A 118,870-nucleotide genomic window follows, 5' to 3' on the forward strand; every position below is an offset into this window, starting at 1 on the left:
ATGGCCAATTCTACAATATTTTATTCCGTTTCTATTATGTACACAAGCTAACAACCGCACTATGTTTTATAAGCTACCGAATTACTTCAGAAGTAACAGTCAGATAAAATTAAGGCTGATGTTCAAGGACACTCTCTGACTACTGTATTTAGATACAGGGACCCGTGGTCTTCGGTGCATCACTACGGAGTAATAATGTAATTATGAATTATGCTGTTAAAGCAATTATCTCTGTTTCAGTGAAGTACCTTCACCGGTAAGCCTGTAATAAGCTATCATCAAAACAACGTAAAACTTATTATTCTGCAAATACATTCATAATGTGAGGTGTATGGCACACGGCGCTTCCCACTGAACTTCTGCCCACCACACGTGTAATGTAACAATCATAAGCAAATGTACGAGTGCTGTGATGTGGTTGCCGTTGTTGAGGGAACAGCTCTACAACGCTTAGTCGTGCTGATCTACTACATTCAAAGCAGAGAGGAAGGAAGAAAGACTGGGTTTAACATCCCGTCGACATCGAGGTCATTAGCGAAGAAGCACAAGCTCGGATTGAGTCAAGGATGGGGAAGGAAATCGGCCGTACCCTTACAAAGGAACCATCCCGGCATTTGCCTTGAGTGATTTAAGGGATCACGGAAAACCTAAAATGGATGGCCGGACGCGGGTTTAAACCGTGTCGAGTGTGCTGATCACTGCGCCTCCTAGCTCGGTCCCGCTGCATGCAGTGAACCAATACGCGAGGTGGGTATCTGCCGCATCATCAGCAAACCTTGTCGTACTGATGTGTATCACTGCTAACGCACAACCAACACTGTCGAGACAAAAAAATACCACCCAAAATAAAACAATACTGTATGTAAGCTTGTGGGCGAAGATCAGTGTTGGCGTTACTGTCATCAGCATCAAATACAGTGAGTGACAAGTTCGTTTCCAAACAGGGAATGCGGAGCATACCGTCGACATTTGCGGTGTTTTACTGATATTTTCAGTGCAGCACAGGTACTACGACAAAAACTATTACTCTAACGATGCAAAGGAGACCACGCGTCCTTTACACCGAAATACCCCCAAAATGTCCCTGAGAAATCTCCGAAAACTTGTCGGTTCAATTCGGGTTCACTCTATATTAAATGATATACTTTGCTCTTGGTAATGGCCGTTCATTGCAAGACTGAGTGTTAGCATTCGGTATCTCACACTAATGTGTAGGTAAGATCGACAGCAATAGGTCATATGGAAAAGTAACTGCATTCTGGAACGTAATAGATTCGACTCTGTTGTTAGTATTCATTGTTTACCCGTTAACACCATATTAATTCAGAACTAAATAGATCTGTTCCAAACTGGGAACTATGCTCTTAAGACGTATCTTGACTAATAAAAATGGCATTAATCCGTAAAGAGTTTTGTTCAAGAAGGGCGTTATGTTATCAAGCTCTTGCTTAATCTGCTCCTACGCTGACATTCAACTACATCTGTCCGACAATCCTCTTATTACTTGACTAACGAAACCGTGCATCTAATGTTCGCTACGGTTCTTATTTAATCACAGAAAATACGACACACTTGCTATTTTTTATTGCTACACGAGCCGATTAATACAGAGCCCGTGAAAGGCCTTCTTATACTATTTATCAAAAGCGCGTTTGATTCGCAAAATACATTTGCTCCAGAACGCTATCGTTGTTTTCTTGTATTTTATATCTGAAAATGTTTCTCACACAAACGACTTAATTGACGTATTGCGGTACTATAAAAAAGTTACAAAATCTTTACACTTCGTCTTTCAGTTTTGGAATAGCACATCTGCCTACCTAAATTGTATCACATTCCTGTCACTTACATAAATTTCAGATAGGGAGTAGTATTTGGGATAACTTAGCAGTACTTGAGAACTCATTTTTTTAAAATTACAAGTTCACCAGTCTTCGGATGTAGAAGCTTCTTCTTTTAAATTAAGAATATATTGCGCTTAGTTGGTTGCTTTTGGAAAGAACGATAGAAAAATAGATTAAGAGCGGGGGGGGGGGGGGGGGAGGGAGGGGACACGTATCACTCCGCAAATTATGGCTTATTTATAATGCTATATTTCACTCGTTAATTCCACGAGACATTCTTTTCTTCGCTACTCTTTGTAATGAACGGTTTGCTGTTGCACTAAGTGATTTAACATTGCTTCAGCTCGGGCATTTGAAGTAAAGCCGTCGAAATTATAGTAGTTGTAACCTAATCAAACTCCCTTCTCCAGACAGTAAAATATTTTCTCTTTATGATATCTAATTTCCATTAAGCTTCAGATAATACTTGAAACTACAAGTTTCATTTGAAGCATGCAACTGAACACAGAATTATACACGAAATACAATATCGGGAATATTTTCATTTTGGGGCAACTGACCCAACTTTTAACTTCTTTAAATTTATTATAGGGTGGAATGCTTATTTTTCCTTTCTTTTTGATGCCTATCAAACGCTCAATAACAACGCACACATAAAGAATCTAGTGAAAAGGGCACGATAATTAGAAAGCAACTAAATGAAATTTGAGCTCCCTGAATTTGAATACACACAATTATTTGGTGTCCCCGACGGAATGGCCAGCATTCAGGGACTCGATAGGAAATATCATCTAAAGCAAAAAGATCTAGGAACACGAGCTCTAAAATGCATACCTTCAGAACTATGAGCGCTACTGTTTTATTCTTAGATACTCTCCAATCTCTTCTGCTGCATGCTCTTTTACTTTCCATATTTTGGAAGATGGTAGTATGGACAAAACATGAAAGTTTTCTACTAAACATAGGATCTAAAAGGCACATCATAAGGGTGCTCAGTAGCTCTTAAGGTACGTACTTTAGTGCCCATATTTACTCGACTACTTTGCTTCCAACTGTCGCTTCTGTCATATCCCTGAATACTGTACACTTCTCCTCGGCGCCCTGTATAATGTATGATAATGTAACGAAAAAAAAATTTTACGAGGGTTTCGGGAGTAAAGGAAGTAAGCTGTTTATAACGTATAAGGTTCAAAGGTGTGTCAATTTATGTAACCGAAGTAATATTTTATTTAACTGCTTCGTACGACTTAATTTAGATTCTATTTTGTGTTCTTAAAATAAACTGAAAATATCTGATACTAAGGTAGATCATTTCTCGGCATGTTTCCTCTGCTGAAAGCAACTAAAACACTTCTGGAGCTCAGAAATGTCATCCATAGATAGGGAAAAACAATCTTGGTTGTTGTGTTATCCTGCCCTTACCCCGACTAGCAGTTCTACTGACACTAGCTTCTGATTATTTCCGAACAATAACGCATTCGCAATCCATTAGCTATAAAAATGTAGGAATCAAACTTCATTTTACAGTTATTGACTGTTAGCAAAATATTTAAACGATTAGATGTACACGCACCTGAAAAAAACAGGAATGTATTACTTCATCACAACCATTAACCTAAGTCGCACGTATCCGTTCAGTTGCTTTAAAACAGTAGGACATAGAGGCACAAACAGAGTAACCTGCACCAAAACTTGAAAGTTGCGAATGTTTGTGCCGAGTAAACAATTCATCAATTCCACAGACGTTTGAACCACGAGTGTCGCTACATGATATGGGAAGACTTCATGTATCTGGCATTTGATATATTTTTAACACCATATCGCCATCCTTGCATAATGTAAGAAACTGCAACTTATGTCCGTATTTTCGAGCCTTTGCCACCTGTTCTACAAACAGTATTTTCGATTTCATGAACACAAGTTCGCCAGTTATATACTACAGTTTTTAAGTATCAAAAATTAAAATTACTTAAGGCTCTAAGCACCATATTTCACATATAACCGCTACAAAGTCTTGTTTCAATTTTACTAGGAGAGTAATGCAAGTAAATGACAGTACTCGGCCACCTGATAATCACATGGTCCGCTTCCGGTGCGGCACGCACAGTAAACACCTGTGTTTTCAAATATAAAAGTAGCACAAATGTGCTGCACCGTCAATAAAATTATTACGTGCACTGCTCCTACACGCATTAAACTGAGCCATAGGGGTCATAAAAGTCTGTAGTATTTATATTTCTAAGGTATGACAAAACGAACAACACACAGACTAGGTATTATCTTCTCTACGACAGCCACAGTTGTTTACTTACGTCTTCTGCGCTGGTGTATCCAAGCAGGATCGCGGCGAATAACAAAAAATATATCCTTAGATGCATAACCACACGACTGAAAGTCGAATCGCTTCGACTTTACGATGTTCCGATACACAAATTTACCAATTTTTACCACACCGACCCCACTCACACCACACTATACTGATCAATGAATTCACTGTGGATCTACTTCCAAAGTGTATTCATGCGCCAAACGTGCCGCCGACAAAACAATACGAAAAGATGTTCACTTGTTATTCGTATCGTCAAACTGAACGATTCACGATGTTTTATACACTGCTTACACAAAGGTCTGTGAACCTACTTGGGGGTTTGTGTGATACAGACAATTTGTTTCAAGTATTGCAGTCTCCAACACCGGCGTCACTAGCGCGATCTGGTGGCAGACACTTCAACTTACGGACGCTCGCGCAAGAGGAGGGAATTTTAAACCCACTCCAGGCTGCGTATTAGTAAGGCGTAGCTGAAAACATAATTTGCCGTTCCACTGAAGCTTAAAACTGAAAGTGTACTTGTAAGTAGCGTGTATTTTAGCTAATTTCCTGCAACATTGAATTTTCCAAATCTTTTCTTGCTACAAACGTATTTTAAAGTATGTGCAACATTACTCGTCAGCTTCTAAATTCTTCTCGAGTTCTTCAAGTTCACGTTTTGCGTCAGCTATAGCCTTCTCATGCTGTTTAATTTCATCCTTACGTTCCTGAATTTCTTTGAGCCTCCTCTCTTTCAATTTGTTGATAAGTTCGTTATCCTGCAACATAGCAAAATAAAACATAAAGCGTGCATACAGAATTTAATACCAAGGCATACTGTTAGGCCAGACCATGACATTTCGCACGACAAAAGGATCCAATTTATGGCACTGGAATGATAGATAAAGAATAATATTTTCAAATCGTTTCACAGAAAGAACAAACTCTTAGGAATAAAAATTTAAACAATATAAAACTAAAAAGCAGTGAGCTATGTTGCTAAGGTATTCGAAACACAGTTAACCAACGGACCAAACAGTACACATTCCAATTCGAGCCAAAAGTGTATGAAACTATAATGGCACCGTGTGACTATTACGAAGGTATTTATTAGTGAAGTATTCACTATATGCAATATTAATTTTCACGGTATTTGGCTACTAATCAGCTCTGAAATAAATTGAAGATATTCTTCGTTTCATGGATAACGGTTCCATATCGACTCATCTTGGCTCCGATACGTACTGTTTTAGGCAGTTTTATACACCGTTCGGCGTTTACACTACCGTTTGTGGCACGTACAGTACCTTTGCTCTCTGACTACACAATTGTCTGCTGTATACAGGAAAATATAACTAAATAACTACAGTGAACTAAACAGCTTACAATCGCTTGCGAAAAGCGCCACTGTTGTTTAATAAAAATATCAACAATATACACTTAATATGACTTTTTTCCCAGTAGCATCAATCTTAGTACTGAGTGCCACTACCAGTATAGCATCGAAACACGTGTTTGTAGCATCTGAGGTCATCAAAAGGTACACTAGAGACTTACAAAGTTATTTTCAGATGCAAAACTATTTTCAGACAACTAAACGACGCGTCATAAGAAAACTTTAAACAGAGAGAATGGGAACCTAGTCAGTGTCCTTGTATATCGATGTGCGAAGAACGTCGCTCCCGTACGAAGCGATCAGCTGTTAAAAATAATATGTGTGTTCCGTGACAAATAACGAGAAGAAAATTGACCTCAAAATACAGCTAAATTTCGTAACGAGATGTGAATAAGTACAGCAGACGGACTTCCCAGAACATTTCCATTAGTTGCTCCTCATCTGACGGGCCCACATCATTTCCTATCCGCTTGGATACCACCTATAGCAGACGAAGTTACGTTAAGAATTACTTATACAAGTAACCATGTCTGTAATACAGGGAAACACAGTAACAATTGTAACAGCTGAAAATGCAAGACAGTGGTAATTAGATGCAAATCTTGCCAACATCGTTCTGCGCATTATAGTTGCCCAGTGCCTAATACCTTGCTGTGAGAAACACTCAGATCAGGAGTAGGTAATTTCAGAACAAGAAGCAAGCGGGAAAACCAAGCTATGGAGGCACAAGGTCCAGTTGAACGCCATGCCCAATTTCCTGTATAGTAGATAAATTTTCAAGCAAAGCCTACCACCACGGATGTATTGTCATTGTTGTCTGAATCTATATAATTTTAATGAGCATAGCTTCAAGTTGGTATTAGAGAGGCTTGTGGCCCATAATAATAATAATAATAATAATAATAAAAACAGCTGGACCCAAGTAGAAAAAAACTGGCGGTGGAGGGCTCTTGCAAGTTAGGCAGACAACGGAACAAGAGTTACATGCATTGGTCGACTATGTGAAAAATAGCCAAGAATCGTCTATTACTGAAGTCAACAATAGAACGCTTCTCAAAGTGCAGTAAACCAAGAAACAACACCGAAAAGGTGCGCTCCAGTACTGGACTGACAGCTTCGGTAATACAGCAATACATGGGCAGGTTTTGGAGAACATGTGAAACAAAATAGACGAGGAAAGAAAATCTGACCAGTGGAAGTCTAAAGGTGGAAACTGAAGCATTCACTTTTGCTGCAGAGGGACAAAACCCTCAGAACTAACGTCATCAAGGCTAGCATCTAGAGATCAGCAGAACACCCGAAGTTCACACTCTGCAAAGAATCTGAGGAAACAATCGTGCACATCTTGAGCTGTTACAAGAGATCGCCGTAACTAGTTACGTGCAGAGCCGAAATACTGTGGCAGAGATGATCCGCTAGAATTAATGCCAAAATTATCATCTGCAGCTGGCAAAGAATTGGTGGGACCAAAAGCTACAAAAATGGTCGAAAACAAAGGTGCCAAATTTCTGCGGGACTTCGACGTCAGACAGATCGAATGCTGCAACACAATGTACTAGACAACACAATTGTGGAGAAAGAGACAAGGTGGATCACTGACATTGGTATCTCAGGTGATAGCACAATCGACGACAAAGAACTGGGAAAAGTTACCAGACACGAGGACCTGAAAATCGAACTACAAAAAGCCACTTTACTGCGGTCTGCACGAACTGTTAACCGATGTATCTACACCTCCATGATTGCTCCGCAGTTCAAAAGTGCAAGCTCTGATTTGTTTTATTTTGTTATAATTATCTTTTCTCTCTCTGTAGATGGGCACCAACAAAATATGTTCGCAATCTGAAGAGAAAGCTGATAATTGAAATTTCATGAGTAGATCCTGTCGCATTGAGAAACGTCTTGTTTTAATGATTGCCACCCCAATTCGCATGTCGTATTCGTGGCACTCTCTTCCCTATTTCGCGATGATACAAAACGAACTGCCCTTCTTTCGTTCTTTGGACTTTCTCGGCGTCCTCCGTCAATCCTAATTGATGCGGATCCCGCGCCGCAGAGCAACACTTCAAAAGAGAGCGGACAAGCATAGTGTAAGCAGTCTCTTTAGTAAACGTGTTGCATTTTCTAAAATGTTCTTCCAGTAAATCGCAGAACCTGTTCGCCCTGCACAATCAAACATATGGTTTACCTTGAGACTGTAGCGCCACTGCAGATTTCTCCGTTTGGCATAGGCGAACGCTACTTACGTGCTGTGAGCAGTGCTGCGATATGCATCGCTGCATCTGGCCGCTGTACTGTCTGCCACACTCGCAACTGATGCTGTTGACTCCACGTGTCTTATTCCTAGTTCATCCTTCGCTGAGTCAAGCATATTCTTGATTATGGTCCTTGAGTGAAAGATTGTTTCAATGTTGCTCCTTTTTAATATTATGCAATCCTTGCCTTAGGCGGCCCGGCATACGGAGGATGTTGTCATCAGGAGAAACAAAACTGGCGTTCTACGGGATGGAGCGTAGAATGTTAGATCCCTTAATCAGGCAGGTGAGTTAGAGAATTTGAAAAGGAAAATGGCTAGAAATCAGTGAAATTATGTGGGAGGAGGAACAGGACTTTTGGTCAGGAGAATACAGAGCTGTAAACATAAAATCAGACAGGCGTAATGTAGGAGTGCGTTTAATAATGAACAATAGAATAGGAATCCGGGTTAGCTACTGTGAACAGCATAGTGAACGCATTATTGTAGCCAAGACACACGAAGCCCACATCCACCACAGAAGTAGAAAGCTACACGCCAACTAATTCAGCAGGTGATGTAGAGATTGAAGAAAAGTATGATGAGATAAAAGAAATTATTCAGTTAATGGAGACGAAAAGTTAATTGGGATGGTGGACTGTAATTCGACACTAGGAGAAGAAAGAAAAGGAAAAATAGTAGGTGAATATGAATTGTAGGAAACAAGTGAAAGAGGAAGCCGCCTGGTAGAATCTCGCACAGAGCATAATTTAATCATCACTAACATATGAAAGAAGATTGTGTAGGTGGAAGAGACCTGGAGACACCCAAAGTTTTCAGTTTGGTTATACAATGATAAGACAGAGATTTTGGAACGAGATTTATATTGTAAGACGTTTCCAGAGACAGATGTGGACTCTGACCACAACTTATTGTTTATGAACTGTAGATTAAAACTGAAGAAATTGCAGAAAGGTACGAAATTAAGGAAGTGGCATCTGGATAAGTTGAAAGAACCAGAGGTTGCTGAGAGTTTCTGTGGGAGCATTAGTCAACTACTGACAAGAACAGGGGAAAGCAAGAAGACGAATGAGTAGCTTTCAGGGATGAAATAGCTAAAGAAGTAAATAAGTAAAAATATAAGGCCTAGCAGAAATCCTTAATAAAACGGAAGATGTTGAATTTAGTTCATTGAAAGAGAAAATATAACAATGCAGTAAATGAACCAGGTGAAAGGGAATACAAACGTCTAAAAATGAGAATGACAGAAAGTGCAAAATGACTAAGCAGGAATGACTAGAAGACAGAAAAATTAAAGAGGTTTTTCGAAAAAAGAGAAGCAGCTGCATGAATATCAAGAGCTCAGATGAAAACCAGTTCTAAACAAAGAAGGGAAAGCCGAAAAGTGGAAAGACAACGCAGAAGGTCTATACAAGGGAGATGTACTTAAGGGCAATTTTATAGTAATGGCAGAGGAAGTAGATGAGAGATATGATACTGCGAGAAGGATCTGACAGAGAACTCAAAGATCTAAGTCGAAACAAGACCCCGGAGGTAGACGACACTCCGTCAGGACTAGTGACAGCTTTGTGAGAGCCAGACACGACAACACTATTCCATCTCGTGTGCAAGATGTATGGGACAGGCGAAATACTCTCAGACTTCTAGAAGAATGTAATTATTCCAATTCCAAAGAAACCAAGTGCTGACAGATGTGAATCCTGTAAACTACCAGTCTAAAAAGTCATGGTAGAAAAATACTAACAGGAATTCTTTACGGAAAAACTGGTAGAAGCCGACCTCGAGGACGCTCAGTTTGGATCCTAGAGAAAAGTAGGAACGAACGAGGCAATACTGACCCTACGGATTATCTCAGAAGGTACGTTAAGGAAAGGGAAAACCTACGTTTATAGCATTTGTAGATTTAGAGAAAGCTTTTGCCAATGTTGATTGGAATACCCTCTTCGAAATTGTGAAGGTAGCAAGGATAACATACAAGGAGAGAAAGGCTATTTACAACTTGTACAGAATACAGACTGCAGTTATAAAAGTCGAAGGGCATAGACGGGAAGCAGGTGTTGAGAAGTCAGTGAGACAGAGCTACAGCATATGGTTCAAATGGCTCTGAGCACTATGGGACTTAACATCTATGGTCATCAGTCCCCTAGAACTTAGAACTACTTAAACCTAACTAACCTAAGGACATCACACAACAGCTACAGCATATCTCCGATGTTATTCAGTCTGTGAATTGAGCAAGCAATAAAGCAAATAAAAAATTGGAGTGGGAATTGAAGCCCAGGAAAAGAAGTAAAAATCTTCAGATTTGCCGACGACATTGTAATACTGTCGGAGACAGAAAAGGACTTGGAAGAGCAATTAAATGGAATGGACAGTGGCTTGAAACGAGAATAGAAGATGAACATTAACAAAAGAAAAGAAGGATAATGGAATGTAGTCGAATTAAATCGGGTAATGCTGAGGTTATTAGATTAGGAGACGAGACACTTAAAGTAGTGGATGAGTTTTGCTATTTGGGCAGCAAAACAAGAGATGTAGGGAGACTATAACATTTAGACTGACTATGGCAAGAAATGCATTTTTGAAGAAGAGAAATTTGTTAACATCGAATATAGATCTAACTACCAGGGAGTAGTTTCTGGAAGTATGGTATGGAGTGTAGCCATGTACGGCAGTGAGGCAAAGACGATAAACAGTTAAGACATGAAGAGAATAGAAGCTTTTGAAATGTGGTGCTACAGAAGAATTCTGAGGATTAGATGGGTAGGCCACGTAACTAATGAGGAAGTACTAAATAGAATTTGGGAGAAAAGAAATTTGCGCCACAACCTGACTAAAGGAAGGGATCACTTGAGAGAACACATTCTGAGACATCAAGGGATGTCGAATTTAGTACTGGAGGAAAGTGTGTGTGTGTGGGGGGGGGGGGGGGGGAGGGGGGGGGGTAAAAATCGTAGATGGAGACAGAGAAATGAATACAGTACGCAAATTCGGAAGTATGTAGGTTACAAATGTTATTTGGAAATTAAGAGGTTTGCACAGGATAGAGTATCATAGAGTCTTTGGAGTGAAGACCACAACAAGAAGACGTAGGTCGTGTATACCAATAAAAACAAACAGATATTTATCTCAGAGCACTAGTAATTTATTTCACAGGTACTCAATTTCGGATCCTCTATCATCTTCATATCTTGGACACAAAATTATTTTATGTCATTGAGCGAAATGGCACAGTGTTTAAGACAATGGAATTGTACTGGGGAGAAACTTCATAGCTTTCTGCGTCGTCATACTTAACTTTACGGTAGCTGTTACAAATCGTATATGGCAATCCCACGACTGTTCTGCAGAATTCTTGAGCGTATTCTGAGTTCGAATACAACTTCCTCTCGTTCTCTCCGTCCCCTCTATCTTTCCTCCTCCTCTAGATTAGTCTATTTTCATTATTATAATACGTTTATTTGTGTGATTATCTTCCGCAGCAGCTATTAACATCTGATATTATAGGTTAGCTGTCTTGAGCTGACTGCAATGTAATTAAAAAGAATTACAACTGACGCGTTTCGCTTTTATTTACAAGGCATCTCATGTGGTGTTCTGTAAATTTGATACACACGTTTGTACATTTATTTTTTATTTTTTGATTCTTTTAGGTTAAAAACAGCGTTTTTTTTTTATAAAGTTGGTGTGCAAGCTACTTACGGTGTTTCTTCACATAATCTGCTCCTTCCCCTCTCGCTAGCAGTGGCTGGTGTCGACGGGCTTTATCTGAAGCTTTTGTCATTTTGCGTTATTTCCTGCGCTGCACTATTTACAATTGGCTTTCTTAACTGTTTTTCATTCATCACTGCCACAGTTTTTCGCCTTCGGTCGCGCGGAGTGCGATCCTTTTTTGTCTTTGAGGCAAAACAGAAGAAAAGACGATTGCAATCTGCACGATCAAAACAAAGCACTCGAGGTCAACGTGCATTTACAAAATGTGAAACTGGAAGTATATTCTGTGTTAGTGAAGTGCCGTTCAAGTAAGAGCCAAAAACCGTGAGGAATAATAGTAATTTAAACTTGAGAACACTTTACAATCTTGACAAACAGATTTGTAACGAAAACGACATTGTTACAGTGACCACGCAGATGCGAGGTAAAGCGAAATGCGTCTGGTCTAAATAAGACTTTTAACTACATCCACAAATGCAGAATATATCTTGGGTGTCCGGACATTTGCCACGCCGGACATTTGCCACGATTTTACCTGCTCCTAAGGGTTGGGTCCCTTGTTTCCCCCTCCTCCTCGAAGGGTATAGACGGGAAGCTTTGCTTTCGAAGTTCTTAACGTGACCATCAGTATGGAAGTTATTACAATGAACAAGGGCAGGCCTTCTGCTCATTACAAAGTTTACGTGTATCTTAAACAGAGGGAATCCAAAGAAGGTGTTGTTACATGGATGTGCTTACGCCGAAAAGCGGATCATTGCAAGGGAAAGCTGCTTTCGAGGAACGGAGAAGTGTTGAACGTATTGGAACATCTCTGTGGACCACCTGACGATGCGGCTCTGAAAGTGAGAAAGCAAGTGGAAAGGGCGAAGAGAAGGTCTCGAGAAGAAACTATACAGTTATCGGAGATATACGCGAATGAAATGGGAAATCTACATAATAAAATTTATGACTTTGTTACAGTGATGCCTAATTCAGAATCTATGAAGAGAACCGTGCGTCGTCGATGAAGTCGAGATCGGGGGAAACAACAAGAGCCTACGAACTCTTATGAAATTGGTCTTCATGAAGATCTATTAAAAATGGGAGATTGCAGTAGTTTTCTTCTGGAAGACGATAGATTAGAGGTGAGAATAATGATTTTTAGTGGAAGCAAAGTAAAAGAAAGTTTACAAACATGTTCCTATTTTTTTATGGATGGAACATTTAAGAGATGCAGCAAGCACTTTGCAAAGATCTACACCATACACGTAGATTTAGGAGGCCACATTAAAGAAACAAACATTCTTCCTACTGTATTTGCACTGCTCCCTAATAAGAAGAAAGACACATATGTTCGCCCGTTTCGTCTGATAAAACAGGCAGTCTCTGAGTGATGTCCTAAACAAATGGATTCTATTTCCATATGAAGAAGAGTTTATGGGGAAGAATTCGAGTTCTCGGTCTAACTGAGGAGTACCTCTAGAACGAGGATTTAAGACTTCACGTCAGCATGTGTGCGGCGTTGGCAGTTGTAAAACCGGAGGACGTAAGCAATGAATGAATTGAGATTCATGCAGAAGCTCCTGATAACGGAAGGTTCTCTCAATTTTTTGACTACTTTGTGGATAACTGGCTAGAGAATGAGGATATCGCAATAGAAATGTGGGACTGTTACGGAAAAAGGCACCGAACGACGAATGCTGTTGAAGGGTGGCACAACAAAATAAATAGTATTATTGAAACCTCTCACCCTATAATCAACTATTTGGTGGAGTGCTTGAAAAAGGAAGCAGAGCTCACAAACTGCATGTACATGAAATTGGAAATGAATCTTGAAGGTAAGAAGAGGAAGAAGAAGTACTTGAAGCTGGACGACAGGATAGAGAGAATCGTAAAGAATTATGAAGAGACAGGCAACATTAGGCCTAAAACTATGAAGACCACTGAGTCCTCGCAGATTACTGAGATAAAATTATTAAAACATTGAAGCAGCATTATAGGAGCTAATATTAAGTTGTAATTGTAAATAGAGTGTACATTAGTTCAGCGTGTTTAGGCTGATTATACACCCGCCAGAATGGTAGACGGCCATTTATCATTTTCAAGGTCCAAAGCCTGTGCAAAGTGTGATGCGAATCACCCTTAAATGTAAAAATTAAAAAGTGTTTCAAGCCTCACAAAAGTATCCCTATTGTTGTCACGTTAAGATAACTTTTTTCTACCTTCCAATATTATGGCCATACTATTAAATAATTGTGAGTTCTAAAATAATTTTCTGAAGCTTCAGAATCGCAACTATCATCTAAAATATCATGGTTTGTTACACTGATAGGCCGGCCTGAGTGGCCGTGCGGTTCTAGGCGCTACAGTCTGGAGCTGAGCGACCGCTCCGGTCGCAGGTTCGAATCCTGCCTCGGGCATGGATGTGTGTGATGTCCTTAGGTTAGTTAGGTTTAATTAGTTCTAAGTTCTAGGCGACTGATGACCTCAGAAGTTAAGTCGCATAGTGCTCAGAGCCATTTGAACCATTTTTTAAACTTATAGAATACGCTGTTGTAAAAGAAAATGGGAACTGAACCTTTGAATTGCACCTAAAATTGACATCCCAAAACTGATCTGATCCTAAGGTTGACAATTTTGGCACCTAAAGTATTTTTTATTTAAGTTTAGCTGCAAACATTTATAGTAGATGTAAATCTACTTAAGTACATTTAGATATAGTCCTTTAAAAATTAAAATTTCTTACTAAATTGTTGATTATCTTTAAACAGGTCATTAAAAGCAAGGAGCTTACTACCGAAAATTAATTGTTACTAAAAAAACATCAGAAACAGATGTATTAGACCTACTTTTCTTATACATTAGAGACATTTTGAAAAGATATTTGATCATTTCCTCTGTCACTGACAGTGTAATTTCAGTTGCTTTCCAACACCGGGGACATCTACTTCTAAATTATGTTTGCAGCTGTTCTCATTTCGAATTAAGGAATATTTACTTCGTCTTCTTTGGTGAAGGAATTTCGGAAAACGCATTTACTAACTCCACTTCAGTGGCACTGTCATCAGTAACATTACCGTCGCTGTCGCGTAGTAAAGGTACTTACTGAGCCTTTCCGCTGGTTTACTTAACATGGGGCCAGTATCTCTTTGGATTTTCCGTCACATTTCTAGAGCGAGTTTCGTTGTGGAAACTATTAAATGCATCTCGCATTGAAATCCGCACCAAATTTCGAGCCTCAGTGAAACTTCACCAATCTTGGAGATTTTGCGTTCGTCTAAATTATACGTGCCTTTTGCGGTGCTCCTGCAACAGCTTTCTGTCGTGTTTTGTGTACCATGGGGGATCAGTTCCGTCTCTTATTAATTTATTTGGTATGAATAGCTCGAGTGCTGTTGATACTATTTCTTTGAACTTAAGCCACATATGGTCTTCATTACGCGAAGCGAAATGTAGTGTGAGGAGGGCTATGCGAGAGGCGTTCAATGAATTCGAAAGTAAAGTTCTATGTACCGACTTGGCAGAAAATCCTAAGAAATTTTGGTCTTATGTCAAAGCGGTAGGTGGAGCAAAACAAAATGTCCAGACACTCTGTGACCAAAATGGTACTGAAACAGAGGATGACAGACTAAAGGCCGAAATACTAAATGTCTTTTTCCAAAGTTGTTTCACAGAGGAAGATTGCACTGTAGTTCCTTCTCTAGATTGTCGCACAGATGACAAAATGGTAGATATCGAAATAGACGACAGAGGGATAGAGAAACAATTAAAATCGCTCAAAAGAGGAAAGGCCTCTGGACCTGATGGGATACCAGTTCAATTTTACACAGAGTACGCGAAGGAACTTGCCCCCCTTCTTGCAGCGGTGTACCGTAGGTCTCTAGAAGAGCGTAGCGTTCCAAAGGATTGGAAAAGGGCACAGGTCATCCCCGTTTTCAAGAAGGGACGTCGAACAGATGTGCAGAACTATAGACCTATATCTCTAACGTCGATCAGTTGCAGAATTTTGGAACACGTATTGTGTTCGAGTATAATGACTTTTCTGGAGACTAGAAATCTACTCTGTAGGAATCAGCATGGGTTTCGAAAAAGACGGTCATGTGAAACCCAGCTCGCGCTATTCGTCCACGAGACTCAGAGGGCCATAGACACGGGTTCACAGGTAGATGCCGTGTTTCTTGACTTCCGCAAGGCGTTCGATACAGTTCCCCACAGTCGTTTAATGAACAAAGTAAGAGCATATGGACTATCAGACCAATTGTGTGATTGGATTGAGGAGTTCCTAGATAACAGGACGCAGCATGTTATTCTCAATGGAGAGAAGTCTTCCGAAGTAAGAGTGATTTCAGGTGTGCCGCAGGAGAGTGTCATATGACCGTTGCTATTCACAATATACATAAATGACCTGGTGGATGACATCGGAAGTTCACTGAGGCTTTTTGCAGATGATGCTGTGGTGTACCGAGAGGTTGTAACAATGGAAAATTGTACTGAAATGCAGGAGGATCTGCAGCGAATTGACGCATGGTGCAGGGAATGGCAATTGAATCTCAATGTAGACAAGTGTAATGTGCTGCGAATATACAGAAAGATAGATCCTTTATCATTTAGCTACAAAATAGCAGGTCAGCAACTGGAAGCAGTTAATACCATAAATTATCTGGGAGTACGCATTAGGAGTGATTTAAAATGGAATGATCATATAATGTTGATCGTCGGTAAAGCAGATGCCAGACTGAGATTCATTGGAAGAATCCTAAGGAAATGCAATCCGAAAACAAAGGAAGTAGGTTACAGTACGCTTGTTCGCCCACTGCTTGAATACTGCTCAGCAGTGTGGGATCCGTACCAGATAGGGTTGATAGAAGAGATAGAGAAGATCCAACGGAGAGCAGCGCGCTTCGTTACAGGATCATTTAGTAATCGCGAAAGCGTTACGGAGATGATAGATAAACTCCAGTGGAAGACTCTGCAGGAGAGACGCTCAGTAGCTCGGTACGGGCTTTTATTGAAGTTTCGAGAACATACCTTCACCGAAGAGTCAAGCAGTATATTGCTCCCTCCTACGTATATCTCGCGAAGAGACCATGAGGATAAAATCAGAGAGATTAGAGCCCACACAGAGGCATACCGACAATCCTTCTTTCCACGAACAATACGAGACTGGAATAGAAGGGAGAACCGATAGAGGTACTGAAGGTACCCTCCGCCACACACCGTCAGGTGGCTTGCGGAGTATGGATGTAGATGTAGATGTAGATTTTTACATGGTTTGGAAGGATTGGAGACTATCTCTTAGAAAGACGTCACCCGAATTTTTAGCTGCTTATATAAATATATATCGCGTTTAGTTTTGGTGAATCTCTTTGTTACGGAAGTGAGCCTCGCTACGAACGCGTGTTCACTAATCCCTGTATCCGTCGCGATGCTCAGGATTATTTGTGCTAAGAGGTCAAGAGTGCTTTCGCAACCATTTACAATTTGAATGGTCTCGTCAACTAATTGTTAAAAATAATTTAAAAAAAGCATTTAGAACAATTACGGAAGTTGTTTTCTATTTACAATAGGGTATGAAAATGTATTTTTGTCAACATGCTGAAGGTAGATTGAAGTAACTGCCAACTATAATTGTGTGAGTAGGGTGATGAGACTCAAGTTTTCTTTGAACTGTTCAGCAACTGTTTCATCTGAGACAGGGGGTCGGTAAAAGAGGCCAGTTATTAATTTATTCCGGTTGTCGAATATAACCTCTGCCCATACTATGTCACAGGAACTATTTGCTTCAAAGTCGATTGTGAGCTTACATTATTTTTCCTTAAGTTGTCCTTGTTTCTGTTGTAGTTGAGATAATTACAATTACGGCTTTTCCCTCCAAAACCTAAGATTCTCTGTGACCCTGTAAATACCAGAGCTAAACAATGTAGAACAACAACGTACGTTACAAACGTAGCATTCTGTATTACTTCATTTCCTTATTTCTAACATTTTTAAATTGTAAGTCGACTTCAGATGACATGTCAATCATAGATGTTCTTATCTCTATTTAGTGAACGTGTTTTCAGTTATGTTTTGAACATTGTCCCGCTACACTTTATTAATTAATGATTTTAGAGAGTAAATTAATATGGAGTATGTCGTTCTTCTTTTCAAACATTCACAAACCCATTTATTATTTCCCTATTGTCTTTTGGTTATGCAGTTGTAGTAATTAAGGTAGGCACAAATGTAGTGACCAAAAAGAAATGATTAGCGTACATTCACATTCTCGCTTCATCGTTCCTTTCTTGTTGCTCCCATGCCGATGGACTGTTTCTATCGCAATCAGTAAGCGTGAAAGGAAGCTACCGTACAGAGAGAGGAATCTATATTTATACTTGGCAGAACTAATTACATACTGACATAATCGTCGGTATTGCTTTCGTTTCCCAAAAGTTATAAATATTTCGATTTCGGAAAAGAAGCTCTGTATTTGGCCAAGATGTCGAAAAAGAAGGTCCCTTACGTACTGGTTGTATCGAGTAAGATGTGGAGACGGCGGACAGAGTTAGTGCGGGGAAGGGCGTCCCTTACCTGAGGGATCGCTACCTGGCGAAAGAGCAAGTGTGGCAAATGTCCGGCGTGGCAAATGTCCGGTGTGCCAAATGTCCGGCATTCTATATCTTGTCTGACTTGCAAAAAGAGGATAATTTGATGGACAACGTGAACACTGAGTCAAGTTCGCGCATCGTTTATAAGGCTGGCAGAAACTTATGGAGAAGCGTTGCACTGGCATTTGGGCGTCAGTATGGGAATGCTTTGATGGATCAGGCGATCAAGGAAGACGGCTGCATTAAATTCATGAATCACTTCTACAGCGCAGCCCATGTTAGCACAAACTCTAAACGATTTGCCTGCCTACATAATTCGAGCCAAGAGACTGTGTTACTTTTCCAACATGAAAGCAGCCGCTTCAAATGTTCAATTGTGTGTGAATTCCTAAGGGACCAGGCTGCTGAGGTCATCGGTCCCTAGACTTACACACTACTTAGACTAACTTAAACTAACTTACGCTAAGCACACACACACACACACACACACACACACACACACACACACACACACACACACACACTCACTCACTCACACACTCATGCCCTAGGGAGTTCTCGAAGCTCCGGCAGGAGGCGCCGCGCAATCCATGACGTGGCGCCTCTAACCGAGTGGCCACCCCGCGCGGCCTGCCGCTTCAAGTACTGGGCTTATTGGGTGCTGATTTTAACTCCATGTGGAAGATTTTGTCAATGGTTATTTATAATAAGACGGAATGTTCGAACGATTTAGAGTTCACGATAAGACGTGTGCATGTTTGCATTTCCTCGAATGGAAATCATTTCCAAAATTTGCTGTAAACTGAACAACATTAACCTACAGCGACATACGAATTTATGTTTCTTACTGTATGGTCCAACCAAGTCTCAAGGTGAAACTACGGACACAAGCCGATATGAACTCTCTTGCTTCGTCTTCTGTCAAGGACTATTTCTTGAATTATGTATGAGGGGCACTCGTAAACTTTTGATTACCATCGCGAATAAACAGAGCTAAGTAATTAAGTATTCGTTTGTTTGCAAATACATGTCTACAAGTTCTGCTAAACAATGAAACCACCACGACACAGTACAGCAGCACACTGCTGAATGAGCCACAATAAAATTTTGCAGCCCGTTGATAAAATGGAGTATGGTGTGGTAATTAGTTTTCAGTAGCAATGAAAATGTTGCAGCCGTGCTGGGCCAATCCAGGTGACTTCTTTAGGTGCTAAGAAACAAGAAATTAACTATATAACTTTATATTTTCGATTTACTACTTAAAGTTTCATGACTACCCATCGTACTTATTTATACAGAGATTGGATGGTTCAAATGGCTCTGAGCACTATGGGAGTTAACATCTGAGGTCATCAGTCCCCTAGAAGTTAGAACTACTTAAACCTAACTAACCTAAGGACATCACACACATCCATTCCCGAGGCAGGATTCGAAACTGCGACCGTAGCGGTCGCGCGATTCCAGACTGAGCGCCTAGAACCGCTGGCCACCTCGGCCGGCACAGAGATTGGACAAAATATAAACACTCACCTCACAAAATGTGAGGTTCAGTCCTCCTTGGCATCAACGTTTTCTCTGCCTCGTGATGACTGGGTGTTGTGTGATGTCCTTAGGTTAATTAGGTTTAAGTAGTTCTAAGTTCTAGGGGACTGATGACCATAGATGTTAAGTCCCATAGTGCTAAGAGCCATTTGAACCATTTGGCATCAACGCACATAAATACTGAATGGTAATCAGTGGAACGGAGTTATACCATCTCTTGCAAAGAAAAGGATTTCCATTCGTTAAGACGTGCAAAACATCTTAAAAGAGTTGTTGATTTTTTTTTCAGTAATTTCTAATTACGTTTCCTGACACAAATATGATGTGATGCTTAAGTTCACTACAGTTTACAGTTTGGAGAAGAAAACCGGTACCGAACACTTCCATGGATGCTCTCCATACATAAATACACTCCTGGAAATGGAAAAAAGAACACATTGACACCGGTGTGTCAGAGCCACCATACTTGCTCCGGACACTGCGAGAGGGCTGTACAAGCAATGATCACACGCACGGCACAGCGGACACACCAGGAACCGCGGTGTTGGCCGTCGAATGGTGCTAGCTGCGCAGCATTTGTGCACCGCCGCCGTCAGTGTCAGCCAGTTTGCCGTGGCATACGGAGCTCCATCGCAGTCTTTAACACTGGTAGCATGCCGCGACAGCGTGGACGTGAACCGTATGTGCAGTTGACGGACTTTGAGCGAGGGCGTATAGTGGGCATGCGGGAGGCCGGGTGGACGTACCGCCGAATTGCTCAACACGTGGGGCGTGAGGTCTCCACAGTACATCGATGTTGTCGCCAGTGGTCGGCGGAAGGTGCACGTGCCCGTCGACCTGGGACTGGACCGCAGCGACGCACGGATGCACGCCAAGACCGTAGGATCCTACGCAGTGCCGTAGGGGACCGCACCGCCACTTCCCAGCAAATTAGGGACACTGTTGCTCCTGGGGTATCGGCGAGGACCATTCGCAACCGTCTCCATGAAGCTGGGCTACGGTCCCGCACACCGTTAGGCCGTCTTCCGCTCACGCCCCAACATCGTGCAGCCCGCCTCCAGTGGTGTCGCGACAGGCGTGAATGGAGGGACGAATGGAGACGTGTCGTCTTCAGCGATGAGAGTCGCTTCTGCCTTGGTGCCAGTGATGGTCGTATGCGTGTTTGGCGCCGTGCAGGTGAGCGCCACAATCAGGACTGCATACGACCGAGGCACACAGGGCCAACACCCGGCATCTTGGTGTCTTGGTGTGGGGAGCGATCTCCTACACTGGCCGTACACCACTGGTGATCGTCGAGGGGACACTGAATAGTGCACGGTACATCCAAACCGTCATCGAACCCATCGTTCTACCATTCCTAGACCGGCAAGGGAACTTGCTGTTCCAAAAGGACAATGCACGTCCGCATGTATCCCGTGCCACCCAACGTGCTCTAGAAGGTGTAAGTCAACTACCCTGGCCAGCAAGATCTCCGGATCTGTCCCCCATTGAGCATGTTTGGGACTGGATGAAGCGTCGTCTCACGCGGTCTGCACGTCCAGCACGAACGCTGGTCCAACTGAGGCGCCAGGTGGAAATGGCATGGCAAGCCGTTCCACAGGACTACATCCAGCATCTCTACGATCGTCTCCATGGGAGAATAGCAGCCTGCATTGCTGCGAAAGGTGGATATACACTGTACTAGTGCCGACATTGTGCATGCTCTGTTGCCTGTGTCTATATGCCTGTGGTTCTGTCAGTGTGATCATGTGATGTATCTGACCCCAGGAATGTGTCAATAAAGTTTCCCCTTCCTGGGACAATGAATTCACGGTGTTCTTATTTCAATTTCCAGGAGTGTACGTAATTTAGTAGAGAACCGTGCAAAAGTAGATTCATCGGACCGCTTCCATATGTCAAAGATAGTCCTTGAACAAATGAGACCTCTTCCTTCACCCGGTTTACAAAAGGTTTTGCGAAAGTAGCTGTTCAATTTATGAGGACGTGCTGATAATCAATGCCTCCGAATTTTTTATATGAAAACTCTGAAAGATTTTTAAATAAAACAATTGTTTTTAACGTTCTGCATCTTTGTTCTTCATGTCTACATATGTATTTCTCAACATATTCACCGTGGCGACGAACATATTTCTCTCAGCGCGAGACCAGTTTGGAGATACTGTCATTGAAGAATGTTTGACTTTGTTGAGGGAGCCACAACCTCACTAATAGTTGCACCGCTTCATTACCATCAAAATGAGGTCGTTGTAGATGTTCTTTAAGTGTTGGCAACAGATGAAAATTAGATGGGGCCAAGTCGGGACTGTATGGAGGATGATAGGTGACAGTGAAACTAAGGGGTCGGGTTGTTGCAGATGTCGCGGCGCTCGTATGTGGTCTGCCATTGTCATGCCGAAGGAGAGAGCGCACCATCTGTGGACGAACTCTTCGAATTCGAAACACGATTACAACACACTATTCATTACGCGCCGACATAGTTACGCTACTACCGCCATGTCACACGCTACAATTCTAGCGGTACAGGGTTGCAAATATGCAAACATGAAAAATAAGATGTAGAATGTTGATAAGATCTGTTTCATTTAAAAAGCTTTAAGACTTTTCGCATAAAAAATTCGGAGGCATTACTTTTCACCACGCCCTCGTATATTTAAATGCAGCATGAAAGATTAAGGAAAGGCAAACCTACATTTCTAGCATTTGTAGACTTAGAGAAAGCTTTTGACAATGTTGACTGGAATATTCTCTTTCAAATTCTGAAGGTGGCAGGGGTACAATACAGGGAGCGAAAGGCTATTTACAATTTGTAAAGAAAGCAGATGGCAGTTATAAGAGTCAAGGGACATGAAAGGGAAGCAGTGGTTGGGAAGGGAGTGAGACAGGGTTGTAGCCTCTCCCCGATGCTATTCAACTTGTATATTGAGCAAGTAGTAAAGGAAACAAAAGAAAAGTTCGGAGTAGGTATTAAAATCCATGGAGAAGAAATAAAAACTTTGAGGTTCACCGGTGACATTGTAATTCTGTCAGAGACAGCAAAGGACTTGGAAGAGCAGTTGAACAGAATGGACAGTGTCTTGAAAGGAGGATATAAGATGAACATCAACAAAAGCAAAACGAGGATAATGGAATGTATTCGAATTAAGACGGGTGATGCTGAGGGAATTAGATTAGGAAATGAGACAATTAAGTAGTAAAGGAGTTTTGCTATTTGGGGAGCAAAATAACTGATGATGGTCGAAGTAGAGAGGATATAAAATGTAGACTGGCAATGGAAAGGAAAGCGTTTCTGAAGAAGAGAAATTTGTTAGCATCGAATATTGATTTACGTGTCAGGAAGTCGTTTCTGAAAGTATTTGTATGGAGCGTAGCCATGTATGGAAGTGAAACATGGACGATAAATAGTTTAGACATGAAGAGAATAGAAGGTTTCGAAATATGGTGCTACAGAAGAATGCTGAAGATTAGATGGGTAGATCACATAACTAATGAGGGAGTATTGAATAGAATTGGGGAGAAGAGGAGTTTATGGCACAACTTGACAAGAATAAGGGATCGGTTGGTAACACATGTTCTGAGGCATCAAGGGATCACCAATTTAGTACTGGAGGGCAGCGTGGAGGGTAAAAATCGTAGAGGGAGACCAAGAGATGAATACACTAAGCAGATTCAGAAGGATGTAGGCTGCAGTAGGTACTGGGAGATGAAGAAGCTTGCACAGGATAGAGTAGCATGGAGAGCTGCATCAAACCAGTCTCGGGACTGAAGACCACAACATCAACAACATGCAATACGAGCAGGACGTACCAGGAATGTATCACAGGGGAATCCGATTTGTTAAAGAGGACATTAAAAAGGCTCACGTTTTTCATTCTATCCCGAAACCACATTTATTTATTACTTTTATGTACATAATTTGCTTTTGGAAAACCTTCATAAAAATAGTATTTGCTCTATAAACATAAGCACGGAAAACTTTACTTAAAAAAGTATATCATATAAGAAGAAATATCCAACTGCGCAATTAAAAATTTCTTTCGTAACATAAAGAACAAACGCCTTCAGTCACAGCCGTGATTTTATTTCAATGCACGATTCGTTTCTTGTCCTGGGGACTCATTTTCAGGCGGTTTAACTGCCTGCTTCAGTTTTTTTCTCCGATTTAGGTTAACTCTAGTCCTAGTAAGATTACAATAGTACATTACAAAATGACACTTTGTGAATATAATTTTACAAAACTAAGGCAAATGGAAAGATAACCTATTGTTTCTAGTAGTGGATACATGGTTTTGAAGGACATTGTGTGTAACCATGTTTATGTGCATAATACACTTACGTACAATGTGTGTATATGCCACATAAACATATTTACTCATATTGTAGTTTGAAACCATGTATCCACTACCAGAAACATTAAGGTGTTTTTCGATTTGTTTCAGTTTTGTAGCCGCGCGGGATTAGCCGAGCGGTCTTAGGCGCTGCAGTCATGGACTGTGCGGCTGGTCCCGGCGGAGGTTCGAGTCCTCCCTCGGACATGGGTGTGTGTGTTTGTCCTTAGAATAATTTAGGTTAGGTAGTGTGTAAGCTTAGGAACTGATGACCTTAGCAGTTAAGTCTCATAAGATTTCACACACATCTGAACATCAGTTTTGTAAACTAATATTCGCAATGTGCCATTTTCTAATATACCATTGTAATCGTATCAGGATCAGTATTAACCTATGTCTGAAAAAGACAACTGATGCAGTCTGTTAAACGACCTAAAGATAGGTCCCCAGGGCTCGAAATGTATTGTGACTCAAGGTGGTTCTTTCTTACTTTACGAAAGTAATACAGTCATGGAAAAAACACTGACAACTATGGATAAAATTAAGTAAAACATTTATTTGGCAATATGGTAACTCCACTCTATAGTCAAACGAATAGAAATTCGAATGTAATGTACTGCCTCTTTGCTACAAAACATTGCTCAGTCTTATAATATAAGGTTCAGTATCACATAGCAGAAGAATGTTAATGTGGGTGGAATAACGGATGAAGTTAAATGGATTCATATCTTTTTTAGGAATAGCTATCTTTCTCCTTCAGTTTTGTATTTAAATTTACGAATTATCTGGAACCAAGTCAGAATTTCTTTAGCACATCAAAGCATTCCTAGTCCTCGATTCAGTCTCAAATTTTATTAAAGTATCTTTCACTTCATTAAAATTCTTCAATTTCCTTAAGTGATTAGAACCTTTTTTGAGATTATTATTTCAACAGTCAACTTGAAACTATAACAACCAAATTTAGTTATAAAACAAAACGGAATACACAGGTACCATGAACTACAGTTTTAGGATCTTAACATATGCACGCATCAAGTTCAACTCGCTAATGCATGCGGCCTCGTGAATGAGTCTGTATTCATCCACGTTAATCTAGATTGATGCTAATAAACTTCTTTACGATGAACAACATACCTTGTCGCTCATATAACGTTTATTTACAAATACGTTAGAGGTGTGACGGTTGGGCTCACTTTTCCAAGGATATTACGAATAAGACATTTCACCATGGAGGTAAAAAGAAAAGGGAGTTGGCACTATAAAATTACGCCGTACGTTGTTTTGAAACCAGAATGGACGTGGCTTGCTGCCATCTTAAATAGCCCAAAACATTTGCAAACTACTTCATTATTTCTGTTCTGTGCACGAACTGATGTTTTAAATAATAAAAATTACAGTGCTTACATGTATGACATAGAGTAAGTAAGGCACTTTCGAACGTTTTTCTGTTCTTGAATGCGTATTTATTGTAGTAATGTAAGGCAATTGGCCTCGTAAATGTAACTTGTTTTTGTTGGTATATTTCAAATAACCAAGGAGAGAAGGATGTGATGTGAAAAGGATGCTTTGGTAATACATTTTAATCCATTTTTAATATGTTTTTATCGATAGTAAGTAAGCTGTAACTCCGAAACCAATGCCTGTTTGCTTGCTGGTACTGCTTCTTGTTCGTCACATTTTCAGCTTTCAACTCCTATGCACAACATGTTTAATATTCACGTTTGCAAAAAAACTTACCTACGTGTTCTTTGGTAGCCCATAAACGTGTGCAGCGAGGAAGGAAAGCAAGGCATGCGGATCGTATCTCGTGTATGTCAACTAAGTGAATAATCACTGAAATGTCAAAGAAACAGAACTGCGTAGAGGCATACTTCCATGCGGAACAGAGTCCTTGTTTTATTAGATTGTCCGTGCATTAGTCTCACTGCAGTTTACACATCTTCTCACTTTGCAGTTTTACATATGATGCGTCATTCAATGTGTGGCCAATTTTCACCGTAAAAAACTATACATTTTCTTAGACATCTTACAGCATTGTAGAATGCTATAAATGTGGTTAAGGCAAAGGTTTCAAACGCTTAAGCTCCCGTAAAATGGATACTTTGCTTTAACATGTATGTAAGTAATTTTTTAATAACGATAGCCTAACCTATACAAGATATAGGCCTTTCCAGAAAAAGCCTATTTGCTTCTTTTCCCGGAATATTTTCCGCCATTGACTCTTAGTTTTTCGGGAATAACAATATATAGCACAACTGGAATGTACGTCTGCCTTCATCAGACATTAATTTTGAATTTCATTTTGATGTTTTTCAAGTATGTAGGCCTATACCGTGATTTGTGATATACAAATAGTCAGTTAGTTATTTAGTTAGTTTGTTTCATGCTCCATGTCTCATTTGCACGACAGACCGTAACTATGTGGAACGAGTCGTTATATATCGACACCATGTTTTTCTAAAGATGCCTCCATGCTGATCATTTATTAGTTTTTTAATATAAGACAGACACATGTCAGTCAGTAATTCCTACCCATCACCATTTACACATTACAATAATAGATAATCTTCTGCGGAATAGGAGGAATTGTCAAAGAGAGACGTTTTCAGTTTAGATTCAAGTTTTACTTTGCTTTCTATCGAGGATTCTGTATCAATGGGTAATGATCAAAACATTTGGTTGCAGCATTGTGAACCCTGTTTGTGCCACAGACAACCTTAATGTAGCGTAATGAATGTCATTTTTTTTCTTCTGGTACTGTAATTATGTACATGATTGTTCCTAATGAAATGCAGTTTATTTAAAACAAACTTCACGAGGGAATAACTACACTATGAAACGGATAGATTGCCACTCACCCGCAGAACAGCAAACACCACGATGAAAAGAGTGTTCACGTAAGTTTTTTTTCTTCTGGTACTGTAATTATGTACATGATTGTTCCTAATGAAATGCAGTTTATTTAAAACAAACTTCACGAGGGAATAACTGCACTATGAAACGGATAGATTGCCACTCACCCGCAGAACAGCAAACACCACGATGAAAAGAGTGTTCACGTAAGCCAAAGCCTTCTTCAGAAAGGAAGCAAAGCACACGTACACATTCATAAAATTACGCACACTAAACACACACACATACACATGACCACTGTCTCCTGATGTTGTAGTCAGAATCTTTTTTACGGGGGGAGGAAATGTGAACAATGATGATTATCTGCGGGAGGAATTTAGGGCATGAGACGCTGCCCCAACAATCAGCGCATAAAGTAGCCGTGTGTTGTGCGGGGACGAGACCGTTGATACAGCGTGGCTCGGATGTCGAAGTGTTTGCGATTTGAAAGGCAATGAGAAACGCAGGGAAGAAGAGAACGAATATAAAGGCAAGCTAAAGTCAAATGACAAAAATAAAACGTCTACAATAAAAAAGTGAACAGAGCACTCACAATCCATCTATACGAAAGAAAACACTGCCGTTTAAACGAATGAATCTCATTCCTTTGAACTTTAGATTACGATCGGATCGATTAGCACACCAGAAAACAACGCAAGCTGGAATTCTTGACGAAACGACTACTTTCCACAAAATCAAAGCACCCTACACGGTCCAAACGGGGCACGGGTGCGTCAGGGTGACGTCACGAAGAAATGTCATTGCGGCGAACTTAATCCTTTGGGCTTCTTAACATGGCGAACGTCGGCTTCAAGTTTATGATGTAATGACATCTCCATTCTTTTTTTATATCTATGCATTTCACAACAGAACATATTCTTGTAGTAAAACTTGAAAGCAAGATATATCGCCGTTCCAGAAGTGAGCCATCTGTATGCAAAGATATGTTGTACCAAATGACTATCGCTTGCCGCCTTCCAATGTAAATATGGCCATGAATCTCCGAAGAGATGTTCGGCTCGTCTTCGATGCAACACTCTTAATTTAAGCAGAGAGGCTGCATCTTTAAGGCAACTGGGATCTATCAGGAAAGAAAGCAATTCGGAAGGGATTAGCTGTGACATATAGTAAGGGACCAACCCCGGCATCTGACTAAACTGAAAATAGGAAACCACGGAAAACCATATCCACAGTTGCCGGCGGATGGATTCGAACGACATCGCCTCCCAAACCCAGAGATTGATAGCTCAGCACCTCAAGCCGCACGGCTACCCCGTTCGGTGGAGAATGTGAAAAACAGGCATGTTGTTCACTGTTTTCGAATAAAACAAAATGCATCACAACAAAAGATGGAACTCTGATATTGCACGTTTTTCCTTTGATTGTGCATTTTTCGTCACTTGATAGTGAATTAATGCACGCGTTTTAAGATTTAATTGTCCAGGGAATTTGTGGGTTTAGTTATTATAGTATGACAATAGCGTAAATAGTTTTTGGACGAAAGGGTGGGAGGGGAGTTGTAGGACGCATTCGGCTCGGAAGAATTCAAGTAGCCTGTTGAAGAACTGTTTTAGAAACGGGCGAACTAAAAAATGTGCTCTCATCACATACTCCTGCTCTCCATAATTACTCCCCATCATTGCGTATGGGAACCGGTTTTCATAAATGAGAAAAAACCGGATGACCAGATTTGGGCTAATAATGATAGAATTTTAGCAAATTTGTTAAAGAAATGCAACCAGCACCGTTTGGGCGATATTTTTGATGATCTGCGCGATTCGTGGACTTCATAGTCAAATCCACGCGTATTTTTATCCACTCATTTTACTTTAATGTTATTTGCAATGATGTTTACCCTTCGCTGCCATGTGAAATATTTGAACCCCTAAGTTTTACCAGTCTCCAAATAACGACTACAATGCTAACGTTGAACTGCTAAAGATGGGTACGTATGGTATTTTAGCAGTGTGTACATACAGAGTTTTCGGAAATTCCCGTTACCAACTTCATGGACTTGTAGGGGGGAGTGAGTACATAATATCTGAGAGAAGGTCATGCCTGGGAACGTAGTTTTCCGTTCTTCGACTGTTTCAGTTCAAATGTTTAACTCATACACTTCTGCTTGAGTAAATGAATTAGGTGTGACGCAGTACAATTATTAGGTAGCAGTTCGGGAGGAAACATAACGAAACATCCATTTATCACTTCAGCACATTGCGTTTCTATTAACAGCTTAGTATTACTTGTTTACGTTAGTCCAGAACAAAAAAGAATCCATCAAACTGTACGTACAGAACAGTACTGGCGCACAACAGCGGCTCGATGTGGCAACCACCAACGTTGTTACACACATTGTAGCTACGAAGCGTGGCTTGTTCTGGTAAATCCCACCTGGTGTCTTCAATTTATAGTGTAGCAGACGCGGACGCGTTTCACATCTGAAATGAAACCGTCGTAGAACGGACTTGGTTTCCTATTCAACAATTATTTATTCAATCTTCTCTACAAGTCCTAGAGCCGGCCGAGGTGGCCGAGCGGTTCTAGGCGCTACAATCTGGAACCGCGCGACCGCTACGGTCGCAGGTTCGAATCCTGCCTCGGGCATGGATGTGTGTGATGTCCTTAGGTTAGCTAGGCCAGCCGGAGTGGCCGTGCGGTTCTAGGCGCTACAGTCTGGAACCGAGCGACCGCTCCGGTCGCAGGTTCGAATCCTGCCTCCGGCCTGGCTGTGTGTGATGTCCTTAGGTTAGTTAGGTTTAATTAGTTCTGAGGTCTAGGCGACTGATGACCTCAAAAGTTAAGTCCCATAGTGCTCAGAGACATCTGAACCAAGTCCTAGAAGTTTCTAACGGGATTTTCGGTACGCCTTTTATTTTTAACTTTCGTAACGATAGTGGACGAATCAAAATCAGTTTTCTTCTTTCTTGTTACAAACTTACCCGTTATTAGAAACTGTGAGAACAAGACTCCGCACAAAAATGATAAACTGCAACACTGACATCACACTAAACTGCAAGTGAGAACCGAACCGTTTAACAAAACAAAAGCTTAACTTAAGTAAGGGCAACAACGTAAAATAGTTGGTCTTGACTAAAGCAGGGATAGGCGAAAGCCGATAGTGCTATCGACATATCAATAGTTTAAAACTATCGATAGTTACGTTGCCTATCGATAGTGCGTATCCCTTTTTCATCGTAGGATTGAAAATCAGAATATAAGGCGTGAACAAGAAGTTTCCGTTCTATGGACGTACAGTCCGGAATCGGTATGCCACTTATGTATAATCGCCGTGGGCATTGAGGCAATCATTGTACCGACGCACCAGGCTGGAGATACACATTTGGTAAAATACCGTGTCCTGCTACGTGAAGAAGTCTACGACTGCCTGCAGGAAATCCTCGTCCGACAGGAATCATCGACCCTTCAAGGCTTTTTTAAGGGACCGAAGGTGTGATAATCGCATGGGGAGAGATGAGGACTTACGGACGGGTGCTCAAGTATCCCCCACTTGAGTTCGCTTAACTTTTCTGTTATATTTGTAATACGGAAACTTGCGTTGTTACGAAGCAGTAGCACCCCTTATCGCACTATTCTACAACGGTGTTTTTTGACAGACATGCTGCCCTATACATATTTTTCATTCTCCGATGGTTGTCTACCGGTCTCTGTTCTTCAACAGCCAAGAAAAGAGCAACAGTTCGCTGGTCCTGGTTAGGCGCATTTGGCAGTAACGTCGCTATAGTTCACGTTCCCGCATATACCGCACGCACGTTGAAACGTCCCCTTTGAACAATTTTACAAGACTGTGCTTAACCTGGCACACAATAATTTTTTTAGCGCAACGCAATCTGACTTTCAATAACCCCTACAAAACAATGGCCCTGACTAACTTTAACCTATACCTTTTACAAATCACTTACCTCACAAAAATCTTCGCTGCTCGAACTACTGCAATACAGCGAGTGCCACTACTGCCAGCTAAATAAAAGATTCAAACTACTGAAGGTACTAACTACTGATAGGGATAGTTAGCAAATGAAAGATATTAATAGAGAACAAACAATGTATTTACCTTAATATTCATAATTGACATTCAGTCTTACAGATTATCAAAACTCCGCCATCTCTCTCCCCACGTCCACCACTGCTGGCGGCTCACCTCCAACTGTGCAACGCTACGCGCTGTTCCCCGCTGCCTAACACTACAATGGCAGACAACAATGCAAACTAGCCACAGACTGCACACAGCACAGCCAGTGAGTGACCTTCATACAGAGCGCTACGTAACGTTGCCAATAAGAAAACATAAACAGCAAGCTTACATAAAGAAAACATAAACAGCCCACTTACATAAAGAAAACATAAACAGCCTACTTACATAGCCACCATGCTCCCCACAAAAAATTTTACAAATATTTTTGGCCAGTGGCCAATAATGATTTGATAAAATTTTTCATAATTACACTAACAAAGATATCCAATGCACACACTTATTGATACAATATTGGTCAAAAGCTAAAATTTTCTCACAGTCCATAAAGACAGTCCTGATCATTCATCACAATAGTAATTACAGTTTTTTTTCAGATTGTCTCATTAGTAAATAAATTGCACACAGAAGTAGTGGATTTCCATGCAGTCTTGAAGAAGTAGTGTTGTCCTTCCAACGGAAAGACAGTGCTGACTCTTGACATGCTGACAGGTAATGGGCCACAACAGAGCAAACCCACAGCAGAGTCATTCGAAGTTCTGACGAATATTGGTAGGTAGGTCATCACAGAGCAGACCCTCTGCAGTCCTGGTAGAGAGTATTGGTGGGCCACCAGAGGTGCAGACCCACTGCAGTCCATGCAGAAATAATGGTATTGGTGAGTCAGCAAAGGTGTAGACCCACTGTAGTCCTTGTAGAGACGGCCAGCAGCCATCTGTTGCCACTGTGCAGGCGCACAATCACCCTTGAAGAGTCTTGCGGATAATAGAGCAAGTCCATAACCACCACTTGTGCACTCACAAAATTTTTGGAATTGTCCTTAGGACCAGAAATGCTGTTATCCAGTCCCTTGCTGAATTATTAACACACGTGCAAACACTAACAGTCCCTACTTCTCACATATTGTCCATATACTATTACCAACAGAAAAGTGTGCAGTGAAATGAATGCTTACAAGTTAATAACATGATAAACTGGTGTCAATTACAATTATATAACATAAGAATACAATTACAAAGATACAAAATACTTCATTAAAAACATAACAATACAGATAATATTTGTAGTAATAGGGGCTTTACAAAAGAATAGAAATAAACATATACATCAGTGTTACAGGAATTATGACATGAGTACAAAAATAAAAGATCAGAATCACTTTTGAAACATCAACTTTACACATGAGCATTAAAACAAAACAGAATAAATAATGTCTAAGCATATTTACACGGTAAATAACATATTATTAGAAAAAGTCTACAACATAGCTCTCATCAGCTAAACACATAAAGACAGGAAAAACACAAATACACAAGGGCACACAAACATATAGCGGAATAACACAAAAGGAAAGGACAGGGTTTGTTTTCAGTGTAACATTTGGTACTGCAGTCCACCCCAAAACTTCATTCCCTATATCTTTCCTCGTATTTCATCCTTTGTTTCCACCAAAAAATTCTATCTAAGCATGCTTTCTGTATTTATATGTTCACACATTGCTTACCTCATCATTTATTTCCGAGAAAATCCTACCTATACCTCGTTCCTGTATTCTATTCATATTTCTTTCAAAATAATTATTTCTGATTGTACAATACTCATTGGGGCCCAAATCTTTCTTCGCAATGCATTCTTTACCTATTCTCCATAGTCAGTTTCTTATATAGTCTACCCCCTCTTATGCTAACTTAAATCTACTGAGCTCAGATACATATTCCAAGGGACGAGGCAATGCAGCATCACAACAAATCAACACAAACAGAAATGACAAAAAATGCAAATTGGCAAAGCTAGCAGCATAAATTAGCAAAGCAAGTGCAATATTACAACTAATATAAGGCAATGTGCAGCAGATAATAAAAATAAATCATTAGTAAAACTAGCTTAACAGAGTAATACAAAGTGAAATTTAGTAGCACTATACCTGGCAAACAGCAGCAACTTATACCTAAACATGACATAGCTCAAGCAGAAAAAATATTACAGTAAAAACAACAATGCAGACAAGGGAAAAGCATATTCACATCTTAATGTCTATGTAATTAAAGTGGTGCACCACAACAACTTATTGTAAAAAGAAATATTACCACGTACTTGAAAAGAAAATTATGTGTTACTGTTACTAGTTCCTTCTTATCGTTCTTTCCTTTCCAAGTGCTCCTTTTTTAAAGAATGTGGATCATAAAATAATTATTTAATAGATCTGTTGACAGAAAGTGTTCACATTAGCAAATGCATTTCATTTTATAAAACTAATGCTGCAACACAGCTGGAAACCAGATATTAAATGAAAGAAGCAACTATGAAAAGCAAAGCATAAAAATATCATTCAATAGTCATGTGGCATTTCGTAAGTCAGTAGCACTCAACTCTCGGAGAAAGACACTTGTCATAATCAGGTGTGCAGATGTACGAATATTTCCCATCAACTCATAAGCATTTCAATAATTAGCACAAAAGGCGAGTAATCATATGTTTTTAAGGAACGAGGGTGTCGCATTAGCGATGAAAGGCACACCCTAATGGTTTGTTCTCCAGGTGTTTGACACAGCTGTGTGCCCACAACGCATTACAAAAATCATATGTTTTCAAGTAACGAGCGTGTCGCATTAGCGATGAAAGGCACACCCTAATGGCTTGTTCTCCAGGTGTCTGACACACCTGGATGCCCACGACGCATTATGTGCAGGTGGTCACTTAACTTTCTTACGGAAATATTTACGACAGCAGTTTCCGCTACAGTGACAGTCTCATATAAAAATTTCACAGGTCGAGAATTTACGTTGCAAATGTGTAGAAACAAAATCCTATGAATATAACATTGTCCAAAAAAAATTTTCGCCGGCATTGTGATACATTCACGCATTTACACGCACATTTCATAACTCTTAAAGTACGATTCTCGGTTTCCAACATCCATTTTCACAAGTCAAGAGTCCTTAACTTCTTTCATTATTCATATACATATAAACACGTAATCACATTCCTCAGATATGGTAGCATCATCTTATTGACATAAACATACCTCAACAGCATAATACACATCGTCGTCGTAAAAATAACATCATAACACCTCAGTCAAATCTCAAAATCGTCGTAGCTTTCTGCAATAATTTCAAAACCTAACAAAATTCTCTGCTCATGTCAAAAGTGTCATCTGCCTCCAACGTACTTTAAAATCATACTCCCTTACCAAATACATCATTCAAAGTTCTCATAGTATCACAGTGGTTTCAAAAAAATTATGAACAGTTCACAAAGTGCAGACAAAGTACAATTTCTTAAGTGTGAAGTAATCCAACTCTGTAATTGCGTAAACATGTGTCACTGACGTAGTAAAAAGATGTTTGTTTCTCTGTTAAATGGTCAGATAGCTGTGTAATTTATGTGTTAGAGAAATATGGTACCGATGTGTTAAATTGTATAAGCAAATACCATATTAGCTAGGGCTTGCCAAACACATGGTACACAAAGTAGGCATGTACCCCCCTGAGGTTTATTGTAATTGTATCCTCAGGTATTACAGCTTACAGCAATGAAATGAAATGTATCACGAAAAACTTTCTTTGTAATTCAAAACTCTTTAAAAATAAATGTTTTAAGTACAAAATTAATCACTCAAATACGTGTCCAGTAGCGCTAAATGTGCGTCTTGCTCTAAGATAATCTCTGGGAAGTGTCGTAGTTATTGTCCTCCGAAAGCTAAGTTCTGCAGAAGTCAATGTACTTACCTCATGATACACAAAAGTGAAATGCTTTGCGTATAGATATCATACTTATTACGCTTATTGCCGTGATGAAGAAAGTACTGTGCTGTAACGTATTGTTGTGCTACAGAAAAGGCTGTCTCCTTGTAGCAATAGCACAAAAGTTACTACTAAAACATGTTTTACTTTACAGAAGAATTCAGAAAAACTGTGCAGATATCAAACAGATACACCGCAAAAGCAACATTGTAAATTGTCACTCATTAGTAACGTCGTGATATAATCGTGTAGCTGTCACACAAACCAACCACTGTGTCATCTGGCATTTCACAGAAAGCACCTCAAATCCAGAATCCACTCGTAAGCAAACCAAAATGTTGCATGAAAATTTCATTAGCAGTGCTGGTATATGTTCTAAGTATGTAAGCATTATAGTCGTTACATAATCGTGCAACTAACAAGCAAGAATGCACACACACAATAACACTGTGTCTCCTGTTCACAATAACAATGCATTCGTAATTTCTGTTTAAATAAGTTCTCTAGGTTCTTGACTGGATATTTAACTTCAAACATTGTTGCATGTTAACAGGTTCTCAGTGTGACAAATTGTACAAGTAGCGTGAAGTGAAAATTGCAAAGACTAAGTTAAAAAGCAGGTTATCTGTCAATAAATGGTTTTACATGAGAAATGTGGTGTAAACCTTTACTCTTCCTAGTACGCAGAGTTTCAACTTCAACGCAATTATCATGTGGTATACGTCGGATTCTGTAAGGTCCATTGTAAACTAGAAAGAATTTGTGACTCAAGTGTTTCTTCTTATGTGACAATGAATGAGCTTTAATGAGAACTTTCTGACCAATATATAATTTCTTTGCATTTGCTTTACCGTGTAGTTTTCTCCTTTTCTCTGCTGCAGATTTTATATTTTTAAGAGCCAAATCAATTATGTCTTTGTGTCGCAGTTTACGTGTATTCGGGAAAGGTACAAGCTCTCTGATTCTGTTCGGAGGTTCTACATTCTTCAGTACAAGAGTAGGTGGTAAAGCAGTGGAATCATGAGGCATTTCATTCAGCACATTTTGAAATAAGTGTAAATATTTGTCCCAATGCTGATGCTTTCTGTGACAATAAAGTCTGCAAAGCTTATTGATTTCTTTCATAATCCGTTCAGACGGGTTACAATGTGGTGAATACAATGAAATAAAAACAGGTTTGATTTTATGATTCCGAAGCATGCGTGACCAAACAGCAGATCTGAATTGCGGTCCGTTATCTGAAATGACTTTACTAACGTGTCCAACTTCACGTAAGAAATTTTTAACAAAGGCGTTGGATACAGACCGTCCAGTGGCTTTACGTAACGGAGTGAAAGAAACAAATTTTGAAGTAAGTTCAACAGCGACTAGAACGTATGCAAATCCATTAGATGTTCTGACAAGCGGTCCCAAGAGATCAACAGCAGCAAATTCTTTTAATTTAGAAGGAATGATAGGAAACAGCGGAGCACGATGTGAGATAGTAGACGGTTTCGCCTTTTGACAAAGTTTACAAATAGACAAGACTCTTCGAATTCGCTTTTCCATATTGTTAAAATAACAAGTCGTTCGAAGAATATGAAAACATTTTCGTGGGCCAAAATGTGCATAGCTGAAATGAATGTACCAAATGAGCTTATTAACAAAATCGTCTGGAATGCAAAGTACCCATAGCTTGTCATCAACAGTGCAGCGTTTGAAGAGTATGTTGTTTCTAACCAGGTAATAATGCCGAATCTGAGTGTGTGTCTTTTCATGCCATTTACCTTTGATGTCTTTCCAAATCGGATCTTTATCTTGTTCATGAGCAATGTCCTTTAAAGATGTGGTGATGAAGTTTTCAAAGGCGACTTTCTGAATGTAAAGAATACTGAAATTTTTCTCGAGGTTGCCTTCTGTGTTACTTTTCTCAAGCCCAGCCGGTGCGCGTGACAGTGCGTCCGCAACAATGTTCTCCTTGCCGGGAATGTAGACTATTGTGAAGCGGAATTCTTGAAGAAACAATGCCCAACGTTTTAACCTATCATGATTTAATTTTGAAGACATAAGAAATTGTAATGCACGGTGATCACTGTATACTTTTACGTGCTTACCAGAAAGAAAGAAACGGAATTTGTTAAATGCCCAAACGATAGCTAAAGCTTCTAATTCAGTAACAGAATAATTTTTTTCAGATTTTGTTAGCACTCGGCTAGCAAAAGCAATGGTTTTCTGAACAGTAGTGTCATTTTCTATGGCTTCTTGAAATAAGTGGGCACCAAGACCGACTTTAGAAGAATCCGTACTAAGGCAGAAATCTTGTGACAGATCTGGATGAGCTAGTATTGGCGCGTGAAGTAACGCTTCTTTCAAAGAATTGAATTCCAACTGTGCTTGTTCGTCCCAGTTCCAAATAGTATTTTTTCCAGTGAGAGAACAAAGTTTTGGTGTAACAAGAATTTGCATATTCAGAAAACGACGGTAAAAATTTACGAGACCTAGAAAACTGCGGACTTGTTTCTTTGTGGAGGGAACTGGAATGGCTCTGATTGCTTCTAACTTTTCAGGATCCGGCTGAATGCCTTCAGAAGAAATAATATGTCCCAAAAACTTCACCTTTGTCCTACCGAATTCAGACTTTTCCAAGTTAACTGTAATTCCAGATTCTGCAAAAATACGTAACAAACTGTTGAGGATGCGGTTATGTTGTTCCCATGAGGCTTCTGCTATTAGAATATCGTCCACATATAAGGTGATGTGACGTTTTAAGAACTCAGGTAATATGGAATTTAACCCGCGAATGAATGCTGCTGAAGAAATGTTCAAACCAAAAGGAAGTTTCCGAAACTGATAACAAACGCCGAAACAAAGGAAAGCTGTGTATTTTCTACATTCTGGATGTAGTTCGATCTGATAAAAGCTGGATCTGAGATCAATGGAAGACAACACTTTTACACCATTAAAATTTTGAAGAAGTTCTTCCATCGTCTGCGGCCTGTCTGTTTCAGGAATAATGATAGTATTGATTTGTCTCGAATCTAAGACAAGTCTGATCGATCCATTTTTCTTCTCAACAACATGTAACGGATTGTTGTATGAGCTTACTGCAGGCACAATAATGCCCTCGTCAAGCATAGATTGTATTTCTGTTCTAACACGGTCCCTGTAATGCGCCGGAATTACGTATGGTCTAACACAAAATTTAGTATGCTCACGAACACGAAATTGGTATTGAAACCCCTTGATTGTTCCTGTTTTGTGAGTAAAAACTGTGGAATGTGCTTGTAAAATCTCAAAAAGATCCTGCCTATCAGTGTCATTACAATTCTCAATTGTCTGAATTTTATTCTGAATTAACTCATTAATTTCAAATATGCCGTCAATATCATCCCTTTCAGTACTTGCAGAGTGATTGTTGGTGTCTAGTTCCGTAGAAAATTCCGAACTGTTGTCTAACAGAACGTAAAGCCGATTAATTTCCTCATCATGGTTTGAGAGCCAGTCTTCAAATTTCAAAGCTATTGACTTACCTTCTTTCTCTAAACTTATTTCAGCATCGTGAAAGCTTAAGATTGCTTTGTATTCATTCAAAAAGTCTACTCCCAGTATAATTTCCGTCGACAATAATGGAACAATAAGGAAGTTCATAGAGAAGCTGTGGCTTTGACAAAAGAATTCTAAATTGGTTTGTTGGCGTACATCTACACTTTTTCCAAAGATTGCACCTTGTAATTTAATCTTACGTAACGGAAGTGTGGGGCAATCGTTCGCTTTGTTGCATTTGCTAAAAGCTGTTTCGCTAATTACTGAAATGGGACTGCCAGAGTCAAGTACTGCCGTAAATTTTACGTCATTTACAGTAATGTGAATCACAGGATATGCAATGTTGTTATGTTTTACGTCGTGTTCCTGGAGTAAGATGTCCCTAATGTCTTCCATTTTTACGTAATTACTAGCTACGGCAGCTGCGTCGTCAGTTTCATAAGTACGTCTTGTGGCTGCCAGTGGTGTGAGTCATCGCCTATTGTCTCTTTGTTGGCGCGCGTCGTTATTGGGATTTGGAGACCTAACTTCTACAAATTCATCGTGACGAGAGTGCTCTGCTCTATTTAAATCTCGCCAGTTCTGATGCAATTCAGGTCTGTCGTTACGATCATATCGTCTGTCGTCATGTCGGTAGGTTCGATAGTTTCTTTCTTGTCTGTCACGTGGTGGAGAATTTCTGCCTGAGTCGTAACTGCGTGCTGGACCGTTGCGTCTAAAGTTATTCTGTCTCCCTTGATAATAGTTATTTTGGTTCCCATATTGTCTGTTTCTCTGATTGTCTCTGTGATAGTCATTACTGCGGAGAGGTGATCTTTCCCTGTAATTATTACTACTCTGCCAACGGTTGTCATACGGGTGGTGTCTGTTTTGGTCACGATTTGCGTTGTAAGAATAGACTTGTCGTGTCCAGTTATTATTTCTGTCGTCACGGAATTGTGACGGATGTGACCTGTAGTGATTGATTTCCTGTTTTCGCATCCCGCGACTGTCTGTGTCAATTTCCAGTTCTTGTAACAGTCCCTGAAAAGCTTCAATGTCGTCTTTGCAACGTCCTGCTAAAATAATATGTCGTAAATGTTCAGGCAGTTTGATTAAACAAATGCGGATGAGTTCTGAGGGGCTGTATGGGTTTGACAGGTACTGATTCTTGTGCAACATGTCTTCAAAATATTTCACAAGACTGGAAAATTCAGATTGTTCGAAATGTTTCATCATTATGATGTTATGTTTTACACGGTCTTGTGTAGCTTGAGACCAATATGCTGAGAGGAAGGCATGATAAAAATCTCCTTCACTGTGACAATCGTGAATGACCGATCGCATTCTTACAGCTGGTTCATTCTCCAAATAGCCACACATAAATTCTAATCTGTGTTCTAATGACCAGTTGGGAGGAAAACAATGAGAGAATTGATGGAGCCACGCTTGTGGATGAATGTCGTTGCCAGAATTCTTAAATGTTTTGAATTTACGTGTAGTAATGAACAGCTTATAGTCAAAATCATCATGTCGGCGAGTCACATATCGGTCATTGTTACGTCGTGTCGGCGGTTCCATCTCAAAATTCGGTGCACCTTGCCAATTTCTTTCATAATTACCGAAATGCTCTGTGTTATTATATTGTGGCTTTTCCGTATTTCTATGTCCCTCTTCCAGTATTGGGGCGCGAGTGTCCTCTGAAATACGTAATTCTTGTATCACCTGCGTCAACTGATCTTGTACTTCCCGGATTTCTCTTTTATACTGTGTATTAATTTGATTTTGATTTTGTTTGAATTTTCTTATTTGTTCATAGTCTTCTGTGTCAGTGAAGGCTATGGGTCTTGTGTCATTCAGATCATCATCTACCTTTGTAGATAAGTTAGTGACCTGATCCGAAAGTTCAGCTACTTTCTCCGATAGTGAACACATTTCCTCAGTGTGTTTTTCTGAACCAAGTTTCAGAGTGTCCATTTGTGTTGAAATCGAATCTACTGTGTTCTTTAAGTTTTCCTGAGTTTTTGCCAGTTGCGTAACCGAATCGGTAGATGCAACTGAGTCAATTTTAGCCCACAAGGTCTCATGATTTTCATGAACAATGGTTTGCAGTTCTTTTATGGCTGCTTCGTGATTCTGTAATACATTCTCATGACGCAAAAAAATAGGTTGGAAATGCTCACAAATTTGTGTTTTTACGTCATTACAGACTTTCTGACATTTCGATTCTATTTTATGTAACTCAGTAGTTAAATCTTCACGTGTTTGTTCAAGCATATGTTCCACTGAGTCTAACTTTTGAAGCTTTTGTTCCATTGTGTCTAACTTTTGAAGATTCTGTCCCATTTGTTTCTGATTTTGTTCAAGCGTTGTGTCTAACTTTTGTAGCCTTTGTCCCATTTGTTGCATTAACTGTAATAACAATGCACTGGTGTCTGAAACATGTTCCTCAGTGCTTTTCGGCAGTGAATTTGCACCGGCAACATTCACATTTTGACAAGCGGAAAATGTGTCCTGACTCATTTGAGAAAACGGTGAGGACGCAAAACCTGAATCTACAGTATTTGCAAAATTGTGTCCTATCATTTCGGATTCCTGAGGCGAGCTGTTGCCGACCGATCGATCGACAATGCTTCCCTGTTCACTACCTGTTTCACTGCCTACGCCATTGTCTGACGCCCGCTCCATTTCCCTATGCACAGTTACCAAATTACTACTTTGAATATTAGTTAATTCACTACCCAGTGGTGCTGATAAGCTACGCTCGTCGTCACTATTATTTCTCAATTTAGTTTGGAGCCTAGTGTTACGTTTTTCACACGCCATTATTGTCACAATATTTCACACGACAACACAGAAAAGCACAACTTGAATAGCAAAAACAAGGGAACACATTAACATAGCACTGAAAATAATATCTAGTTAATTGCAGCAGCGAAATACTTGGCGCAAAGCTACATGCATGCCACAACTGTTTTACTGTACAACAATGAAAGACTGCAACTACAAAGGAGATTCTCTCTACAATTACGCGCTAGCAATAAACAAAAGCTACACTAAATACACAAACTACAAGAAAAAATCAGAAGATTCCAGTGAGGTATCCTAGGCTAAGGGTCGACATATGAAACGTCCCCTTTGAACAATTTTACAAGACTGTGCTTAACCTGGCACACAATAATTTTTTTAGCGCAACGCAATCTGACTTTCAATAACCCCTACAAAACAATGGCCCTGACTAACTTTAACCTATACCTTTTACAAATCACTTACCTCACAAAAATCTTCGCTGCTCGAACTACTGCAATACAGCGAGTGCCACTACTGCCAGCTAAATAAAAGATTCAAACTACTGAAGGTACTAACTACTGATAGGGATAGTTAGCAAATGAAAGATATTAATAGAGAACAAACAATGTATTTACCTTAATATTCATAATTGACATTCAGTCTTACAGATTATCAAAACTCCGCCATCTCTCTCCCCACGTCCACCACTGCTGGCGGCTCACCTCCAACTGTGCAACGCTACGCGCTGTTCCCCGCTGCCTAACACTACAATGGCAGACAACAATGCAAACTAGCCACAGACTGCACACAGCACAGCCAGTGAGTGACCTTCATACAGAGCGCTACGTAACGTTGCCAATAAGAAAACATAAACAGCAAGCTTACATAAAGAAAACATAAACAGCCCACTTACATAAAGAAAACATAAACAGCCTACTTACAACGTCGGCATGACACGAATACCAGACTAATCCCTTGCCTACATGTCGGTGCTTATACCACCGCATCGGAGTCGCGTTACTTTGCATATACGGTGCAGCAACGCCCTAACAGGGTAACTTCCTGATCGCCCCATGTATCTTTCAGTTTCGTTACACGACGACTGGGTCCCTGGGTCCTGTGTAATTTCATTTAAGTGATAGGGAGAGTCCGGATCCCTTGGACCCCCTCCCCCGCCCCCCTTCGGCCACGTCCTTGAATGTGAACCACGATCACAAATGTTCATCACATATTTTGAATGTCAGTTTGGTTCTACTCATTACATTCTATTACAACAGCTTTAATTTAATTTCATATTCCTTGCTACAAATAAGTAGCGAGTATAAAGATAACCGTCTCTGTAAATTCACGAAACCTGTTATTTCCGTGTTAAAATTTATACCGTGGCAGCTGATCCGTACGAGTTGTGCATGCTCGTGAGTTGTCAGTACTTGAAGACAAACAATGAAACATCCCCCGTTCTCACGTCCTCTAACCCCGCGGTGGCCGCGTTATTCCTCTGCCACGGGGTCAGCGGCCAACCTTAACTAACCTCACGGCCGAATTCACCAACGTCAATTAAAATTAAACACCTCTTAAAATGTTACCGTCTCTGCAAGTATCCAGCTCTTGGTTGCTAAATGCATGTTGTTGTCGTTGTGGTCTTCAGTCCTGAGACTGGTTTGATGCAGCTCTCCATGCTACTCTATCCCGTGCAAGCTTCTTCATCTCCCAGTACCAACTGCAACCTACATCCTTCTGAATCTGCTTAGTGTATTCATCTCTTGGTCTCCCCTACGATTTTTACCCTCCACACTGCCCTCCAATACTAAATTGGTGATCCCTTGATGCCTCAGAACATGACCTACCAACCGATCCCTTCTTCTGGTCAAGTTGTGCCGCAAACTTCTCTTCTCCCCAATCCTATTCAATACCTCCTCATTAGTTATGTGATCTACCAATCTAATCTTCAGTATTCTTCTGTAGCACCACATTTCTCTTCCTGTCCGAACTATTTATCATCCATGTTTCACTTCCATACAAGGCCACACTCCATACAAACACTTTCAGAAACGACTTCCTGACACTTAAATCTATACTCGATGTTAACAAATTTCTCTTCTTCAGAAACGCTTTCCTTTCCATTGCCAGTCTACATTTTATATCATCTCTACTTCGACCATCATCAGTTATTTTGCTCCCCAAATAGCAAAACTCCTTTACTACTTTAAGTGTCTCATTTCCTAATCTAATTCCCTCAGCATCACCCGACTTAATTCGAATACATTCCATTATCGTTTTGCTTTTGTTGATGTTCATCTTATATCCTCCTTTCAAGACGCTATCCATTCCATTCAACTGCTCTCCTAAGTCCTTTGCTGTCTCTGACAGAATTACAATGTGATCGGCGAACCTCAAAGTTTTTATTTCCTCTCCATGGATTTTAATACCTACTCCGAATTTTTCTTTTGTTTCCTTTACTGCTTGCTCAATACACAGATTGAATAACATCGGGGAGAGGCTACAACCCTGTCTTACTCCCTTCCCAACAACTGCTTCCCTTTCATGTCCCTCGACTCTTATAACTGCCATCTGGTTTCTGTACAAATTATAAATAGCCTTTCGCTCCCTGTATTTTACCCCTGCCACCTTTAGAGTTTGAAAGAGAGTATTCCAGTCAACATTGTCAAAAGCTTTCTCTAAGTCTACAAATGCTAGAAACATAGGTTTGCCTTTCCTTAATCTTTCTTCTAAGATTAGTCGTAAGGTCAGTATTGCCTCACGTGTTCCAGTATTTCTACGGAATCCAAACTGATCTTCCCCGAGGTCGGCTTCTACTAGTTTTTCCATTCGTCTGTAAAGAATTCGTGTTAGTATTTTGCAGCTGTGACTTATTAAACTGATTGTTCGGTAATTTTCACATCTGTCAACACCTGCTTTCTTTGGGATTGGAATTATTATATTCTTCTTGAAGTCTGAGGGTATTTCGCCTGTTTCATACATCTTGCTCACCAGATGGTAGAGTTTTGTCAGGACTAGCTCTCCCAAGGCCGTCGGTAGTTCCAATGGAATGTTGTCTACTCCGGGGGCCTTGTTTCGACTCAGGTCTTTCAGTGCTCTGTCAAATTCTTCACGCAGTATCATATCTCCCATTTCATCTTCATCTACATCCACTTCCATTTCCATAATATTGTCCTCAAGTACATCGCTTTTGTATAGACCTTCTATATACTCTTTCCATCTTTCTGCTTTCCCTTCTTTGCTCAGAACTGGGTTTCCATCTGAGCTCTTGATATTCATGCAAGTGGTTCTCTTTTCTCCGAAGGTCTCTTTAATTTTCCTGTAGGCAGTATCTATCTTACCCCTAGTGAGATAAACCTCTACATCCTTACATTTGTCCTCTAGCCATCCCTGCTTAGCCATTTTGCTCTTCCTGTCGATCTCATTTTTGAGACGTTTGTATTCCTTTTTGCCTGCTTCATTTACTGCATTTTTATATTTTCTCCTTTCATCAACTAAATTCAATATTTCTTCTGTTACCCAAGGATTTCTTCTAGCCCTCGTCTTTTTACCTACTTGATCGTCTGCTGCCTTCACTACTTCATCCCTCAAAGCTACCCATTCTTCTTCTACTGTATTTCTTTCCCCCATTCCTGTCAATTGTTACCTTATGCACTCCCTGAAACTCTGTACAACCTCTGGTTCTTTCAGTTTATCCAGGTCCCATCTCCTTAAATTCCCACCTTTTTGCAGTTTCTTCAGTTTTAATCTACAGGTCATAACCAATAGATTGTGGTCAGAGTCCACATCTGCCCCTGGAAATGTCTTACAATTTAAAACCTGGTTCCTAAATCTCTGTCTTACAATTATATAATCTATGTGATACCTTTTAGTATCTCCAGGGTTCTTCCATGTATACAACCTTCTTTCATAATTCTTAAACCAAGTATTAGCTATGATTAAGTTGTGCTCTGTGCAAAATTCTACCAGGCAGCTTCCTCCTTCATTTCTTAGCCCCAATCCATATTCACCTACTACGTTTCCTTCTCTCCCTTTTCCTACTACCGAATTCCAGTCACCCATGACTATTAAATTTTCGTCACCCTTCACTATCTGAATAATTTCTTTTATTTCATCATACATTTCTTCAATTTCTTCGTCATCTGCAGAGCTAGTTGGCATATAAACTTGTACTACTGTAGTAGGTGTGGGCTTCGTATCTATCTTGGCCACAATAATGCGTTCACTATGCTGTTTATAGTAGCTTACCCGCATTCCTATTTTCCTATTCATTATTAAAGCTACTCCTGCATTACCCCTATTTGACTTTGTGTTTATAAGTCTTGTTCCTCCTGCCACCGAACTTCACTAATTCCCACTATATCTAACTTTAACCTATCCATTTCCCTTTTTAAATTTTCAAACCTACCTGCCCGATTAAGTGATCTGACATTTCACGCTCCGATCCGCAGAACGCCAGTTTTCTTTCTCCTGATAACGACATCCTCTTGAGTAGTCCCCGCCCGGAGATCCGAATGGGGGACTATTTTATCTCCGGAATATTTTACGCAAGAGGACGCCATCATCATTTAATCATACAGTAAAGCTGCATGCCCTCGGGAAAAATTACGGCCGTAGTTTCCCCTTGCTTTCAGCCGTTCGCAGTACCAGCACAGCAAGGCCGTTTTGGTTATTGTTATAATGCCAGATCAGTCAATCATCCAGACTGTTGCCCTTGCAACTACTGAAAAGACTGCTGCCCCTCTTCAGGAACCACACGTTTGTCTGGCCTCTCAACAGATACCCCTCCGTTGTGGTTGCACCTACGGTACAGCTATCTGTATCGCCGAGGCACACAAGCTTCCCCACCAACGGAAAGGTCCATGGTTCATGGGGGGAGGGCTAAATGCATATTACTATAAAATATGCTGAGAACCGCAGGCCGCATGAATACTTGATTGGTGCTGCATGCGGACTGCAGTATGACGACCCTGTGCTAAAGTATATGAACAGTTAAGAATGAAAAAAGCCACCGAACTGAAAAGTGTCTAATGGAATGTCACGTGGAAGAAAGCAAAGGGACCGGCCGTTGTGGCCGAGAGGTTCTAGGCGCTTCAGCCCGGAACCGCGCGACCGTTACGGTCGCAGGTTCGAATCCTGCCTCGGGCATGGATGTGTGTGATGTCCTTAGGTTAGTTAGGTTTAAGTAGTTCTAAGTCTATGGGACTCATGACCTCAGATTTTAAGTCCCACAGTGCTTAGAGTAATTTGAACCTATCTTAAATTCAGTAAATACTAAACAAACTTTAACAATGAAAGAAATAAATCAATTAACCTTCGAATCAGTTTAACAAACTGCCCAGTATGAACACTATGGGAGGACCCTAATGGGAGGAAGACTGTGTAGAAGTAAAAGCGCCAGTATGTCATCTGCACAACTCGCTGATGCAAGATTAACGAAAATAAATTCCAGTTGGAGTTAAGTCACCAGCTTAGACTGCACATTCAAACATGTGATAAGCGAATACTGAGATTATGGATAGCGTTACCGTGTATTTCGAAAACTCGCCTGCGCTCCAAGCCAGCAGAGTGCAGCCACATATGGCCAGCAGCTTCCGTCTCTCTTGGTCAGCGTCCGCGCCACTCGATCCTCCGTTCCCGACTAAGCCCCTTCCACCTGCTGAGGACCCAAACTCTCACGAAATCGTAGGTGAAGGGGCTGAAGGTATATGTGACGGCCGAGAAATGCCACAATGTTTTCAAGAAATCGGGTAAAAGGCTGCTCGTTTGGCGTACACCACAATTTCGTTTACGAAGTTAGTATCAGACTTAAATTGTGTTATTTCCGGTTGACCGGTCTCTTCGTGCCCTACGCTAGGCAAACCGAGGCAGTCTCAGTGTCTGAATCACGATTTTGGAGCAAACCAGAGGCGCCGCCGTATGTTCTACTGGCACCAGGTCGCCGATCCTCAAGATTCCAGCCACAGAGCAGCCTAATTATCGTACTCGCTTATCTCCAGGGGGGTTCAGCCTTGCACTAATTTGCAAGTTGTGTTTAAGTGGAATGATAATGAGTTTAGGCTCGAAACCAGTCATCAAATAATAAACAAAATTAAAATTGCTACTCGAACGGTTTTCTGCAGTTTATTGCATAATTTGGTAAACCATGCAGATGGTGACGTCAGGCCTTCCAGAATCCTGGAAATTAGTGGATAGTAATAACTGGTTCGTCATATTTCCATGCTAAGACACATTCCAATGTTTGTCAACTCTTTTAAGAAACGATAAGGTAGACTGACGTGGTGTCTTAACCTGCATCTTCCTGAGTATTTACGTAAATAGTGTTGGGTTATGTGGCTGCGCATACACTCCAGGTAATCAGGCCTGATAAGTGGCTATAAATTTATGTTCTACAAGTCTATAGTTTTAATTGTTTAAGCTGGAAATACATTAAATGAGTTACCAAGCAGTGACGCTGACAGTTCTGCTGTACACTGTCTCTGGGTTGGATGACTGTCTGTTCATTGTAAGCAAACTAGTAGGGGGTAGAATTCCTCTTTAGCCTTTGGCAAGAATATGAAAAAATTTAAGTGACTGTAAATATGAGAATGCAAAGAATAACTATGTATTTCTAGAGGGTCTGGCTGTTTTGCTGCCAGATATATGCAGCATAACGCAGGTAATGTGTGTCGAGCAGGCTTAGACTATTACATAGTAAAGTTTTCGTATAATTGTAGTCCCGAGAGCATTCTGCAGTTTTGTCTACTGGGGTGCAATGCTAGCTTAGATGTTGTTGATCATATCATTTCTGGTGCTGGTTCCTAAAATTCCGATACATAAGTCTTACATTTTTTTTGTTGGTAGTGCACATGTTGTGGAAGACCGTACTTTTAATGAATTATTCGGTAATTGGGGGGGGGGGGGGCACAATACCATACCTCGATACTCTACTATGTGATGTATGTCTAACTTGGAAACCGATTATATAAACTATGATACTGGTAGTCGTATCATGGACTAGCTCTTGGTGTAATACCGTGTCGTTCTGCTGGGCGACTATTTGTCGTAAGCAAATCAGTACGGTAAGCATACACCGTGAAACTACTTGCGTGCGAGAAATTACCCACACCCAGAAAACTAATTGTGAGCTGTTCACGTCTTTAAGGTCTAAGCTATACATTTTAATATGCACAAATCGGTAACTCGATTTTTAAGGCCCCAGACCATCTGAATATGAAAGGAAGCTGACTAACAGAAACAATTTTTCAATTAACACATTCGTTTATTCAATAAACATATTCATAACAAACAGATTATGAAATATTGTGAAATGGCTTAAAACTCTACCACATGTACATTCTAATAAGTGGATTTCTATCGGTTCCGAAGTTACTTGACTGAACGATAAGGGTAAGCTCTCGTAATGGACGTTTCTATCTGAACATGTATTTCAAAGTTCCTTCATCCCAAACGAAAACAGTGACTGTAAACCTACTGGTTAATCAAGAAACTCGAACACCCAGTACTGTAAGGGTGGATCTGAGACAAGCGATTGTACAGAAGTCTGTAAGTTCGGACCAAGAGATGCCCTATCATACTGATGCTGCTACTTATGCTCACCATTATTAATCACCGACGACCATGGTTAATCCAACTGCTGTACGTATGACTCTGCCGTAGAGCAGCAGAGGGCGCGTTGCTGCTGCCGCAACTCAAAAAAATGTTCAAATATGTGTGAAATCTTATGGGACTTAACTGCTAAGGTCATCAGTCCCTAAGCTTAGACACTACTTAACCTAAATTATCCTAAGGACGAACACACACACCCACGCCCCGGGGAGGACTCGAACCTCCGCCGGGACCAGCCGCACAGTCCATGACTGCAGCGCCTGAGACCAGTCAGCTAATCCCGCGCGGCTGTCGCAACTCCGGATCATCTCCCAAGACGCGCATTGATCTCCATCTCCAATGTACACAGCTAATATGTACAAGATGTGCACAGCTCCATGTCTTTTCCAGTCTGTTCTCCTGTGCATGTAATCACTTACTCCACTAATTTTCATTAATTCCATGCCCTGCTATCACTTCCCATCAACGCTGCGTGCCCACCAATAGCGAGAAATGTATACATTACGCCCCAATAGCATCGATCCTTCCAGCACACAAAATCCCCCCCAAGGCAATGCGTCATGGTACATTGCAAATAACACAACAAAACGCCTTCTCACTTCTAAAAAACGGCCTCCACAGCTCCATCTCCATGGTGTCACTGACTGATTTACCAACACAATTCCACCACTGGGCGTGGTCTAGGTTGTAAATAAATAATAGCCAGAAAACTACTGGCTCGTTTCTGGTGTCTTGACTTCGCTGCAGACAGACGAGGCTCCTCATTCCCCTGATGGCAAAGGATCGGCTTTTTCGAAGCAGTTTCTGTGCAACGTGTCTCAAACCCAAGAGGCTGTGATTTTCCTCACACACAAAAATCATGCAGAAACGAGTCATCCCAGCACCATGTTAAATGAATGGAAATGAATACAGAAAGATTACAACATGTCCTGTCATTAGTCATTCAATACACTTTAAACAAATACATTGTTCATGGCATCTGCACCATTATCTCCCGTTAATTACCCAATCAACCTCGAACTGAATGGAAAAGGAATGCCAAATTGCTTGCCACATTTCATAACATCCTCCTGTCTATGAAAATTTTGTACAGTAAGTGACCCTCTTAAGTTATGCTGAGGGGTAGCAATAATAAAAATGTTGCAATCCACTTACTATCTGAAACTGGATAAATGCTCAAATGACAAGCCTTATTATTGACCATCAATATTGTCACTAGACTAACATTCGGGAGGACGACGGTTCAAACCCGCGTCTGGCCATCCTGATTTAGGTTTTCCGTGATTTCCCTAAATCGCTTCGGGTAAATGCCTGGACGGTTCCTTTGAAAGGGCACGGCCGACTTCCTTCCCTAATGGTCTCTTCCACCAAACCAACTAACCATCAATATTGTGCCAAACACACACACACACACACACACACACACACACACACACACACACACAATTTCAAACACCCCCAAGGAACCAACCTAAGCTTACTTTATTACAGGACTCGATGCTGAATACAGATTCTTAGAAACTATGGACTATACAATGGCAAATGAAGACTAGAATACCAGCTGAACAATATAAAGAACAAACTTTCCTCTCAGGTGAGGGTCAATATTATGTTATACACTTTGAATCTTTTATGGTGCCTGATTTTTAGTATGGCTGCTTGGCCACTCATCTTATTACACGCTGAATATAACTCACGCTATACCTAACAGTGTTTATAATATTTAAGAGTAGTTTCAGACTATCAAGCAGAACACGAGAATACTGATTATGTGTTATAAATATCATCACTGTAAGATGTGATCGACACAATGGAAAACTGATTCTTCATAAAGCCATGCTTTCAGATCACTTAAGCAACTAACTGAATGTTGAGTGAAATGCAGAATCTAAGATGATCAAGTGTTCGTACGTACTAAATTATTGCATCCGTGGAAACATGGTGTGAGTTTTAGATAAGTGTGGCAATGACAGACACAGAAATAAACATTCTGTGTGATTGCTAATTCTTAATCATAAAATGCACTGACAATATGTGCTAGATCAAATAACATAACATAACAAAAATGTGTGATAATAAATACTCAACAAGAAACTGACATCAATATAAAGGTTTACATGAAATGAACCTCATCTTTGAGTTTTACTCTCGTCTGGAACGTCACACGGGCACTGGGATTCACTTCTGTCGCATCAGTGTAGTGGAGGTTCACTGAGGCACAATGAACAGATGGCTGGCACACAGATTAGTTTGATGCAGCTATCTCGTCGTCACTCATAGCATGCGTGTCGCATCTGCCAGATGTAATCAATGCAGTGGACAGCAGGTGGACCTCCTCTTTGTCTTCTTTGGAACAGTCTATAGTGGGGGTGACAGTCAAGCTGGCTGCGACAATATCTCTCTCAGTGGCTAGCATTCACCCGCTGTGACAGTGCCCCTGGCACTCGGTGCTCCCGTTATGTCTGGCTGGCAGTACACACAGGTTGCTCTTGTGACACTACTCCTCGTATTTGTGTGGTTCTGCGCTGTACTTAAAGACCAGACTCAGTACACGACTTTCTACAATCTAAAATACATACTCTCATAAATATGGAGTGACACTAATAGTACACAAAAATATAATGACTATAAATGTCAAGTGTCCTCAAGTGTGAATGAAAATGCAAACAAATCTGATGACATTTAATTATGGCTGGTGTACTATACAGTTTAATCATTGTTTTATATATTTACTCTAATTTATTGTGACTGGCTAGTTATAGCAGATGACCTATGTCTTTCGTCTTATGATGCTATCATGAGAGAAGAATGGGTTAACAGCCCAAGTATTGAATGTGTTAGTATGTTACCATTTCCATCATGTCATAACTGAAGTATAATATGATGAGTTAATTTGCATGCATAGTAAACCTAGTTAACTATAAAACATCATGATTAATAAACTACCAGCCGGCCGATGTGGCCGAGCAGTTCTAGGCGCTTCAGTCCGGAACCGCGCTGCTGCTACAGTCGCAGATTCGAATCCTGCCTCGGGCATGGATGTGTGTGATGTACTTAGGTTAGTTAGGTTTAAGTAGTTCTAAGTCTAGGGGACTGATGACCTCAGATGTTAAGTCTCATAGTGCTTAGAGCCATTTGAACCATTTTGAGTAAATTACCAATATTCTGGATATAGATTGTGGTCCCTACTGTCGGATGACACCACCCTAACATATTTCGTTTTTGATTACCTTCCATTCCAACCATCTGTTTCGTTGTCTTTATTATCTGCTCTGTACTCCTCAGGACAAAATCTCACAACACTAACTAGATCCTACAGCAATTATTTATATATCTAATTTTTATCTCTCAATAAATTACTGTGTGCAACGCCGAGCTGAGATTCTCATGGTGTTATTTTCAGTTTCACATTAATTACACACCTACGTAGGTTTGATATCCCTTACAATTCCTTCATTGTTATAATACCTTCAGCGATCTCAGTACCTTCGACCTTCCCTTATTCATCGTGTTTTATCTCTCCTGCACACACAAACAAAAAGCATTTAGTAACCATTATATCCCGTATCTCATTACATACTGTTATTGGAGACTGGATTGTTGAAGACTGGTGAGCATCTCAGAATTCTGCAGCAAAACTCTTTATTCAAAAAAATGTTCAAATGTGTGTGTGAAATCTTATGGGACTTAACTGATAAGGTCATCAGTCCCTAAGCTTACACACTACTTAACCTAAATTATCCTAAGGACAAACACACACACCCATGCCCGAGGGAGGACTCGAACCTCCGCCGGAATGAGCCGCACAGTCCATGACTGCAGCGCCTGAGACCGCTCGGCTAATCCCGCGCGGCAACTCTTATTCCCACAGTCATCACTCGCCCATATCATCCTTCACACAACAATCAGTCTTGTTGCAGCCAAACACGTAACACTCATGCTGCTATAAAAAAAACAAAAAGTGTTTACAAAGAACACATAACTCTTATGGACGTTCTCTGACGTCAAACGACAACAAATTCATAGAACTCAACACATTCGCATCCACTCGCATCACTAGCGAAGACATCAATACACTTAAAATCATCGTCTATAACGCTGGTCGGCGCCGACAAAATAAAAGAGCGCATAACCCCAAACAATCAACTGATGACTAGACAGCTATAACAACTAAGAAATACGAAACGGCGATTGACGACCAGTACCGATGTCTCATTCCTCGCAACAGCCATCCGACATGAGGAAAACACTTGATATGTAACGTATCTCTTCCAGCTACAGACCCCTCCTCTGTAAAACATATACCGTCTGTCCGCATGAACTCAGTGAATTGACTGTGCACCTCACCACTTACAAATTTCTTTCGAATAGACCATATCACAATCTTTTTTAAGTACTAGCACATCGGGGTACGATAAAGATTTATATCAGTTCTCTCTCTTTCTCGTTGAATGATGTTCTTCTGTACATGCTCCTGTCATGTTTGTACAACATGCATTGACTTTGTTATCTGTACGGCCATACACAGTATGACAGTAATCCTTTTCTGGCATCTTTCCTTGCCTTTCCTGTCTTGCTGATTCTTGTATTTTTATCATTTTCGTCTGTCTGTGAAAGGCTTTATGTGGCAGATGTAGTGCACACCAACCGACTGCTTTGACTTTGTGATTTCTAACTTGTACATGTTGTGCATGTGCAATACGTCTAATCCCTAGTGGGCTTTTGTATAAAAGAAAAACTTCTGACACAATCGCTTCTGTTTGTTTCGCAGTCGAAATGATCTGACAAGGACCTTCTGTTCCACCTAAGGTTCGAAATCGGGTGGTATGCTGTGACGTTAGAACTCTGCATCCTGTGTCTCCATAGGATGTCTGTGTATCATTCTGATTTAAACTGTGCTCCATTTTATGAGATAATTCTATCAACTCGTTCTACTTGTACTAAAAAGTTCTTGCAGAGTGCATTCGATACAGCAAGTAAGTAACTCTATGTAATGGAGTGAGAGTCACAAATTTGGACGTGAGCTCCACGACAACTAATATGCACCAAAAGCCATGCTGTATTGCGGACAGTGATCCCATTAAGTCTGCTTCTGCTAAGTATCGCAGTTTATTGGGCACAGTTAGATAGCGCAGTCTCTGCTTCGTCTGAGTACTTGGTTTCGCCTTTTGGCATGCCTTGCAAACGGAAAGGAATTTATTGATCCTCTGCTCCATGTTACTGAAATTGCATAAGGTTTTCCATTTCTGAAAACATTTCTTCATCCGAAAATGCTCGTAGCAGAGGTAGATATACAATATCACTTTGTTTATTGGTTCTTCCGGAATGCAAAGGGCCCACAGTGAGCCAAGAACACCCTAAGGTGGAATAGGTCCCCCTTTCCAACGAAATAAAATAGTTTGATTATGACTTCTCCTTTAGCCATTTAAGTGCTGGACCCTTGTCATGTTCTTTATTATCTCCTTTAATGACATGATAATGTAATTCTCGAAGGCCACATTTCTCAGATTAACTGAAGTGATTGCCTTCAAATTGAAGACAATGAGCTGAAGACATTGAATATCCTTGGCTATCTGTTTCTTCAGACCCACCGGCGAACGAGACAGTGCACTGGCTATTATGTTTGTTTTGCCAGGCACGTAAGTGGTTGTGAAGTCGAATTCTTGCGGATAAAGAACCCACGATATCAGTCTATTGTGGGTTAACTTGGTTGTCAGCAGACACGCTAGCGCTGGGTGATTGCCATACACTCTCGTTTTGTGTCTGAAGAGGAAGTCGCACAACTTCTTAAAACCCCAAACAATAACTAAAGCCTCGAGCTCAGTCACTCAATAAATTATTATGCGTTTTGAAAGCACATGACTAGCAGATGCTATTGTCTTCTTCATGGTCTCTCCATCTTCCTCAGCTCCTGGAATATCATGACTCCAATCCCTGTCTTCGAGCGGTCAGTCGTCATGCAGAAATCAGCAGATAATTTGGGCAGTGTGAGTACCAGTGAATTTTACAATGCCTGAAATTCGCTCTCTGCATTTGCAACCCACACACACTGTGTCTTCTACCACGTTAACCCACAGAACCTTGGAGTTGCTAGCGTCTCCATTCCGACAAATTAAAAAAAAAATTATGACCTTGAGATATCTTCTTGAATTCTTTCCGGTGTAAGGCGTCGGAAACTATACGATAGCTCTACCTTTTCCGGGTTCGGTGTTACTCCTTCCGCTGACACAATATGTCATAAAAACACTGCCTCTGTGTGCTAAACGGGATTTCTCTAAACAGACGGTTACTCAGCGGTTCCTTAGAAAAGTGAACGACACCTTTAGGGCTCTGTTGTGATCACTCTTTGGCATTCAAAAAGTCGTCAATAAAAACATGTAATGTCTTGCTTCACTGGTTCGTCAAGAAATTCGTTTAGCCTGCGAATAACTCGAGCCTAAGATATATTTAGACCGAAACGTAGTCGTTAAAACTGATAGCATAAACCGAAAGCTATAAACACAGCGTATCAGCAGTAAGAAGGGTGCAGTGCTATCTGGCAAAAACTTAATCTCACATGATCTATGAGAAGGCTTTCACCCTGTGAAATCTTTTAGTTCTTCTAATTTCACTTGTCTATCTGTCTCCCACGTGATGATAGTACCAATCTGCCTTGAATTTAATAGACCCTCCCTCTTTTCAGCGACTCGCAGAGGGCTGTTATAAATTGATACTGAATGTTCGATGACACCATCTTGCAACATTTGTTCTATTTCTTGGCTCAATTTCGTTCTGTATGCGGGTGGGAATGCGTAGGGAGGTACAAATAACTTGTTGCGGTCCTTCACGCCGAAAGTGTACTGAAAACTGTTGATTGTCCCAGTCTTTGGTAGAAATACCTCTTGATTATCGGCTAGTATTTCCTTCAACTCTTCTCAACCTTCTCTGCTGATGTCCGTAAACTATTCTAGCCATTCGTTGATAGTGTAATCAGTTTCCCTTTTTATCGATTCTTCTTCGTATACTGAATCCTCTTCATCTTAGCCTTCCCAGTCTGCATTCCTTCTTTTCCAGTCTCCTCTGTTCATACACAGTTTCAAACAGCTCGCCAGTATGTGTACGCGAATGGCTTGTACCTCAAAACGAAGCTTACCATTATTTCTTTTTTGCCAAATGACTTCGGCGCACCCCAAGTCTAATAGTGTATTGTAGTCACTGAGGAAGTCCAAACTGATGATTAAATACATTTTCAGTTTAGGGAACAGAAGAAATTTCCTAAAAGTGTGTGCCCTAGGCACACTATTTCGGGTCTCGCCTGCCTTTATACTTCTACACATATCAAAAAAAGTTTTGCACCACCTCTGTTCCGAGAGCTCCAGAAACTGTACAGAAATTGGAATAGAGATCAACATAAACATCATTTCCGCCCTTTTTATTGCTCATGAAAACCACGCATTGCATGTTGTGCCACCATACAGCGAAACCTTCAGAGGTGGTGGTCCGGACGGCTGTACACACCGGTACCTCTAATACCGAGTAGCACATCCTCTTGCATTGATGCATGCCTGTATTCGTCGTGGCATACTATCCACAAGTTCATCGAGGCACGTTGGTCCAGATTATCCCATTCCTCAACGGCGATTTTCAATCTATCCCAGGCAACTTTATTGCTGTGTGCATTTATCTACCGACACCGGGCAAGCGACTTTCAATTAAAACGTCTCCCCTGTATGGCGATATACACTACTGGCCATTAAAATTGCTACACCACGAAGATGACGTGCTACAGACGCGAAATTTAACCGACAGGAAGAAGATGCTGTGATATGCAAATGATTAGCTTTCAGAGCATTCACACAAGGTTGGCGCCGGTGGCGACACCTACAACGTGCTGATATGAGGAAAGTTTCCAACCGATTTCTCATACACAAACAGCAGTTGACCGGCGTTGCCTGGTGAAACATTGTTTCGATGCCTCGTGTAAGGAGGAGAAATGCGTACCATCACGTTTCCAGCTTTGATAAAGGTCGGATTGTAGCCTATTGCGATTGCGGTTTATCGTATCGCGACATTGCTGCTCGCGTTGGTTGAGATCCAATGGCTGTTAGCAGAATATTGAATCGGTGGGTTCAGGAGGGTAATACGGAACGCCGTGCTGGATCCCAACGGCCTCGTATCCCTAGCAGTCGAGATGACAGGCACCTTATCCGCATGGCTGTAACGGATCGTGCAGCCACATCTCGATCCTTGAGTCAACAGATGGGGACGTTTGCAGGACAACAACCATCTGCACGAACAGTTCGACGACGTTTGCAGCAGCATGGACTATTAGCTCGGAGACCATGATTGTGGTTACCCTTGACGCTAAAAAAAATGGTTCAAATGGCTCTGAGCACTATGGGACTTAACATCTGTGGTCATCAGTCCCCTAGAACTTAGAACTACTTATACCTAACTAACCTAATGACATCACACACATCCATGCCCGAGGCAGGATTCGAACCTGCGACCGTAGCAGTCGCGCGGTTCCGGACTGCGCGCCTAGAACCGCTAGACCACCGCGGCCGGCCCCTTGACGCTGCATCACAGACAGGAGTGCCTGCGATGGTGTACTCAACGACGAACCTGGGTGCACGAATGGCAAAACGTCATTTTTTCGGATGAATCTAGGTTATGTTTGCAGCATCATGATGGTCGCATCCGTGTTTGGCGTCATCGCGGTGAACGCACATTGGAAGCGTGTATTCGTCATCGCCATACTGGCGTATCTCCAGGCGTGATGGTATGGGGTGTCATTGGTTACACGTCTCAGTCACCTCTTGTTCGCATTGATGGCACTTTGAACAGTGGACGTTACATTTCAGATGTTTTACAGCCCATGTCTTTACCCTTCATTCGATCCCTGCGAAACGCTACATTTCAGCAGGATAATGCATGACCGCATGTTGCAGCTCCTATACAGGTCTTTCTGGATGCAGAAAATGTTCGACTGCTACCCTGGCCAGCACATCCTCCAGATCTCTCACCAACTGAAAACGTGTGGTGAATGGTGACCGAGAAACTGGCTCGTCACAATACGCCAGTCACTACTCTTGATTAACTGTAGTATCGTGTTGAAGCTGCATGGGCAGCTGTACCTGTACACGCCATCCAAGCTCTGTTTGACCCAATTCCCAGGCGTATCAAGGCCATTATTACGGCCAGAGGTGGTTGTTCTCAGGATCTATGCACCCAAATTGCGTGAAAATGTAATCTCATGTCAGTTCTGGTACAATATATTTGTCCAATGAATACCCGTGTATCATCTGCATTTCTTCTTGGTGTAGCAATTTTAATGGCCAGTAGTGTACTAATGAATGTAGGAGTACAGGCTCTAGGCAAGTCGTCGACGATTTATGGAAGTTTGGGTCTCGGCGTGAGTCTTACTCGTATAGCCTAATGATAAGGCGACTGATCGCGATAAGCGGGAAATCTGGATTCGAGTCCCAGTCAGACACAAATTTTCGTTGTCGTCATCCCATTATACATCCGATGGTTCTCCATATTCGCAAGTGCGAATACATTTCCTGTGTATAGAAATATGTTATCTGTATAAAATCGTTTTCCAGCTAGTGCTCCAAGACTGTACACTTCTGATGGAAGCTGCTTTCCTGTTTTCTGCGTCTGGAGCGCTCCCTCGAGAAACATTATCTAGCCCAGCAGTGTCCTCTGAAAACATAATTTGGCCCAGCCGAAACGCAATCATTGTCCTTGTTCCTTTTGCTTGAAAGAGCCCCTTATCCAACGGCACAAATTCCTTTACCAACGAGGCACGCCACTGTTGACGTTCTCTCGCCTCCTCCTAATGCACGGACCGGCCACAGATGTTGACTCCTGGCCGGAAATCCCTGGTGCGATATGAATCTCCCCTTCAGGTCAACTGCCAGGTAAACGAAGATACACTTCTTCGTCCCAATCGTTCCCCCGGCTCGCACAGAGACTCCGAACCCAGCATGCAGGTCAGACATGTCTAAAAGAACAGACATCACATGTATAATTAAGGCTAGGACGGCCAATGATCCCTTCAGTGCGGCTGCACACCAAGTTCGAACTCTTACGGGAATCGGCAAAATGCCGCAAATAATGAAGATAATGGCGAAAAGGCTCTACACTAGTAGTGTGTGGACAAATTGAGAATTTTGGTCCGATGGGAGGCGTGCTAAGGTAAAGTCCAGGTGAATTAGGAAAAATGGGGGAAAAAATTTATAAAGTTTTGAAATTTTTGGATAATACTCACTCATAGGCGATGTAGAAGTATAAAACAGAAAAGTTCCCGTGCCTATAGGGAGAGCTTCTCCCTCCCCCACCCCTTAATGTAATTAATTTTCCTTTTTTCAAACTTTACGAAAAACGTTTCATTTAACGAAGTTATCTGTCTGACAGAAAATACTTCTGGTATAATTCTACTCAGACAAGGTCAAATGCATGTTTAAGCAAGGTAATTAGTTTATGAGTGCTAAAATTTGAAGGTAAAAAAGTGAAATTTCTTTTAAAAAAGAGTTTTATATATGGGACAATTTTGCTTTTTAGTCTTTTACTTTTGATTTATGCAACTTAAATTATTGGAATGAAAATCAAATTTCATGAAAATTAAGAATTACTGTAAAACTAATCGACAATTACTTTTGTTGTAATATATTTACAATACATGTATAGCATGTAGACATTGGCCGGCCAGTGTGGCAGAGCGGTTCTAGGCGCTTCAGTCTGGAACCGCGCGACCGCTACGGTCGCAGGTTCGAATCCTGCCTCGGGCATAGATGTGTGTGATGTCCTTAGGTCAATTAGGTTTAAGTAGTTCTAAGTCTAGGGGACTGATGACCTCAGATGTTAAGTCCCATAGTGCTCAGAGCCATTTCTTTTTTTGTAGACATTGAAAATATCACAATATCTATCAAACAAATATATTCTTGTAAATATTTTTTTTACATAAAATCATGAGCCATGTCTTCTGCCAGATCACTGCGAGGCACATAAGTGCAGCTTTGGCCACGACAGTTTTTGCACATTGTTTGCAATGTAGGTCAGCCTTCACACATCCGCGCTTTCTTCCGCAGCCTTGAGTGCAGTCGCATGAAATCAGTAGCATTATTTTCTCTGGAGCAGTCGTTTCATGTGAATCGGGCAGAGGGATGAGTTTGATTCCCTCCAGCCCCAGTTTCTGGGATCAAAGTTGTTCCCCAGTCATAGCTGGACTTCTACGTAAACTCGGTAAGAGTGGAGGCGTCCTGCATCAGTAGTGGGAGGCAAACGAGAGAGTATGAGAGCATTGTTTGCCTGACCCACAAGTACATTAAAGCGTTTAAATCGAATTGGATTTCAGTTGTCGTCATCAGGACTCTCTAATGTTTTTGTGTAGAGAAAGTATAAATTCCTCTTCTGCTTTTGCAGTAATATCGGGAGAGGAAGCAGGATCGTTGAATATCCGTGGAATATTATGAAGATGGGGATACTGGTTGAGTATTGGGAAAGCTTGCAGGTTTCCTTTCCCAAACAAGGCCGAAGTACTGTCCCAACCACTTACTGCATGAAGAAACAGTATTGAATTCTTGTATTCATGATGCTACCGTTACCATCCTTCGTCAGGTTTATGTCTGTGTCGTCTGCTTTTGCAACAATTTCATGTGCACCGTCATTCTCAATCCTGGTTTCAATACCAAAACTGCCTAGATTTTGCACAAGCTGTGAAATAAACATTTCCTTATTGCTGAGGTTACTAAGAAAGGCGGACTGTGATTCAACACATAACGTCCCTTCATTAAAGAAAATTTCTCGTGAGGTCCGCCTCATCGTTCACCTTTGACGTTCAATAGTTTTTATGTTTAGAGAACTTTCTGAATAATCGTAAAATACAACGGCAACGTCATCTCTATAATGTCTCTGAATATAGGCTATTAAGGTTTTATAAATGTCACCAGAAGTTCCATTCTCAAGCCACACGACGTGGTGGATAAGAAACACTCTCTCTAGAACAAAGAACTTCAATCATTATTGTCAATATTCATTTAAGGTATTTGACTGAAAAGAAGCTACAGCGACGACTTTTTTGTCTTCCTCATCAATCCACTGCTGTCAAACTGAGATATTGGTACACTCGATAATTTGTACATGAAGCAATCCTTTAAATCATCAGGTCAATGAAACGTGCGCAGCATTCACAGAAAGAAATGCGTTGTATCTACTTCAGTTATATTTTTTTTCAAGCCTAACAGGTGACATGCACATTGTCCTAACCATGGTGGATCGCTTAAGCTTCAGAGAACCAAATTTTGGCGAGAGAGCAAGTATTGTTCGAACGCTCCTTCAGCAACAGACAAAGCTTTGTAACAGTCTATACTTCCTGAGAAGCTACTAATGTCGATCCTAATGAATACAGCTACTCCTTATAAACATATACTGGGGGATTTTTTGGCATTGTGGCGAACAAGACCCCGTCTCCGAAGTGTTCAGTCAGTTTGTTATTAGAGTTTTTATAGTCATTGTCTCTTTTCCTGGGAGACATTCATTAATTTTCTGCAGCAAATCTAGCAGTGAAAATAGACATACCTCTGAACTATCTATAAATTTGCGTAATTCTTGAAAAGCGGCATCAAAATTGACATTTTGAGGGCGATCTCGTTTTCGAACAGAGGAGGAGCTCGACACTAATTAAGCTTTCTCTGCTTTCTTAAGCAGCGTGTGCTTCACAGTTAAATTAAAGAGCGAACTTCCAAACATCCCACGGCGTTTGTGGCATGGTGTTTTTGTTTCCACCTTTATGTCAAATCTTTTGCACATATGAAACAGTATTTTTTGAAATTGAATGGATAAGAGGGAGAGGATCTCGAACTTGTATCATCTACTTGTGCAACATTCTGATTACTTAGTTTCCTTCTATTACGTTCCTTCACATAGACATACTTAAACCAGTCCAGCGTTCTGTAAAAAATTATGAGCCCCATCCTTCCGTTCCTTGTTGACGCATATCAGAGTTTCCAAGCCCTATTGATCTCTCTCCTTCCGAAACAGACTTACCACAGGTAAAACCGGTAGTAGAATCCAGCATCATTGTTTTCTCAGTTCGGGCAAAAAAATGAGACCAAGAAGCACTTAATATCAACACAAAGTGATGACTACTATCACAAAAACAGAACCCTCTGGCGCTACTTTGACAGTTCACAACGTTAACTCAGCTGAAATGGGCTCCTGGATAGGAAGAAACGGCACCGACAATAGAGGTAGGGGAGCGCTGAGGGAATGGGAAGGGGAACTTGACGTTTTCATTGTTACTTACTCCTGTTTTCAACAATACTGATCGCAAAAGAAATACCATCAAGTAGAATATAGAGGCTATTCAATATTTCCATACACCTAATTATGCTTTTTATTTATATACTTTGCTAAGTAATAAAGACTACAAACTGTTACGTTAACAGAATCCTTATCCAATTCTTATACCTCAAATACTACTCGTATAAATAAAAAGATGCACAAGATCTTTTTCGTGTACAATTTTGCGGGGAATATATTAACTAAAAGAGCTGTGTTCGAAAAATGAGCCTTTTGCGTATAAATTTAAAATATGGTATGAATTGATTTCCGGGGGACATAAAATGGGACGCGCCGACCCTACGAAGGGGAACTATTCTGTTTCTTATTACTACATTCCATATGAGTATTTTCCCGAAGTTTCAAAACCTTGTACATTTTCCCCCATTTGCTGATTTTCTTACTAATTTGCCTGGGGTTGTAGTCCTTGAAGTTGTGGTAACCTCTCTGTCCAGATGGTGTAGTGGTTAGCATATTTACCTAGTCAGCAGGAGGCCTGGGTTCAAATCCCAGTCCAGCACAAATTTCCAACTTTCCCCATTGATATAAATCAATGCCCACTTGCAACTAATACTTTAATCTCTGTATGTCTTGATTCATAGTGGCTGCAGGACCAAAATTGATGTAAGTCCTTTCCGACATGTCCAAAAGAACAGACACCACGTACGTAATTAAGGCAACGACGGCCAATGATTTCTTCAGTGCAGATGCTTAAAGGAATCGACAAAAAGCCACGAGTAATGCGCATGATGTGCAAGGGATTACTACATCAGTGGTGTGCGGATAAGTTGAGTATTTGGGTCTGACGGGAGGCGTGTTAGGGTAGTCCGTGGAGCTGCGATGACCACTTTGTCCAGATGGCACAGTGGTCAGCATATCTGCCTAGTAATCAGAAGACCCGGGTTTGAACCTCAGTCGAGCACAAATTGTCAACTTCCTCCAATGATTTAAATCAATGCCCACTGGCAGCTAATGTCTTTAATTCCTTTGTGTCTGGATTTTGTTTGTCGAGAGGTGTGACCTATGCAGTCCGTATCAGTTAGTACCTTTTTACAACCACTTTTCTGGCGCCATGTTAAATGCAACGAGTGGTGCACTATTATTTGTAGATAAGTTAGATAGCGATGAAATACCAATAAATGGGCAACTTCACTCATGGTGTGGTTGTGGGTATGTCCAAACATGATAACTCCTTTTAGCCATTATTTTGCGACTCCACATTGACCCATCTTATTGTGCTGATTCTGTAAAACAGAATGGCACATATTGGATGGTTATAATTGAAGTGCAGTATCACAGAGGTCCAGTGTGGGTTATAATTATCGTCAGGCATCGAAACTTGGTAAATATTCGAACGTCTTAATGTTGAACCGAATTATGCTGAAAAAAAAAATAGTTCCAGTTTTGGCCACCAGGTGCAAATTTGGCGCCAGACGGAGTGGCCGAGCGGTTCTAGGCGCTTCAGTCCGGAACCGCGCGACTGCTACGGTCGCAGGTTCGAATCCTGCTTCGGGCATGGATGTGTGTGATGTCCTTAGGTTAGTTAGGTTTAAGTAGTTCTAAGTCTAAGGGACTGATGATCTCGGATGTTAAGTCCCATAGTGCTCAGAGCCATTTGAACCTTTTTTTTTTTTTTGTCATTTTGGCGCTGTGAATGCAAGAAAAACTGTTTCAAATGGCTCTGAGCAGAAAAGATCAAACAAGCGGGAAAGGGATAATGTTGATTTTATTATTAATCGCCGCTTACACCATTGGTTCAGTATGAGTGTAAGATACGTCAACGAGATACTGTATGTCGCCAGATTTGCAACTGGAAGTCAAAACTGGAAGTAGCTTTTTTTTCCCAGCTTAAACCTGTTCCGCATTAACGCGTTAGCGTACCTACCAAGTTTCGCTGCCACGTGATAATTACAGCGCACGCTGGACCTCCGTAAGTTTCTGCACTTATAACCGCCCGGTACGAACGACTTCAGTGCCAGGACTTCCGTCCGCAGTGCAGGGTAATGTGACCACCTGGTACGAGGCCTACACCATCTACAGCATTCCAATTCGGCCAGTATGCCGTTTCCAGGGAGTGACTAATACACTCCTGGAAATTGAAATAAGAACACCGTGAATTCATTGTCCCAGGAAGGGGAAACTTTATTGACACATTCCTGGGGTCAGATACATCACATGATCACACTGACAGAACCACAGGCACATAGACACAGCCAACAGAGCATGCACAATGTCGGCACTAGTACAGTGTATATCCACCTTTCGCAGCAATGCAGGCTGCTATTCTCCCATGGAGACGATCGTAGAGATGCTGGATGTAGTCCTGTGGAACGACTTGCCATGCCATTTCCACCTGGCGCCTCAGTTGGACCAGCGTTCGTGCTGGACGTGCAGACCGCGTGAGACGACGCTTCATCCAGTCCCAAACATGCTCAATGGGGGACAGATCCGGAGATCTTGCTGGCCAGGGTAGTTGACTTACACCTTCTAGAGCACGTTGGGTGGCACGGGATACATGCGGACGTGCATTGTCCTGTTGGAACAGCAAGTTCCCTTGCCGGTCTAGGAATGGTAGAACGATGGGTTCGATGACGGTTTGGATGTACCGTGCACTATTCAGTGTCCCCTCGACGATCACCAGTGGTGTACGGCCAGTGTAGGAGATCGCTCCCCACACCATGATGCCGGGTGTTGGCCCTGTGTGCCTCGGTCGTATGCAGTCCTGATTGTGGCGCTCACCTGCACGGCGCCAAACACGCATACGACCATCATTGCCACCAAGGCAGAAGCGACTCTCATCGCTGAAGACGACACGTCTCCATTCGTCCCTCCATTCACGCCTGTCGCGACACCACTGGAGGCGGGCTGCACGATGTTGGGGCGTGAGTGGAAGACGGCCTAACGGTGTGCGGGACCGTAGCTCAGCTTCATGGAGACGGTTGCGAATGGTCCTCTCCGATACCCCAGGAGCAACAGTGTCCCTAGTTTGCTGGGAAGTGGCGGTGCGGTCCCCTACGGCACTGCGTAGGATCCTACGGTCTTGGCGTGCATCCGTGCGTCGCTGCGGTCCGGTCCCAGGTCGACGGGCACGTGCACCTTCCGCCGACCACTGGCGACAACATCGATGTACTGTGGAGACCTCACGCCCCACGTGTTGAGCAATTCGGCGGTACGTCCACCCGGCCTCCCGCATGCCCACTATACGCCCTCGCTCAAAGTCCGTCAACTGCACATACGGTTCACGTCCACGCTGTCGCGGCATGCTACCAGTGTTAAAGACTGCGATGGAGCTCCGTATGCCACGGCAAACTGGCTGACACTGACGGCGGCGGTGCACAAATGCTGCGCAGCTAGCGCCATTCGACGGCCAACACCGCGGTTCCTGGTGTGTCCGCTGTGCCGTGCGTGTGATCATTGCTTGTACAGCCCTCTCGCAGTGTCCGGAGCAAGTATGGTGGGTCTGACACACCGGTGTCAATGTGTTCTTTTTTCCATTTCCAGGAGTGTAGTTATTCCGGTAAGCTTATAACTGTGATGTTGTTGTTGTTGTAGTTGTGGTCTTCAGTCCTGAGACTGGTTTGATGCAGCTCTCCATGCTACTCTATCCTGTGCAAGCTTCTTCATCTCCCAGTATGTACTGCAGCCTACATCCTTCTGAATCTGCTTAGTGTATTTATCTCTTGGTCTCCCTCTACGATTTTCACCCTCCATGCTGCCCTCCAATACTAAATCTGTGATATAAAATCTTAAATAAGAAAATGTGATGCAGATTACCGTCCGTCTCGTAACGTAGGCGTGTGCGGATACTGACCATCTTGCGGAAGTAGACGTTCTCGCGGGCGGCGCCAGCCTCGCCGATGCGGCCGCCCGCATCCCGGATGGAGCCGGCGCTCCTGCCGCGATTGCTCCCTTCGTCGTCCTCACTCGCCTCGGACGCGAGGCGCCGCTGCTGCCGGCTGCCCCACCGCTCCCGTCATTCTTCGCACCTCATACTCCTCGCTTTCCTTACAACTAGTCACGTTTTTTACACTCGCTGACAACCCACACTAATACCCGTTAATCACGCAAATAATGATAACACTAAAAATAATGTAGTAAGGTCACCCGAAGACCAGTATCAGTTGCAAAGCAATTTAGAAAAGATTGCTGTATGGTGTGGCAGGTGACGCTAAATAACGAAAAGTGTGAGGTGACACACATGAGTTCCAAAAGAAATCCGTTGGAATTCGATTACTTGATAAATCGTACAATTCTCAAGGCTGTCAATTCAACTAAGTACCTGGGTGTTAAAATTACGAACAAATTCAGTTGGAAAGATCACATAGATAATATTGTGGGGAAGGCGAGCCAAAGGTTGCGTTTCATTGGCAGGACACTTAGAACATGCAACAAGTCCACTAAAGAGACAGCTTACACTACACTCGTTCGTCCTCTGTTAGAATATTGCTGCGCGGTGTGGGATTGACGGAGGACATCGAAAGGGTGCAAAAAAGGGCAGCTCGTTTTGTATTATCACGTAATAGGGGAGAAAGTGTGGCAGATATGATACGCAAGTTGGGATAGAAGTCATTAAAGCAAAGACGTTTTTCGTCGCGGCGAGATCTATTTACGAAATTTCAGTCACCAACTTTCTCTTCCGAATGCGAAAATATTTTGTTGAGCCCAACCTACATAGGTAGGAATGATCATCAAAATAAAATAAGAGAAATCAGAGCTCGAACAGAAAGGTTTAGGTGTTCGTTTTTCCCGCGCGCTGTTCGGGAGTGGAATGGTAGAGAGATAGTATGATTGTGGTTCGATGAACCCTCTGCAGACGCTTGATGTGGCCGTGCGGTTCTAGGCGCTACAGTCTGGAACCGAGCGACCGCTCCGGTGGCAGGTTCGAATCCTGCCTCGGGCATGGATGTGTGTGATGTCCTTAGGTTAGTTAGGTTTAATTAGTTCTAAGTTCTAGGCGACTAATGACCTCAGAAGTTAAGTCGCATAGTGCTCAGAGCCATTTGAACCATTTTTGAACCCTCTGCCTAGCCCTTAAATGTGAATTGCAGAGTAATCATGTAGATCTAGATGAACAGAAACTGCCCAAGAAAAAGTTTTTCACCACACTCATGACTGACACAGCTTATGTGTTTGACTGTGTGTGTGTGTGTGTGTGTGTGTGTGTGTGTGTGTGTGTGTGTGTGTGTGTGTGTGTGTTTATCGAAAACTCTGTCTTAGTACTCTTCTGAGCGTAGAAAGCGACTACGCACAGCTGTTCAAAATTTGCTCTAACCACTATGGGACTTAACATCTGAGGTGGTCAGTCCCCTAGACTTAGAACTACTTAAACCTAACTAACCTAAAGACATCACACATCCATGCCCGAGGCAGGATTTGAACCTGCGACCGTATCAGCAGCGCGGTTCCGGACTGAAGCGCCTAGAACCGCTCGGTCACAGCCGCCGGCTACGCACTGTTGTGTAGTGCAGGTTAAAGTAAGCCTGCGTTCTCAGTGCAACTGACAAGTGAGTAACTGCCCTGTGTCTCCAATCGTGAGCGGTACGTGCGGCTAGTGTACACGGTTCAGTCTGCCAGCAAGCCATGAAGCATCACTTCAAGTTTAGATTGTGAGCACATTATCACTTTGCGGCAAGTAGGGCTGGCAAAACGGAAAATTAGCCATCGAATTGGACGACACCACAGCGACATTGATGGTCTACCTTGTAGCGTTCGCCCACTACCAACGATCTACCACCAAATGACTGCTACCTGAAAATAATGGCTCGTAGGCAGGCGCGGATCCAACAGAGGCTCATGGATGTCATGATCCCCTCCACAGACAATTTACCAAAACCATTCATAAATTTCTGGTAGTGGGACATCCACAGCTGTTAAGTCCTTTGCTCATAACTGAAACTTCCACTACAGCTACATAATGTTATTACCGACATTTCGGGGTCTCATCTCCATCTTCAGATGCAACTAAAATCAGTACAAAGAGAACATGTCATGGTTAAGTAGAAAGGCAGCAGATATATGGCAGCTATGTACAGCAGATGTGCTGCCTTTTAACCTGACTAGGACAAGCACACTTTGTACTGATTTTAGTTGCACCTGAAGACGGGGCTGAGACCCCGAAACCGAGTTGGTAAGACTTCAACAACAAAAATGTTGTACAACTGTGGCAACAACTTCAGTTATAAACAATACCATTTAATTTTTACATTTCTCAATTCCCAGACGTTTTAGTCTACTTCAAGAGAATACTTAAGGGACATTCCACGTCAAGTGGTCCAATTTTTTGGAAGTGCGCCCGCCCCCCGCCCCCCCCCCCCTCCCTTGACCACCTTGGATTTTGCTGCATTTTAAATTTTATATGTAGAGTACCACAAGCCTCAAACGAACTTTGATTAAGTTTTAGATTCTCCAGTGGAGAATACAGCCATTTTAGATACAGCCGGTTGTTCGCCTCTCATACAATGACCACGTACAGTACGGAACTGAGATTTCACCAACTTTGACATCTAAAATCTCTCTTGGTATTTATTTTTAAAACATGAATCGTGGTTGTACAACTTTTATACTATATTTAATGGTGATAGGCCCCTAATAAATATTACTTCTGCAGATAAGGTGTGTCAAAGTCGGCTTAAAAAAATTGGCACTCTAAAAAAATTAAAAGTTACATAGCTCCTTAAATAATTAAGTAACAGACGTCAAATTTCAATCCCATTTCGCTCAAAAGTACCTTTTAGAAACTTTTTAAAACCACTCTCATTAGAAAGAGCATGTTTTGAACATCGTAGAAAATTTGATTAGATTGACTAACGCTGGCAACAGTGCAAAAAAAAAAAAAGAGGGCTACAGCTGGACAATTTGCAGAAGTTGCGCACGCGCAGTATCAGATTTCTTGGCGCCGTGCCGCCATGTTTGTTTACAGATACCTGTTATTTTGATCTCGAGTGTTCCATAAAGTGTATTGTTGTATCTGTTGCATTTTGAGGTGGTGGTCTACATCGATTTGGGAACATAGTCGAGTGCAACCTAGTATACATGTCTTCAGATTCGCATTACTATTATTTTGCTAATTAGCTTGATTCGAACTGTACGTCAATGAATCAATTGATAATGATTATCCTATAGCCAAATGCACTGTTGGGCGCAAATTGTCGTCAAATTGTCACCACGGTATATTTTATTCGAACAAAATAGGGCTCAATTCCGTTAGCAGCTTATCAGAAAATGAAAAAATTATTATTATTTGACGACAGGACATGACCAGACCAGATCTGCTTGCGTCACCAAGGAAAGTACCTCCACAAATACGAAATCAGCCAAAAGTCATGTTGCAATCCGTTTAAAAAGCAGAATTGCATTGTCAAATGTGGGTTGTTAAAAGTCACTTTAGTCATGTCCGAGGAAATGAATAAAGTGACGAGTAGCAATTTAAAGCCATGTCAGAACGTTTACATCAGCTGCAAAGCAAAAACATTTCAATGGCTGAGGCCACATCAGCTTCATGACGATTTTGATCCCGATGCCTCAGACACTTTGAATGAAAGCTTGACGGTTTTTGGCACTTCTCCATCGAAAATTCGAAGAATAAGCAGCAGAGACAAAGCTGGCTAATTGAATGCGTGCAAAATAAAATAGCAGAAGAAATAAAGTCTGTCTCTGTAATGACAGAAGACATTGTACAATCGAATCACTCTGCTAAATGCAGTCTGAGTAATGATGACATTGACATTTTGAAAGAAATGAAAGCAAAAACTGAAATATCCAATAGATCAACGAAAGTTCAATTACTGACTATAGCCCCAAAAAGTTAGTCAATGAAGGCAAAAGTTTGGCACTTCTGAACGAAGGGTCAAAAGAGCCTGGAAAGTTACTGCAGAAAAAGGTATTTTGGTGCATTTCCCTGTGCAAAGATTGGCAAACCATTGTCAAAGGAAGTCACTGACAGATTCAACAATTCCTAAGAAGACAATGAATACAGCAGGATGTATCTGGCAACAAAGGCTGTGTTTCAGTTCGGCTTGGTGATATTAAACTACAAAAACAGAAGCAGTTCCTGCTGTTTAATCTTAAAGAACTTTACTGGCATATCACAATAAATATAGTGCTGGATATAGTTTCTCCAAATCCTGCGATCTCAGGCTAAAATAGTGTGTAACAGTTGGTGCTTCAGGCAAGCATTCTATCTGTGTGTGAACAATACTTCAGAATGTTAAGTTCATGCTGCAAAGTGCTAATGTTAAGGATGAGTACAAAATGCTAACAGGAAAGGCAGTGTGTGATCTGAGTGCCAAAGACTCTGTACGGCATCGCCGTCAAAGCACATGCAGTTAAAATTTAATTAGGAGAAATATTCCAGGACTGGGATGCAGAGGAATTAATTGAATTCAAACAGTGGATACACGCTGACCGCGAAACACTAGAAACTAATGTCTCAATAGCGGAAAACTTGCCAATTTTGAGCAATTTTTTAGGCTAACTGTGATACAGTTTATCTATTTATGATGCTTACAGAAATAATAATTATTATTATCACTTAACAGAGTGCAAAAAGTTGTGCAAGGTAGCTAAGTTTGATGTTAAAAAAAATAGTAAGAGAGATACTGTACTGAACGTGGTCAGGTATGTGGTCCAACAAACGGCTGTATCTCAACAAGAATTCCACTTGAGAATCTAAAACTTAACCAAAGTTCGTTTGAGACATGTGGTACTATACATACTAAATTTCAGAAAAATTAAAGATGGTCGAGCAGGGAGCCCTAGACCACTTGACATGGAATGACCCTTTAGCGTGAAACTTAAAGATCTTTAAAATGGAAGTAATTGTACTTCTTGCTTACTAGCATAGGAGCTAGCGCCTGTGGATGAGCTTTGAGCAGCAAGTTAACATTATACTTGCTGCCAGCGACAAATCTGACATGTTACTAGTTCAAGCAAGTCGAGTAAAGCAGAACAGAAAAGGGGAGAAATTTCAATGAGAAAAAATCAGACAGATTCAATATAGGTAGGCCAAAACGACAGAAACAAACAGCATTCCCAAAATTAAACGCTTAAACACTTGCAGCCAGCATAACTGTCAAATTCATGATCGTAAGAGAAATACTAACACCGTTCAGTGCACAATGGGTGCTCATACTGTGTAAATTATTATATCAACAAAGTTGTGAAATTTTGTTGCTATCAAGGTTCTTAAATCACTGCATGCCAGAAATATTTTTCAAATTTTCAAAAGACAAAAAACGACGCACAACGAAGGAATTGTACGAGTGGGACGGAAATCAGAAGATGTCAGGAGAAAGAGTTTCACAAATTTAACAAGTCAATAACGCATTGGTCCACCTCTGGCACTAATTTAAGCAGTTAGTTGGCTTGCCATTCATCGATAGCGTGATGGATGTCCTCCTGAGAAATATTGTGCCAGCCGGCCGCGGTGGTCTAGCGGTTCTGGCGCTGCAGTCCGGAACCGCGGGACTGCTTCGGTCGCAGGTTCGAATCCTGCCTCGGGCATGGGTGTGTGTGATGTCCTTAGGTTAGTTAGGTTTAAGTAGTTCTAAGTTCTAGGGGACTTATGACCTCAGATGTTGAGTCCCATAGTACTCAGAGCCATTTGAACCATTTTTGAATATTGTGCCAAATTCTGTCCAAATGGCCCATAAGATCGTTAAAATCCCCAGATGGTTGGAGGGCCCTGCCCATAATGTTCCAAACGTTCTCAATTTAGGAGAGAGCCGGCGACGTGGCTGGCCAAGGTAGAATTTACCAGGCATGAAAATTCTCATCAAGTGCGGGCAGGCATATCTTGCCGAAATGTACACCCAGGATGGCTTGCCACGAAGGGCAACAAAATGAGGCGTAGAATATCGTCGACGTAACGCCGTGCTGGAAGGGTGCCGCGGATGACAACCAAAGGAGTCGTGCTATGAAAAGAAATGGTATCCAGAGCATCACTCCTGGGCGATGGGCTGCATGGTAGGCGACGCTCAGGTTGGTATCCCACCGTTATCAATGGCCTCTCAAGACACGTCCTAGGCTTGGAATCTTATTGACTGAAGTAGAATTCAAGCTTCTAAATGGAAATGAGCGTTTGGCGTCATTGGCCGGGAGGTCCCTTACGAGGCAGGTCCCGCAGCCTTGGTGCAGGTCTTATTACATTCGACGCCACATTGGGCGATCTGCGCGCCGGATGGGGATGAAATGATGATGAAGGCAACACAACACCCAGTCCCTGAACGGAGAAAATCCCCGACCCAGCCGGGAATCGAACCCGGGCCCCTTAGGACGGCAGTCCGTAACGCTGACCACTCAGCTATCGGGGCAGACAGCTACGAAATGAGTCCCTATGACCAGCGAAGTCGTATCTGGAGACGCCCCGCACAGTGGTGGGATACCGATCTGACTGTCGCCCTCCGTACGGCACAACAGTTAGGAGTGATGGTCTTGTTATCCTCATTCCATAGCAGGACCCCTTCGGTTGTTATTCGCTGCACCCTTACAGCACAGCTGTACGATACTCTACGCTCCATTTTGTTGCCCTTAATGGTAAGCCATCCTGCAAGATAATGCCCGCCCTCACACGGCGAGAATTTCTTCTGCTGGTCTCCGTGCTTACTGAACTCTACCTCGGCCAGCAAGGTCGCCGTATCTCTCTTCAACTGGAGCATTATGGGCAGGGCCCTCAAATCAGCTCGAAGTTTCAAGATCTAACACGCCAACTCGACAGAATTTAACACAAGCCCATCACGAGGACATGCAACAACTCTGACAATCAATGCCAAGCCCAATAACTGCTTCCATAAGCGTCAGAGATGGACTAAAGGGTTGGTGACTTGCTCAATCTCTGAAGCTCATCCTCTTGAATAAATCACCCAGCTGCAATCATTTGTTTGTCAGTTACTCAGTCGTAATGATTTGTTTGTCTATACATGTGATTTTCGTCGCATTCAGATAATTCCTTCGTTGAGCATGGTTTTTTTTTCTGCCGTAGAGTGTATTTCTCTAAACTAAGATGTCTTTGAAGTCATGCCATAGCGATGGACTACGCACTGGTGTAAACACATTATTAATTTTTTATTATTATTGTTACATTAAAATATTTATACAGGGTGTTACAAAAAGGTACGGCCAAACTTTCAGGAAACATTCCTCACACACAAATAAAGAAAAGATGTTAATTGGACATGTGTCAGGAAACGCTTAATTTCCATGGTTAGAGCTCATTTTAGTTTCGTCAGTATGTACTGTACTTCCTCGATTCACCGCCAGTTGGCCCAATTGAAGGAAGGTAATGACTTCGGTGCTTGTGTTGACATGCGACTCATTGCTCTACAGTACTAGCATCAAGCACATCAGTACGCAGCATCAACAGGTCAGTGTTCATCACGAACGTGGTTTTGCAGTCAGTGCAATGTTTGCAAATGCGGAGTTGGCAGATGCCCATTTGATGTATGGATTAGCACGGGGCAATAGCCGTGGCGCGGTACGTTTGTATCGGTATTGATCGGCACATTTCAGTCGAAGTGTTTGTACGCTTCTCAACAACAGATTCGGTGACCGATGGATTGGTAGAGGCGGACCAATTCCATGGCCTCCACGCTCTCCTGACCTCAACCCTCCTGACTTTCATTTATGGGGGCATTTGAAAGCTCTTGTCTACGCAACCCCAGTACCAAATGTAGAGACTCTTCGTGCTCGTATTGTGGACGGCTGTGATACAATACGCCATTCTTCAGGGCTGCATCAGCGCATCAGGGATTCCATGCGACGGAGGGTGGATGCATGTATCCTCGCTAACGGAGGACATTTTGAACATTTCCTGTAACAAAGTGTTTGAAGTCACGCTGGTACGTTCTTTGCTGTGTGTTTCCATTCCATGATTAATGTGATTTGAAGAGAAGTAATAAAATGAGCTCTAACATGGAAAGTAAAAGTTTTCTTTCTTTGTGTGTGAGGAACGTTTCCTGAAAGTTTGGCCGTACCTTTTTGTAACACCCTGTATATTTATTGTTGTTTTTATTAAAATCCTAGGTAAGTGAAGCATTTCAATATTTTTGAGGGGGCAGGAGGGACAATCACTGGAGACACAAATAATCAGTGGTGGAAGTAGCTTATATACTGAATAACAAAGGAAACTCTGGAGGGGTTATAGGCGACTTTCACATACTCCTTTCTCCTCCTCGCTGCAACAGAGATGCCGAAGATGAAACGTACACTGATGTCCAAAATTAAAGCAACGAACCGCTGTTTCCCCGTCTTGTGTCTAATTCACCGTGTAATCATACAGACTGTTAACAGATGTTCGTACGGTCGTCTTCTGCACGCAAAATGGTATTCAGGTCAGCGGACAACAACGTCAACGATGACGTTGGGCCACCTATCGAATGGGATACTGTTTTCCGGGTAGTTCCACATCCACAATCACTGTGTATACAGTCGCCGACGGTGCAGTATGGCACAAAGAAGACGTCTACCAGACTTCCCGCAGTGGAGGGTCATAAGAAGAGTGCAAGCAGGAAGTCGCAAACTGATGACTCCCGATGGCTTGATGTGAATCGTTCTGTTGTTTCTCGGATGTGGCAACAATTTATAGAGACTGAAACAGTACCCCAAAGACCAGGGCAGGGCCGAACGCATATGATATCAGAAAGAGAGGACCGTTATTTGGATGTAAGGGCACGATGGTACCGTCTTAGCACTGCACGCCATCTGGCATCTGACGTGTTGTATCGAGACAAACGTTGTCCAGAAGGCTTCGGCAGAGTTTCCTTTATTATCGGAGACCTGCTATATGTGTACCTCTGATGCATCTTCACAGAAGGGAACGTCTAGACTAGAGTCGTCAACATGCCACTTGGGTAGTCGAACAGTGGGGCAATGTTCCCTTCACAGATGAGTCCCGATTGTGATTCTCGACGCATTCACACCTGGAGGGAACGCGGAACACGATTTCGCGATCCAAACATTATGGAAAGAGACCGATATCGAGGAGGACCCCAATGCTATGGGCAGGGATTATGTTGACCACATGAACACCACTTCATGAACTTGTATGGGCGAATCGACAAGGTTTATTGCAGTCAGCTATCGTGACGAGATCATGGGATCTCATGTGCAGTTATTGCGACGTGGACGACAATGATCGACCTCACATGACAAGAGCGGTTGATGTTTTCTTGGAAACGGAAGGGTTGTCTAGGGTGCACTAGGAAGACGGGTTGCATCACTTCGACATCCACCAATCACTCTCCAAGACTTGCGAGCACACCTCTAGGAAGAATTGGCTTTATTGCCTCAACAAGAAATTGATTACATCATTCACAGCATGCCCCGTCGTTGTCAGGCCTGCATTGCTGCCAGAGGTGGTCCACCCCATACTGAGCAAATTAACCAGTTGTCAGAATGTGTGTGCAAATCCTTTAAGTTGGAAAAAACGAAGAACATTTTTATGTATATCGCAGCTGTTTACATTGTGTATTCTTTACAGTGTTTCGAGTTTACTATTACTGTTTACACTGTTTTGTGGCAAAATAAACACAACCTTACAAAATTTCCGTTTGTTTCTTTAATTTTGGACACCAGTGTATTTACAAAATCACCCTAAATCGGGAAAACATTGTGGCCTCCCATAGAACTGAACTCTGGGTCCGCGCCTGTTCGCAGGTACCCCGACGAGAATGTAAACAACTGCGCGTTGCCTGTTTGCAGGCAACTGGAAGTGCTGTGCCGACGCGGACAGTACACAACCGTCTCCACGCGACTGATTTGACCTCTATGCTTTCACTAGGAACGACACTATTGCAGCACCGTTGCGTCTGAAGAAGGTGGACAAGGCAATGGCAAGAGGGGAAAGTGGATCAATGTCGTTTTGGTCCTCGTCACTGTCAAGTGTACAATTAGTCTGACGCTCGATAATTGTGGTAGAAGAATGTGGAGGCAGTCAGGTATCACCGCACGTCTTAGGGACGAAGTCCCACGCCTTCAGCTGGAAGGTGACTGTCTTATTTCGGGCTGGTGTTACATATCAATGTATCACACCTCTCATCGTTATCGAGGCTAGTTTGTGCACTGTGTAGCACTTGTACAGGATTGTCCAATCTATTTTTCAGCACTACAGCAACATTTCGGTGACGAGCCCTTCTTTCAAAAGGCAGTAGTATCTGCTCGTATGAACTGGACTGAGCATTCTTGGGACCAGTTTAGACTTGCAGGGCGTCGTTGTAGAAACTTAGCTCACACAGTGAATGAGTTTTGCAAGCTCGCTTTCGAAGAATAGGTCAGGCGAAGAGGATGGGAACATATTATACTGCACGGACTGGAGTAACACGGTATTAAATGTTAGGCAGCAATACTTTCCGATTTCACAGGTGCGGAAAGACGTACACTTTCTATCAGGCTGATTTCATTCTGGTCACTGTCTTGTTTTTATTTTGTAGTAAAGTTGGTTTTTTGTTTTTTTTGTTTTTTTTTCCCTTAAGGCTTATTCCTCCGTTCCATTTCACGGCTGATCGAAGCCCACAAAGGTTCGTGCATGTGTAGTGGTGCAAAAACTTGTTTTGAGCAGTTTATGACATCACGTAAACAAACATAAAACGTCGAGGACGTAAGTTTCCTTGATCCCACAAAAAGAAATCAAATATACTGTCACATCTCTATGTTAAGGGATCTTAGAAATCAGCAAAACAACGTGAAAGCTTGAGAGAAAGCGCTAATGTGTGTTTCTCAGTTACACTGTTATAGGCGAGACAATAATTATGTACGATGATCCGTAAAAAGGAAGGAAGATTAATTAATGAGGATGTCTTGAAAGATGGAAACTATGCTTCTGTTAGACAAGAATAGCGAAGGAAATCGGTAGAGTTCTTTTGGCAGGAACCTCCACGGCAGTTGCCTTTAAGCCGCGCGGGGTAACCGTGAGATCTTAGGGGTCTATGACCTCAGCTGTTTGGTCCCATAGGAACTTACTACCACTTACCAGCACTGGCAGTTGCCTTAAACGATTTAAGAAAACCATGTAAAACATAAATCTGGTAGGTCGGACTGCAATATGAACCCCGCTTGTCCTTACTTGCAAGTCCGGTAGCTTAACCATTCCGTCACCGCCTTCGCACAGAGATCCGAGCAGCAGTAAGACTATCAGGTGGACTGTCAGAGACATCAAGTGTGACAGCTACAAAAACTTGTTATGGACTGAAACCTCATAGCTAAACACCAAGGTATATCATCTGAACAAATGTAACGAACATGCCACACCTCTATTTTCGCACAGTCCAATGCAATTTGGAGGATGACAATATCTACGGGAAATAGCGATTGGGTTATCTAACCCGCAGGCCATTAAAATTGCAGCTCCAGGAGGAGTAGCAAGTACCGAAATTTTAGTTACTCTACTAAATTTATAGGTCATATGATGTTTACAGGTTGTAAAAGTTAATACACAGTGCTGACACCTCTGTCAGCAACAATGACTCAATCCAACTGGACATCGAGCCGAACTGAGCTTGGGTGATGGGTACGGGTATGCTGTTCCATGCAGCTTCGACTCTGTGCCAAACTTTCTGGAAAGGCTTAAGTCGCATGGTCCGACATTTGGTGGATAAGGACGATGCTTGAGTGCTGCAATGCACTTACCTACAAAAAAGAAGAGCATTGTTCTCATTTATGTTTCTTTATTTCTTCGACCACAAATTCGGTGTTTATCTTCTCTTTCTTGTTTTCTTAAATTTATTAGAATGACAATGTAGTACTTCTGATTAACCGTCAAACAAGATGGTGCTGTGGTTAAGACATTGGACTTGCACTTGAAAGGACAGTGATTCAAATATCCGCCCTATCATCCAGATTCAGATTTCTGTCGTTTAAGTAAATCTCTTACGGCAAATGCAGGAACAATTCCTTGCAAAGGATATGGCCTATTTCCTTTCCCTTCCTTCCCTAATCCCGAATTGTGCACAGTCTCTAATAAACGCGTCGTCGATGGGACTTAAGCCATAATATTCTTTCTGTTTCCTGATTAATCATTTGATTCTGAAGCACGCATTTTATCGGCGGTACATCTTTGATTTCGGAAAATGGGACTTACTCATTATTTCTTTTAATTTGTGTCGATATGGGTTCTCCCAGGGCAGTATTCTAGGTCACACTAAAATACTTACGTTTCGCGGTACTTTGCAGCATATGTGGTTCTTTTAGTAATAGTACTGTTTAACGTCAACGCATATGTTTTTCCAGATATTTTTTGTTTGAGTGTGTATTTTTTCTACCATCGGAAGTAGACAGGGCTGGTTGCAGTCTTCGGCCTCCTTTTGTTCTTCAAAACTCTCTTGGTGCCATTGAAACACACACACACGAGAAATTACGTTACCACCAAAACCTCTGTTAATAACTGAACACAGTCCAATGAAATTTTTGTTTGCTCTACTCGACTTTCATATTGGCCGCCATGAGTTTCGGGCAGCGTTCTTCGCAAATACCGTTCAAGAGTTAATTAAAGAAGATAGAAACGCGAAATGTGTTATGGTGGCATCAAGATCGATTAGATTCCAATACCCATCAGAGTCAAAGCTAGGAGACCCACTATCCTTTTGTTTCCTATGTCATGAACATGTGGACGTTCCCAGCATGAACGCACACTCATGTGCGGACCGCGGTGACACTTATGCAAATATTTTGTTGCGCCGAGTGCAGATCGCCACAGCAGAGACTTCTGCACATAGTTCTCAATGGCATCACTCTTTCCAGCTCGTAGTATAGCGTTGCTGCCTTTAGACCACAGGGTCCCGGGTTCGATTCCTAGCCGGGTCGAGGATTTTCTCCGACTGGAGACTGAGTGTTTGTGTTGTCTCACCATTTCGTCGTCAATCGGGGAAATGGCGAGACCAGACAGTGGAAAGATTGGGAATTTGACGGGCGCTGATAACCACGCCGTTGAGCGCCCCACGGTACCAAAATCATCATCTATTTCTTGGAGTGTATCACAGCAAATATTGGTCATTGGTACTCGTCATAGGGATTAGAATTTTTTGTTATCATTTACGATCATTAGAAGGAAGAACTTTTATCCTGTTGGCATATTTTACCCGAGTTTGAAATGGGTCAAATGGCCAACGACTCTCCAACACTGTTGGTGCAGTAAATAATGCTTTGAAGACATTAGACAAAGTTTTGTTATCACGGCAGTTTTCTTTCACTCCCACAGAAGCTGCCGCCCCGCTGTGTCTGCTGCGTAACGATGACTCATGAGGACAGTTTTATTGTAGCGACGACATTTACATGCCAACTGTTTAAAATTTTCCCTAATTACTACTAATTTATGGGGACTGGGATGAATCCTACTTGTTCATAACTGTTGTCGTGGCACATTTCCAAAGTATAAACGATATACAGTGGTTGACAGGCACATTCGTATACCCACTTATCAATCAGGGAGCGATGTAAGTTGGAAAGAAGTTGCGAAACTCAGCTCGCTCTGTTCGTCCATGAGACCCAAAGAGCTGTAGATATCGGTGTTCAGGTTGATGCCGTGTTCCTCGACTTTAGGCAGGCATTTGACACTGTCTCGCACTATAGTTTAGCGGAAAACATACGAGCTACCGAGTATCGGACCAGATCTGCCACTGGATTCAAGATTTGCTTACACATAGAACTCAACACGTCGCTCTTACGGAACAAAATCGACAGATGTAAATGTAATTTCGGGAGAACCCCAAGAAAGTGTGATAGGACCTTTACTGTTTACACTGTTTATAAAAGATCTAGAAGAATGTTTCGGAAGCTCTTTAAAGCTGTTCGCAGATCATGCGGTTGCCTATAGGGAGATGGTAACACCGGAAGACAGTAACAGTTTGCAGAACCTACAGATGATTGAAGAATGGTCCAGGGACTGACCTACTGCGCAAACATAGGCAAAGAAATCCACTACTGTACAATTACACTATTAATGGTAAATTGCTGAAAACGGTAACTACCTTAAAATACATAGGAGTATGCATCCGGAGCGACCTTAAGTGGAGTGACCGCATAAAATAAATAACAGGAGAAGCAGATGCCAGACTGAGATATATGGGAAGAACCACTAAAGAAGTGGTTTACAGGGCGCTTGTTCGACCGATTCTTGAATATTTTCATCAATATGGGACTCTTACCAGGCAATACTTATGGAAGAGACAGAGAGGATCCAACGAAGAGCGGCGCCTTTCTTCACGGGATCGTTTAGTTGTCGCGAGAGAGTTGCAGAGAAGCTCAACAAACTCCAGCAGCAGAGTCTAACAAGAGAAGCGGTGTGCATCAGAGAGAGGATTATTACTGAAGTTTTGAGAGAGTACTCTCCAGGAAGAGTGGGACAATATATTACTTCCTCCAAAATACGCCTCGCGGAATGATCAAACGGAGAAATTAGAGCTATTACAAAGGGTTACCGAAACAATTCTACTCAAGCGCCATTCGCGAATGCAACAGAGAAGGGGGGATCAATTAGTATTACAAAAGGTACCCTCCGCCACAGACCGTCAGTTGGCTTGCAGAGTACTGATACAGATGTAGGCCACATAAATTAGCCGTGGGGAAGCAGATGTTGGAGTCATGCAAGGAAGGGATCGCTTATTAAACAGTCATTCAACCTATTCTTGTGCACTTTTTGTCATTATGAGACACTTACCAAGCTGATTTAACTGAAGAAATATAAAAGATACGGAGAAGAGCTCCACGAGTTGTTACTCGTTTGTTTAGTCGGCATGAGAGTAACACAGATACGCACAACAAACTGCACGGAGGAACGGTAGAAGAGTGGCGTTGCGCATTGCGAAGACACAATATTTCCAGAGCCCAAGTTTCAAAACGAGTTTAGAAACATACTATTAACTCCAACATACGTTTCACATAATGATCTCGACGCTAAACTTAAATAAATTCGGTCTCTTCAGAGGGGTGCCGACAGCTTTCTTCCCCCGTACCACCAGCAAGTGCATTAGGAAAAGGGGGGCGGGAATAACACTGGTACAGTAAGTACCCTCTGCCATACTCCACATGGTGGCTCAGGGAGTACAGATGCAGATATAGGACAGTACCACATATCACAGCGACGGAGAAGCGGGAGGGATATCGCAGTAACATTATCACATTGGAATATGTGAGAATCGAATCAGACAACAAATTTACAGGTACTGTTACCAGTCACTGTATATTTACATCTGCGACGATCTAAGGTTTAAACCTCCGTCATCAGATGGATTTACATTTGTTAGTATGACATATGTGTGTTGCGTTATGATTTTTGGAAGAACTTGTGGCACTGTCTAGTGGAGAGACAAAACACTATTTCAGAACATGGTTTTGGGCCTTTTGACTAAAAACTAAACGCGTATATAAAGGTGAAATTAAGGTAAGTAAAACAGAATACCTCCAGTGGTCACAGTGCCTTTCACTGTCGTAACACATCACAACATTGTGAAAGAAACATGTGACCACTGGAGGTATTCTATTTTACTTGCTTTATTTTTACCGTCAGATATACATTTATACGTTTAGGTTTTAGTAAAAAAGAAACCATGTTCTGAAATAGTGTTTTTTTCTCCACTAGACAGTGCAAGTTCGCCGGCCGGTGTGGCTGCGATCGCAGGTTCGAATCCTGCCTCGAGCATAGATGTGTGTGATGCCCTTAGGTTAGTTAGGTTTAAGTAGTTCTAAGTTCTAGGGGACTGATGACCTCAGAAGTTAAGTTCCATAGTGCCCAGAGCCATTTGAACCATTTTTGAAGTGCAGGTTCCTCCAAACATCGTAGCACAATGCACACATATGTCATAGCAATAAACGTCAATTTACCTGATGATGCAAGTTCCTCCAAACATCGTAGCACAATGCACACATATGTCATAGCAATAAACGTCAATTTACTTGATGATGCAGTTTTAAATCTTCGAAACGCGTTGCTGAGATAAATAAACAGTGACTCGTCACAGTAAACGTGTTGTTTCATTCGATGCCAATAACAGTCACGGTAAAATCTTACCTAAAATTTTCGCATTTAAAGATGTGAGAATCCAAAAGTGTAACGGCCCCTATCTACTTTCAGAGGCAAGATAAGAGACAGGCAGCACGGCGCAATGATCGAAGTGTGACAGAGGAGAAAACGTCTATTCAGTAAATCCCAAATGTATGCAGTCGGTGACCAGTTCGAGAACTTTTAATGGCAGTGTAGTATTCACATCTGGTAGATACTTTTTGTTGTGACGACCTATGTGGACACCTACATTTTTATGCCGTGTAACTGCGTTGAGAGTGCCACTCAGTAATGACATGAAATGGAGCCACAGTGCTCATCACAAGAGACCCTGGAGCAGATTGTAATGCGTAGCTACTGCGATGTATGGTGTTCACACATCGGTCGCGATTCTTGTTGTTTCCCTTACGGCACAGTCACTGCTGTGACCACACGCTCCGAGATTGCAGCGCAGTTCATCCGAGAGCGCAAGCAGTTGTCCTTCCATTCGCGACGTTCATGTATAAGTCTGTCGCGTGCCGGGACGTCAAGGCGAAACGCTGCAGACGACCTCTAGAAAGGAAATCTTTAAACGGCCAAGAGCAGTTCTTGTGGAGACCAGGACATGTACGTATTGAGGGCCCCACGACAGCAGACGGATGTGGTGATTTTCTTTCCGTAGAGTGTTCCAGAACGGTGGCAGGATGAAAGTGTGATCACGTGTATTTAGTATTAGCGAATACCTTGCTCTTTTAAAGTTTTACTCCGTTATTGTATCTATTCCTGAGATACTGTAGTTGCTGCATGATCGAGCTGAGAAGTTACACGATCAGTCGGCCTAATGGATTCGTGTGTGCTGAAAATTCGACACTAATCATATGTCTTCAACTGCTGATAATCCGATTCAGAACGACTCTATTTCACAAAGCCTTTTTTGAAACCACGGGAACTGACGATGTACTTTGAGTTGCAGTAACGTCACTACGATATCGCTTTCGTCATTTAATTCAGCCAAGTCTTTTTGGTTGATTCTACAGAGGCTGTGGAAAGCAGAAGAAGGAAGCTCCATGCAGCATACACATTGTAGCGGGGAATGAGCGGTGCAACTCCACCTTCATTATACAGCGTCACCAGATTCCATAAAAATACGAAATTAATAATAGTAACGATTATGAACGGCGCTGTGGTTCCTAATGTACTGCAATGGCCGACTGCAACGGCAGGTTGTTTGTGACGCAGTACGACGTTTACACGACGTCTTCCGACGCAATACAATGTTTACTCGAACTCTTTCGAATTAAGCCGATTGAGGAATGTACTTCTGATTAATGGTCTTGATGTCGTTAACTGCAGATGACTCCTTGAAGAGAACAGTGATTTTATTTTCCTGCCCGTCATTCAACCATTCATTATGTTCAGTGGATCGCATCAAGAACAACTTCTACAGATGAAGAACGAGTCAAAAGCGAAGCTGTATACCGTATTAACAATAATCTGTTACTGTACTTAACAATAAACTGTTACTGTACTTAACGCCAGCTAAATGTACTCTGTAAATTACCGGGAAAAAACTGCTGCTCCGTCAGTTATATGAAATGATAGCGTTTATTTCCTACTAGTAACTAAATATTAACAAGAATACAGTGGTAGTTTTCAAATAAAGTAGTTACTCGATATCTAACAACAGAGGCTTCTTTTACAAGAGACTAACACTTATCAGTTGCTTTACAAAGAACATTGTTATTTGCTATACAAATGGTTCAAATGGCTCTGAGCACTATGGGACTTAACATCTGAGGTCATCAGTCCCCTAGAATTAAACTGCTTAAACCTAACTAATCTAAGGACATCACACACATCCATGCCCGAGGCAGGATTCGAACCTGCGGTCGTAGCGGTCACGCGGTTCCAGACTGAAGCGCGCCTAGAACCGCTCGGCCACATTTGCTATACAGCTCACATTAATTTTCATTCCTTGAGTCTGGATAATCAAATACTTTGTACGAGTGGTTAATGAGCATATACGAATATACGAACAGAATACTTTTTCTTGTTTAGCCATGCTGTAACTTCATTTGAAGGCCTTCTCTCTCTCTCTCTCTCTCTCTCTCTCTGGTTCATCATGGGCAGATAATGCTCATGTTTTAAGAACAATCATAGCCTTAGCCCTAATATATTCTGTTGGTGAATACTGCTATTCGACCTGGACCAACAGCGGTCGCGCTAAGAAGACAGACGTGGAATTCGGAGTACAAAACCCCAGTGGCTTCCCGTTGTCAGCAATATCCCACTTCCAGCTCTAAGAAAATCTGAAGCTCCCCTGCAGGTCAGGAAAAACATACATAAGAATCTTCAGCAACCTATTCACCGAGATATTGCACAAGCAGAAGCACGAAAACCGTCGTGGCGCACAGCAAACAATGTTGGTGGGTCCTCTTTCGGCGATAATCATTCATAGAAGATCCAGTGCGAGCAGTCATCTGTAGTCAACGATGCGGAGTTGAATATCAGCAGACTTCACTGGAAGATCATGAACCGGATTCGAACCGGACAATGCAGATGTTACCTAATGCACAAGTGGGAATAGGCTAGTTCTGCAAATTGTAACTGTGGTGCTTCCTTACAGTCAGTCCACCACGTAGTCACAGACTGTCCTCTTTAAGCGTACACAGGCACGATAATGAATGTTCGCCACGCGTCAAATGCACAGGGAACTAGATCTGGAGATGTAAGATTTTACGAGCTTGTGATTGTACACATTTGCCCTCAAATGTTGTACAAATCTATTTTTTTTCATCATACTATAAACAAAATAAAATCTCTTTTTCTCATAGTAATGATAGAGTAAAGGAGATAGAATTGAGTAAAATGTTCCAAATAACTGTAGTTCGGATTAGTACCGCTGACCGTGACACTCATCCACAAAATGCCAGGAATTTTCAAGAGGGCGCGCCAATCATTTCTCAGATTTTGTCAACTGCGTAGTGATGTTGAAGGCAGGACTTTCGAACATTTGCTACAACAAAATGTAATTCTAATGGAAAATACCCTTTAAAATTAATTTCTGTTCTCTTTTTTACCATTATCTTCGTTAACAATTACTGATCTACTGGACTTTGTAGAATAACTTCTCACTCATGCTCTCAGGACATTAGCAACAATTACAATATGTGGCGTTTAGCTTTCATTATTAATAACTAGCCATCCGCTCTGGCTTCGCACGGATCTATACTTACCTATGGCCGGACAATTCGTCTGGCGCAGCGGTAATTTCGTTTACGGCCCACTGCGTAGTTATGATTAAAATTCAGAGAAGAAACCTTAGATAACTGAATATCACCATTTCCATACGACTTATCCACCTAAAAAAGCGAGCCGGGCATCAAAGGCACTGCCATCTGTCGCTTTTGCACGACACTGCAAGTTACGAGTATGTTCCAAAAAGCCGCGCGCAAAAATGTGACTTTCCACGGGGTCATATCTCGTCTTCTATTCATCACAGAGATGCGGGGTCAAGTGTTTTTGATAGCCCTTGGTCTGGTGACCATTTGTATACCTATTGGAAGAACGAGCCTACCGTAGCCGTCCTACAGTACAGGGCCACAATTTAAACAATACACACATTCTCCAGCCCAGGTAAATTGAGCAAATCGGTTAGTTCTTTTGCATTACGTGTGGACCTTAGGCGGCTTACAAAAGCACCATTTGTTCATGGGCAGTTCCTTATAAAATCCCGAAAAAATTCGATTTTTGGTTATGAAAAGTACGAGTTGTAGGGATGGCCACTTCTATAATTTCTACTCATGGCAGATAGTCGAAATTTTTACCTTATGTTCTTAAGATAATGTTCTCGGAGAACTTCGAAACTATTTTCGATATTATTATCCGTTGCCGAGATCCACAGGTTCAAAGTTACCGTACTTGTTCACGTAGGATATACATGTAATGTCCGGCCTGATGTGTGTAGTTTTAACTGGTGTAGTGAACACATGGCGAGAGATCTACAGTCGTAGCAAGGATTTTGAAGTCACCAAACGATGTTTTTAGTCAACATTTTTTCACCAATAAAACTTTATGATGCACTGTCTCTGTGTAATGGACACTTCACCTCTATACAAATATGTCCAAAACGATACTGCAGTCACAAAAAAAATGGGCTCAGAAGGTCTTAACACGATTAAAAAAACTTAAAATGACTGCCAAAACTTACATAAAACTGGAAAGACTGCAATGCAGTAAAACACTTCTAATAACATTTTTACTCTTTTAAGATAAAAGTCACAATCCGCGCGTTTTCGCTGAATTGCTATCGATGAGCAAAGTATCCAGAAAAATGTAAAGCAAACGATTCTGTGTTAACCTTGAAATAAGCGTACTTATTTGTTGTTTACATGAGTCAAAGTATATAAATCTGTCGAAGTATACAAATAAACTGCCAAAACTTTACTGACCTATAGAATTCGTTTTATAGAAGCAGCACACACTACTGTGCGTCCTCCTTAAGGGGGAATAACAGGGTGACGGTCGAAAAAACGCGAAATTTTTTTTATTACGTAATTCGAATGTATATACATTGAAGAATTATTCCCCAAAATATTACGTGCGATCTCCAAAAAGTAACGTTTCAGTGAGAGATTGAAGCCGAACGTGCAGAGCACGCCTCGCCGTTAAGAGTATTTGTTCCACGCTCACGCTCCCTCTATTGCGTCCGTGAGCTGTTTAGGGCTGGTCCTAATGGTGCAAATGTTCACCAATGTCTCGAACACACACCAGACTTTCACTTTTCTCATGTTGGACCGCTGGTAGATGCTCAGTCAATGTATTATGACAAAGCTATTCGTGATAACATCGACTCTGCTGAAAATATGTATAATACCGTTTGGGCCACATTATTTAAGAAAAGTTCGTCGGATGATAATCTTCAGCATCACTTCTGTCCTCTGGTGAGCAACCCTGGTGCACTTAGCAGCGCGCTGAAGCAAACGGTGAATTGGAAAGTCATAAACACAAAACGCCATTGACGCAAATCGTTACCGATGCTATCACTCCAATTTATATCGATTTGAGTAAACCTGATTTGCTGGACGCTGTTTGGGCGGTTTTACTCAAAATGTCAACGTAAATTTCAATAGCCTCATTTGGAAATACGCTCCGAAAACAACAACCAATCGAAGCTAAATTGTCAACATTGCTTCATATTTGGCCGTATGTGTGTGCTTTAATGCAGTGTAGGCCACACTGTATTAACGTACGTGGCAAATACATTTGAAATCGAAATCGGCGATGAAATGCGCCGATTCCGTGAAGACAGAGACGCCAGCGGCCATGCGCCCAGCGACGAAAAGAGCTCTGACGAAGAAAATGAGGGCTTATCAGATCAAAGTAGGAAAAGCTGCCATCCACTAGCGGGGAGATAGTTATTATGGACCAGGCATCCATGTTATCCCGTAAGTTTCATGCTTTGTCCCTTTAATTTATACAATAAATACTCGTCAAACATTAAACGCGTTTTTCTCAAAACCATGTTTTCCGGCATGGTTGTCGTCGCCCACGCTACGATTTTCATCCCATTTTAATGATTTTTGGTCTCCCTTAAAGCAAACTGAATTCTCTTCAGTTCATCGTAGCCGATATTTTTATTTGATACTCAGTACTTTTTCGGCCAAAAAGAGGGGTTCAAAAACGATAATTTTTCAAATATTTATAATTTCGCCAAAAACTTTTTTTTTCAAATCCCTACGATGAATTATAATTTCATGTTTCAGATAACCACAACCGGAGTTCCAGTGACAAACGTAGGTCTACCTCCTTTCAGAGCTGCCTCGGGAAAATCACAATTACACAGTGAAGATATTAATATTTTTCAATAACAAATGCCAATAAAAACTTCATTGTATGTTTTATTCATTGCAGCAAACCCCATTTGTCCACTACTTTCCAGTACGGAGGAAAAAAATCCTGAATTTGAGCAACTTTTTCGTCCGTCACCCTGTCGTTCCACATTAAAGACTCTGACAGATAGATGGGGAACCATCTGTCTCAGTCCTCATTCCTCCTTCCTCACCAAAATTTTTGGCATGCGAACGTATTCGCGCTTTTTGGTGGAAGAGAGAGGGCGCCAGTGCGAGAGAAAAAAAAAAAAGTTCAAATGTGTGTGAAATCTTATGGGACTTAACTGCTAAGGTCATCAGTCCCTAAGTTTACACACTACTTAACCTAAATTATCCTAAGGACGAACACAGGCACCCATGCCCTAGGGAGGACTCGAACCTCCGCCGGGACCAGCCGCACAGAGTGCGAGAGAAAGAGAGAGGAAACAGTGATGGTGGGAGAGAGAAAGTGACATCGCAAGAGAAAGAGATGGATAAAGACAGTGGTATGCAGGGCCAAATAGAGGAGATATTGATGCTCAGTGAGAGACAGTGGCAGTAAAAGAGAAAGAGTAATGGATGGATATAGAAGCAGTGGGAGAAAAGCGAGAGGAGACAATGGAAGCGAAAAAGAGAGATGAGAGGAGACCATACATAAGCTTGGTGGAGGTCGGGGGGGGGGGGGGGGTGTCTGGATCCAGACCGGCGAACTTTAACACGTAGGTATAGGGAAACGTGCATTTTTTAGCTGCCATGGTGAGACAGTGGCAATGAGAAAGAACGGCAAAAGGCGACAGTGTAAGTGAGAGAGGAGGCACTGGCCATGGCATATACTGTAAATCAACAGCAGAAAAAGCAGACAGTGAGAGAGAGACATAATAGACAGTGGCAGTGAGAGGACGGTGCTGAGTATGAAGGTTTAATTATAAACAGAGACGAGGTAAAAGGGTTTAGAAAACTATGTGTGAAACAAGCGCGAATATGTTTGGTGAAGAAGGCTGGATGAAGAGTGAGGCACCTGGTTTCCCACTTTGTGATAAAAATCATTTTTTCGGGGCATACATGTAAGGCTGTGAGCGCCGGCGATGCCAGTCACAGAACATGCGGTAGCTCGCAGCTCCGTCACTGGCGCCATATGTCGCTCCAAAGCCAATTAAGCATGGAACAGCTGACATTTTGCCTCCTGAGAGCTTGCCAGTCCAACATGATATCAAAATACCTACAGTAGCTCCTGAGATTAGCCTTAACAGACAGGCACGAAAAGGCGATGGGAGACATTAAATTATAACTTGTATGGAAGGAGAATATATGTATAGATTGTGATAATGATAATTTCGTGTGACTCAATGACCTGGAGCAAGTATTTGTATTGGCCGCCACGTCGGCGACTTGTGTATCTCTAATCAGCTATCCAAGTGGCCAAAGGAGACATACAGTTCAACGTGGAATCTGAACCACGTTTCGTTTCTGGAAAACATCCACGTCACTGAGAGGTGAATGCTAGGTAAAAAGATTATTGAAAAATCCGTGGTTAGCTTGGATTTCGATCCCAAGACATTTCGGCTTCCAGGCACACACTTCACCGATAGACCTCCAGACCCGAGATGAATATCCGGTCAAGCTTCTCTGCTCCCTGGAGTTGCAGCAGCGTATCGGTAGGTGGCAATGGCATAGGCTCAAAGGCTCTGAGCACTATGGGACTTAACATCTGTGGTCATCAGTCCCCTAGAACTTAGAACTACTTAAACCTAACTAACCTAAGGACATCACACACATCCATGCCCGAGGCAGGATTCGAACCTGCGACCGTAGCGGTCACGCGGTTCCAGACTGAAGCGCCTTGAACCGCACGGCCACACCGGCCGGCAGGCAATGGCATAGTTTTCACAGCAGTGGAGGACTTAATTCATCATGGTTTGCACGAAATCTTCATAAACTGTACGCACAAACCTTCCATGTGAATCAGTCGATCAGTCAGTCAAAACCGGATCGAAATCCCTACAGTAGTTCCTGAAATTAGCCCGAACATAAAGAAAGAAAGTGTAATACGAGACTTTAATGTATTATGTATAGACAGAATAAGATATAGACAGACAGACAGATACAAGATTTTGCACCTTACAGTACCACGTGTCGACTATCTCGTTACAGAGGTGTTTCTGCAGTACGGCTGCAGCTTAATTAATTAATGGCATTATGGTAATTGTACCACAGCTGATTTAACAGTAAAGCTTTACCTAGTAATCATCACAGGGAACTAGCATCCAACACAATCAGCTATGGAGAGGATTTAATGTTTGCCTGGCTTAGACTGTTCAGCTAAACCATTTGTCTTCAGATACTTTAATTTGAAAAGTGTTCTTTACTATAGCAAATGTTATTTGGGGAAAGTTAGTTTAAATGTACACACTTCCATGTGCTCATCGCTGTTTGTCTGACAGTTCCATAAGGTTCTATTTGAGACTTATAGCTCTGCGGAAATATTTGCTCGGTTAAATGCAGGCTACACTGCTCTAATCTTACTATCAGCTTATTTTTCTCCACTCTGTATAATTCCGGTCAGTAACTTGAATACATGACCTGTCAAGCTGGTTGTAGTTATATTCTCTTTCTGACTTAGGGATAGTATGAGAATCTCGCGAATGTCTGAGGGTTATGTCTCCGGTCTCATGGACCTGACACACTAACTTGAATTATTGTTCACTTGGTGGGGGTTTATATGTTTACCGATGATCAGTTTGCTACCTCATACAAGGAAGTAATTTTACAACGAGGGTGTTAAGAGTTGCATAACTTTATTCTAACACATAAATTCTAAATTTCTATAGGCTATCTAAAAACCAAAGCCATGTTAATCATAAGATTCTGAGATACTATGCAAGGAAACTGTAGTAATAAATGCTGTTGAAAAAGTTCATCAATTAAAAAATTTAAGCTACGGGATATTGACTGCAAGCTGAAAATTTCAATTTTTCAAGTGGGAACCTCAGAACAAAATTGGTAAATTCTATAAAAGAATGGTTGTAACGAGTTGCCTGTATTGAAAAAGGCCAATTGGTATTAAAAAGGAAGGAAAAATAAGAATACACGCATTGATTACAGAAACATCTTTTGGAACCACAGAATGCATCATTAACACCCAGGATGAACAATACATGTTCTCAGAGCAAAGAGAAGATGGCTGTAACAATGCAAAATTCATGCACCAGTGAAAAAAAAAAAAAATGGCTCTGAGCACTATAGGACTTAACTTCGGAGGTCATCAGTCCCCTAGAACTTAGAACTACTTAAACCTAACTAACCTAAAGACATCACACACATCCATGCCCGAGGCAGGATTCGAACCTGCGACCGTAGCGGTCGCTCGGTTCCAGACTGAAGCGCCTAGAACCGCTCGGCCACCCTGGCCGGCCATGCACCAGTGAGTCATAAAGCTGACTACTTGGGGGCACACATGGACGAGAAGAAAGAACACAATGAAATTTTATTCTAGAAACATAAGAAGCTCAGTTATCACCAAACGATCTGAGGTAACACTTATGGCTTCACTACTACAATTTTTGAACGCAAGGGAAGTTGCAGGAGGAGAATTTTATCAGTCCTTCCCCGTCCATACAATGGTGTGACGGCCCCTTCTGAACACTCTGTGACTTTACAATTGGTACATGCAACTGTAATGGAATCTAGATCGAACTGCTTAAGATGAATCAGATAAGCACTGAAGAAGCAGCTGGTTGCAGTTCGCTGTGCCACGCTATATTACAGCATTACAAAGCACTTCGTTTTTGTAATGAGGCCCATATAGAGTAAAAGTTTCATATGGCGCTTAAAGCGGGCTCTGGAAATTCCGTTGACTACTTTAGTATCATAAATATACTTCTACACACAACTTACTTTGTAAGAGAAGCACCCGCATGGCGGGCGTCACCGAAGAGCCGAAGAAACCGCATAGTCTTGATATTCATATCAACTTAAAATTTTGACCAGAAATTTGTTTGAAATGGTTACCTACAGCGGGCTATGACGTTTGATCGCGCCATAGCGTCTTGTGTCAGTCAGTTGTTTTAATACGTACCGGAAACTGGCAGTCGCCAAAAATTAGTAGCTATCGATACCAGAGATTAATTTAGCAGCCACCTTAGGTTAAAGATGATAAGTACAGCATTGCCTACCATTAGAACAAATACTACAACTGAAATATTTCTATACAACTGCGAAACCCCCTTACTGCACAAAATAAAAGCGCTGGCTCCATTTTTCACGCAAGGTAGTGCGCTTGTGACAATCGTAACACGTTCATGATCAAAATTACTTTCAACATTTGGTGATGAGTTCCTTTTTATATACGTCGGTACCGGAAAATTTTGTTATTTAGCTTCTCGGAATTAAAATTCCGAAAACTGTCACAAATGGATTAAAATTAGTCTGTTACGCTGATAATAAATAACATACGCCTAGTACTAGTCGACGTTGCAACAAATACGATGTAAGCGAAGATCTGAAGACATAAACTGTGAACTCACTTTATCAGCAAATGTCAGGAAGTATGCCAGTAATTTTATATAAAATGAAATTTAGTCTGAGAAGCGACGCCGTTATTAAGGCACTTCATCTTGTACAATTGTCAGAGAGGTAGGAATTAAAATTATCGCATCTCAGCGCAGCCAAGAGTACAGAACACTGGCGAATGGGGAGCGCAATAGAATGCTGTTTCACGAGACGGAAAACTAATTAGTTTTATAATAAATGAGACCTGCAGGACAACTTTCATTTACGCAAGTTCCATTTTGCAGGTGGAAATTGGCACGTTGTCCCTCAAGTGGACGAGTGCAAGATGAATCCGAATAAAATGTAAATGCCGGCACTGATGATAAGAAATGCTGTCTCTTACTAGAATTTAACGAATTTTTTTTTTATATGTATTGTACGTTGCTTTGAGAAAACTGCTTGTAATGGCAGGTAGTTCACGACCTGTTTCTGTGCGGAAAACGTCCTTTTTTTATGAAATCTTGCGCATCTCATGAAACAACTGAACACGTGTACCAGATGCACTACAAAGAAAGCACTATTGGCGTGGAGACCACAAGATGATGATAATGACGTTTGGTTTGCACGGTTATTAGCGCCCGAACAAAGTCTCAACCTTTGCTCAGTCCAGTCTCGCGGCTTTCATGAATGATGATGAAATGATGAGGACAACACAAACACCCAGTCATCTCGAGGCAGGGAAAATCCCCGACCCCGGAGACCACAAGAGATAGGTTCAGCTGTCTAATCGGAAAGGGTTTTATTTCTCCCGTGTCCAATGTCCCCTTTCATCGCTATGTGTGACAGCTGTATTTTAAGTGTATCTGTTGAGTCTACGTGACTGTAATGTTTATGTTTGATGCCATGTTTGTGTTTTATGATACTGAGAGAAAAGAGAGAATGAAACCAGGTGCAAGGCCGGCTCCAGGGACTTTGCCGCCCCGGGCTAATATTTTAAACGCCTCCCCCACCCCCGTCCCGCCCTCTGTATTTTCAGACACAGTCAACCTTCCTCACAAAGTCATTCATCCATGATATCTTAATTTAACAAATCACACTTACTAATCAGTGAGAGAGAAGTGGAACATCTATAGCGTAATACATTTTAAGTTACAACTCCAAAATTAATTTTGTCAATCAAAATTAAGATATGTCACTCGTCCAGTATATAAGTAAAATCTGGTCACTTTCTCTTGCCCCAAAGCAAAGGGGAGTGTAAGGTCCGCTGCCTGCAGCAACCAGCACAGGTGAGAACTGTACTGTCGGCGGTATCGTCGGCTTTTCTGCTGTACAATGTGAAAGGTAATGGACAGCGGGTCTCTCACACATAAGTGCTTTATTTGTTGAAAAAAATTATAAATCGCCATTGCCGATTTAGTGTCTCTGTAGCGGATAAAGGAAAAATAACTATGGTCGGGCATCGTGAAGACGACCACGATTTATGGGTCAAAACAAGCAGTTCCGAAAGTAGTCTCATTTAGAAAATAGCGGCTAAATTCTGAACGAAGTTGTTGCAACCCAAACAGTATGAAATACAATGAAATTGCATAAACAGTTCGTATAGGGCAGTTTAGACGCTTCAGCTCCACAACAAGGTTTGATAGGTTTTTCTATATGATCTTCATGTCTATTGGCTATGGCTTCAACAGCAAGGAAGAAAAGGTAATGAGGGGAAACTTAAAAGAAGCTACAGAGAAAGAAAACTAAATAAATAAATAAATAACTTCGAGGAGTGTGGCAAGAAGAAGAGCACTGTAAATGGTATTAATGACAGATCCAGAAGAGGAGGAATGGTTGGAGAAGAATGTCGTGTATCTTTCCAAGTGTAATGGACGCATCATAACGATGTGAATATTCAAAAGACTAAGGTATGTGACGGTAGTGCACATTTCACTTATTCTTTATTTATTTATTACAAAGTGTTTTTCCGAGCGATACTGTTGAAGGTATTTGAGTTTGCTCTGTAACAACTGTTAGGCCATCAATGCTAGCATTTATCTTTACTTCTTTATTATTAAGTCTTCCGCTTCTGTAGGGGCTTTCAATCTGATGTAGCTACATTTCAAATGTTGTGTAGGCGCATGGTAGAAATTGAAAGGGCAACACTGCCACTATAGTAAGGATCAACGAACGATGGCAGTTCGCGCATGTCGAGGTACAGACGAGGATTGAGGATTGCATGGTTGACGATTCCAAGCGAAGGCTGCGGTACGCGCGTGCGCTTGCTTTCCGCTTGAAGAATGCGTATATCTTGCAAATTTTGTCTCTCCCTTGTTTATGCGGAATGTATCACTTAGCAACACCATCACCGATGATAACTCGCAACAAATGGAATAAAAATTCACTAAACAATTCGCTACGATCACGTTTAATGCTCACATTGGCTACGGCATTCAGAGCAGGGTGCTAAGAACACTCACGAACTCTCATTGGCTGTCAGAGAATGCGTGACGTAGATGCGTACATGACTAAACTCGATCGCCTTCATTTGTGACTCCAACTACAGCAAGCTTCGCTATTTTGAAAGACGTATCCAAAATGTCCAACTACAGTGCTTCATTTCTCATCTGTTTCCCTATAGTGTAGATAATTTTCAGTAAGACAGTAAATTTAATGAATGATTTGTATTTCCAACATAGGCCAGCCGCTGTGGCCGAGCGGTTCTAGGCGCTTCAGTCCGGAACCGCACTGCTGCTATGGTCGCTGGTTCGAATCCTGCCTCGGGCATGGAAGTATGTGATGTCCTTAGGTTAGTTAGGTTTAAGTAGTTCTAAGTCTAGGGGACTGATGACTCCAGATGTTAAGTCCCATAGTGCTTAGAGCCATCCGTATATATGGTGTCTGACCTTCCACAATGAATCAAGACACACAGAAATTAAAGACATTAGCTGTCAGTGGGCATTAATTTATATCAGCAGCAGTGTGTGGTACAAGTTGAGAATATGGATGCATGCTGGGATGGTCTGTGCGGTTGTGGTGACCACTGTGTCTGAATGGCATACTGGTTAACGCATCTGCCTAGTAAGCAGGAGACCTGCGTTCGAATTCCGATATGGAGCAAATTTTCAACTTGTCGCATTGATATAAGTCAGTTCCCACAGGCAGCTAATGTCTTTTCCTTTGTGCCTTGTGTCACAGTCTTGTTTAACGTGCCGACATACAGCTTACTCCTCCCGGATAACATTTAACTGGGCCGCCGAGCATAGCGTCCCCACTCGGTGGACAGACAGGTCGCCATCAGGTGTAACATTTACTTTTATTATTTCTTAATGTCCGCCCCGGTAGCTGAGTGGGCAGAGAGCTGGTTGGCCTCTGTAATAAAAAACTGAGTGGAAGGATCAACCACCGAACTTGAACAGGATGTCTTGCGACGTCCGCAACGACCAAACACAACGATCAATAATAATAATAATAATAATAATAAAAAAAAAGTGGTCAGCGTGACAGACTGTCAATCCTAAGGGCCCGGGTTTGATTCCCGGCTGGGTCGGAGATTTTCTCCGCTCAGGGACGGGGTGTTGTGTTGTCCTAATCATCATCATTTCATCCCCATCGACGCGCAGGTCGCCGAAGTGGCGTCAAATCGAAAGACCTGCACCAGGCGAACGGTCTACCCGACGGGAAGCCCTAGCCACACGACATTTCCATTTTTTATTTCTTAATGTGTATCTAGAACAGATCGTACAATACATTAGGTATATTGAAAATCCTCTAAATAATATTATACATTTTCCCTTATCTCTGTTGATTCAGTATTAAGATACTAATTTACACAATGTAAAATTGTGATAAGTACATACACTGAAGCGCCATAGAAACTAGTATAGGCATGTAAACAGGCAGAATACAGCGTTGCGGTCGCAACGCCTACGTAAGACAACAAGCGTCTGGCGCAGTTGTTGGATGGGTTACTGCTGCTACAATGGTAGGTTATCAAGTGAGTTTGAACGTGGTGTTATAGTTGGTGCACGAGCGACGAGACACAGCATCTCCGAGGTAGCGATGAAGTGGGAATTTTCCCGTACGACGATTTCAAGAGTGTACCATGAATATCAGGAATCCGGTGAAACATCAAATCTGCGACATCGCTGCGGCCGGAAAAATATCCTGCAAGAACGGGACCAACAGCGACTGAAGTGCAACCCTTCCGCAAATTGCTGCAAATTTCAGTGCTGCGCCATCAACAAATGTCAGCGTGTGAATCATTCAATGAAACATCATCGATATGGACTTTTGGAGCCGAAGGCCCACTCGTGTACCCTTGATGGCTGCACTGCAAAAAGCTTTACACCGCGCCTGGGCCCTTCAATACCGACATTGGACTGTTGATGACTGGAAACAAGTTGCTGATCGGATGAGTATTGTTTCAAATTGTATCGAGCAGATGGGCGTGTACGGGTATGGAGACAACCACAAGAATCCATGGACCCTGCATGTCAGCAGGAGATTATTCAAGCTTGTGGAGGCTCTGTAATGATATGGGGCGTGTACAGTTGGAGTGATATGGGACCCTTGATACATCTACATATGACTCTGACAGGTGACACGTATGTAAGCATCCTGTCTGATCACCTGCATCTATTCATATTCATTGTGCATTCCGACGGATTTAGGCAATTGCAGCAGGACAATGCCTAGTAATCTTTTTTATTAATTTGTGCTATTCAGCAAGCCACTCGACTGTGCGACTCTTACAGCAGCCCACAAAACTTTAATAAAGGCATTTGGGAAACCAAAGACTTCTTAGGCTATTCAACACTGCAAGAAACAATAGAATTGAATGTGCCTGCAATGTCGATTATAATTGCAGCACAATATTTATAGTCTGCTCTGTCTATAATATGGAGTGCCTGGCTAATGGCATCATCTATCCATTTATCTTTGAGGAAGCCTGAGATGTGCCGAAACCCTGGATCACTCTGTGGTTTTGAAGACAGTAGCTGCTCCTGAACTTCTGCTAATGTACGAGGGTCATTCAATAATTAAAGAGACAAATTGGTCTGGAGAAAAAAGCGTTTATTTTTACAAAACAGTACTTTTTCTACTTTTCAACATAATCCCCTTGAACATTTATGCACTTGTTCCGACGCGCTACAAACTTTTTTATTCCGTCTGCAAAGAACTCTTTATCTTGATGTTTGAACCAATTTTCCACAAGCTTTTTCACATCCACGTTGTCTTGCAATCTCTTCCCATGTAATGCCTCCTTCAGTGCACCAAACAAATGGAAATCACTAGGTGCTAAATGAGGACTGTAACAGGAACGAAACAGTACTTCCCAGCCCATTTTGCCGATGGTGTCACGGGTTAAGTTGAGCAATAGGAGAATGTGCGTTGTCTTGCTGGAGAATTTCACCTCTCCTCTGAGATCCACGAGGTCTCTCTCTCACGGCTGGCTTCCCTTGTTTAAAAGCAAATTTACTGTACGCTGCTCTTCGAGATAATCACAAAAAATTGGACCTTCAGCATCCCAAAACACCGTCAACATAACTTTTCCTGCTGATGCTTGGGTTCTGAATCTTTTCTTGACAGCTGTTGTGCTTCCACTCCATGCTTTGTCTTTTTGATTATGGCTCATAATAGTTCATCCAAGTTTCATCGCAAGTTAAAATTTTGTTGAGGAAGTGCTCACCTTCTCTTTGATAACGTTCCTTTAGCTCTTTTGGGACCCATCTTGCACATGTTTTGTGGTACTTCAGCTTGTTACAGATAATGTTATGAACTGTACCAGAACTAACTTGAACCTTATCAACTATCACCACATGGTGGTCGGCACGAATAATCTCATCAATTCAACTTTCAAATGAGAGAGTTGAAACTGCAACTGGTTGGCCAGGACGATGTTCATCAGTCACTGAGTCGCGACCATTTTTGAACTGCTCTACCAACTTGTAAAAATTTGCATGATTCATACAACCTTCACTATAAATTTTAGACATTATACAGTATATATGCACTGGTTTCTCACCTTCAGCAAGTAAAAAAACGAATAACGGAACGTTGTTCAACTAATGTGGACGTTTCAGGTGGACTCGCCATCTTGAAATGTATTTTCGCGGTTATATATATATAAAACAATGTTGATGCATCAGCTGGTCAGGGCTCATCCCAGTGATGCCAACTTAAAGCCATAAAAGTGCCAAACTTGCCCTACTAACAGTTTTTTCCCCAGACCAATTTGTCTCTTTAATTTTTGAATGACCCTCGTCTTTATTAAACACATAGTTCTACAGCTCTTCGGCTTTGCAGGAGCTTTATCGAGGCCTTTCTTTACGCACTGCACATGCAGATTTCCGAGAGTCTGTCTCAATGCCTCATTTAGCAGGAGTAGGACATCTTTGTTAATATACTCCAAACTCACCTAGTCACCGAGTACCGACTGACAGTTATTCTTCACTTGCGGGGTTATCTGGCAAAATAATGTTTAGTTAAGTATTCAGCAGAGTTCCTCCAGCCATTTGTTAATGTTTCATCGATCTTGCAGAAGGTGGACAGGATGGTTGGTTGTGTCGGGGAAGGAGACCAGACAGCGAGGTCATCGGTCTCATCGGATTAGGGAAGGACGGGGAAGGAAGTCGGCCGTGCCCTTTGAAAGGAACCATCCCGGCATTTGCCTGGAGCGATTTGGGGAAATCACGGAAAACCTAAATCAGGATGGCCGGACGCGAGATTGAACCGTCGTCCTCCCGAATGCGCGTCCAGTGTCTAACTACTGCGCCACTTTGCTCGGTGCATGGACAGTATGGTCGGAGCCTTAATTTTGTCAATAAGAAGCTTATCTGGGTGACTCCACAAGTCTAGTTTCATTCAGAAAGCGCTCCTAGTACTCCTTAGTGTCCCGGATTTTGTCTCTATACATTTGTTTAAGATGTCAATACGTATGTTGGTGTGCAAAACTTGAGGACGAAAGTAACTTTCACATCATGTTACTACCAAGGAACATGGCTCGATCAAACTTGGACTATACATAGAAAGAACTGCTATAGCATAGCACAGAAGGTAACTGAAAAAAATCCTCAATGAGACACTTTTATTTAAAGACAATAAATACACTGACGTCACCACGATTCATGATGGTCCACTTGACAAAAGGCAGGAAATGGTTCTTAATAGGATGTGCGATCACAACGGATGACGAGCTCTGCAATGTGCCCCAATGTTGGTAAGCAGTTCTTGTATTAGGGCAATCCATTCCTCCACCAGTGCGGTTGCTAACTGTGGATGGTAGCTGGTGCATGTGGACATGCTATAGTACATCTCCCCAAAGCATCTCACACGTGCTTGGTGGCATTTAAGCTGGTGAACAGGCAGGCCAACACATTCACGGAACATCTTCTCGTTCCAAGAGCTCTTCCACTTGCACTGTCCAATGCGGTCACACTTCGTCATCCATAAAATTAAAGTCAGGACTGGATTCACCTCTGAACTGTGAGTATAATGTGTTCAAAGACTTGGAGGACAGTACACCCATGCAACATTATGCCTCCTCATACTAAAACGATTGTGTTCAAAAATGTTCCTGCATTCATTACATCTTCCCACCTGTCGCCATATAAGAGTACTTCCAGAATCTTGTTGAACATGATCATTTTGGTGGTGCAGGTGTTCTGGTATGGAGAGGCATGCTGTTGCATGGACATACTTGACCCACAAATCTTTGAACACGGTACACTCGCTGGTCAGCGTTATTGTGATACTGTGCTCCTTCCCCATGTGCATCTCCTCAGGGGTGCATTCGGTCCTGGCTTGATTCTTATGGATGACAGTGCACGACCTCATCAAATAGTGCAGATGATGGAGGTCTTGGAATGAGAAGACATTCGCCTAATGGACTGGCCTCTCCATTTCATAACAATCACATATGAGATGCACTGGGGAGACATATTGCAATATATTGTGATACTGTGCTCCTTCCCCATGTGCATCTCCTCAGGGGTGCATTCGGTCCTGGCTTGATTTTTATGGATGACAGTGCACGACCTCATCAAATAGTGCAGATGATGGAGGTCTTGGAATGAGAAGATATTCGCCTAATGGACTGGCCTCTCCATTTCATAACAATCACATATGAGATGCACTGGGGAGACATATTGCAATATGTCCAGCAGATGACAACAACACTAGTAGAAGAATGGAACACCCTACCACAACAACTCCTTACCAAAGTTGTGGCCAACATGCAAACATGTTGCACAGCATGCATTGTTGTCTGTGGTGAGCATATACGCTATTAAGAACCATAGTATGCATTTTGTAATATCCTGGGGACCATTATGAATCACGGTGACTCAAATGTAATTATTATCTTTGAATAAAAGTTTCATATTTTGTCATCTCACCTTCTGTACTATACTGCAGCAGTTCTTCTCATGTATGGTCCACGTTTGATCGACTTACGTTACTTGGAACTGACGCATCATGTGAAAGTTAATTTTGCCCTTAAGTTTTGGACACCAATGTTTTTAGCCTGCTATGTATTTTGTCCCGCCCTAGTGAGCACTGGTCACTCCTCCTTGCATTACAGACTTTTTGCGCAACTCTGTCACTTCTCTACTCCAGGCTGTATTAGGAATAGCCCTGAATCCTTGATATCATCTGCCTGCAACCACTGAAGGAGCTTGGTAAGAGCATGTGCATGATGGTCTATATCTTTAGATCTAAGTTGAAAGAAGCTATTTTGACAATAAGTGCATTACAATTTGCTCTGTTCAGTACTCAACATTAATTATTCTTAGTGTTTTAATTTACTATTCTAATACCGAAGTTTATGACACTGATCGCCAGTAGTCATGTGTAGTTTAATCTCCCAGAATATAAAGTTATTGGCCAGTGCCTGATTTGCCACAATAATACATGAAATGGTCTCTGTGCCAGCACTACCTGCAAATGTGCTGTGCTGTCCTTTTCTACTGATTACAATCAGATCCAGTTCAGTTTCACATGCCCTATTTTAATGAGACACTGAGGAAAGGTTTGATATTTGATCCAGGCACACTATCTTAATCTACTGAACAGGAACTTTTCGCCACCATCTGTCTTTCATGTGCTGGCCAGGTACTGGCACTGAAACTTTCTTCCACCACGAAGATTTCAACTGTGTACCTCTATGTCGAACAGTATCACAGGCAAGTAGGCAACCCCGGCTATTAAGGTGGGAGTTTTTCCTTGAAGTCACCTACAACACGAATTCAATTTGTCTCACTTATTACTCTGCACAGGTTCATTCTGATTCATTCTCATATTTCCATTCATTGTTGCTTATGTTGGCTGTTTCGTTCATGATGTCGATCTAATTAGTTTGACAAGCTTGCATTTGTGTGTTCCTTTACATAGGATGCTTGTCTTGCAAATCACCACAGTTTATTAGTAAAAGGTAATCTCTTTCTGTGGCCTCTATAAAGTACTAAAAAAAGACACACAGAGTTCATTCAGCAGGTATTATTGGTTTCACCAGATATTTATTGATTTTTCTCCACAAACCTGTACCAACATCTGGCATTAAATCTGGACATAAACACTGCATAGCACTATGATGCGCACAACAGTAGTAGTCACTGTATTCCAACTGTAATTGTTCTCCCTTTTGCATTCACAAATATTGATTGGTACAAAGAAAACTCATGTACAATAATTCATCATGCATTTTTTTCATTTTCCTTATGCTCTTATTGAAGTAATCATAAGGTTTCATTATATTCCTTGCTGAGAAATCTCTAGCAATCACAGAGCTGATTTTAACATACAGACCGCCAGAAGGGCGCCAGCGGCCACAGCAGAGCCAGCTACCGAACTATGCATTGTAGATGGTTTTCAGAAAAGGCATTTACTATTGTTTTGCAGGATGTCTTGTCAAGTCCACATCTTGCAAAATTGTCTCTGTCCTAACTGATTGTCAGGGGATTAGTCTCCTCCAATGATGACAGGATGAGTGGGGAATGTATGTAGTAGTGAGCTGAGGTTTGCTATTAAGCATTCAGCAGCATCTAGAGGAGAGTCAGATGGTCGACAGAAGTATTCAGTTATAAGAATCTAGCATGCAGCTTCAACACATCCCTCAGTGGATTTAAGATTCTTCATCAGCCTACCTTTCAGCACACACTTAGATTTACCAAAAAATTTCCCTCCTGGCGATTTCAAGTTTCTGCCAGTTCTGAGCCCACAAGGGGCTCCAAAATTCCTTGCTTCAACGAAAATCACAGCTCATACTGGTGACCAAAACTTAACGATAGAATGAACTTTCTCATGATGTTACTACCCAGTAACATAGCTCAATGAAACTTAAATCACACATAGAAAGAACTGGTACAGTACAGAACAGAACAGAACAGAACAGAACAGAAGGCAATGGAAACAAATGCACTGTGAGATGAATAGAAATGACACATCGATTTAAAAACCATAATTACACTGTAGTCACCTTGATTTATGATGCCTCCTCCCTCCAGACATTACAAAACACTGGACATGGTTCTTAATAGGTTGTGTGACCACCACAGATGGCAATGCATGCTCTGCAATGTGCTTCCACGCTGCCCACAACGTTGGTAACGAGTTCTTGTGGTAAGGCATTCCATTCCTCCACAACCATAGTTAACTACTATTGGATGGTGGTTGGTGCATGTAGATGTGCTGCAGTATGTATCCCCACCATATACAACTTGTACTCGATGGAATTTAAGTTGGGAGAGTGGGCAGGCCAGTCCACTTGCTTAATACTCTCACTTACTTACGAAGAGTTGCTCCACCTGCACTATTTGATGTGGTCATGCATTGTCATCCATAAAAATGACATCACAGCTGAATGCATCCACGAGAAGACACACTTGAAGGAGTACAGTGTCACAGTGACATTGGCCAATTCATTGTTTACAGATTTGGAGGTAGTGTAACCATGTAACATTACACCTCATCATGCCATAACACCTGGACCCCCACAAGATCACGTTTAACAATGTTGGACTCACCACCATATGCTGAGAGGTGGGAACAAGCAATCCACTCAGGATAATTATCGAACACGATTGTTCAGCAATGTTAATGGTGGAAGATGGCTGGATGCCCTTCCTGTCACCATAGTCTCTTGTCTGATTACATCTCAAAACATTCTTTTTTTTCCTGTTACTTTTTGCAAATTCTCTCCTATTATCATATTAACTGAAGCTTTAATGTAGTCCACGGAAATTAAATCATTAACATGGTGACTGTTATTCCCTCCCATGATGAATTCATGGCTTAACACTGAAAATGACAATTGTTATTTTAGTTTTGAATGGGGATTTTGAAGAGTTTTTTCCTCACAATGTTTTGAAATTCATAAAACATAAAATTATCACTTATTGCTGTCACAGACGCATGAAATTACATTTCAGATTTCTGGATTTTAGTTGGATATATCATTTTGTATAGTGTGTGTGTGTTTTCAAATATATTTTTAAAGAACTGGTATGTAAAATGATTACATGTTGGAAACCCCTGATAAAGTTTATTAGCACATAATATTTATTGTTTTCGCATAAAATATTTCAATCGTACGTCACACTCAACCTTCTTGTACCACATACGAAACATAAATTATGGTTTGGCCTTTAACCACACACATTACAGACTATGTAATTCAGTAGTTTCTCTTTTAACATGGCAGGCCTTGAATCCACATCACATCAATTGTAACATAGTAAAGCATGGATTTATTAATATCTGGAACATATTGGATTGTAACATGCCTTTCACTAAGCTAAAAAATCATGCCTATCTCTGGAAATGAACATGACATAGCATCCTTATGGAATGAACACTGCGGAAACTATCCACCGCAATATTTCAAAGAAATTATGGGAGAGATTGGACGAGATGTAAGGCTCTAATGGCTGGAAAATTTGACGTATTGTTATTCGTTCATTAACAGAGGGGAATTTTCAACCTTTGCAGTTATAAACTGTCGACTATTTCTCAACTTTTCTTGTTGAACCACTATATGGAATTTAACTTTTTTATTACATGGCTCCAGAAGCCATTCTGTCCTCTTGCCCCATACCATAAAATCCAGTACACGATTAAGTGTAGCCGAATGTTATGCTGATTTTGAACTTTTTACTGGCTTACAGCAGTTAATAACACTATTTTGCGGGATTTGCAGTCAGAAATTTGACTCAATTTCTGAACTGCTTTTGACTGATGCATCAAGTGAGGTTGATAATGTCCTTGTAGTTCAGCCTCAGAAAGGTATGGGGAAGTAGTCTGATGCAAATTTACAAAAAAAATTGCTCTCTGCTTGGAAGAAACATTTCTTGAAATTACGCATACAACTGCTACTGCTTTGTACAGTAACTACTCTACATTGCTTCCTGGCAGATTTTTAGTGAAACAAATGGCTTTATTTAAATATCTAATGTTAACACCTTGTGATGCAGAACACTTTCATGTCACAGAAATAGATTTTGTGTCAACTATCACACTTTTGCTAATGACAGACAACAAATGGTATTCACTACAGGCCACACTAATTCAGATTGCAAAATGAAATCACCAAATAAAGTTATTTTATTCCATTCTTGTTTAATACACGTCCCTTATAGGTCAACAATCAATAAAAAAATTAATGATGCTTCCAGACAGTGTTCCCATTTAGTTTCCGACATAAGATTGATGCATTTACAAAATAGGTGTTCAAGATGAATTCAGAGTCAACTTTGTAGTGTCAATGAATGTTTTTGAAAGGGTGAGAAGTAACTAATATGAAATGTCTATGCCTTATTTTCCATTGTTATATTCCAGGATGGCTACTGGCTTGTTTTTCATTTCTAGGTACGTCTTTGCTTGGTGGAACCATAGTCAAATGAGTTTTGTTGACTGAAAGAACACTTCCCTTTTGTCCCTCAAATTTTAAATCACAGTGCCATAAGATGACACTCTACTTACCACTTCACCTTTTTTTTACACTATTTTCCCATGTTCTTTTTCAGTGTCTCCACCAGATTTGTCTTCTTTTCAAAGAACTGTTTTACAAGAGGAATGGATGTGTAATAGTTATCTGTAACATCTGTTCAGTATTCTTCAAACAAATTATTCCTAAGCTCCAGCATAATAAGTCTCTGCCAAGTTTTTAGAAATAATGTTCATGTATACTGTTTTAAGGCACTGTGTTTACAGTCTATCCAATACTGTTATATAATTTGAAAATCTTAAGGCCATATTTATGCCTTTCACCTGTAATACACTATAAAAACAAGAGCCATCCTCTTGATGGTACCACAGTTTTATCTATAGGAAAAGTTTCCCCTCATATGTATTGTGTATAATTTTTTCTTTGAGAAATATATTTTCCTGGCTTGATCACCTACTTTAGCTGATTTACGAGGGCCGTTCAGAAAGTAACCTCCGGTTGATTTAAAAAAATACACCAAGTTAAATAAAAATATTTTAATATATACATCTTACAACTACATCTTTGCACTATTTTTCTACATAGTCTCCATAGCGATTGAGGCACTTATCGTATCTCTTCACAAGCTTTGAAATTCCTTCTGCATAAAAATCACCCGCTTGTGCCTGGAGCCATCCTGTGACCGCATCTTTGAGCTCTTCGTCGTCATCAAACCGCTGTGACCCGAGCCATTTCTTCAAATGCATGAAGAGGTGACAATCACTTGGCGCCAGGTCTGGGCTGTAAGGTGGATGGTTGATAACGTCCCACTTGAAGGACTCAAGAAGGGCCGTTGTTCTGCGAGCAGAGTGAGGACGGGCGTTATCGTGCAAAAAAACGATACCGGAAGTCAGCATACCACGGCGTTTGTTCTGTATAGCCCGTCGTAACTTTTTTATTGTTTCACAGTACACGTCTTGATTAATGGTCGTACCACGTTCCATGAATTCAACCAACAACACCCCTTTGGCATCCCAAAACACCGTTGCCATCAGTTTTCCGGCAGAAAAATCTTGCGAGGCTTTTCTTGGTTTGGTAGGCGAATTTGAATGTGCCCACATCTTTGATTGTTCTTTTGTCTCAGGGTTCACGTACTTATCCAGGTTTCGTCACCAGTCACGATTCTGTTTAACAATGGTTCTCCTTCGTCCTCATAACGTGACAAAGTCTAATGCAGAGGCCATTCTTTGAGTTTTGTGGTGGTCGGTAAGAATTTTGGGCACCCATCGTGCACAGAACTTACGGTAACCCAATCTTGCTGTCACTATCTCGTACAAGAGAGTCTTAGAAATCTGTGGAAAACCAGTAGACAACTCCGACATTGAGAAACGTCGATTTTCACGAACTTTTGCATCAACTGTCTGAACGAGTTCGTCAGTCACCAATGATGGTCTACCACTCCTCTCTTCATCATGAACGTTTTCTCGTCCACTTTTAAATAAATGTACCCATTCACGGACAACTCCTTCACTCATAACTCTTGGTCCGTACACGGCACAAAGCTCACGATGAATAGCTGCTGCAGAATATCCTTTGGCTGTAAAAAACCTTATGACAGCACGCACTTCACATTTGGCGGGGTTTTCTATTGCAGCACACATTTCAAACTGCCACAAAAACTAAACTAGCGCAGGTACGACGTTCACTCGACCACGGCTTGATGCCGACTGACCTGTTGAGTGCGTGAACGCACAGATTGCGTCGCTACTCCCCCCACAATCCGCACTGTGACCGATCGGAGGTTACTTTCTGAACCGCCCTCGTATTTGCTATGAACTGAATGATACGGAAGAGTAAGCGAAAGCAACTTCTAGTCATTATTTAAGCAAGTTGTTACTCTTGAGCAGGCCATTTGTCAGATAATCTCCTGCTGTTGGATACATTATCAGCCACATGCATATAATGGTATCAGGAAACCTATGAATTTCCTCATGCCTTGTTTCTTTCCTACACTCCATCCTCACATTTACAAATGTCATCTAAAAACAGTGCAGCAACCTAATGGTCTCCATCACATTCAAATTGATTACTTCATCAAAAAAAATATGTTGAAAACTTTATTTTCAAAGTATTCTTACCTATAGGTTAAAACAATATTTAGTTACTTTTCTTGATCTGTAAATACGATCTATTTCAAATGGGTACCACTGATGTACATTCCACAGTGATAGCTGAAGCGCAAGGACCACACTCACCTTATTACAATTACCTACTCAATCCTTATCACCATTGCTGTTGCCATCAGTTGTGTCCTCAAATGCACCTAAAATAATCCTGGATCATCTAAATAAAAATCTGATTTTTCCAAAATAGTAATTTACAGCAAAACAGTTGTTGTTTTGACATTTCCAATCTTGTGATGTCCCCTTGTTGAAAATACTGACTCCGTTAGAGCTAAAAGCATTAATGCTCATATTGTAGACAAAGCAAATCTCACTGTTCATAAACAAACTTGAATTTGCAGTCCGTTTTTAAATCAATGTGGAGCATAAAAATTTTGAAATAATTAGTAACAAAAACTTGGTTGGAAAAAAGTTGAACAAACTAGTGCACCTTATTTCCTGTACATAAGCATCAGCTCAATCAAAAATGAATAATTAGTGCACAGAACAGCAAGAAATTTTCAACAAGAACTTTAAGAAGCCACATCTGCAACAGCAGCTAAACTAATAATATCTCCATCCACCCAAGATTGCATCTACAGGTCACATTCATGCACATTATGAGTTTTCTTAACAAGCCCCATGAGATTGCTTTTATTACAAACATTCTATCCAAAAATATATTGTCTTAAAAAGAGTGGAGCTTGTGGCTGCCAGCAGGCACATGGTGTGAGATCCTGCCAAGTCTTGTGGCAGTTAAAGTGTTAAATGTATCAGCCAGTTTCTGTACATACTATTTATTCAATTTTCCATGTAATTAGTTGCAGGACTAGTACATTTAACATTTCATAATTCTACTGAACTAATCACACACACAAAATTCCATGATTCTTTCAATGCTATTATATAATTTGAATAACTGTTTTATGGGTCACAACCAGCTGCAAATCTTTTTATTTGATGTCACTTTGGTGGTTTGCATGCCAATGTTACTGATTACTTGCTACAGTATCCACTTCGTCTCCAAGGTCTGCAGGGACACATTTCCAAAAATTCTCAAGCAACAAAAATGTAGTCAACAGCAATCAGATCTGTAACCATATAAACAGCAACCACTGGATTGCTAAGGTTATCATGCAATCTGAACGCAATAGACCTCAAAACTGTTCTGCACTCTGCGTCTGCATTTTAGACAATTAATGCACTTTGCCCTAGATTAAATACTACTGAGTGAACTCCTCATGAAATTCCAAGTGTCGGACATGATCTTTCATATGAATGTACGTTTTATATTTACTCCCACTGCAACTTCAGTTATGAGAGCATTCCACATGATGTTGATACACATTGTTAGCTGGTAAGTCTCTGAATAATGCGTAGGGTTTGAATTTCAATTCAACAGTGAATAGCAATAAATTCATGTTGATATCGCTCCTAAAACTTTCTAAGCACTTGAAATGTGAGTGCAGCTAAGAGCTACTACATTGAATAACAAAGGAATTTATTTGTAATAGTAGTATTTTTCTGTAAGCCATTGTAGCTCACAATTGTTGCTCTGTATTTGTGTGAAGTTATAAGCAGAATGTATCACAGTACCTTACGAAAAGTTTGTAGAGTACAGATTCTACTGTTGGCAACATTGTCTAGTTGGTTGCATATCTTGCTGGTTATTGTATGGACATACATACTGCTCCTACCTTGTGCAAAAACTGAATTCAAAGTATTCGTAATAACAAGTAATGGAAACTCCAGGTAAGAACATCAACAACATAGGAAAAGGCAGACTGCTGCTTACTGTAAAGAAGACATGTTAAGTTGTACACGGGCACAATTAAAAGATAATTATGCAACACTTTCGGTCACAGCCTTCAGCAACAAAATAAAAAAAACAAACACACACACACACACACACACACACACACACACACACACACACACACACACACACACACTAAAAACTAGCCAATGCTGGCATTCTGATCCAAGCTGCCAGAGTTTGCAGTCATGTGTACATCAGGTGTGCTTGCTCAGGTGTATGACTGGTGTATGTTTCTCTTTTGCTCATGAAGGCTGTGGCTCAAAGCTTTGTAAGTGCCTCAGTTGTGCCAATCTGCAACTTAACGGTCTTCATTATGGTAAGTAACAATATCTTTTCCTACACTGTTATAAGTATTTGTAATCTTTTGCTACATAGCCCTGGCTCATGCACTTGTGAGTTTCAGTAACAATGCGAAGTAATAATTAACTCCTATGCTATGGTTAGCAAATCCATTTTTTATAAAAAGAGGTGGTTACCAACTTAATGCACAATGTTAATAGAATTACGTAATTTTACAAATAGTGTCCGTTGAAGTTTCATCACAATGTAGCAAATATGTCAGTGGAAAAGCCATTGTAATTGAATCAGCCTAAGTATATTTCCAGTAGCAAGTCACAAGTTACTGAGAAAACTGAGCAAATTTTCCTCTTGTAGAGAGGACTACTGCATTTTATGCAAATGAAGGAACAATGGATCTTTAATGTGTGTTCAAATGATTGTAAAAAGCTACAAAGAAACATACCATCCACAATTCTGACAAGTGTAAAATTAAATGGAATTTCACAACCTAACAATAAGCTGAACAAAAAGGTAACAAACACTTGCTAGATATCATCTGATTTTAAGGTAAATATAACAAATTTAAATATGAACTTATGAACTTGTGTAAGACTGAAAGAATATTCAGAAACAATTTACATGTTCCTGAAGTATTTGATACTGTGGTTGTCAATGCCACTGAACATAAATGACAATTCTTAGAATTGGTCACTTCATTAATGCTTGCCCCCTCATCCTATCACCTGCTTCCACAATTGGGATTGACATTACACAATTTATAGATGTACACAACTGTTTCTGCAGCTTCTACACTTAACAATCCTTCCCAAATGTAAGGAAACCAGTGAACTGCAACTAAGATGATGTGATTCTTATGTAGGGCAAAAAATTTTAGTGTGGTTTTGAAAGGGCTGTCTGATGTGTACATACCTTTTGGTGCCCTTCACAATTCACTGTTTAGAATATAAAAGTTTTTAGTTTGTCAGCTGATGGTAAATGTGGAACATTGATGCTGTAACACTGTATTCATTACTGTTTTTACTTTCTAATGATTAGTGGTATTTCTAAAAAATTCACAAGGAGCATTACAGTACTGCAAGTAACAATGTCAATGACCAATGCCATAAAGTTTTAAGGTAGTAGTTTCAGACAGGAGCTAATAGACTGGTTTCATGCAGCTCTTTTCACCAGCCTAACTTGGGTAAGTACTTCTATAAAAGCTCCATTACTGCAGCCTACAGCCATTTGCACATTCTTGACTTCCTCACACCTAAAATCATATTTGATGTTAAAATATTTATCTTTTAATGGGAAGGTTTTCTTCCTATTCTCCGTTTCCATTTAATACCATCTTTACTTCTACTGTTGTCATTTTACTGCTCAAATGGCCATACCCAATTCACCTGTACTCCATTAGCCTTGTTTTATTGATGTTAATCTTAGAACTTCTTTCGAAGACGCTATACATTCTGCTCAAGCAATCTTCCTATGTTGCCTCTGGCACAATTATAACGTCATTTTCAAAACTTACAGCTTTTATTTATTCTCCCTGAACTAATAGCTTTTCCAAATTTCTCTTTGGGTTCTTTTACTCACTGCATTACTTTCTTCAGAATATATTTTAGGCAAACAATGGGAAATACAGGATGGAATACAGACAATACCAGACAAGGATGGATTGCTACTTACCAGACAGGAGATGAGTCACAGACAGGTAAAAAAGACACATTTAAGCTTTTGGCCAGATGTTCACAAAAAGGTAGCTCTTACAAATATTACTACAGTCAGCGGCAGCCAAGGCCACAATGTGAGCAACAGCCCACGATGGGAAAGCAATCTGGATGGTGGGGCTGAGGAGGAGGCTGGGCAGGAGTAGCTGGGTAGGGATGGGAGATGGTAAAGTGCTGTGTGTGAGAGCATTCAGCAATGAGGTGGAGAGAGAGTAGGGCAGATAGGTGCAGTTGTGAGGTTAGACAGAGGGCGAGGGATAGGGAGAAATGGAATAGAAGGCTGTGTAGTGATGGAGAGGAAACAGAGAAGGGTGTAGGTAGGCAAAGGATGATGACAGACTGAGGCCAGGAGAATTATGGGAATGTACGATACATTGCAGGGAGAGTTCCCACCTACACAGTTCAGAAATGCTTATGTTGGTAGGAAGGATCTGATGACACAGGCTGAGAAGAAGTCATTAAACTGAACATGGTGTGGGCAGTGTGCTCAGCAACTGGGTGCTTCAGCTGTTTCTTGGGTGCAGTTTGTTGGTGGCCATTCATGTGAACAGTTTGTTGGTTGTCACGCCCATGTAGCACAGTTGTTGGAGCTTAGCTTGCAGGTAACATGTCTTGTTTTACATGTAGCCCTGTCTCTGATCGGATCGGATACGAGATAACTGTGACAGGACTGGAGTGCAGTATGGGATAAACCTTGCATCTATGTCTATTGCAGGGATATGAGTCACGAGGCAAGGGGTCGGGAGTAGAGGTTGTGTAGGGATGGACAAGGGTATTGTGTAATTTGGTGGGCTATAGAATACTGTTGTGGGAGGGATGAGGAGGGTAGTGGATAGGACATTCCTCATTTCCAGGCACTACGAGAGGCAGTCAAAACCGTGGCAGAGAATATGATTCAGTTGCTCTGGTCCTATGTGATACCAAGTTGTGAAGGGAACACTCCTCTGTGGCCAGACAGGGGGACTTCAGGAGCTGGTGGGTGACTGGAGAGAAAAGCCAAGGGTGATCTGTTTCTGTGCAAGGTTGGGAGAGTAATTGCTATCTGTGAAGGCCTCAGTGAGATCCCTGATTTGTTTCGAGAGGGACTTCTTGTCACTACAGGTGCAACCTACCCTCCTATATAAAAGATACCAACCACTTACTCCACTAACTCTCCACAGTTCCTGTTCCTTTCCCACACAGCTCTGCTCGTCACTACTGATGCCAGCTCGCTTTACAACAACATCCCTAATGCCCATGGCCTAGCTGCTACTTGACACTAACTTCTCCAATGCCCGACAGATTCCATTCCTTATCTCTCCAGCCACTCACCATCTCCTAAATTCCCACAGTCCAGCCACAGAGCATCATTCCCACATGAAGTACCATCCAGGACAAGAGCAACTGAATCACATTCCCCACCAGTGTTTCGAATACCTCCTGTCATGCCCAGGAATCAGGAATGTCCTACCCATTATCCTCCCCACCCCTCCCGCAGTAGTATTCCGCTGTCCACTAGGCCTACACAACATCCTCATCCATCCCCGCACAACACCTGGTCCCAATCCCTCGTGATTCGTATCCCTGTAATGGACATTGATGCAAGACCTATCTCATACATCCTCCCACAACCACTTACTCCAGTCTGGTCGCAAGCATCACCTATCCCATCAAAGGTGTGGCTACCTGTGAAAACATTCATGTGGTCTACAAGCTGAACTCCAACCACTGTGCTTCATTCTATATGGGGATGACAATCAACAAGCTGTTGTCCACATGAACAGCTGCCAACAAACTGCTCAACCTCCCAGTTGCTGAGCATGCTGCTCAACACCATGTACTTTATTTTAGTGACTGCTTCACAGCCTGTGCCATCAGATCCTTCCCACCACCACAAGCTTCCCTGAATTGTGCAGGTGGGAGCTCTCCCTGCAATATATCTCATGTTATTATAAACTTCCTGGCCTCAGTCTTCATTAGTCATTGTCCTCCATCCATCCCCTCCTTGTTCCCACTCCAGCACTACACCGACTTCTATTTCACTCTCCGTCTAACCTTGCAAACTACACCTAGCTGCCCTACTCTCTCTCCACTTCATTACTGTATGCTCCCACAAGCAGCACTTTACCACCCCTAGCCTGTTCTTCCCCCACCTAGATTCCTCCTCACCCCCACTACTCAGATTGCATCTCCCATCTTGCGCCGCAGATGCTCGCAATCTGGCCTCGATAGCTACAGACTGTAGTCATGTTTGTGTGAGTTGTGTTTGCGCGAATGTGTGCGAGTATGTTGTCTATTACAGAACAAGGCCTTCTGGCCAAAAGCTTGTGTGTTTAGTAGGCTTTTGTTGTGTCTGTTGCAATTCAACATCTCCACTATATGGTGAGTAGCAACTTATTCTTTTCTAATATTGTCTGTATTCTAGTCAATATTGTCATAAGCTCTACCTAAATCTACAAGCAGCATAAATGCAGTCTAAGTTATACAGTCAATACTGCTTAGTGTACTTCCCTGCAACCAAAATTTACCTTCCCCAAGATAGCCTTCTACCACTCTCCTGGAGATAATTTGTCAGTATCTCACCATCATGACCATTTAACTGATTCAGTAGTACTCATACTGAATTCCGGAATTGGGATTATTATGCTGTTGATGACGTTCGAGATTATTTAAAAAGTTTCATATGTTGCCTTCAAGCTGCAAAAGTTGTCATGGCTGGTTCTTACACAAATTTTAATAATTCTGCACAGACATTATCTGTCCCATGTTATATGCTGTAGCTAAGGTCTTTCAAGGCTTTGCCAAATTGTTCTAAGAGTATTGCATCATCAATCTGCAAATTTTAGTGATAAATGTTCTTAGGATAAATTTGTCTTTCAGTCACTTAAACTCTGAATTGTTGAATAAAAAGAAATTTCCAATACTTCTTAACCAAAACTACACAATTCTGCCTGTCTTCCCGATGTGAAGCTGTAAGGTAAATGTTTTCAAATATATTGGTTTTTCTAAAGTCTTAAGAGAGAACTGCAACTGCATAAGTAATAAAAAGAGAGATGATCTATAATGGGGCTAGGCACAACAGCTGTCCGCTTGGCAGCTCATGGGCAGGTCCACCGCAGTGAATGTGTGCGCTTTGACTATACCACAGGAAAAGCTTCTGAACTACAACAGCAGACTTAAGCAGCCATTTTAAACAAGTGCGGGAACTGTTCACAAAGAATATTCTCGTAGAAGATTCCCAAATTTTCTCGTGTTATATCCCTCCATCTAAGCACAATTAGGAAGTCATTGAACTCCAACAGAATTTCAGGAGACACCAATCCTGTGTCCACTGAAAAATCAGTTGCAAAAATGTTAACAACAAATGCAAAGTAATACAAGTCATTAAATTCATTGTCGAACTTCTCTGTCAGAGCCCATAGCACAGGAACAATTGTGTCAAAATGTTCAGTGCCTTCATTTCCAGATTTTTGCTACTTGTAATTAGTCTAATGTCTGGAAAGTGCACAAAAATTTTCTGAAAGTTGCTTTGTCATTAATATAAATTTGCAGTGCAAATATTTACTAATTATTGAAATATTTGACACTGCTTTCTTTTCAGAGAAAATTACTGTTGTATGCCCTTGGTCAGTGCAGTTACAAATGCAATATCTAAAACTCAGCAGAGTCCTCAAATCCTTATTGACTTTCCTTAATGTTTTTATGCATGTTGAAAATCCTTTCGAAAACAACAACTCTACTTAACCAGCGTACTTCAAAGAAAGAAGCACATCGAAATTCCCAGCCACATTCTTCCAGAAAAGATGTAAACTACTGATTCCTCAAACCATACAATCTTAAACATTATTAAAATTACTTGCTTGCCAACACTTCATGTGTTGGAGCTTGTTTCCTCTGATGAGAGTGCTCAACGTCATACCTAACTATTTTCCATTGCAAACTTGCTACAACAAATGGTCAGTTCACTTCCATTGTTTGATTAGTACTTTGTGTGAAAGTGCGGCTTTCATCACCATCATTGTACTTGTTTTTTGGTATGGTTATCGTGTCTCATGAAATGAGAGAGGGAGTAGATGTAGCATTTGTGAGCCACAACATCAAGAATGAAAGCCATACAAGGAATTGTGTTTGAAGGACTATCACCACAAGTCAAGTGCAACATGCAGGAATATTTTGAGAGGGAGGCAAGAAAAGGGGGATCTTTCTTGATGGTTTTCTATCTACTTGTGCAAACTGCAGCCACTGGTAAGGTTAGTGAACTGACCATACTTCACATCGGGACACAGAAATACAGGAATGGTGAAAGTGAAGCAGGAACAACTTGCCTTTATATGCTGGGCAAGAAGAGAAGTATTCAGAAACACTTAAGAAATCTTAATCATTTTGTGCAAGATGCAATTCAGCATCACATATTCAATTATCACAGAGATCAGCCTACATTAGGTAAGCTTCATATGACATTGTGCAAGGCCAAACTTTTTGAAGGCAGCAAATCATGATTTTGACTGGTTCTGCAGAGCATTGATTTTAAATACAGAAATATTTCAGGCCATAAAATGTTGATGGAACAAACAGATGTAACTGCTTTGTGATGCAGATTTTTGTGTGAAGTAGAAGTCATTAATTTCAAAGACACCAGATGGATCAACAAAACATGGGTGAACGCTCTTCAAACTGTTACACAAAGTTGGACTGATGACAAAGGAGAAGGTATGGCATTTCCAATGGTAAAGGAGGTAGAATTATTCTTTTGCATGCTGGTACCTACCATAGCTTTTTTCCTGACTCAATTACTTTTCAAATTTAAGAGAAGTAGAAAATACCATGAAGAAATGTATAACAAAAACTTTGTAAGTTGGTCCAAAAATACTTTTTTACAAAGTACAGAAATTCCTTCAGTAATTATTCTCAACAACATACCATCCATTTGTAAAGGATAAGGCTCCAACCATGCTGTCTCTGAAGGAAGACATTACTCATTGGTTTTGACAACATGAAGTTACTTCGGATAATACACTGAAAAAAGTAGAAATATTAAAACTTTCTTCATTTTATAAGCCACAATTCCTGACATACATTATCGACAAGGTAGCTTATAAATAAGAACAGTCAGAAGACTACTACCTTATCACTGCCACTTTAGCATTCTAAACTTATTTGGGCTCAAATGGAAGGACATGATGCTTGTGAAAGTAAAGTTTACAGTGAGTGACATTGAGAAAGGAACTATTTAGGGCCTGGAAAATATCACATAAATGGACTGGAGGACTGTTGTGATCAATATGAAGTGAGTGACTGATGAAGCTTGGAATAATGAAGGTCTTTTTAAGATAGTGTTATGGAGCTTATTGCTTCCAGTTGCTCAATCACTTTGGGAAGTTCCAGCAACTCAAATGTGTGATATCCCCACTTTAGGAAAATGCAACTGCCTGCAGCTAGCAGTTGGTGCAATTATGTACACACACACACACACACACACACACACACACACACACACACACACACACACACACACACAAAACAGTTTCGTTACTTTTAAACAGTAAGCTTTATTTCTATACACCTTGTCTGTGTTGCTATAACCTGTAACCATGTGTCAACCAGGGACTGCTCTTTCAGCTGTAACGTGTCAGATCGGACAGTGAATGTGAAGAACGTGAAAGCTGGACATTATAGATTGCTCTTAGTGTTGAAACTGAAATTTTTTTGTCTTGAGTTTGCTTGTAGAGGTTGGCTTGAATTACTGTGAACAAAGTGAGTGTGATTAATAGTTCTGGCATAGGTTGAGGCTGCTGGTTTCTCGGGTACACTGTACATCACAAGGTTGTGATTACATTAGGGCATGAGATTAATTTCAGGGCTACAAAAATCACAGTTCAGTCATCGATCACTTAAAATCAGTTGTCAACAGAGCATTTCGCATTTCCGTCATACCTCATGGCAGCCACCATTCACTATTTATTCAGTATGTATGCAAACTGCTCTCATTGAAAGTGGAATTATTTCAAAAAGAGAAATTTCCATTGGACATAAGACTGCTGTGGCAGTCACAAACCATTACTTCAAAAATGCTCCATCACTGGAAGGACACACTACTACTGTTATTTTGAGTGCTGTGTGATAGCACAGTTTCATTGTAGCACCATTATGCACTACACGTATTTCTTAAAGAGGAAGACAAAACCACATTATGCATTATCAAGAATAGTAATGATTTCAAGAAATGGCTTATGTAACTAAATGAATATTTGTTCTTTCTCTCTCTTGTCTTATCTTAGTAAGTTTTGATTTCCTTTCTTCAATTATCAAACTGATGACTAATTTATCAAGAAGCAGTTGTAAATTTTGCTTCATATTATATCTGTTCAATACCTTATAGTCTTATATCACAAAAACACTGTGTCCCACTTAATTGAAAATCACAGTAATCTTCTCCAAAGCATCGGCTGAAGCAAAAGAATTCATAAGATTTTTGTGTTGAGAATCTAAACTTATTTTGGGCCACAGACATTTTCTTCCTAGTTATCACTTACTAAGATCTTGGACAGAACAATATAGCAGAGTTTACAGTCAGTTATAAATAGAGAAGAAGAGACTATTATTCCGTATTGTGGCAAGGGATATGTTAGTGTACAATGCAAGTAACAAATACACACATACTGTCCTGAGGACATGGATTATTACAAAGTTAAGTATTTTATCTTCTTACAGTTATAACAAAGTGCTCTAATATTTTGTGCAGCCTCCTCTAGAAGTAAATCTAAGAACCCACCATAGCACGAACGAGTGTTTTTTCATCCGGCGTAACAGAAGTCGTGCAGAGATGAAGCGGCTTCTATGGGATACAGAGCTATGTCAAACCTGCCTTCAGAGTGAAGACCACAACACATGGGAGTAAGAGGAATAGGTGAGAGGGATAGATGTCCAAGAACTCATACTCCATACTTCTCATCAATGTACTGTTTGATGCAGCAATTCAAATGAGTTCTGAAATACCGGTTATCATTCTACGCATTGATTATTTTGAAACTTGGGTGCAAAATGCAGTAAGATGTTTATTCAACATCATTTTGAACATAAATTATTCCAGTGACACAAGGTCAACAGGACACACTGTTGCTCCCATCTTTCCTCAAAAGAAGTGATCCTACAAAAGTACAGTGGTAGAGGGGGCACTCTGGCAGAGTGAGTGAGTGAGTGTGTGTGTGTGTGTGTGTGTGTGTGTGTGTGTGTGTGTGTGTGTGTGTGGGGGGGGGGGGGGGGGGGTATGTAGTCCACGTGTGCATGAACCTGCACAATCATGGAAGATGTTCATTTTACATGCACTACTGAATGTATACCTCAGTCTTCAGTTGTCTCTTAATACATATATCATTTACTATTATTGTACATTGACCTAAAAGTCAATTGTGCAGAATGCAAAAACTCTGCACTGTTGCCTTATTAAATTTATGTACAATGCTCATTGCTGCAAATACTGAACAGAGTCTCAATTTCTTTTCTAAAAGATTTAATAAAATTCATTTGCTGGTACAAATGCACAAAATACAATTAGACAAATCTGATGGCTGCCACATAAGATGGAAATTTCAACTATCACAAAAAAATAGTTCTAAAAAATATCAGCTCCAACAATACTGAAAATATTCAATTTGCA

At 41.3% G+C, this 118,870-nt stretch overlaps 1 protein-coding gene across 1 annotated transcript; it reads right to left on the minus strand.

Annotated features, from left to right (window-relative positions):
- Nucleotides 1-4,784: 4,784 nt before the first annotated feature.
- On the minus strand, nucleotides 4,785-98,055 carry LOC126176107 (ATPase inhibitor mai-1, mitochondrial-like). Its single transcript, XM_049923282.1, has 3 exons — nucleotides 98,015-98,055; nucleotides 65,834-65,978; nucleotides 4,785-4,931 (listed from the first exon to the last, which is right to left on the minus strand). The coding sequence occupies exons 1-3, from the start codon at nucleotides 98,053-98,055 to the stop codon at nucleotides 4,785-4,787; spliced, it is 333 nt and encodes a 110-aa protein (XP_049779239.1).
- Between the last annotated feature and the right edge of the window lie 20,815 nt (nucleotides 98,056-118,870).

Source organism: Schistocerca cancellata, chromosome 1 (assembly GCF_023864275.1).
Source record: "Schistocerca cancellata isolate TAMUIC-IGC-003103 chromosome 1, iqSchCanc2.1, whole genome shotgun sequence".
Classification (NCBI taxonomy): domain Eukaryota; kingdom Metazoa; phylum Arthropoda; class Insecta; order Orthoptera; family Acrididae; genus Schistocerca; species Schistocerca cancellata.

What these genes read in the sequence shown, in the direction of transcription:
- LOC126176107 (XM_049923282.1), bottom strand. Translation starts at nt 98,055, where the DNA reads ATGGGTCCCAAAAGAGCTAAAGGAACGTTATCAAAGAGAAG. An exon ending in GGAACGTTATCAAAGAGAAG is followed by an intron (nt 65,979 to 98,014) that starts GTGAGCACTTCC and finishes GCGGTGGGGCAG; the next exon opens with CCGGCAGCAGCGGCGCCTCG. An exon ending in ACGTCTACTTCCGCAAGATG is followed by an intron (nt 4,932 to 65,833) that starts GTCAGTATCCGC and finishes GCTATGTTGCAG; the next exon opens with GATAACGAACTTATCAACAA.